The sequence below is a fragment of the Lampetra planeri genome, chromosome 23, assembly GCF_965212315.1.
Source record: "Lampetra planeri chromosome 23, kcLamPlan1.2.h2, whole genome shotgun sequence".
Lineage (NCBI taxonomy): Eukaryota > Metazoa > Chordata > Hyperoartia > Petromyzontiformes > Petromyzontidae > Lampetra > Lampetra planeri.
In genome coordinates, this window is record NC_136129.1 from 10,737,859 (window position 1) to 10,882,037 (window position 144,179).

General features: G+C 49.1%; 6 protein-coding genes across 7 annotated transcripts in view; 1 reads left to right on the top strand and 5 right to left on the bottom strand.

Moving 5' to 3' along the window:
* Window positions 1-791: 791 nt before the first annotated feature.
* Window positions 792-31,416, bottom strand: XPO6 (exportin 6). Of its 2 annotated transcripts, none has more exons than XM_078605258.1 (25): window positions 30,968-31,416; window positions 27,962-28,052; window positions 23,489-23,601; window positions 21,981-22,178; window positions 21,690-21,849; window positions 19,160-19,237; window positions 17,605-17,825; window positions 16,888-17,066; window positions 15,554-15,680; window positions 14,569-14,678; window positions 13,784-13,892; window positions 12,849-12,941; window positions 12,050-12,119; window positions 11,331-11,490; window positions 10,548-10,640; window positions 10,026-10,176; window positions 8,889-9,035; window positions 8,149-8,332; window positions 7,769-7,924; window positions 7,091-7,205; window positions 6,345-6,516; window positions 5,457-5,618; window positions 5,084-5,182; window positions 4,613-4,843; window positions 792-3,606 (listed from the first exon to the last, which is right to left on the bottom strand). In XM_078605258.1, exons 1-25 carry the CDS (start codon window positions 30,968-30,970, stop codon window positions 3,505-3,507), a joined length of 3,324 nt encoding a protein of 1,107 aa, XP_078461384.1. In that variant the 5' UTR covers window positions 30,971-31,416; the 3' UTR covers window positions 792-3,504. The 2 variants fall into 2 exon arrangements, with proteins under 2 accessions (XP_078461384.1, XP_078461383.1); XM_078605257.1 differs by having other exon boundaries at window positions 17,527-17,825.
* Window positions 31,417-32,127: 711 nt separating this feature from the next.
* Window positions 32,128-34,739, top strand: NDUFA6 (NADH:ubiquinone oxidoreductase subunit A6). The gene is made up of 3 exons (XM_078605260.1): window positions 32,128-32,302; window positions 33,555-33,670; window positions 34,073-34,739. The coding sequence occupies exons 1-3, from the start codon at window positions 32,170-32,172 to the stop codon at window positions 34,202-34,204; spliced, it is 381 nt and encodes a 126-aa protein (XP_078461386.1). The 5' UTR covers window positions 32,128-32,169; the 3' UTR covers window positions 34,205-34,739.
* A 170-nt stretch (window positions 34,740-34,909) lies between these two features.
* SMDT1 (single-pass membrane protein with aspartate rich tail 1) lies at window positions 34,910-37,723 on the bottom strand. The gene is made up of 3 exons (XM_078605261.1): window positions 37,454-37,723; window positions 35,993-36,131; window positions 34,910-35,796 (listed from the first exon to the last, which is right to left on the bottom strand). Exons 1-2 carry the CDS (start codon window positions 37,667-37,669, stop codon window positions 35,994-35,996), a joined length of 354 nt encoding a protein of 117 aa, XP_078461387.1. The 5' UTR covers window positions 37,670-37,723; the 3' UTR covers window positions 34,910-35,796; window position 35,993.
* Window positions 37,724-43,949: 6,226 nt separating this feature from the next.
* Window positions 43,950-75,063, bottom strand: LOC144726491 (alpha-N-acetylgalactosaminide alpha-2,6-sialyltransferase 2-like). Its single transcript, XM_078605262.1, has 9 exons — window positions 74,632-75,063; window positions 66,555-66,777; window positions 58,382-58,550; window positions 56,445-56,616; window positions 54,986-55,124; window positions 52,326-52,429; window positions 50,985-51,068; window positions 49,478-49,577; window positions 43,950-48,262 (listed from the first exon to the last, which is right to left on the bottom strand). Exons 1-9 carry the CDS (start codon window positions 75,057-75,059, stop codon window positions 48,089-48,091), a joined length of 1,593 nt encoding a protein of 530 aa, XP_078461388.1. The 5' UTR covers window positions 75,060-75,063; the 3' UTR covers window positions 43,950-48,088.
* Window positions 75,064-101,576: 26,513 nt separating this feature from the next.
* LOC144726541 (alpha-N-acetylgalactosaminide alpha-2,6-sialyltransferase 2-like) lies at window positions 101,577-116,854 on the bottom strand. Its single transcript, XM_078605335.1, has 9 exons — window positions 116,832-116,854; window positions 113,737-114,046; window positions 110,492-110,660; window positions 108,948-109,137; window positions 106,462-106,600; window positions 104,926-105,029; window positions 104,744-104,827; window positions 103,156-103,255; window positions 101,577-101,982 (listed from the first exon to the last, which is right to left on the bottom strand). The coding sequence occupies exons 1-9, from the start codon at window positions 116,852-116,854 to the stop codon at window positions 101,800-101,802; spliced, it is 1,302 nt and encodes a 433-aa protein (XP_078461461.1). The 3' UTR covers window positions 101,577-101,799.
* An 11,095-nt stretch (window positions 116,855-127,949) lies between these two features.
* LOC144726542 (uncharacterized) overlaps window positions 127,950-144,179 on the bottom strand; it is a 34,328-nt gene continuing 18,098 nt past the window's right edge. Inside the window, 13 exon segments of the mRNA XM_078605336.1 lie at window positions 127,950-128,927; window positions 129,899-129,953; window positions 130,255-130,320; window positions 130,793-131,547; window positions 131,550-131,676; window positions 131,823-131,964; window positions 133,881-134,314; window positions 134,475-134,618; window positions 135,111-135,268; window positions 136,580-136,741; window positions 137,108-137,183; window positions 138,139-138,182; window positions 138,991-139,056. Coding sequence (XP_078461462.1) covers window positions 128,449-128,927; window positions 129,899-129,953; window positions 130,255-130,320; window positions 130,793-131,547; window positions 131,550-131,676; window positions 131,823-131,964; window positions 133,881-134,314; window positions 134,475-134,618; window positions 135,111-135,268; window positions 136,580-136,741; window positions 137,108-137,183; window positions 138,139-138,182; window positions 138,991-139,056 — 2,708 coding nt within the window. The 3' untranslated portion in view covers window positions 127,950-128,448.

A 144,179-nucleotide genomic window follows, 5' to 3' on the forward strand; every position in this document is an offset into this window, starting at 1 on the left:
CTGTCATATATTTCCCGACATATGCGAGCTCAACAGATGGCATAACTCTAATTATATTTCTCGTTTTACTTCACCCGAAACCATGGAGCCTTTTGTGAAGACCCATTCAGCCAAATGCATGCTTGTGAAACGATCTGCAGTAGAATTTAGGATATGTTTAGTCATGTTGGCACATTCAATCGGTTTAGAAAAGCCACATCAACAGGCATGCTCGCGCACAACTGCAAGTCTTCTGTACAGCCCCGTGATTTGCTCCTAAGTGAAATCAACCACAGATATTGCCGCGTGTGCACAAACACTGCGATGTGCCCAAGCAAATTAATGCGACAATTGTCTCGGGGAATACTGGGGATTAAAATTAGCAGATAAAAGATGCTGAATTACATTTGGCCAAATGCATCTGCTAAGGAATTGGAAAATGGAATCTGCTCAACCAACTAAATGAACAGACCAAATATAATTAAGTATTTTAATCCTGACATCGTCAAACATTTTATTGATTTGATTGGGGATATTTTTTTCTCCCCATTCATACTCCTTTTAAATACCAAGTGAAAGTCAGAGACCCTCCCTGCTCAGACATTGGGGCGGCACTCATTTCCATTGGCATTCACAGGTGGAAAGTCCACATTACCGTGGCCAGTATATCCATAGAATGACCACAGCCGACTTGCCACAAAATGGTACACATTTCCTTGACCCCAGGATGAATAAGGTGATTGACTTCCGATTGGGATGTGAACTAATAACCTTCCGATTGTGAGTCTAGCACTCGTGAAAAAAAAACTAAATATCCGAAAGTGGTGAGTTTTATTAAACGAGCACTTGATTCATGTACAATTTTCATCCGATTGAACACTCGTATTTCCCGCACCTGATTGGCCTCTTGTCACTTAGATACAACGCAATCGAGATTCAAGTGGAACAAACCGGGAGGCGTCTGCCAAGCATAGCCGGCAAGCGGTTCCACAGCCCCCGAACACAAGAGGGATCCATTTATAGATATCCCACTAAAATAGCGAGATATAGAACATTGATTTCACAGTATACACATAAGCAGTCCCCCTCTTTAACCTCCCTTATCCATTCCTCTCTTAAAACTTAACCTCTTCCCCATTCCCTTCCCTCCCCTTTCCCAACCCCCACTACTCCACCCCCTATTGTGGTCACCCATTCCTCATCCTTTGCACACCCCTACCGTCTCAATAAGTTTTGTTTATACCATTTTTCATTATAATCGAATCTATAAATGGATCACCTTGAATTACAAGAATTTCCCCACGGCAACTCATTACCTGACAGCACGCCAGGGGGGGGTGGGGGCAGCTTGATTGACCAAGACATTGAGCGTTCACAATGCGCCCTTCCGTGTTTCTGCACCGGTCTTATATTTCTTGTGGCATTTTGGCCTCACAATAACAACAATTTTATTATTACAGAACTTAATAATTTAAATTATTGCCCAGCTATGTATTATGCTGCAAAACGTTGCGATCGAGTCACAATAACATATGCAGAATGTACACGTTTAATACGTCAAGTGACATAGCAAGCGTAAGACACTACTCTAAATATAATGTGGTTTACCTTGGAGACCGTGCTCTTGTTTTAAAGAAATAAAAATAGAATCCAAAAACACATTCAAACGGGTTCTCTTGGCTTTAAGTAAAGAAGTGATCATCGTAGAGGTGGTCTGGTATTACACGGATACACCAATATGATTTAGACTGGCTGCCCTCTTGCTGTCAAATCCAAGGAAAGTTGCATTCTTTAAGAATTCATTAATGGGAGAGAGAAACAAAAGTTCAACTGAAAAAGGGATTTCACGTTCTCATTTTGGCCTTCTGCGCACAGACACAAATGACGACTTTAAAACTAAAATGAGAGAAGCACAAACCCGAGCCTCGTGAAGCACGCCCCACTCTGCACCAACTCTCCTGGATTTCTGCAAGGAAGTGCAGTGGCCGCACAGTACTTCCCAACAGAAATCGGCACGAAGTTCTTATGGCTCCTCCCGTCTTTATAAATACCTGCGCACAATACGGTCACTTCTTACTTCGACGTGTGCGCGCAAAATAACCGATGGCCCCTGGCATGGCACACTGGGGGAGGAACACAGTTGGGAATCTGAGCTCAAAGCAAAGCGCGTGTTTGCACAACACCAACATCGTTTCCGCCAACAGCTGCATATCCTCCGTGCATCATTTCAGTGCCGTTTGGTGCCTTGTGTACAAGTGCTGAACAAAAGTGAACACGTATACAATTACTCTCAAACACAAATTGCATCACAATCAAGATAATGTTTGTTGGACCCAGTAGACGTAATAAAAAAAGAACAAATAAGCAAACAGCGCTAATTTTACAAAAAAATAAACAATGGCCCCAGTTTGCAACTTCAAATTGTCAGGTGAACTGCTTTTGTAAATTTTTCCACTCATCGCAGTAGAAAGTCCATACAATTATTTGCTAAACTGAATTATCGAAAAATTAGGCCATTTTCATGTCACACTGCTCACTCACATTTTGTTTTCACATTGTGAAGATTTCCCTCCAAATTATGTTTTTTAACTTTTTTTTTAATCATTTTTCCTCAAGTTATGAAACGGGAGTTTATTTTTTTCATATATCTCCAGCAGCCCAACACTGTCAAACTCATTTACATATGCTATTGCGTGATAGGCACACACGACCTGGAATGGGGTTTTAGTTTTACAAAACAAAGCGAGAATTAATCAAGTTTTGATACAGGTCTTCATAACACTGGTCTCCCACCATGAACATAAGCGATCACAAGTTCTTGATTCAGCAAACCGTTTATAAACGCAGAAAATAAGGAATGATGATAGCAATTCACTGCCGTATGTTTCTGTAGAACTTCTTTTTATAACGTCGGCATTAGAAGGCTGAATTCCAACGGTGGCGGCTCAGTTGGCATACGCGGTTGTCTGCGGCTTGGTACGGCCCGCAGCACACCGTGATGAGAAAGCGACACGTTCTCAGGGGTTTCGCGTGCAACCTCCTCCTTCTCTTCACTTCCGCAGCGGCAACACACGAGGAAAACGACGCCGAAGAGAGCCGGCAGTCGGCAGCCCTCGCCTCTTCCTCTAACACTGCCAGTTCTTCCTCCACGCTTGGCAGTTCAGACTTGGCAACTTTGCTGCTACCGATTATCAAAGACGGGCCCCAACTGTCCATCACAAAACGGCACGTTTCCCCATCACGAGAAAAAACATCTGTCGCCCCAAATATTTCTCTGCCGCTTTCCGTTCTCATTGTTCTCACCATGTTTTCTTTATTATTCAATTTCAAAATACATTGACAAGTGTCTCACCTGCAGCCACATGCAGGGGAGGGGCATTGAAGAGCTGCACCCTCGTGGGTGTTGCTGGATGACGTTCAGTTAGTCGCAGGACTGCTGCTTGTGGCTTATTCTGCGCTTCAATTCAAACACATTGTTTGGACGATACTTCTAAGTTTTCATCCTCCCCCCTCCCCCCATCGGCATTAAAACTTGACGGTTCCAGCAGGCAGGCTACTGTTGCAGAGCCTGTAGTAGCGAAGGTCGTTGACAAACCTGTGTACGCATTGCGTGAATGATGGCAAATCCTGCAAACGTTAAACACAGGAAAGCTTTAACATTGATTTAAAGCACCTTCCGAACTCCTAATTTACAAATTCCTCCGTGATAATTGGCACTTCTCTGAAAGGTCAATAACAAGACAAACACAACTTGGCAAAAATAGCACAAAAGTGTGATGGAAAATAAACTTTAAAGCCACTTGCTTAAAACTCAAACAATATTTGAAAATTATAAATATATTGTTTTTATAAAAGCAACTAGTATAATTAACACTTAACTTAAAATTACAATTCTTCAACTTTATGACCAACAGAATATTCCTTAATATAAAAGGCTTTGAGGACCAATATGAAAAAAAATTGTTAGATGTTGTGTGTGTGTGTGCAATGTTAATCTTCAGCTCCTACCCAAGCCAGCTGACAAAACCAATCAAATGCAGTCGTCATCACGTGGGCAAATATACCAATTGATGTGGTGTTTCAACAAACCCGAATGGTGAAAGGCAAGCTGCATGCTGACGTTTCACTCGAGATTACACCCAGCATCATCAGCAGGTGTGACCACAAGTTCAGCACTAGAGTAAATAAGCTTCCTCATCAGGGACCTTAAGAAAGTGATATCAGCACACTCATGCACGTGATGCAGTTTAATAATCAGTTCATTACTTGTTGATTGGTTGTTTTGCAGGTTATAATAGTTTAGTAAGCGTAATTGAATATACTCGTTTGTGAAAAGAGGCTATCAATTATATTAAGGGATATTGTTGGTCCTGAAGCTGAAGAATTGTAATTCTCAGTTAAGTGTTAATTGTAGGTATGTATTTTTAACTTCTTTGGAAAATACACAACCAACCTTGCTAATCAGAGGTGCAGGGGAAGACAAGGAATTAACACAAAAGCAGTGCTAAAGAAAAGAGTTTTCAATTTACATTTGAAAACTGCATCCTTCCAGTGGCTTCCTACTTTCAGAAGAGCATTCCAGACGGCCACAGAAGCGCAGTTCGATGGAGCTGTGCTCTGCCAGATAACTCACCCTGTCCATCTTGAAGTTCCCAGCGAGCGTGCCCTTCTGTGCCATGTCCACGCCGTCGCACGTCTCCAGGAAGTGTGGCAAGAAAGAGGCGTAGAAGCCGTCAAAGTCGACCGAGGCCATGTTGTAGAGCGCCACGGCGATCTCGTCCTGCAGCAGGTCGTGCGAGCGGTGCAGCAGCACCTGCAGCAGCACGTGCAGGAACTGGAAGAGCATCGACGTGCGGAATATCGTCTGTGCAGGCAGGCGGGGAGGGGGGGGGTGAGACAGAGACCAGAATTTGCAGGGATACAGACATTCATGTGATAAAACTGGTACCTCCATGATGAAATGGGCCTGTGCCAGACTGAGGAATCACACACAAGCAATAAATAAATAAATCATCATTACTGGTAAATAAACGTGGCTTACACCATTGAACACAGGTCAGAGTAAATGGACAGCGTGCGGCTGGTAAGGGTAGAGAGTGTGCACCTTATGGTATAGTTTATGTTTGGCGTTGAGGCTTTCCAAGGCGGCCAGGTTCTGCTTAAAGATGTGGATGTCAGGCTGTAAGAAGGATTGCCCAAAAGCCTGCAAAACACGACGCACGCAAACAAGTAAATCCAACGACTACACATTCACTACCAGTGCATTACAAATTAGTTTACTTCCAGTCTACTTTCAAAAGGAAATCCGTCTGTTAAACATGTCAATGTTTGTAAGAATTGCAAAAAATGTTATGCACTGCTACTTATAACATTTCGTCAATTGCTTTGCAAATGCCAATCGAACGAGGCTTAAAGTGCCGTAAAGATGGACCCAATCACGACACTGGGAATCTGGTTGTGCTCGAGGTAGTCGGTACCTGCATGATGGCCACAAATTGTCCCTGGTTTTCCATGGATTCCTCGTGGCCACCCCTCTGAATGGTGGCGAGCACGGCCGTCTTGAAGAAGTGGCGCCAGTTGTGGTGCAGCAGCTCGAACAGCAGCTCAAACAGCTCAGCCTTGATGTCCGGCGACGAGCGCTGTCGAGGGGGAGGAGGAGGAACCACACGAGGCTGCGAGTTACACATGCACCCTGGATGGCGCACACGACGCGCTCAACCGGTCGACTCTGCTACACCAATTTAACCCTTTCCCATTCCGAGACGTCTGCAAGTTGCAGGGTGGGTTCCGTTCACCGTTGAATCTCGGAACGTGAAAGAGGTTGAGCATAGCGCCATTTTTTTTTAAGACCGCAGAGAACTGGAGCGACACGACCGCACTATTATAACTGGCGCCCAACTGTGCCACATGCCCTCCCGCATAGCATTGTGGGAGCCTCGGTACCGATTAAGTTATTTTAGTTTTCTTCCCAATCGGAAGAAAACGTCATTGGAATAGGAAAAGGTAAAACAAGGCAAAAATAACAAAATACTTGCATTCGTCAATAACACTGTGGCATTAAGTATATAATGCGACGTTTTGGACAGTGGCCCTTTTTTATAGCGCATAAACAAATTAAAATGTTTAAATGTACATGGTGTGAAGGACCTGAGTTATTGATTTATGTGTTTTGAGTTTTACATTATTGTGCTTCTGCAAACACTGCCAATGCAGTGTCCATCATATGGTGGTGCAGCCGTGCAGAATGACACGGGACGAACTCTGCAGGCAGTGTGTGAAGCCCTGTCGCGAATGGGCCACAACCATTTGGGCTGGAAAACCAATGCAGGAAATGAATCATTTAGCGGCGGCGGAGGGTGACTCACCGCAGCCACAATGGGGTACAGCTGCTCCATGCAGAGTGAGATAATGCTGGGCAGGAAAGCCTTGAAGGCAGCGCCAGGCTCCTGGGCCACCAGCTGGAGGATCTTGAGGAACTTCTCCACCACACGGCAGCCCGCGCTCCCGTCGTGCAGGATGCTGTCGGCCAGCTGATCCCTGCACACGACGGAATGGAAGACAACAATAGTCACCTATCAACTCCTCATTGGCCTCAGATTATTGGAGCAAAGCATGGGGGGGGGGGAGCAGTGATTGCTTAAACTGGCAACCCTCCCGGCTTTTCAGCCATCAACAACTGTTCCCTCTAAACTAAGCAACAATAATCTGGATACTTGCCAACTTGCGTGCTATTGAAAAACAGACTTAATTGTTCATTGAGCACTCTTTTATGTTTAGTTGTCCTTCCCCCGCACCTCCGATTAGCACGGTGCGAAAGAAGTTCAACATGCATACGTACTCATCTGTTTAGCTGGCTGATTCATCGACACATTCAGTGCTTTCCCAGCACAAGCGTGTCACCATCTCGCTATACAGGATAGCAGCCTAATTACCTAATACAGGTGGCACTCGCCAGTTGGCAAAAGCAAGTATCATCCATGAGTAGGAATGAAATCTCCGTCCCCGTTGAATGCGCTAATCAGTGTGGCAGCTATACAGGCCGATACACACAAGCCACTCTGTACCTGCACGGATTGTGCAAGGGTAGGGTGGGGGATGTGGGATGCTGTACCGTGTAAACATGTTGAGAAAGGTCTGGATGGTTTGTTCTGTGAAGGGCACTCCAATTTGCACCTTGAGCCCTTGGAAGAGGCTCAGGAAAAATGTCAATATATCATCCGTCACATCTGGAGACGAGAGGAGGGTAAAAACACGAGTGAGGTTAATCCCATGGGGGTATAACATCTTTGCTGATATTTTCTTAGCACTGCGAAATGAATGCACAGTAAAAAATATATAAAAGTGAATGATGTCTTTGTGTAATGTTTAACACGCTGGATTTGCAATCCAGCGTTCACAGATACATTTCCCGGCATAGAAGTTGAAACAATGGGCATATTTATCTTAACCCCCCCCCCACCTCCCGGGGGCTCTGTCCACCCAACAGCATCAATGGGTTTAGAGCACAACCAACTGGCAGGATGCGTGCGGTTATAGCGTGTGTAATCCCATGTCTTCCTAAGACATCTGCCCAGAATGTAAGAGTAGGCCAACTAGCCTCTAGATGAGGGGCTACATCTATTGGTGAACCTAGAGCTGTCTCGAGAGATGTGAACAATAAAATGCAGGGCTGCACTTTCACCATTAAATAAATACCAGGACATCAAAATTAATTGTTTTAAATTCCCAAATGTGTGTACCCTACCACTGTTACAAAAAACCACACCCTCGGCACTCATCACAGCTGTACCTGGCTGGCTGATGAAGAGCGGGAAGAGCACAAGGGTGACCTGCACCGACTCCTGAATGGCTTGGTGACAAATCTGCCGAGACTTGGTCACCTCCTCCGATATGCTCTCCACCACGTCCCGCAGAATCGCTAGTGTCCGCCGCACAACCGGCTTGGCTGCACACCAGGCCACACCGACGAGACATTTCAACGGCCGATCTGCACTTGTAATTACACATTTAGGTTGTCTTACCCACAATTGTGTCCGTCTTGGGGACTTCCATCCCAGCATCCCTTCCGTTTTACCATTCCTTTTTTTTGTTCCATACATAATCCTTGACTCCCTTTCCCATGGTGTGCCACGGGTCAAAGTTGTTATCATATATATGCAAACATCTAACCTGGCTCCAGCAAAAGTTTGTCCTGTTGCAGGCTGTTCTTGAGTGCGCGGTACTGCTGCGTGAGCGTCTGAATCAGGCCGCAGAAGTTGGAAGAGCGCACAACCCACTGCTGCTCCCCATCGCCAAGGCTGGGCCAAGGCAGCAGCAGTGCACTCACCAGCGCTCGGCACACCAGCACTTGCGCCTGAGACAAACACACGCACACAGAACAGATATTGGAGTCAAGCGCAGAGGCTTGTTGTCAGCTGGGTGACACGGCCCAGCGGGAGTGCGTTCATCTGCTTGTTGCAGAGGGTTTGCGATTCGAATCCAGCAGCCACCCAGGTTAACACTGCCGGTGTTTTAATGGTAAAATACGCGCCATCTGCTCCATAGTGGAAGTTAAAGATCCTGTGATGTCATTTGAAAAGAGTAGGCCATTGTGTCAGTGTGGTGGTTCAAATTTGACAAAGTTGAAAATTCATCCCCAGCTGTGACAAACTATTGCAGGCTGTGAAACACAGCGCCTTCCTTCATGGCACCCTTGCACTATATGACGCAAATATCCAATGCGCTACATTATTAATATTCAAAATGCTTCACGACGGATTCATAACCACCACCATTCACTGCATCCAGTATTTCCAAACAAAGCTGTTTCAAATAGGCATAAATTAAACAGGTGATTTCCTAAACTGCAAAGATAATTATTAAACACTGATATAATAAAGAAAATGACCTTTTGCACAAAGAATTCGTACCTCAGCGTTCAGATGGTACACCGAGCCATCCGACACTTTGGCAAACATTTTCTGAACGGTGGGCAAAGTGGCGAGGAACGGGGGTCGCACGGTCGACGCGATGGACACCAGCAGATGCGCAGACGACAGGAGGATTTTCTCAGGAACCTGTAGCGCACGGTCCACGTCAGCTGTTACAACCACCAACTACAGCAGCACTCGCATTACCATAAAAAATGCACACAGTATTACACTCACGTGTGCAACATGCTATTGTTATTATTGTGATTTTTCTTGTTTTCGCAGGAAAGGCTCACCAAGTGGAGACTCGTTTTAAAGACTGTGGCGCCAGGTTTTCGGTGATGTTGCGTCATCGCAATGTATTACTTTGTAGGCATTTATTTTTAAACGTGTAATCCCAATTGAGTAATTTGTCAGCAAAATATCAGCATTGCGATGTTTGGCCAATAGCGCTTACATTGTTTTTAGCTATGGAGAAAACCTGAGAAGCCAGAGGGGGGCCAGGCAGAACAGGGGGAGAACATACAAACTCCAACACAGAAAGGTGCCCGCCGTGTCGGGAATCGAACCCTGGGCCTTCTTGCTGTGAGGAAAGAGTGTTGCCACTGCACCACCCTGCCGCTCCAAATGTTCAATGTCCAGAGTGGTTGTGCATGTGTTGTAAACAGATGACTATGCATTGGGGAATCCCAACTGTAAAATGTGTACTTGAATTGGGAAAATGTAGCTCTTACATGAAGCACTCAGGGGGAAAAGCTAATTATTTGGTGATACTGCGTTGGCAGTGGCACACAAGCAACACAAAATAACTCTACAAACTCGTCAGAGGGCAAAGTGGATTCCCACGAACGCCGACTAGTTTCCCGAGTGCCACAAGTGAGAACACCAAAAGGGGAAATTCTCGATTTGAAGCTTTCGTGACTGCAGGAATCCACTCTCTTTGGTTCTTTCAGTAAAGTCACGTAGGTAGAAAATAAAATAAATCATTTTATAAAAATGATCAAAAAAACATTTTATTTTATACCTACGTGACTTTACCGAATGAACCAAAGAGTATGGGGAAATTCTCTCCGAGTGCGCTGGAACGTGACGCCGCCGCTGTGAGTGTTTTGCACTGCGCAGGTGATGGGCACCCACCTTGTTGTCCAGCAGCGGGGCGACGGCCAGCATGGCGGTGGAGACGAGAGACACAAACTGCTTCTGGTCCTGCCCTTGCCGCCGGAGCTCCGTGCCAAACTGGGCCAGCCAGTGGCTGTAAGCCTGCAGTGCAGCGAGCGACTGAGCATGCCTGCAGTCATCCGACAGTCATCGCAGAGGCACACAAGCCAAAGGACGGGGGGGCAAACATCAGTGAGTTAAACCATCTCACCGGAACTGGATTCTGACTTTGTAAAAAATCACAACATGCAGGAAATGTATTACAAACTGTGGAAATTACTGTACTTTTGAAGACTGCAGGAAGGGATTTGTAGAGTCACCATTTAACAAGCTTTAGCAATGGTTCCTGCCTGCCAACTCGTATTGCACCGGAGCATGTTATGTGATAGCAGTAACGAAAATAGTTATTCAAAAGGTGCCAACGTATCGTGTGAACTACCACGGCATATTAAGGGAGGTTCCAATACGCTGCGCCATTCACAGGATTCTAGGAGTACTCACACGTCAATGAGGTCTGGTTTCAGGACAGATGGTGCCGCAGTCTCTATGGCAAACAACTTGGTCTGTGTTCCGTACAAAGTCATTTCCACCAGCCTGTGGTACCGACAAGGAGAATAAAATGGCAAGACACACAACCATATTCGAGTTGTTAATAATCAGTAAACCGGTAACTGTTTTGTGAATCAATCGATTCAGAATAGTTGGGAACCGTTAAGACTCCAGCGGAATTGTAATAACGCACGCACGGATTGGCACAAGGCACATGCAACTCTGGCTCGCCGCAGCCATCTTCAAGGCTCCAGTGAGGAGCCCAAGTCACTGGCGCGTGATACATTTCTCGGTGAAAAAACAACTGCATCCTTGCAATTGCTTGCGCATGCCCCTGCTGGTGGACGGACTTCCACTAGAGGGAGCTCGAGAGGACATTTGGTCTTCTCTTATATACTGACCAGGTGTGAAAGGAGAGGCGGGTGTACCCACACTTAACCCCACCACACAGCAGGACCTCGGTGGAAAGAGGCAAGGGGGGGATTTTAGAAATGTTCCCAACTGCCGCACCGAGAAATTAAACCGGTAGCCACTGGACTGCAAGTCCAGCGTGCTAACCATCACACCAATCGCTTCACGCGACTGGCACCACGGTCGCTCGCCAGCGAACGCTCGCCTCTGCGCTGAGAAATCACAAAACGCCTCAGGGGTCAAATGCATCACGGCACTGCATTCGGAGGGTGCCCTACGCCACGCAGCTGTTTCCACCAAATGCCGACCTCGAAAGCTCCGTACCTTTCCACGATAGAAAGCGCGTCGCTGACCCTCTCGTTAAACACGTCCCCGATGAAATGCTCCGCCAGGCGTCCCACGGCCTGCAGCAGCGAGCTGAGGTCGCGCAGTGAGCAGTGCAGCCGCCGGCAGTCGCTCTCCGCTGTGATGTTTAGCCTGCCGCCTGCGGGCCCAGTAGCGAAGTCAGGAGCCTGGCCGAGACTGCATCGCCATCATCATCAGCCGTCATCAATCCAGTGCTGGATGATGGCCTTGCCAAGCCACTGCTATCTCTCAATATTATTGTTGCTACGCTTGTTTACCAAGGAAAGTCTCAAATTAGTCTCAAGACTCGTTTAAAATAAAAGCCAAATGAGTCTCAACTCACTTCAGGAGGTAATTTTGCAGGTATTTATTTTTGCATTGAGACGTTTGGCCAATACAAATTACATTGTGTGTTATTTTAGCCATAGAAGGAAAGCGTAGAGCCTGCAGGAAACCCATGGAGAACAAGTGGTGAAGATACAAATTCCACAGAGGCACCCTCATCTGGAATCAGACCCAGGTCCTTCTCGCTGTGAGAAACGAGGAGTATTACCACTGCGCCACCCTGCCTCCCAGCAAAACCTCAAGCACTTGAGAATCAAATTAATATAAACTGGAATTGTCTTTTGAAAACAGGTTATACAACCGCAGTGTGACAATGACATCTGATTATTGTAGCATGAAGTGTGATTGTTTACCAGCTCCGGAATGCACGATGAACTGCTGCAGTCCCAGGTATATCTCAAGATCCTCTTGAAGTATAGGTGACTGGAAAATAACAGAGTTGATGAGTTATTTGAAACTATCACCGTGTAATTGCGAAGTGGGATGAAATTTGTTTGATCATACATGACAAGAATCATAAGTATCGTTGTGGAGAAAATAAGTAATGCATATCTGTCCCTCAATATTACAAATAAAAGTATTACATGTCCATCAGCCGCACGGCCCTCTAGGAGGGCAGACTTTCAGCAGCACCAATGCAATACAAACCAACTCTGAACCGGTTTTGACATGAGTGTCTCATCAGAAGTCCGGTTTGCATGCTTGCACCAATGCTGGTGAACTGCTAAACGTTTATAAAACAGGGGCACTCCATTGAATTTCACTTACAAAGCAAATTCAAAAGGCTGATCTGCACATATGCCTACGGCACAAAGTTCCTTTCAACCAGTGTTACGTGACAGTGATTAATTCCGTTGTAGCAGACTGAACTGCAAGTTTAACAGCCACTTCTGAACGGTACCCTCGCTTGGAACACACCTGACCCATGATTCAAGAGGGGCAAGAATGTGTTTCAAGTAATACAACTTTGCCAGCCACCTTTAAACTACACAACATTGCTCAGCGATCTAATAAACACTACTACCAACCACTGGTATTTGTTCATTGTACTTCTGAAAATAATCCAAAGACATTAGCTTCATCTTGGATGAGGCCCATTCCCCCCCCCCCCCCCCGCTGCTGCTGCAGAATGCGTTGGAGCTGTGTTCATACCAAGGTACTGAAGGCGTGAGCTGGTAAGAGTTCTGCCACTTTGGCGACCACTTCCAGACTCTGGTGTAAGAAGTGCTGCCATTCGGTCTTATTCTGGAACACAACAGTGAAAACCAAGCGAGGAGTATGACAATAGATGTCATGATCTGACCAAATTTGTGTCATTAAAAACCCTCCAGCACCCATCAGAGCAAAACAAATCAAGTCCCACGTGTACAAGCATTCATCATTGTTATTATTTCAGCTCACTCTCCAGTGAGTTGAAGATCAATCCTCACAACTGAATTTTAGCAGCAATTAGGTACGCGACGCCTCGTTTGAGACCACGTCAAATATCACCGGCACAAGATCCAGGAGGTCAGAACCCAACTGGCTTGTGAGAGAAAAGCAATGGGGCAAGTCGGTGCGCGGAGGCTGAGGTTATGTAGTACAGGACGATACGGTGTCAACGCGCCAAACAGCGACAACATGCTACCTACCGCAGCTCTAGAAGCTTCACCAAAGCTTTACTTAAAACGAAAATAACAAAACATTGCGTTGAACATCTAAACAATGTCTATAAATACAATCAATTAAACTTCAAACTAAAATGTCTATATTAATATGACCAGATAAATAAATCATTTGGATTAAGTTTATAAAAAAATAATAAAATCACTGATAGTAAAATCTACAGCATAATTATACCATTTCTAAGCTAATGTAATGCTGCTTATATAGATGCAGTAAAGCAAATGTGTTTAGGCATAGGAACTACATGAATATAAAACAGCAACATGTAAATTATGTAAACACAGACTGCTAAAACCCTAAGCAAGACGTATTCACAGCTATTAACACCATGTTGCTTGACACCACTGAAGACAGAGGTCAAATTCAATTTAAGAAAACTCTTATTTGACACCGACGTGTACAATAAAGCCAAAGTCACTTACGTCGTCATCCAAAGTTTCGTCATCGAGTTCCTCCAGCTGTGCCTGGTTGTAACGGAACTGCATTCGACGCAAGACTTCAGCGTTCAGCGCAACCAACGCATCCTTGTACCTGAACAGCAACAAGCCTCGTGAGACTCGTGTACATTTCACAACTCAACACCTCTCTCTCTCTCTCTTCACACACACAACAGCAGCAGCAGCAGCCGCAGTACACTTACAGGGTTGATAAGTGTATCTGACGAGAGTAAGCTCCATTAGCGCGCAGTATTTTGGTCAGAATTGATTTGGTTCATTTCTTTTACATTCATTTCAGGTAGCCTTTCCAGCTTACTTTGTGAGGTTTTACTTGATGCTGCTACTCTGACACAGTGTTGCTTTGTCACTGAAAACAATGCCTACATTACATTTTAATAACATTGGTAATTAAGGCAACTAACCAGCGGCAAAGAAAAGGCCCCGACACCGCTGCACGTCTCCATCACTGGAACATGCTACACACAGTGGATAACGTATGCTTCGGGTGAGGTTGATTTGCAGTAATCGTCAACATGATTGCGACATAGGACCCCAGAGCTTGGGCCAGTGCTGGCGCCAGTTCAATCTCCCACTGCTCTGGAGTTTCCCGTTTGCGCACCAAGCCTTGCTCGCGCTACACATCCTACAACATTTTGAGATGCAATTTACATGACGCTGAAGAAGAATAATTATTACGCATTGAAATGCAACAAGACTTCCAATTGCTTTATGAGGGCTACATTTTATATGCACGAGACAAAACAACTTACCTTTCTAGAACACCTTTCTTATCGGCCATTCTACTCCGGATCTTTCCACTAAGGTAGTCCAGGAAGACTGACCAAATGTCCAAGCAAGCAAAGTAACCTTCATGCGTGGGCTAAGGAAATAAATAACATTTAAAATTACAAACACGTACAACGAACAACTCCGAAATGTGCGTTTGTAAGGAAATCAAATCACTATGGTAACAATGGAGGCTCATCATGGACAAACTGCCACTCTTTAAGCATCACAGTGGAACCATATTTAAAACTATCCTGTCTCCAAATGTACAGAAACTTTACATTACAAAATAGTATTTTTATAATAATCTTGTATACAGTACTGGTAAAATGCTTTCTCTCCAGTCACTCGCTAAAATCCATGGCACGTGGGGCGAGTGGCACATGGGGCGAGTGGCACGTGGGGCGAGTGGCACGTGGGGCGAGTGGCACGTGGGGCGAGTGGCACGTGGGGCGAGTGGCACGTGGGGCGAGTGGCACGTGGGGCGAGTGGCACGTGAGGCGAGTGGCACGTGGGGCGAGTGGCACGTGGGGCGAGTGGCACGTGGGGCGAGTGGCACGTGGGGCGAGTGGCACGTGGGGCGAGTGGCACGTGGGGCGAGTGGCGTAAAGTTTGAGCGGCTTGTGGCCTTGTTGGCACAAATATTGAGTGGCACTTTGAGTGGCACGTACACCGGGTGTAACATTGATTATATGCTGAGCACAATTGTAACTTGCATGTCCTGGTGCCAGGTTTCAGGCCACATGCCAGACTAATGAGACGTATCTCCAACTTTTTCTTTAAAATAACTTAAATAAAAGTGAGTCTTATAATTTGGAGAATATGTTTAGAGCTTGAATATCAATATTTTAACTACGAAATTAATACTCTATTCACACATGCATGCATGCATACATCTATCAAGCCAGAAACCAAATGACTTGCCCATACATCCATTCGCTCTTTTAAAACGGCACACAGCCCACTCACCTGGTTGAATGTATATCTGAAAAGGAGAGACAGGAACTCTACAACTGGGAAGCGGTAGTTGGACTCAATTCTCCGGAGGTGCACACTCACAAAGAGCCTCAAAAAATCTGTAAACTTCTCCAGGTAGCTGCGCAGAGTGGAGAAGGGGAGAGGCAACACAAAAAGCAGACGCTTTACCAACAGGATGCAATCGTAGATCAATCTTGAAATAACAAATGTTGTCTTGCAGCGCACTATTTCCAAGGGGTATTGCACAACTAGAAACGGTTTGTGGTTTGTTTTCGATTGTCTTTGTTTGGACTGCCGAGCAATGCTGTGGGTAAAAAGGTTTTTAGCGGAGTTACCTACAGGGGCTGTATGGGTTCTCTTCAGACTCTGAAACAGCAAGAAACAAGCAGTCATCCAGACCTCACGAGTGTCCCCTTGAAGCTGTGGTCAGGTTACTAAATTAAGCCCCTAAGCATTGCCAATGCAGTGTGTGCCAAGACTTAGAGGGTGATGGAAAGGTTGAGCCACCACCTAAGTGTGATGCGCATTACAGCAATTATTTAAGTTGTGCAAACACACCTACAAAATGGAAAGTTGATTATATCTACTTCTTTTCAACAAACATTGTGTCCGAGTGCTCGGATTACTACTAGAAAATGCAACCAATTCAGCTTCGCTTGGCCCCACAAAGGGCCTTGATGGAAATTTGCAATAAGAGATGAAAATAATTTTAATGAGGCTAAAATCGTCAGTAGAACAAAATCGCTGAGAATTCCTTGTTAATTTTATGAAAAACATCAAAATCATTGTGCAACGGTATACATTTCTTGTATGGGCACGATAATTAAACCAGATGATACGATGTCCCATCTCATTTAAGACGCTTCGCCTAGTGTAAGGCATTTGTGAGGTTCAATGAAAGCTGCAAAGCATCCTAATTTGAATTGAAAGCAGACTTAACATGTAAAATGTCAAGCACCAAAAACTTACCTGTTAATTACACCCCAAACAGATACATAACGTTGCATTGCACAACAGCAATGCATAACAAACGACAACTTGCCATTCGAAGGAATGTATACCACCTCATGAATTTGTGACCAACGGAATTTGTCATTTCTGCAAGAAAATAAACCTACAGCTGTGTATTTTTGTGGGATTACTAACCCCATAGTACAGCCAAAAAGGTCGGGTGCTACTTCAGTGAGCAGATGCATAACAGAGAAACACAAACACAGCTGGGCTAACTGCCAGAAATGCGTCGCCCACTCCCCCCGGCGCCGCGAACGTCTGCAATCGCTACGGAAGATGAGCAAAGTTCTCCGTTGAAGGGGGCGCGCGCACACCTCTCGTCCAAGGCGTCGAGCCGAGCACGCACGCCGCACGCCTTGTTGTCCTTGGTGATCTTCTGCAGCAGGTAGAAGGTGTGCTGGAACATGCGGAAAAGGTACTCCTCGAACTCGGCCGGCACGCAGTTTTTGGACATAAGCTCGTTGATGCAGGACATGGCCAGGACACCCAAGGACTGCGAGGGGGAACACATTGAATGCAACACAAACAGCACAATGCATGAATACATAGTGAGCACAGTCGAGTTTCACACGGAGAAAGTTGGCACGACACAAGTTAGAATAACACATTACAACCTAACACAGCAACAACGTGCTAAAAATACAATGCAGGTGAACACATCAGTATGCAAGTGAATATTAGAAAAAAGCAATAACTTAACAGGGTTATTCCAGTTGGTCTACTTGCGACCATTGAATGCCACATTGTGGCTTGAATGTGCAGCAGTTTGCCAGCGAAAATTTTGATTAACCATTACTATGCAATCGGCTCGCACAATACGGGGAATAAAGAACCTGCGGGCTTTGTTTTGGTAAGTTCTAAATTATTGCCAAACGTGGCCATAATCCACGAGCAACTCAAGGGAGCTGCTCTACACAACACAGGAAACATGAAAACAAAACCAGGGCTATCACCAGCGAGGCTTTTGGCTCGGGCTGGTCTCGGTTGCCCTGCCGGTGCGAGCCGCCGTTGGGCGCGTCTCCGCCCATCACCGTGGGCACGATGGCGTCGCAGCCGAAGCGGGCAAAGTGGAAGATGGTGGCGAGGAGGTGCGGCGTGATGCTCGCCGACAGCGGGATCCAGCTGAAGAGATGCGCCAGGCACTCGAGCGCCAGCGAGCACACGTGCTCGCTCTCGCGGTCGAGCCGCGGAATGGGCTGGCTGAAGAAGCGCGCGCCGTCCGCCATGCTGAACAGGCTGCCCAGCAGCTCGCCTGCGGCAAGGTCACAAAAGTAATGATGGCCACGTTGCAAAAATGCCATCGTTAGAATTATGAATTGTCACATCAGGGTTATAAAATAAAGTCTTGTCCTTAATGAACTTCTTTACTAAGCAGTGCATCAAATTACATCTCAGAATTGGCCCCGAGAAGACAAAACTACAAATAGTTTATTCAATAGGCCTGACAGTAATGATGTGTACGACCAATGGCTTTGGTACACTCGCTGGAAGCGATGTATGTTTTTATATGGGTCATAAATTAAAACTAATGGAAACCAAAATAATGCAATCCATTCATCGATGATACAACAGCACCCAATATGGAGTTGGTGGAACTAATTTAATTCAAATTACCAATGCTACCAATCTGTGGATTATAGGACCGGAAGTTCGTCGCAAAAAAAATATTTAACTGCAGCTACAAGAGCAGGTTTGTGGTTTTCGGGCTAACGAATTCAGGAAGCTGATAGGTGCAAAAATGCATTATCAGTAGCACATACCCAAAGGCGCACATGCAAAGGGTGTTATACATGCGCAAGGTATTAAATGTGCACATTATACTTCAGTGCGGCCTTATAGACATACACCATGAGTGTGGGTGTAACGGTTGTGCAGCGTTTAGCGCACTGGCCACGGCTAAATGTGGTGGCGAGTGATATCTGGAACAGTCCTGCGGGCGTTCCCCCCTCACCAGCCTGCTCTGACCAGCGTGGTTAAGTCTGGTCAAACAACCCCTCCGCATGGCTGACATGGTAAGGAGAGGCCTTCATCCATCAGTGGATTGACAAAGAGCTGTAAATTATTTTGTACACAAGGATACAAGGTTTCTAAACATGGGCTATAAGATACAGTATATGTGAATATGTACAGTAGGCTCCAAACAGGAAGTACCTGGGGCAGTCACCTCGGAGCCAAATGACTCCCCACTCCACCCTCAAACGCCTACAATTCATTTTTATGTTATACTTTCATTTATTTATCCAGAAAAGCCTCAGTGAGTGTCAAGACCCCTTATCAGGATGGTCCTGCCAATTATTAGCAGGTAAGTTTGCAGCATTGGGATGGTTTACCAACAGCCATTTCAATTGTATTGCCTTTTTTTAGCGATCAGAGGAGACTGGAGAACCCAGAGGAAATTCGTGCAGAACAGAGGGAGAACATACAAACCTCCACACAGAAAAGCCCCCGGGTTGGGAATCGAACCCAGGTATTTCTTGCTGCGAGTCACAAGTGTTAACTGCTGCAATGCCACTCCTGGCATCCCTAAATATAATTCCTCAATGCAAACGTCCACAGAAGCACAACCCTCAATGCACAGGCACTTACCCATGCTCACAGTGAATGGTGATGGGGGAGGGGCAGCATCGTCTGCTGTGTTCTTATCCCAGATGATCTCCAGAATGCCTGTCGTATAACACGTACACATAAACATGTATGCTTAGGGGGGAGAGGCAGGTAGGGGCAAATCTATGGAAAATATTGAAGACGGGTTTAGGACTTACAGCACCATTTGAAATAAGGACAGGATAAAACACTTTATTTTTTACTAAATTATGAAACTAAACAAATGTTTTTTTATTTAGGACTCAATTGGGCCTTGCTACGGCTCACAGATAAGACTTGATTTAAATATTTCAAATATGATAGCAGATATCAAGAGTACTTCTATTGTTTCTTGAGTCAATGGCCAACGGTTTTGTTTGATCACGGAGGGCAGCAGCTGTGTATCAGCGAAACAAGGTGGTTCTACAAGAGATATCAACGCAACGCCATTGAACCTTTCAAGTTTGGTCGTGCGTGCTCTTTTGTAGTCTCTCCAACAATACAAAAACAAGTTTTACAAAGCACCGTAGCACAAAAACAAACAAACAAACCAACATCGTTGCAAACTAATATTTTAACACTTGTTTGGATTTAATCAGGACAGGGAGAATGATAACACTGGCTGACTATTGCTTCCTAGCTCTCTACCATACACAACAATATAAAAAGGACAGCATGTTAAACTGTTCCTCTCTTGAAAATAAACTCGACAGAGACCCCGTGTGTTTTGCAGCAAATGAGTTGTTAAATAGACTGTGACAGATTTAAAATTGCAAGCCCTTTAAAACTGTCATGGGACCTTGAGATCACGTCGCACAATCCGTCCACAGTGCACACAAACTGGAAAGCAACTTGGCTTATGTTTTGCATAAAAGCAAAGCACGTAGTGCTTCAGTTAAAATAAAGCAGGACTTTGACGGGTGGGGCAGTGGTCACCAAAATCTAGAGCTCACCACTCCACTCGCCAGCTTTCCCAATTCTCCCCACATTACCCAAATAACAAATTAAAGATACATTGTAGTCTCGTGCTGTTTTGAGAGACATTTAATTGAAAACCACATGAAAAGTGCCACTAATTTAAATAATTCACTCCAATCACTTGTCCGTCGGTGGTCAGTCACCTCCTGATCCACTCTACCATCGGTACGACCACAGATGCTGCTCCCATGAACTTCACTCATCGATTCCTCCACCCACGTTGAGGACTCGGGTCCACCGGCAGTTTCGTCTCATCCACACTGCATTCAGCCACCACACTACGGGCCACAACACCACACTCACTCACCCAGTGACTCAGCTGACCACTCACACACCACACTACGGGCCACAACACCACACTCACTCACCCAGTGACTCAGCTGACCACTCACACACCACACTAAGGGGCCACAACACCACACTCACTCACCCAGTGACTCAGCTGACCACTCACACACCACACTAAGGGGCCACAACACCACACTCACCCAGTGACTCAGCTGACCACTCACACACCACACTAAGGGGCCACAACACCACACTCACTCACCCAGTGACTCAGCTGACCACTCACACACCACACTACGGGCCACAACACCACACTCACTCACCCAGTGACTCAGCTGACCACTCACACACCACACTAAGGGGCCACAACACCACACTCACTCACCCAGTGACTCAGCTGACCACTCACACACCACACTAAGGGGCCACAACACCACACTCACCCAGTGACTCAGCTGACCACTCACACACCACACTAAGGGGCCACAACACCACACTCACTCACCCAGTGACTCAGCTGACCACTCACACACCACACTACGGGGCCACAACACCACACTCACTCACCCAGTGACTCAGCTGACCACTCACACACCACACTAAGGGGCCACAACACCACACTCACTCACCCAGTGACTCAGCTGACCACTCACACACCACACTAAGGGGCCACAACACCACACTCACTCACCCAGTGACTCAGCTGACCACTCACACACCACACTAAGGGGCCACAATGCCACACTCTCTCACCCAGTGACTCAGTTGACCACTCACCACACTACGGGGCCACAACACCACACTCACTCACCACACTGCAGGTCAAAACACTTCTCTCTCCGCTTTTTCCCTCGCATCGATCCACTCTGGAACTGCCACCGTCTATTTCCCACTCTCTTATGACCCCGCTCAATTCGATAAATTAATTCACTATCTAATATAAATCTTGACTTAAAGCTTTCGTGACTGCAGGAATTCATATTCTTTGGGTCTTTCGGTAAAGTCACGTAGATAGGTTCAAAGAAAATAACAAAATAACAAAAAACTACGACGTTTCGATCGCAAAACAAGTGGCTGTCATCAGGAAAAGGCCATTGTTATTTTCTTTGAACCTATCTAAGTGACTTTACCTAAAGACCCAAAGAATATCTAATATAACTTTAATTGTGCTGTTTGTTGCCGTCTGCTTGACATTTGGGCCTTTGAGCGTGTGCGCAAGCTACCGTGTGTATTTGTATATACAGTTTAATAATAACGGTCCACTCACCAGACAGCAGATTAAGCACGGTGGGAACTTGGTCGAGCAACATCCTCCTCAGCTCTTCCTTCCGCGCCACGCTGAGGTCTTCCCGCGGACATGCCAGCTCCTCTGACGTGGTTTTCAGCATCATGAGGCCAAGCGACACCATTTCTGGCTGCTGGATCAACTACGAAAACAAAAAGAGGGGCGAGTGAAACTTCATCGCCACCACTGCCATCACCAAGACACTGCTCACGGCAATTTCAGAACACGTGACGGTTTTGGAACAATAACCAAAAACCCAAGCGTGCACGGCACCTGCAAGATGTTGGAAAAGAAGTCGTGGTAGAACATTGGCCAGTCCTGCCGCCCGATATCCACGATCACCTTGGCCAGCTTGTTGCGGATGAAGGTGGGCATGCCTTTGTGCTGCGCAAGCAGCAACTTTGGCAGGGAGCTGCGTATTTCTATCTTTTCTTGCGACGGGATGCCCAACCAGAGCTTGTTAATGAGATTCTGGGACAGGAGAGAATAACAGAGCGGCATGACCCGTGGTGCATTGCTAACTGCAGCTGCATTCCTGTGGCGTGCTCCAACTCGTCAACTCGGGCAGCCGTGGCAAGGTGCGTCACGGTTATGACAAGCAAATTTAAGTGCCTATGTGAAGATTTTTGTCATCAATGTATAATAATATACAGTGGCATTACAATTGCTTATTGTTACGTCTACTCAAACCTTTGTATGGCAAACCATAGCTTAGGTGCAGATTTCTCAGTACTGTTTTCCAGCTATTTATTTCTTTAAGCCCACCAAAATGTTTAGAAAGTGACTTTGTGTATTTATTTTACCCCATTACTAATCGCTGATGCTGCACAGGCCACTTTGCTTCACCATAATAAAATATTAAATAAAGGCGAGGAGTGATGTCATTGCCCGTGTAAACAAAAACGCAATCAGGGATAATGGAACCATCATCGCTTTAACGAACACACCTGTCACAGGATTAACAACGTGTGTGTGTGAAATGCAGCAGTGGATGCACGCAGTTAAGTACAGTACCATGACGCTTTCATATTTTAATAGCCTGTTTTGCTGTAAGCGTGGCACTGTGATATGGAATAACAAATGCATTCAAATAAACGAATAACAGAACAAAATGTACAACTACCAATCAGGAGAAACTCAACTTGGTTCAAACTACAAATATGACGAAGTCATGCCCCTTCCTCCTGCTACTGTAATGATACGTATCAGTATACACGTGACCCGATTACAGAGATAAAATATTACTACCTAACCACGGAAATATTACAAAAATGTTTAGCCCCTCGTCTATCTACAGCTGGATGAAGTTCTCCTCGTGCCCTCTGATCATGGCGAGTGTTTGAACACGAGTTAGGGTGGGGGTAGGTGAAGTGGGGTGCCAAGGCCCGATTAAGATATCGCCCGCTCACCACCGATCTTAGCCATGGCTAGGAATCAAACTCAAGTCGCGGCTCCCCCCCCCTCCCTCCGTTAAAAAGCTCACTGTACTGGATTCTAGGCACACGTAACCTCATACCCGCAACGCTACATTTGAAAGCTATCCATCGATGTTTTTGTATTTTGTCTACCGACATGGGAATGCATTCAAAATCAGTTGGCTATTAAAACAACCCAACACAACAGGGCATCCAGAGCATGTTTGCCATGCGTGTACAAGTGCAACGCCCCGAGGTGTCGGGAATAGATGTGGCACAAGGTTTGCGGTTTTGACCGAGTGGCACAGCTGTTGTGCCCCCCCCAACTGTAAGTGAGCAGCGTGGCCCCATGGACCCATGGCTCACCTCAAACACGGTGAGACTGTACATCATGACGTACTCGTTCCGAGTGTTGGACAGGAAGTAGAAGCAGTGCCGCCATGCTCCGGTCTGTTGTGCAAAGTTATTGAGCAGCTCCTCTGGAGGAAAGAACGAGACCAGGGGGGTTGGTTTGGGCTTGCAGAAATATGCAGGAACAGACATTCTGTACACAGCGAGTGTGAACATACACGCGAATAGCAGTACTCCATACGGCGCTTGGGTAGGTTGTGACCGTCAAATTTCCACACGATGTTTTATAGTTTTTTTTTATACCCTAAAATATTATATGCTTATTTACTCAGGAAAGCCTCGACGAGTCTCAAGATTAATTATCAGGAGAGTCCTGCCAAGTTTTCGTAGAATGGGCCGATGTTACAACAGTGTGCGTAATCCAAATTGGGTAATCAGCAAGTCATTTTCTGGCCAACACTGTGTACACTGTATAGGGTTTTTTTTGCTATTGGAAGAAACCGAAGAACCCGGAAGAAACCCATGCAGAACAGGGGGGGGAACCATACAAATTATCACACAGAGGTGCCCGAGTCGATAATCGTACCCATGTCCTTTTTGCTACGAGGCACGACAAGCGTTACCGCTGTGCCACCTTGTCACCCGAAATAATTTTGAACCAGAAGTATGACTCCAAGCACACAACAAGGATATGCAACAAACAGGCGCATTAGTCGTGCACTGTTGACTCTGAACGGACACGAATGCCGAGCTGCAGTCAGTGCCGCTTCACGACCCCCAAGCCTCGCCATGCGCCGGTTGAGGCAAACGGGACCCCCGCAGTCGCACACCTCACAGTACACAGATACAAACCAATTTCAATATTACACACTCTGCAAAAAACCCTGTCAATACTTAATTGTATATTCCACACCGTCACTTTACCACGTTCACATTGTTCATTTCGAATACTATTTTTTTATCACTTGATTAAGTCCATTGAGAAATATAACTTATTAAAAATAATCTCAGCAATAGGAACCTTTGATTCTCAATTAGTTTTTAGTTTCACTCGCCCACGTACACTCAGCGAAGTACAGTGTATAAAAAAGAAAAGTTGTTTGGAACTGGGTTGGTAATTTCCCGTAGCAAAAAGCAACTTTTTGTTTATTCAATAAAAAAACACATTCCACAAAATGTAGGCACAGTCCACGAAACAAGCAGCATGACAAAGTATATTTTTATTGACATCTACGTTTAGCGTTCCACTGTTGCCGAGTTGCACTCTCTGGGTCACAATGGTGCCTCGGTGTCTGCCACAAGGCAGGCCGGACACCTGAGCACCATGCAAAATAACTTCCCTGAAGCGACATTCCGGTCATACTTGAAACAAACCCTCCCTCCTGCCCCCCGTGTTTATCGGAGTACAACTTTGACTTTTTCAGTTTGCAATGGTCACATGCACAGTTCAGAAAAAAACATTTAACATTACAGCAAAAGCAGACGTGACTAATGACCTTAAGTGGGTTAGTATCATGATGTAGAAGTGTTCTGGCCAAAATAATAAGTTCCATAACGTTTATTTCCTAAGTGTGTCCTTTACACGATGGGGAGCAGGGGTGTAGTGGTTTAACCACCAAGATGGAAGGAGTGAGTGAGAGGTCCTTGTATATCGGGACAAACCAGGTATGAGAACTCAACAACCACGCAAGTGGAAGTCAACCAGTGAGGTCTCAAGTAACTAGCTCTGTCAGCCACGGTAGTTGCGGCAAATGCTAAATGTATACCACAAATGGAAATGGGTAATGCAGAACAAGCTGCCAATTTTGATGGTTCTGATTGTGGAGCAATGTTCTGCGATTGACAAGTCATAAATTTGCATTTGACCATGCATATTTCTCAAAATAAAGATTTAAATCTGACATTATACAGATGGGCATCTCCCAGTGCCAGTACAAAATGTGAGTTTAATACAAAAACGAGGCTGGCTGCAATGCTGGCAACGTCTCGTGTTATTTACACCGAGACACCGAAATACCAATTTCCCATTCCCACATATACACAACAACTCAACCAAAACAATTCAGATTGTGTTCAATTAGGAAGTTCAACTTACAATATTACATTTCAGAACATGTGGAAAAAGGATATAACCCCTAAAAATGCTACTTCAGCACTTAAAGGTCAAAACTCGTGAAAATGCATTATATACTAAAAATGATACTGTCATGGGGAAAATTTTAGATTTTTTTATTCTAGCTTAGCATGGCCCTATACTGCACCAACGACTGTGGACAAAAGCATTTTAGCAGAAAGTTGCTCTGTTAAGGTCAACACCATGTTGTATGGGTCAGACTCTTCTGTGGGCCACTAAAACATGTGGGGAAAAAACATCCCTCCAAAACATAATGAACTCATGTTCATTGGCTCCTCTGAGTCTGCGATATGGTCTGCTTAGACTTAATTTCACTTTAAAAAGTAACGAAACGCAGACGTTTCCATAACACGCCAACAGCACTTTACTCTGCTGTAAACGTTTATCCCCCAGAAGCAAGTACTGTACTGCATTAAGTCATTAAAAACATACACGGTTTCAAAAGAATTGAATACACACTCTTAAAACATAAGTCCTGACCAGTTGCCTTCGTTTAAAGCCACAAACACACAAAAAATGTTTAAAAGTCGTCGTCTGTGCAATGGCCGATTCTGGTTGGCTTATCGATGAAGCCCATCTGACCCACAAGTTGGGTTTCTCAGCAGCTGCTACATCCTGATATTGGCAGTAACACTCCACCCCAAACCAAGTTGGCACCACCACAATCTTATTACGCGCGTTTACATTTAAAAATGAAGTTCAGCATAGCGTACGTGTATATTAGTGCAACTGATTTTTCCAATACTACGTGATAAACGACACAACATAGGAGGAACATAGAGTAACTTTTATTTAAACCATAAGACAGCGCATAAAAATGTATGATTCTAATCACAGGGTAATCTTCAACATTATCAACATTTGAGTTCGTGAAGCCTCGACAGTATTGGTTAATATAGTTACTGGCAGACATATTAGTTTTCTACATAATTGGATTCAACAACAAAACATTTGGAACACACGTATGTTCACGACATGACAGGCCAAGCACATGTAACCTTCAAAATGTTCGTAGGAAAAAAAATCCTTGGTATTGTTTACAGAATAATTCACAAAACAGTGTTCAGGAATTCATCTTCTTGGTTCTTTCGGTAGTCACGTAGAATGGAAATAATAAAAGAATAAAAATAAAACATAATAAAATAAAATAATATAATAAAATAACATAATAATATAATATAATAATATAATAATATTCAGGAAGTGAGTAGTTGTGTAGATTGCCATCAGCTGACCCCACACAGAATTGGAGGTGGACATTGTAATTATTGCAATTGAGTTTGCATCAAGCAAGATAACAGGAGGTGAGCTCTCACAGCCGTACTAGTACATTGCATGAACTCTGATTTGGGAACAAAAATTACACTGTTAGTTCACATGCCCAGAGATGTCAATCAATTCACAGCCTTGACTGATGAAGTTGTATCATGTGACGTGTTTTAATTTTCCTCCAATTGCATCCTGATTGTATAATTTGACATCACGTCATGCGGTGAAGTATCCATTTAAATCTCTGGCAGTGCTGCGCAACTTCCGTGTTCGAGAATGGCCCACGGAGGAAGCTGTCATCACAGGGCTACCTTCAAGCAATCTCCGTTCAACACTCGAAGGGGCAGCACTTTTTCACCCAATTACACCACTCAGTAAAATGGCCATCACACGACAGTCAAACCAGTTGAAACTTAGCCGAATTAGGCACAGAAACGAATTTAATGTTGACGGTTTTATTATGCAATCATTGGCGACCAGGCCGAGACCATCAACTTTCTGGCTTCGAACCCAGAATCTCGAGCGGAGCATTCTGACCTCTCAGCCGCGAAGTCACCTCAAGGGAGGGGATTTTTATTGTACAGTAGGTAAGAACCGCCGATCAATATTGACCCACGTGAATGTCTTTTTTAAGCAGACTATTCAAAAAATGGGTGTGAAAGCAACACAATGCACTGAATATGCCACTTGAAATAACACATACAGTTTGGTGGCATTTAAAAAAAAAACTAGTCGGCAGCAACTCAGCCATGTGCATCTCTTTTATCATAAACGTTTAATTATAAAAATGTTCTACCTTCTTAAATATCCCAGCGAACTGCTTTATAAACCTAGCATGCATCAATGCACGTAACTTACTTTCAGTCAAATCCAACGCGTTACTCAACAAGAGGGGTGGGAAGCGGGAAACGTTACACACACAATAACAAACATTTAACAGCTTTATTTAGATGCCACAATCCATGCAGAGTTGGGGTTTCGGGTGTTATATGCGCTCATATTGGAACCGCTGTGTTCTGCAAGCACCGCCCTGGGACGCATGCACTTTAAGTTGAGACAAACAAAAACGTGCAACAATGACTCACCTATCTCTCTTTTCCTTTCATTCGTGGTAGAATTGTGAAAAAATTCAGTCATGATGTTTTCCAGAGCCCGTAAGGACGACTCGTCGGACGCCTGAAAGAGAGACACGGTAATACACACGATGTCATGTATGCTTGCACTGACATTTGCAACACACGTGCGCAAGCACCAACACCAGCGAACATGAGAACAAGCAAAGGCCATTCAGCCTATAATACATACTCGTGTGACTGGATGATGCTGCTGGACCCACGCACAGCGTTTACTCACAGTCAGCAACCTGCCATTCACCGTGCACAAAGACACGAACGCATGCCTGCAATTCGGTCAGATTCAGTTAATGCCTAATATAAGCACAATGTTATTGCCTTAATCTGCGCTATAGCACCATATCTAGTGAGTCGAATAAGGTGTTATACTGCCTTGCAATCTGTATGTTGAGCTACATAGCCATTATTAGGTAATGTTTTCTGGCAACAGGTCGAGGGATCAGCACGTGTAATCTGCCCGTAAATAATTTCCTTCATTCAAAGCAGTTACGTAAATTATCCTTAGCCAAGCAGAATACGTAAAAGCTTGCAATCACTCGGACAAACAATTCGGTATAACTGAACGTTTCTACATGCGTACATGTGCGTGTACAGCCCTTTTGTGAGTTATTTGACAATACATGACCACGCTGCTTAGAGCGGGCTGGTCTCGTCAGTGCGCATAGACGTATGGAGCATAGTACAGGACAACAATGTGTTCGCCGCATTTCCCTTTGCTGTATGTTGAACTTCTTTCACACTGTACGTAGCCCACCGTGCTAATCGGATGTGCTGACAACATAGCCCCTACAGCTGCCTACAACAACGAACATACAGTATATGCAAAGCCGTCACCCACCAGGGAACTATCTGGGCTCAAACCTGCTTCACTTCCGAGATTGACAAAATCAGGCAAATTCTGGATAATTTGGTCATATGAAATAACACGTTAACAAAATAAATATTTAGCACATGAGTTTCATTACTGGAGCTAATACTTGTTTAAAACACTCATTCTAACGTAAAAGAGACAAACTGCTATACGTTGGATGAGAGCCTGACTGGTATGAACACGTAGGTTCATACACTTAGTCACAGCTCGGATGAGGCTTGGCTCGTGTGAGCCGGCTCGAAGCGTGGTCCCAGGATTTCCGTGAGCCGAGCCTGGGCCAAGCCGTGAGCGAGCCGCTCAGGCGTCTTGAGAAGCAGGCGAGCAGCGTTAGAGGCCGAACCGTGACTAAGAATACGGCCCTGAAGGGATATCAGTAAAATTAGAGGTCCTGAAATAAGGGCCCTCATTAACGCATTCCTGGCAAATGCGTGCGGTGATTTTTCAACGTTATATGCAACAGCCTGTTACACACACTTCACTGAGAATGTGCAATATGCTTCATTGGATGTACATTATTACTTTAGTTTAAATGACGTTTCTAGTGATGCTACGACCCCATGAAATTTTCAACGTCGTCCAAAAAACTGCATCAGCAACAAAACCCAACCCCCATCCAACAGACAGCACCAAGTCTTTACACAAGCCCAGCCAGGAGGAATGGCACTGTCAGTGTTGCCCCAGGAGTACGAATTAACAAACACCTCCGATTAGCACGCATGGTTACGTACGGTGCGAAAGAAGTTCAACATACAAAACAATACACGGTTAAGGGCGCTCGCTATGCTCTCGACTTCATTAATGAAGTATCCGTGACTACTCTGCCACTGCCTCAAACACGAACCTGCTTCATGTTGCCGTTACTAAGCGTAGCAGATTTGCAAATTATGTACTTACGCCGTCGTTTTAAACGACGATTAACCACGATTACTGTAAATATATTTAGAGAAAATCACCGCTGGATTGCGATTCTTTTACAGGAGGGGGCTGAAGTGGAATGGTTGGCAAATTCCTTTCAAAGGAGTGTTTTCTCAGCTCCTCGTACTGTGTAGTATGTTCGTGCACTCCAGTATCTGTATAGCGCTGCACGGAATGCGATGTAGTGTATGCATATAAAACACGGCCGTGTATAGTTTGTGTGCACTATGTGTATCCAATTTAGCATGTCATATAATGAGTCGATGGGTGTGTGTATACGTCGATGTATGTGTGTGTGTGTCCATGTGTGTGTAAGTCGATGTGTGTGTAAGTCGATGTGTGTGTAAGTCCATGTGTGTTAGTCCATGTGTGTGTAAGTCCATGTGTGTGTGTAAGTCCATGTGTGTGTGTGTGAGTCCATGTGTGTGTGTGTGAGTCCATGTGTTTGTGTGTGTGGGTCCATGTCTGTAAGTCGATGTGTTTGTGTGTGTGGGTCCATGTCTGAAAGTCGATGTGTGTGTGAGTCGATGTGTTTGTGTGTGTGAGTCCATGTCTGTAAGTCGGTGTGTGTGTGAGTCGATGTGTTTGTGTGTGAGTCCGTGTCTGTAAGTCGTTGTGTATGTGTGAGTCGATGTGTTTGTGTGTGTTGTACCATGTCTGTAAGTCGGTGTGTGTGTGAGTCGATGTGTTTGTGTGTGGGTCCATGTCTGTAAGTCGATGTGTGTCTTTCGCCCGGGCAACGGGCGAAAGACACTTCCCGCTAGTGTCATATAATGTAACGTGTATACGTAAAATGTAACATTAAAATGAGTGCTAACGTACACGATATAACGGTAGTGAGCCGTGGCTCGCAATCGTAAGGGTTGGGAGCTCAAATCCTGGTCGACTCAACCCATCATTCCTTCGGGGTCGATAAAATTCAAATATGTGGCCAAGTCAACAGTCCATGGACCTGTCCATAGACTCGCCCCCACCGCAATGCTCATTTGAGCAGGAAATCACTTAGACCTTGACCTGACACAGTATAACGCACGACAGTCCAAAGTAAATCAACAACACCACCACCACCACAGCAGCATCATCACACAAATTAGAGACACAGGAGAGGGGCGGACACAACTCGAGGCTGCCGAGGGGCTTGTAGGCCTCGCGGGCGAGCGGGCGGCACTCACCATTCTCAAGCGCCTTCCTCGCTCCCTCTACCGCCGCCTCCAGACCCCGCTGCTCATCCCTGCGCGACAAACACCTCGCGGGAAACCTTTTATTTCGCTTTAAGGGGAAATTAAAAGCGAGAGCTCAATCGGGGCGCCGTGAGGGGCTCAAGGGGGAAGGCGACGGGAGCAGGCAGCCTTAATGGAGGCGGCGGCCGCGCCTGCCGAGAGCACACGCAGCTGGGGCACCGCGATCACAGCGAAACCTTCAGCTTCGCGAGAGACTAAACTTGGCCGGATGTCGCCCCGAATCTCCCCCCCCCTGCCCCGCAGTGCCGAGGCCGCTATAGAGGCAAGGCCGTTAGCCGCTGCTGCCGCTGTACCCGCGCCGTACGCTCCGAGGGGCGAGCGGGGACCACTCCCACAGCCAGGCTCCTCTCACGCTCGCACAGATGGGAGCGGCCAGGCCCCGGCGTACGCCGTGGCGTCACACAATACGCGGTGACGTCACACAATACGTGGTGGCGTCACGCCCGTGCGTGGCGACGCCAGCGAGTTAACGGAAGCGTGCGCGTTCTGACGTCACGCCCTTGCCGTCGGTGTCGGATAGCGGGGTGCGCGATGACGTCAGAGACAAATGCCCTAAAGCGGAGTTGCGGGGTGGATGACGCAATTAAAGAGAGGGGGGGTGACCTCAGATGTTGACGTCATCATGTCGCGACTTCTGGACTGCGAGGGGGGTGCCCCATTGGCTGTGGGGGTTTCCCTCCTCCCTGTTGACTGCGTCCACCGTGAAGCCGCGTGACTCGTGTCCCATCCCATGCTCGCTTGTGAGGAGTTAAGCATCGGGCGATGGCCCTAGACAGTAGTTCATGACGAATGTGTTGAGTGTTTTTGTATATTCGTGCTCATGCACTCCTGCCAACTCGCTATAGCCAAACAATGCTGTTACAAAAACACACGCGCGCGAACTTGTCACAGCTGTCCCTATCTGTGTGGGAGGTGCCGTAATTTCACATTAACATAATTTCAGTCGCGGATTCGTCTATCCAGTTAGGCAGTTACAGCGCACTCCCGCCAGCAGGTCATTGCAGGGCTGCGCCTTCACTATCCCCACATAAGATGGCCGCCGTAGCTTCACGTGGGTGACGCGCGGGGGCTCATGGGGCCCACTTAGCGGGGGGCGGGGGTCGGGGGGGAGGAGGCCGCGCTTCCACTTGAAGATGGCGGCAGTGCACAAGGCGGCGAGCGTCGCGGTCAAGGCCGTGAAGCCCATCCTGTCCCGGGACGTGGACGAGGCCAAGCGCAGGGCCCGGGACCTTTACAGGGCGTGGTACAGGCAGGCGCCCGTCGCCGGTGAGTAACGGAGTGCGCTGCTGGGGCCAGCGATGGGAACGACCGGGCCCAGGTCTAAGGTCACCCTGGTCCATAATAAGCAGCTCTCTCTCACCTTGTCCCCGCGTCCCCCGTCTCGTTTATGAAGCAGCTCCTATACCTCGCCTCCCCGCGCCCCTTGTCCCTTACTTTCAGTTCTCATGTCTCCTGCGCCTTTAAGCAAAACCCCCGTATTGTGTATGTCCGTGCCTCTCTTATGTCGGGATTCCCATATCTCATGTCTCTGTTATGGCAAGTGCCTCAATCCCCTGTTTGACGCATGCTTTTGAGGTTTTGCTTATAGCCACTCATGCCTGGTCCGTGATGCATGATACAGGAGCAGCAGTGGCTGGGGTAAGTTGTCCGAGTGGACGGAGGCGCCTAAATAGCCCATTGGCCAGAGCTGAATTTGGTACAGTACCACTCGCTACTAGAGGCTGGCCAATGTTTAATGGTACCGGGTTTTATTTATAGACTAAATGTGATATCTCCACATTTGAAAGAGTTGCCACTTTAATTGAGAACGTACAAAATTGTTACCGTTAACATTTTGCCACATCAAGTGTTGCCAATAGGTGAGATGCGGCGTGGTTCCATGAATCATAAGTTGTAGGTGTCATGGCCTGCGGGTGTCATATCTGGAGGTATTAGGATGGCCACGGTGAATCTGGTGTCGAATTCTATTAATTTCTGGTTCCCGGCGGAATGTTTCGTGCGGTTGGGACTACGCGTAATTCCGCGTCCTCACATGTCCCCCGTGTAGTCCTCAGACTTGGGGCAAGTGTCGTTAGCAAGCAGCACCGATGGAGGCCAGCACGGCACACGAGGGGGTGGGTGGCCAGCTCCACGCCCGGTACTCATTTGAGGCGGAGTCGACTTTGGGGAGGTTTTGCGAACGTTTTCTGTACTCAGGCCCGTGGTGCGATGGGCCAATGTGGGTCTGACAATGCACTCAAATGGTATGCCACTGAGCGTATAGGATTTGTGGACATTAGCGGATAGCTCTCAGTATTAATGTTTGCTGCTCTAAACCTGCACATCTCAATTATTTCTTTGCAAATATTTTCATCCACAAATACACCCCAATTTTTTTTATCGGATCATCAACAATGCAGAGACATCTTAATTGGTAAATTTCGAAAGCTGGAGCTTGGGCTATATATATCTGGAGTTCAGAAATGCTGTATTTAAATTAAATGTTACGTACTAAATCTTACATTCATATTCCCCACAGTGCATTGTTTCCAGCTGGACATCACCACAAAGCAAGCAAGAGATAAAGTGCGCGAGATGTTCAACAAAAATGCACTCGTGTCCGACCCACGAGTCATTGACATGCTGGTCATCAAGGTATATGTTCACACCCCTCATTATACTGTTGAGCTTATTTCGCACCATTAGAATAGGTGTAATTAGCGATGGGACAATCACTCTCCTTCATCTTGCCTAAAATAAAACCCTTGGTTAACCATTTTTTTCCAACGTGTGCAGTTGTATGAATGCTGAGGATGTTACTCGGCTTGTAATATTCAAACAAGATTGGTTGCACAGGTTAAAACCGGGACATGTTATCATTCTTAGTTTTTTCCCCAACCATTTGTATATGCAGGTAACACTTCGTTTGTCTGCTCTCCTTAAAAACACACATTGAACTTTAACTATTGAAATTGTTTTGCATGTTTCATGGATGTTCAGACCCGACCAGCAGCTCTCTGAATGCTGTGTTTGCGTTCCCCCCCCCCCACACCTTAGGGAAAGATGGAGTTGGATGAGACCATCAATGTGTGGAAGCAGAGGACACACATTATGCGATACTTCAAAGAGTCTGAGAAACCTCGACCCACTGACTTTTTGTCCAAGTTCCTTGCGGGACACAACCCTTGACAGCAAGATGCCACCTTTAACACAAGAGCTAAGAGACCCGTGCACAGTACGGGCCGTGGATATGATTTGAGAAGCAACATTAAACGTTATGTGATTAGCAAGGATGAGCCATCACGAATGTTACAAAGTGCTAATGTATCTGATATGGCCCATACATTCACAAGTTAATTTGTTCATGCAAGACATTCAGTATATGTTATAAGTCTGCCTGTAAGATATAACCACTGTACTTGTTATTTTTGAAATGAAGGTAAAAACACTCGTTTTTTTCCTGAAATAAGCAATACATTATAAATTTAAATTGGTGTTTCTAGGCTGGTAATAAAAAAATACTACACCAACATGCAACATTTTTACTATTTACTCATTCTAAACTTCAGTTTGAATATCTTGAGCACTTTGTGATAACTGTTATGACTAACACTTGTTACCTGTTAATAGCATGCCATACACTGGGTTAATGTATGTTGCAAAACCTTCCGGCATTGTGTCGTTGTGGATATAATGCTAAGCATCAATAAAACTCTGAAAATAATTTATTTTTTTATTGCAGTGTATACCTTAGCCAAGGTGCTATGGTCCTTATTACCGACCATGGTGCCAATGACACCATTAACCATGATTGACTGGGCATTTGCGATCAAAGGCTTGTGAAAAATGTATAATACCCAAGTCCTAAGCAATTAAAATACAGATAAAAGGCAATGAAACTTAAAATTTGATTTATTGCTTTTCCTTTATGTACATCCATTAGGCTTGGTCACATAATAAATATACTTGGGATGCAGTACATTTTTGTAAGTGTAATTGGACACTGAAAGGATTCAATTTATTTTCCATTGCCCATTACAATGATTGTCTGGTTGACAGTAACAATGTTAACATTCCAGAGTGGTAATGCAAAACTATGGCATTTTTAGTTGCAGCCTAAAAACAAGTCAGACGAATGTAGAGTGACAGTGTATGATGCTCCCAATCTCCAGGTTTTAGATTAAGTGGACATCGCAAACATTGGGCTACAGCAAGATGTAAAGTAGATAACAAGATACAACCAGCGGCTCATATCCAGAGGGGAAGAAAACAACACTTCTGTGATATACACTTACCAATTATTCTATACGATGAATTAGGCATGTATTTTCACCCCGAAGCTTACCAATTTGTGTAATAGAGTTCGGTACATTTTAACAAATCAGCTTCATAGCAAGCAGTACTCGTCATGCACAATGTGGAACGGGAATTTAACCGAGCTGCACATCCTATTGGAATGAAAATCTGTTTGCAATGTATATGTGGACATTTTTATAATTATGTAATTGGTTTGAGCCACAGCTTCTTCAGTCCTATGAAGATTGTTGCCATATAGAATATCTCACTAAGTGTTTCACACCATTTGTGTACGGAGCAAGACCGCAATGTATTTGAGCTCAAGGTGGCAGCATTGCACAAGAGCTTCCCATAGACCAGCCACTGGTGGAGAACATGCAGAAAACACAACACATCGTGAAACCATCCTGTCATTCATGCAGGTACGAGTAAGGCCATCAGGAGGTTCCACTTGTGAAGACATTCGATGCCAAATTTGCACTGCCCTAAAAGAAAAAAACAAGGATTGAGATGTCAGTTGCCAGCTTTGTAATTAGTATTAACAAAAATAAAACCAGAATGTTGATGCAAACTAAATAAGCATGTACACACGGTGTCTAAACAATACTACATATATCAGTGAAACTGCTAAAAGGTGTTGATAATGGGCTAGAGGTTTAAGAGTGTAGTTATTGTGCATACGTTAATCATCGTCGTCGTCATCGTCTGGCACAAATATGTCGTGTTCTTCCAGCAGCTCGGCTCCTTTCTTGCTCGCGATGGCTCCGAGGATAAGAAATGGGATAACCACCGTGAACACCTTTGTCAGTCCCAGTGAGATCTGGCAGCCAACCACAGGAGAGACAAAGCACACACACAAACGTCACCTTGTGCGAATCGATAAAGTTTGATTATTATCGTTAATACAGTAATGATGATTGTGATCCTGCTGATGTAAGAATATTTGTTGCTGCTGAAGATGCCGATGATGTGGCCGAATCGACCGTGGTAGCATTTGCAGCATTCACAAAGTCGCATTTGTAGGAATCTCCTGTATTGCACACTTAGCTATTTAGCAATAGGTTTTACCCTTTCTGGCATAAAACAGGTGTTGAGATGTTAAAACACCAAACAGAATCATTTTTCAAGGAATCCTGTCTGCAATAACCACACGTACTTGTGGTGAACATGCAAACAGACAGCTTTCAAAGACAATGCATATATTTATCAGAGCATGTTTTTTGTTTGCATGTTCACCACAAGTTGGTGTAGTCAATGCAGACAGGATTCCTTAAAAAGGGGTTCTGTTTGGTGTTTTAACATCTTAACACCCGTTTTATTACGTTTTATTGCCAGCAAGGGTAACACCTATTGTAGTTTGACACTGCCAAGAAAGGTGTCCCACGTTGTAGCTGCACCGAGCCATCACCGCAGCTGTGAATACAGAATTCTGGTGCAGTGCTGCGACCCACCGGAGGCGGCCCCCACTGCGCTCAAAGCGGAGCTAATTGTCTCTTTCTCCCGACCAGTCCTGCACAGCGTTGAATGCAATAAATACAAATGTGAATGCACTACCGTTTGCTCGTGTTGTGTACATATATCCTAAACAACGATTAGATTACAATAATGTGATAATCATGTCACCCCTACCTCTTTACTTCGCATTGATTAATAATAAACAAAACACGACCAATGCCCTGGATAATGTATTCTATAAAATGGACACCACACACCCTTCTGGTTAATCACCGTAAGTACACCAACACGACACCCTCGTCACCGTGAAACAATGTATTGATGTCACATCTCTTTGACCGCATCTCGGCGAAGACATTGTTCTTGAGAATTTGACTCCGCACTTTGATGTGAATTGCCCTTAATCAAACATTAATAGTGGGGTTAGGCAACATAATAAAAATGTGAATTATTAATCGCGACCTTACGCGTCAAGTTTGACAGCCATATTATACCTAACCCCATCGCGTCGCTATCCGGTGTCACTTTAACGCCTCGTAAACAAACCACGTCGATTGCAATGCTTTTGGAAATCCTCTACTCCGTTTACTCGCCGTAAACAAAGCAACCGGAGAGCACAAAACAAAATCAACAGTAGGAAGAGGACCCCACGACTACCAACTCCCCTCCCTCCCACACCGCCGCCACCTTCTCCGGCTTGGGCAGAATGGCTCCCGTGGTCGTCTCCGCGAGGCCCCTGGCCGTGATCGCCGCGCCGCCGGCGCAGCGTGGCGAGGCGGAAACCACCCGCTTGAGGAAGCCGGAGCGACTGGTCGCGAACGCGCCCGCTGTCGCCCCGGCCCGGGCCGTCACACGGAGCCCGAGCGCCGCGCTCAGAGACGCTACTGCCGCTGCCGCCGCCATCGCCTCCTCCTGCTGCTGCTGCTCCTCCACACGAAACCTAAGAATCGCGCACCCTCCACTTTACATTTCCCAATGCGCATCAGCGCGCGGCCGCCCCCGATTGGTCTTCGACGCGACTCGCCGCCAGTGACCGGCGACCAATCGGAGCCCGCGACACGGACGCCGGGCGGCTTATGCGGTGTGGGAAATCCAATACGGGGAATCCCGGAAGTTGAGATGTATCGCCGTTCGCTGCGTGCGAAAGCGCCGATTATAAGACGCAGCTACGCAGCTCTCTCGCGTTACACCATGAGGGCGAGCAGCCCCGTGTTCCCCGAACAATGCCAGCTATCCGAATGATACGACGCACTCCCCCCCCGTCTAATTTCAAGTGAAAGTAGGGGCTGCGTCTTATAATCCGATCTGTGTTCTTGTATTAGTCCGGATTATAAGACGCACCGCCCCCACCCCCTACAATTTAAATCAAAGGCTGCGAGGGGCTGCGTCTTATAATCCGGTGGGTACGCAGCCAGATTTGTCGAACCAGCAGCGTTGACACTGCCACACGTCGGGGGGGGTGCCGTCACCCGAGGGTTGCGGCCCCCCGGGGTGCGCCGAGTCGGCGGGCTGCGTCACCCCCGTCCGCCCGTGGCGCGGCAGCTGCATGGGCAGCGGCGTGCACCCACTAATACACGAATAGCAGCAAACTTACATATATAACAGGTGACGTTTCGGGCAATGGCCCTTCACAGCACAGGCGCGCTTTCAGACGCGCTTCTGCGGCCGTCTGGAACGCTCTTCCGATATTAGGAAGCCGCTGGAGCTATGCACTTTTACATCTAGAGTGAAAACGAATTTCTTTAGAACTGCTTGTCGTGTTTAGGTTATCATTTTCCCTTCACCTCCTATTAGCGCGGTTGGCTACGTACGGTGCTAAAGAAATGTACGCTTTAACAAGTGCCAGGCCAGGATGGTAGAGACTGCCTCTGGCTTCTTTGCGCCATTATTGACGATTATGCCGAGTTTGTAACACGAAGTGTTGCACTGCTCTGGACAAGATCCCGATGCATTCCTCACCTCGTGTCATGCGTCAAACGCCAATAGCGCAATCGCGCTGAGACATCTTGGGAAGCCAAAGGTGAAAGCTTTAAAAAACATACAAAGATCCCCCATATAGCCTTAATAGACTATTGGGGCAAGTGCTGTTAGCGAGCACCTATTAAGGCGTGGGTGCAGAATATCAACACTTTCACTCAATTCCACCAACAGGGATTTGTGCAGTGAAGTGTGTAACGTGGGGTCGATTGGTGTGCATCTGGTCATTAGTACAAATGCACGAATGTTGCTCAGAACACTTTTAAATAAAGAGTTGCGGCGTCACACCTCTCTGTGGAGTCACTCGACCCTCAAGAGGAGGGCAGAACACCACGCAGAGAGTAGCCCCACGCGTCGCCTCCAAACTCGACTATTATTAACCCGTCTGTCCCCTCGTTACGATCACGGGAGGAGATGGGTAGGGCGAGCCGGTTACACGTGCATCTTACAGTATATATTTTTTTAAGATTTCACCTTTGCAGGCCTATTAAAATCCAAAATGCGTCACATCCCAAATTGATCTGGGTGGTCAACCAAGTTGAAATGCGTACAAGCTACAATGTCACCATGGCTCAATGTACACACTTGTCCAGACCAATAAAGTGAGTGGTGTGTTCAAAGTTACACCAGAGCCTTCACGTACCTGAGCGATACTGCAGAGGTCACGTCCAGGGGAGTATTTGCACAGATGCTACTTGGCCATGTGGCACGTGTTGTTTTTTCCAGCACTTTTGCAAATAAGCTGCATTACACCCCCAAACTCGGAACCGTATCCTTAACCCCAAACTTCAGCTTTGCCCTTATCCGGGTACACACAACACATTTAACATACTACTTATGGCATGACCATGGTCAAGGAGTTAAACATAATAGTTTATATCCTAAGCTATTGACAGTGCACCAGTGTTGGTATATCCAAGATTGACTGCCTTCAAATGCACTTTTCCACACAACGCTTTCGAATATACAAATAGAACATTTGTATTTGCTTGAATACATTTGCACTGAATGGGAAAGTGGACGCTCACATCCTCTGATGTTGCCGCTGTAGTGTGGAACTCGCCCCCCCACCCACCCGCAATTAGTGACGTTAATTCCCTGCTGCTGAACAAGCCCAGGCACCAAGACGTCTTTTTCCCACACCAAAAAAAACTCTAAACTGTTGTATGAGCTTAGGTGCTGTCACTTATATAATACTCGTCATCGCTTGTGTTGTAATCGAAGCGTCGTAGTTTGTATTTTATTTACTTTTTTCTATCTACGTGACTTTACCGAAAGAGCCAAAGAATACTGTTGGCCTGTTACTGTTAACATTTGTATGGGTAACTTTTACCATCTTGGTGATCCCTTCGCCCCTTTCCTCCCCTGGGAGTGTTTTTTTATTCTTCTTCAACCCCTCCTCCTCCCCTGCACGACGACACTGTGCCGCACTCATGGGCAATGCACGGCACACAACACGCCTCATGGCGGATCGCCTCACTTTATGGCTGTCACTGGAGGACATAGAGATCCCCCCTAAACTCCCTGAGTCAGGACTCGCTACGCAGTCCACCATAGAAACTGCAGGTCAAGCACGAAAGCCATTGCACTCGACGGGGAGAAGGCTTTCGATTTGGTACAGTGGGGGTTTTACTGTTAGAACCTCCTGGTTACACCAGCCCACAGGGGATTATTGTATCCGTCCGTCCGTCGTGAATCCAAAAATTGGAGGGGTGGGGCTGGGTGGAGAGGGGAGGGTGGGGAGGGGCTGGGTGGGGAGGGGAGGGTGGGGAGGGGGTGGGAGGGGTGGGGCTGGTTGGGGAGGGTCTGGTCACCCCGTGGTGCCCTTATAAAACTCAACGTTTAACCTACTCACGCCGACTTGTGCCCGCCCTCACAGTCGGCCATATTTGCGGAATACACCACGCCGCCGTTGACCCTGGCCATTGACCGAGCAACCTAACGTTCCTACCAGCTCCCTCCGCAGGAATGTGTATTTTTGGCACCATGCAGAGTCTAGCCTCCCCCCCTCCCCGGTTCATCTACATGTGCAGACTCCTTTATGATCATCTGACTGCGATAGGTACTACTAATGGGTTTGTCTCAGAAGTTCCCCCTCACTAGAGGCACGAGACAGAGATGCCCCCTATCCTGCCCCCCCCCCCCCCTCTTTGCAATTGAGCCTCTGGCAGCCAGGATACGAAGTAGCCAGGAGGTATTAGGTATTCATATTAGGTATATGCTACGGGCAAGTCGAAAAATAAAGTCAATTTATACACCGATCTGCTTACTATCACAAAATGGACACCTCAATACCTGCCCTCCCGAAGCTTATTGTGGAGTACGGTGCAATCTCAGGCTATAGACTCAACATTCCAAAGTCAGAAATCACGCCTCTGTACCCGATTTCGGGAACACCTCTGCCCAACGTCTCCCACTTCAGGTTGTGCCCCTCCCAAATCAGGTATCTGGGGGTGAATATTACTTCCAACCTAGCGGACCTCTTCAAACAGAACTCCCCCCCCCCCCCCTTCTTCTGGAGATTGAGGCCTCTCTAGCCGTTTCGGACAATATCCCACTATCACTCCCCAATCGGGTCCACTTGGTCAAAATGATGACCCTTCCGAAGGCCCTCTACCATCTCAGGATGATTCTGACAGATACCTCAGACATTCTTAAGTAAGCTCCACTCCCTCGTATCCTGCTTTGTCTGGGGACACAAGGTGGCCAAGATCGACAACCATACATTAACTCAGGGGAATAAATGCGGCGGGCTGGCGCTACCTGATTTTGCGAAGTACTACTTATCGGGAGGCCTCCTTATGGTCAAGCATTGGCTCAACAAGAAGAGACGGCTCCTGAAAGAAGTGGGAAGAGGCATCATTATCCCCCTGGAGCCTTGAGGCAATAGTCCACTTGCACCCTAGAGATAAGCCCTCGGATTTCAAACCACTATCCTCAGTCAACACAACCCGTTGGACCCTGAGAAATAAACTGATCCATATCACCTTTGGCCTCCAGCGACTCTCCCCTATGTGGGATTATTGGGGGCAAGGGTGTCAGCTGGCCGGCTTGGAAAAGAGTGGGAATCAGGAGGGTGGGTGATCTCTCGTCTGACTAAAGGGGGATGGGCACTCTCCAAAAACATTAGAAAGCGATGACATCCCTAACAGCGATTTTTTTTTCAAATTTCTCCAGATCAGGGATTCGATTAACAAGGCAAGGGGTGTTGACCTCCAAAAGATCCCCTCCCCGATATGGGTATGGCTGACGGAGGAGAGGACATACCAACTCCTACTCCTGGGCCATACCGAGGTGAGACCAAAGACCAGGGCACTTTGGGAGGGGATGCTGGGCCACCCAATCCCATCATAGTCTTGGAAACTAATTTGGCACAACCCCCGGCAAGGTCTAAGATCCCTCCCTCTCAGGACGATTCAATTTCAGTTCCTTCATGGCACATATCTCACTAACCAACGGAGGGCTAAATTCTTCCAGACCATATCCCCAAACAGGTCGAGGTGCCCCCCTGGGCACCATCCAAACATACATTCACGCCTTCTGGGACCGTCCCGCCATCAGGACATTCTTTGATATAAAATAACTGATCTGTACAACGTGATGTCTGGCACTGAGATTACGATCTAGCATTGAATCATCCCTCCTGGTCCTTCAACCCCAAAGTATCACCAGGCACCACCACACCCTTCTCCAAGCATTTTACATTTCGGTTAGAAAGACCACCCTGAGCTCCTGGAAGAATCATGGGGCCACCTCATTCACCCTCTTGCATAACGCCCTATTGGCTCTAGCAGCTTTAGAACACCCGAGTCTGAAACCGAGGAATAGGGGAAGGGGAGTTCACCCAGATTTGGGGCCCCCTAGTGAATGCCACTCCAGAAACCAGGAGTTTACTTAATTGAACTTGAAATGAGACTGACTCCACCCCCCTTTCCCCCTTCCCCGAAGAAAAGGGATTTGACGCATGTACCACATACCGCGATGGTCCTACACGTCTGCGTTGGTTGTCTGTCCGGGCTGCTTATCCCGCTATGCACCGCTTACCTGTCGAGGAAGATATACCCCCCCCCCTCCCCGTGGTTGGATCAATGAAAATAATTTACAAAAAAAATAACCAAGTTGCCCATCAATATAGCTAGTATGCATCTGTTTCGTGGACCCTATTGACATTACATGAATGAGAGTGCAAATGTCAAGGGTAAGACACACCTGAACATCGTCATGTTGTATCTAAGGGAAATATGGACACCAGCTGCCAAGGAGCACAATTTACAAGCTGCCTGTCAACGCTTACATTTTACTCATAGTGCTGAAGTATCATTTACTTTATTGTGGCTGCCACTGCCCTGAGGCGCCAGTGGGTAACGCGTCGAGCCCCTGCGAGGCCACGGCCCATGCACACACTGCGAAGGAGCGGCTCCACCCCTATTGTCCAGGCCACCAACCACCAAACTATGTCAATGACAAAAGAAAACACTCCCTAAGCCGACTCAAATGTCATCCGGAAAAACGAGGTTTGCGCAATCCCCTCGGCCACCGTGGTGGCTGTGAATAGTCAGCTGGCGAGCCCAGCCACCCCAGCTACAGAATCAGTGTTGGGTGGCAGCACGGCTACTGCAGCATAATATGGAAAAACAAGAGGAAAGGAAATCCGGGAGCTTAGTGGCAAAAAAAGACTGATGGGATACTGCAATACACTGTATTAGAACATTACACCAATCATGGAAGCCAGAAATGTATGTATGAATAACTTTCGCACCGTTACGTAGCCAACCGTGCTAATCGGAGGTGCGGGGAAGGGCAAATTAAACACAAAAGGCTGTTCTAAAGAAATTAGTTTTCAATTAGAGAAGCTGCTACATTAGAGTCAAGCCAAAGTGAGTTCCTGTCGGCCCTGATGTGGGATGTCACGGTCAGGAGGAGGCGGTAGCCTTCTCGCAGTGGCCCGGCTGCTACAGTGTTTTCGTGTTACCTTTAAAACACACAATAGCGTCATCTTTAAAAAAATGGACGTCGTTAATCCGGATCGAGGGATGCACTGCTAGGACAGCAGCCGGAGGCTATCGAGCAGCAGCCGTGGTGTCGGGAGGAGGTAAATCGTTGCCAAGGTGTGGGAGTGGCGTCCAACCGCCTTGGTCACCGGTGACATCTGGACCCTGACGCTTCCCAATGATGGACGTGGAGAAAATTCAAGCCTCAACAATTCTTTATATACAAGTAAAATAAACTTTATTTTTTTTGTTAAATTTAGCCCATTAATAATTGTACAATATTTACACATGATAACTACTTAAATCATTTTATCTAAAATGTTTACGTACGATTCAGTTTAAGACGACACATTTTCTATTCGTGGGATTCTCCGGAAACTGTCAGCATTTGCGACAGACTTGACTTTCCACGTGAAAAACCCACACCGGACATTTTCCCACAGGAAGTAAATTTTTCCAGGTGTAAAATGCGCAGCATCACCACCGCCGCCGCCAAATCGCCATGGCCTTCATCAAACACCACCATCGTGTGATACAAACACGACCTCGGATTTGCTCCATCTACCCAGCGTATACATCAGTTTGCATACAAATGAGCGCCATGACTTGGTGAAGTGCTATCAGAATCAGGGTTGGTGTCGCACCGTCCTGCATTCCTCATTAGTGTACCACACAATTAGGCAACTGCGTTTCACAAGCCCAGGCAAGTGAGGAAAATGAAGGCTGAAAAATAGTCTAGAGGCGGCTCACACTCCACACTACTGCAACGAGTGCTGGTGCATAAAGAGGTGAACGACTCGTCAATCCACTACTAGATGAAGCCCCCCCCCTCCACATCGTATTTGTTTGAGCTGCATGAAAAGCAGAAGGAATTGCACAACGAGCCGTTTGTTGGAATTCCTGTGGCAATGAAAATTAAGTGGGGGGGGGGGGGCTTAGAACATCACTGGTTCAGTATTTACAAACTTGTCCTTATCGCTTACCAGTTTCCAACTGTTATCTACTACAATACACCATAAAAGAGAACATGTACATAACCACTTTCACAATATTGATACGCCGTCGATAAGCAATTCAAACGTACAGTACTTACAAATGCCAAACAATGACTGGCACTGCAAGCTCGTGAACCACGATGCAACGGCAATCCAGAAATCTTTCAGTGTCATGCCATTTTCAATTCGTATTTTATTTATATTCTTTGGGTCTTTCGGTAAAGTCACGTAGATAGGTTCAAAGAAAAGAACAAAATGACGAAAACAGATTTTATTTGTACTATAATTTTCTAACCACAATTCATGTACACCTTAATGAGCATGTAACAATTCACCACTTCCCTCAAGTTCATGATTCAATCCAAAGTTTCTCATTTACAAAACTCCTCGTATGCGTTGCCATGCTACCCACAACTCCGAATGTCCGTGGAGACTCTGGGACGTGCAATCTTCTAAATCGGCAGCGCTATTCTCCCACGTATCCACGATTTACACCCCAAGGCTCACTGTGGAACCCCTTCCCATTATGCACGCATTTTATGTTTGTGCACTTGAGTCGTGTGGAAAATTCCGCAAATATCCACAAATCATTTTCCTCCGGGATTGTTTTTTGTAAATTCGTGGATAACAGGATCTGCAATATTATTCCCTAATTACTGTGAGATTTGCTCATAATGCACACACAACACTACTGTGCAGGACAATTGATACGTTCACACTTGTACGTGTGATAAACTTATGTTTCACCATACGTAGCCAACCGTGCTAATCGGAGGTGCGTGGATGAATCATTACACGTCGAGTAATTACCCAAGACAGCGGCAGAGTAAATCGATTGTTTGCTTCTCCGAAAGTCATAACGGGTTGTACGAGAACGGTGTAAAAGCCCATGAGACACAGTGGGTTTAGTGCACCCTTGCTTATGCAATATACAGCACTGACATATTAAAACATTTGAAATTCGAGGACCATCAACAGAAAACGGTCTTTTGGTTTTCTGGAAAGGCTCATGAACGCATGCATTAAAATACAGCATTCTGTAAACATCATTCCTTTTGGAATAACACCAGTAACAAAGCAAAAACATCTGACATTAAGATTGTCTACAGCTGTGGTTCATTTGAACGACTCTACTCTGTTGGACAATGTTAATATCAATTCACCAATTGCATTCTATCCTTAACAAAACGGTAGATTCTGACGTTAAAAAAAGCACCGAAAAAGCTCGACATCAGTCTCGATACACGCGGTGTTGTACCCCGCTGCGAGCCATTTTAACGATCAGGACAAACACCTCGTCAATGTTTCATTGCCATGCCTTATTTCACCCACCTCTGCACCAATGCCATTCATTTATCATTTAAACTCACTCGGAGGCTTCTATAACAAAGTACTATGGGTGTGCCCTACCCCACCCAGTCATTCAATTGCCTCGTCACAGTGCAGGGTGCCGAAGCAAGAATCAACGCTTCGTCCAAGTTGACTGGTTTGTGCAATTCTGTTTGCTCCATTACCCGAAATGTAACATTCGCTTGGATGCAATTTCCACAAATCTTACACGTGTAATAATTCTTATAATCGATTAATGCACGGTGAACTTAACAAACGACTTTCATTGGTTAATCGACGCTTCCATCGTCGCGCTCCTAAAAGGCCTTGCGGAATTCCAGCCAATGGCAGCTCAGCAACAAACGAACCAACATTGTTGAAGTACCTCAATTTGGCATGCGCCGCGCAACAACGCCCAGTCCCTCTAAATACATTCAGATCACAACAACACAGAACCTCGCTTCAAAATTCAACATTTTAAAGGAGCACGAAGAGACCAAAACAATTTTTTTTAAAACACTTTTGCATTCAGCAGGTACACACACATCAAGTCACTGCTTTGACCAGGCAAGAACCCGACACATTACTGGAATTTCACCCCATGTCTTAACAGTACACGATGTCACATTTATACAACCACTCGCACACATCTTATACCCTTTAGAACCAACAATACAAGCACGCGCAACATAACTTGAATAACATAACTCCTTATCCGTTAACCTATTACCCATTATCCGCTGCCATCCCGCAAATATTCCCAACGTTCTTAGATGCTTCCAATTACCCGCGATGTGTTCTAAAATGCGTGGAGTCACGTGCGAATGTACTCTTATTCTCCACGACATTTTCTCCGCAGACGGAGAGTGGCGGTACCGTTGTTTGTGGAGAGCCCCACAGGGGGATGAGGAGAGCACCCGCGACACTGGACCGCTGCGTTGCCATGCACACCGGTTTAATAATCATGTCAACATTACAAAAGTGTATTTATACAGTCCTTTGAACGAGCATAGGCTGTACTAGATTTTCCACTCATTGTACCTGGTTAAAGAAGGTGGTGGTGGTGTTCAGTGGTTGGTGTGACACATATATGGCTCTCAGTACTCCAAATAGCCGCAAAGCTGGCAGCGATTTCAATGTATACAAAATTAGATATTTGATTTATAGAACAGTGAGTTTATAGTACAGTAGTATCAAAAACCAAACCCTTGTCCGGCCATGTCTCTCCTAATCAGAACATTATACAAATTCTGCGAAGTATGGTACAATGCCTTGGCGATTGGTGCGACAAACACCTCGATCCACTCAACTCACTCCAAATTTTAAACGGCAAATGTCATTTTCACTGCATACAAAATCTGCTCGCCATAATGACTACAGCCGGATATAAGGGCACTTAAGATAATTATTTCCTCAAACGGGAACTGGTGAATAATGAATGGGTAAAATATTATTCAGCATCAATGCCACTTGGTATCAGATGGGTCACCAATGCTAGACTTTCACAGTGACAAGTTACTGGGGGTATACACTCGACATTTAATTTATCTGTTACATTTTTACTTGCTTTACTACATCATAACCAGAAGCTCGTAAGAGCGCATTAGAGGCTTACGTTACGGTATGACCTCTATCATAAAACCGTATTGTTACAAGTCGTCTGGAAGGCCGATATATACACAAATAAAAAATATGTTGTGTGTTCAGATAGAGAACAGAAGCTGACCTATTTAATGTACCGTTTACCCACAATGCTCCACTACAGCACTGCGTGAGGTTTCACACAACATTGTGATGGATCGTGTCAAGTGGATACTGTGGGACACCGCCGTTTTGCAACTCACCACATGTCTGTGTGATGGGTGGGTGCTTTGTACTTTTTTTATTTTCTCCACAGTAAATAAAAAACAATATATGAAGTGAGGTATTCCACAGGAACAAGTGTGGCCATTGCTTTGGATAGAGAATGGGGATCTACAGTTCTTGGCACAGCGGCAGCATGCCAAACCAACACCAATCCATCGCTGAACCTAGACCATTTTCCGCCGGTAAAGCTTCATGATGTCCAGGTCATTTAGCTTTTTCCATAATTTCTTCTCGAGGGATAGATCGTGGTTGACGTAAAAGACAAGCTTCTGTTTTTTGTCAAAATAATGGTCTGGAAATTTCCTGAAGTTGCTGGTAATGAAGCCATATGCAGAGACCTGCAACAAACAGAAAGTAATCAGTTAATGCCCTCTGTCAATCCCCTGCTTGGATGAAGGCCTCCCCATGCCGTGTCGCTCTTGGGAATTGTATCACCATACTTCACCAATACTGGTCAGTGCGGATTGCTCCTTTGGGGTGCTACGCAGGACTAGTTCAGATAGCACTCATCACTGATGTTAGCCGTGTTCCATAATCAAACACAGGCTGTTGGGTTTACAAGAGTGCCCTAACCACCACCACTCACCCCAATCATTAATACTGTTAATTCATATTGTTTAATTAATGTTGGTGGAGGGTCTTAAAGAAAAACATTTGGCCAGATCTTTTTGTGGCCGAGGCCAATAAACATTTGTGCATCTCCATACAGTTTAACAGAAAATACGGACATTTAAAAAATCATATTTACAAATTTGCAAGTGCTCCTGTTGTGATGGGATCCATGCCCGTGGCCTTGTCAGGGTATAACTCACAGCCCACATCACAATCCTTCCTCACATCAGCGCTCCTCTAGTTGCTTAAGGCACAGAATTCTGCACCTGGAACTAATGCCATCTTTTGGCTTATTAACGTTCAAAAAAGTTTCACGCAGGTTCAACGAATCCCGGGATAACCAGTTGCCAAGGGTGAAGTCTCGGACACACACAGTCCGGTAGCTCACCACTAGCGCCCCTGCGGGACAACCTCATCTGTAAGTGGCGTTGGGCAGGACACAGTACGAACAGGGATGATGAACGGTAGTCAACTCATCGCATCACCCACAGGCTATCCACAGGTTATGGGCATCATACCTGGACTCCCCTCATTTGTAACTTTCTCTCGAGCAATGGTCATCCTATTATCCGCCGTTATCACGATTTTACCCCCGTGGATAAGTGGAGTGAAAATGGCAGATAATAGGATCCATCATACGGGTCCACCATATGGGTCCACCAAATGGGTCCTCCATGTCGCTGTGCATAAGAAAAGTGCTGCTGAAGTTCTGTGACATCACTTTTCCGGCTGTTCCCCGACACATGGTGATGTAACTGCGTGATGCAGGGTTCTCCAAGGACATTCGGATATGATTACGATTGCGCACTTGGAACATAGTTGGGATAAAGCAACGAGATTTTAAAAAATACCACAAAGACTCAACATGCTGGAATCCTCAACTCCTTCTCGTTCATAAATAAAGCCGCTGTCATCCATCCATGGCTTGTATCCAGGATTACCTCGTCACACGTGTGCAGAGCGGTTAGCAGAGCTATGGCGCCTGTGCTGGGCCTGTAGAAGTTTCTGAAGTCCGTTTGAAGGATCCCCGAAGGCAGGAAACTGAAAGAAATAAAACAAGGAGATGAATTCGTGTTGAACAAACTATTCTTGTGCCTCGTGCTAGATGAGACAAATTAAATGCACAACCAATTTAATTACGTGATGGTGTTTTTGAGCAGACATTGTTGACCAGGCTGGAGCCAGCATCTGACTGCACTTGAGATTTTTTTTTAAATCAAAGGCAACCGTCTGGATTCGAATCCAGGCCCCTCAGCGTTGCCAGCTCGGCACACAGACCTCCGAGATTTCCGGCCACCTCTCGGTGCTCGAGTGGCCTGGCTCCTTTTGTTTTTGTTACCGATCTGCTCTTTTTGTCAGCTCAGCTGTACACAGCGAGGGCTCACACCCTTGACACGGAGAACGTGGAGAGATTCACTTCAATGGCCAACAAGGGCACTCTGCGGCCCCAACGCCGGAGTTGAGAGCCAATTATCCGTCTGGATTACGCACGGGTGACGTACGCTGGGCACTAGACAGAGACCATGTTTTCACTCCGTACCACGCTTGGAATTCCTGGCTCATGGTTTCTAGAGATAGTTTTAACCTCTCATTCTTCCAAATATGTCCCTTTGTGTGTGATGCTTTACATATGACCATTTTTTACTCGAATTTTTTTTTCCCATTTCAAACATTGGAAGGGAATCAAGTTTAGTGTTTGTACGCGCACATGGAACAATAATGCAGTGCAGTGGTTAGCAGCGCACTGCTCTTTGAACCCAGCAACCCAAGTTCCCCCACAGCTGACATCGGCGGAGGAATATTATTATGCAAATCTCCACAGTGAAGAAATCCAATTCCACGAGTAAACGATGATTTCTCAGGAGGAGGAGGAGGACGACGTTCAGGACATGACACCTAAGGAAGGAACCATTGCCCCCTTCACAGTAGGAGAAAAGGAAAGCTCCTCGATCAGGCGAAATAACTGTGGGCATCATCAATGTAGAGGGATCAGAAATAAAATGTGCGGACCTATTTACTAAGCATTTAGACAGAAGTGAATGACCTCAATCACATGCAAAAATCACGCCTAAAATTGCAATTAATTTCAAAAACAGAGAAACTGATTTGAGGAGTCGGACTCCTCCGACTAGAATCACACATGGGTGAATCACTGACAAAGGTCTTGGGGAACAACATTATGGACGTTTGAGAACCCAAACAACCGCATGAGTAAGTGCGAGCTCGGGGCAAGCCTCTTCCATCATTGGCCACACAGCCCTCAACCAACACCTTTAAGAGGCTAATGGACATCATTTGGCCTGACTGTCTTGCCACGTATCAAACTAAGAAGAGCTATCGTTCTGATGCTCGTGTCGGCTGCTCGACTGCTCTGCCTGCAGGTTGCTCTTTTGAGGTCTCCAGGCTGCTGCCTCGACCTCGTTCCGTGTGCCAGCAGAGTGAACTTACTTGTTTTTCAGATACCGTAGAAAATCCGGATGAAGCATTTTAATCTTCTTTGCAACGTTCTCTTTTCCAAAGTATTTCCAAGGCCTGAAAGCAAAAAAAAAAGATGCATTTGCTGACAAAATTCACATTTTTCCAAACGTTGTTTAGGATATACAGCACTCGATACGCACACAAGGTATGCAGTTCTGTTAATGTTATCATCAGTAATGGTCTGCATCAGCGCATATATACACATACTTGAGATGAGTTTGGGATTTTCATATTTAGGATTTTTGGGGACAAATACAGATTAATCATGGGACCTCCTTTGCCAGGACCAAAATATGAGAATCGGTAAAAAAAAACCTGTTCTCAAATACAGAAAAGTTATTAGATGTTCAGGTCGTTTATTTTAGAGTAATTTGACGTGTCTTTGTGCTAACAAAGGTGGTGTCACCCAGCACCACGCGACTCCACTGTTGGCAATGTGCAGTCAGCCCCCACTCGAAACCTCCCTCGGTCACGCGTGTGCATTTGGGCATATAGACATGGACACACAAACACACGTGGAGACACACACAGAGATGCAGAGATAGAGAGCCGCACACACAGAGACACAGGCACTAAAACACAAAGACACAAACACACACAGGAACATTGAGACAGACACAGAATATTTATTCTGGAGGAATCCGATGAGCTATGAAGGTAGTTTTCCCAGATGTCCATAAGGGACGGGTCAGAACGTTAAAACAACAAACAATACAAAAACACAGGAGCACAACGTATAGGAAAGGAAAACAAAGCACCTTAAAAAATATATACAAATAAAAAACACTATTTTTATCTTACCATATAAAGCCCACGGAGTTATTAACTTATTTTTCAGAAGTGACCTGGCCACAAATGAAAGCTCAACAAAGTGACTTACCATGTGGAAATTTATAGCAGCACACACAAACACGGAAACACACACGCAGAGCGACACGGAGACACGGACAGAGACAAGTAAACACCCACAAACATGCTCAGGTAGTTGCGTAAATCCTTGTCACAGATTTTGGCACCACTCGATATCCTTGCACTCAGTAAGTACCTTGAATTTTTCCCGCACTGTACGTACGTTAAGAAAGAAGTTCAACATACGTACATACAGCCGTGCTAATCGAAGGTACGATTATCACGGCGAGGTTAGCATAAACAGGTTTGTAAATGCATTCTCAGCTACAATGCATTCCCACTCAACCCACCCACTGTGATTAGTCATGAGCAGAAATCGAACTCGGGTCACCGGGTTCAGAGCAGTGCAGCACTGCGCCACCACTCCCCACCACACACACACACATCCCAGCCATTGCTTACCGGTCATTCTTGTCTTCCCCTTTGTGGACGAGGCTTCCCCTCGCTGCAGCAGTCACCATGTAGTAGTCCTGGTAGCCGCAAGGGATGAAGATGTAGCGCGTCTCCTGCGAGGCACAGCGTAAGGAAGGACATGAACACTCGTGCCATACAGCGACAAACCGCCCGGGTTCCATCCCCGACCCAGGAACCTTTCTACGTGGACTTTGTACGGTCAACCCCTGTTCTGCATGGGTTTCCCCCCATAGCTTGAAACACAGACGGTGCAACTGCTGTTGTCCCAATCATCCCAATGCTGAAAATATTACCTGCAAATTATGCAACTGGAATCGCACACACCAGAAACATCACAACCTACTGCGGAAATTTTACAGGACCCTCCTGCAATAATCTTGAGGCTTTCCTGGGTAAAATGTAACATTTTTTTTGTTTAATATCGTTTGCTTCCTCTTGGACCCCCCCCCGCCCCACTCCGCTCGCATTCCTCCTTGTACACCCACAAGCCACATTGAGAAAATAAATTTTTTAAATATTTTTACTACAACTTAAAAGTTCTTACTTTATCTAAGCCACGTAAAGGTAAAGGTGCAGCCCTGCAATAACTCGTTCACTCCACTGCTGGCGGATGGGTCTCGATGAAGGAGAGCGACAAGAGAACCCTTCTCCAGGGTATTTGGCCTACTCTTCCATGCTGGCCAGACGTTATGGAAGAGGCGGGAATACCCCCACTGTACCTCACCACACGCGACCTGTCCCACGGACTAACTGTGGTGAACCCATTCGAACTGCTGGGTGGACAGGGTGGGAGGTTGTTCCAACTACGCCACCAGGAGATCGAACTGGCGACCTCTGGATTATAATGTTCCGAGTTACGCATGCAAACCTGTCCACGACATCCATAAATGAAACCAGACGATACGACCAAAGCGACGAAAACATTCACTCCGTAGCGGGGAAGTGACAATAAGCAGGGCACGCTGCTTATCGTTTCAGGCTTTAAGCAACTTAATTTGTCTACTGGATCCAAGTGGAGCATGTTGTCGTGGATGATTATGTGGTCACTTTTCCGTTTACAAAATGCCGGTTTGCGCACAGAAGAAGATACAACAGCCACGTAAGATTCACAATGCTGCAGGTGTGTTTGTTTTTTTCTCCACAGATTTGACAAACGCACAGGTATCACAGGTATGTGATATCTGGGAGCAGTCACAGTCATACCTGCGTATGTTTCCAAGTTGCGACGCTGACGGTCGTCACTCGGCACATTGTTTATGTTATCAGTGTATAAATGGTTTTCATTTATTGATCTTGATCCTAATAAGTTATCTTGAGCACCACTTTGCAGCATTCATTACAAAATCCTCTCATTTCCATTTGTTATGAATCCTACATCATCAATCGATGTTCGATGGTCAATCTATCCCCCTTTGTTTCACAAATCCCATTTTGGGAAAACACCTGCTAACGCCGCGGAGAAAAGCTCTGGCGAAAGCGCGTCTCTTCTTCCGATCCGCTAATGCCTTGACGGACTCCCAGCAGCCTTTTCTCATGATGCACCACTGGAAGCTGAGCAGGGTCACAGATGGAATGCATGGGAAAAGAGGAATGTGAGAGGGAAGGAGAAGATAAAGAATTGAGAAGAAGAGAAAAAGGTTGTTAAAGGGAGGGGTAATCGGGAACAAGGGGTCAGGAGAGGTGAGGGAGGAGGAGGAGGCTACATCAGGCCCTTGAGGTCGCTGCTGCTGCTGCATGGAGAGGCAGCGTCTGTCCTCACAGGGGGCGGTGGGGAGGGGCTCAGAGTGGCGGTGGCCACACCAGTCACGATTTAGAGATAGAGATGTGAAGGCATTTTGACGGCGAAAACAGATACAGTTGTCCAAATGCTCAAAACCGAGGACCAAAATAAAACATTGACAATTAAAAAAAGTTAGATAAATAAAATAGCTACATTGATGGGGGAAAATATATATGGCTGTCGATGAAATACTTTATATTTGGCGTTGGTTGTGATTCACGCCAGAATTGGGCGGGTCACATGTTGCTTCGATAGATTACACAACGCACCAACCCCCTTAGAGTTCATCTGAGCAGGAAGTGACCTTGACTTGAACAGTAAATACGAGTAGCCGCTGAAAAGTGTAGTAGCAAATTAAATGTTCTCTAAGAATATTAGAAAAATCCCATTATCTGTATGCAGTTATCTATAGAATCATCTGTACTTTACACAATTATGTATATACATGAACATACAAATATACAAATTCTGAAGCCCCAATGTTATAATTAGCATAAGGCCTAGGTTTTTACAGTGCCAACATGAAACACACATACAATACGTGACACGTATAAATGAAATAGTAATAATAATTCTAAAAATGCAATTGTTTCTTCATGCCGGGACGGCATTTCAGAGTGCTTTCCACACAATCAGCGACTTACACGGCATCTCATCTTAATACATTTAAAAGGGCACTCCGAGTGGCAGCCGCCCCTGTGTGGCACAAGGCGACTCGGAAACCTGGCCTGCAAGGAGCGAGCGACAATTGCCGCTACGTGCGATCGCAAATCGAGTAGTTTAGACGCATAGAATGCATAGGCACTGTGGTGCATTCGCTGTTACAATTCAATGTCACCGATCGCAACACTGACAATGGGTTTGTTACCGGGGACCACGAAGGATGCTCAAAGCCAAACTCCTGGTACGCGAGCCTCGAGTTCTTCATCGTGTTTGTGGAGAACAAGTAGAACGAAGTTCTTGTGCCAACGTCACTTTCAAATCCGTCGGTGATGGCTCCGTTCATCCTGCAACGAGGAAGAAAAATAATCATGCACACGCATGGATTGTGTAACACTGCCATCAAGTAGGGTGGCAGCAAAGTGGTCTTAACAGCCATGTGCCTCATGGCAAGAAGAGCCTGGGTTCAATTCCTGACTCGGGCACCTTTCTGTGTGGGGTTTGTACGATTCTCCCCCTGTTCTGCACGGGATTCCTCTGTATGCTCTGGTTTCCTCCCAAAGCTAAACACACACGAGGAATGAGGACTCAAATAAAGGGTCCAAATTGACACATGCATCCTCCTCAACAAGAGGGTCTGAAATGACAACATGTACAATACCGGAATGCAGCGATAAAGATTATTGTGAACGGGCACTTAGTTTTAAAGTTCATGAAAAGAGGCACTTTGTCATAAATAGTTAAGAAACCTGAAAGCCTTTTGGCGCACACTTCCAAACAAGAGCCCAGAGCAATGACATACCAGGGTGACAACGCCACGTGTTGCACAAGATTTATAATGCCAACTATTTTCAGCAATAAAGTCATATCAATACTTCTGAGAAGCTATATGTCATCTTTTCAATCCAAGTAGCTGAAACAACTCTGTAGTTTTAGACATTCCTGAGCATAAATGACCACAAATTTCATTGTGCCTGGCCTGTGAAGATGATTCAAAAGCATTCGAATCGGTAGAAATGGATGCAGTTTACAGAGCTCTCACAAAAGCCGCATTGGTTTTCTTTTCGATGAAAACCATTCAGAGATATGGGACGGCCAGACTGAGATTGCAAGAAAAGAGTTCAAAAAGACACTGTTTGACAAGGTGCTGGCATCAGAGTTACGGCGAAGGAGGAGCGACTTCACTCGGCGCGCGTTGCCGGCTTTGAGATGGGTACGGAAAGATGGACACTGCCGTATGTAAGTGCATATGTAGAACTTCTTTCGCACCATACATAGCCAATCGTGCGATTTGGAGGTGCGGGGGAAGGACAAGAAAGTAAACACAAAAAGCAGTTCTAAAGAAATGAGCTTTCAAAATACATTTTAAAGTGCAAAGCTACAATGCCTTCCTAATATAGGAAGGAAGAGCATTCCAGATGGCCGCAGAAGCACATCTGAAAGCGCGCGATGCGGCGACCGTCGATGATTGGCGAAAAGCCGCTGTGATGATGAGCAGAGTCCGCGCGATGATTTATGCTTCTTGACGAGATCAGTGAGGTATTGCGGTTCATTCGTAGCAAGCACTTTGTGTGTGTAATGAGAGCGGCCTGATAACGCATTTGTTCGGCAACCAGACGCCAATGCAGCCCGGCGAGCACCGGACGAACACGGTCCGCGGCCCTTACCTGAACACGTAGTCGTGAGCGTCGATTTCCTTCCCCATGCCGGCCCCGCTGAGGATTCCTCCGTTCCCCACCACAGCGCAGCGCACGCACCTCCCGCCCCCCTTCCCCATGCGGTCGTCGAAGAGCTCTCGGTTTTCCGGTGCGCCGAGGGACTCCATAGCATCCACCATGTCTGCACACACCAGGAAATGAGTCCAGTTTGAGTTTTATTCACCCCGGCTCTCTTACAAAGGGAAGGGCATGGAGCGTGCGCAAGGCGGTGACAACGAAACGAAGACAAAAACTGTCGATAATGGAGATATTAGGTTCGGGGAACGAAGTTGTGCGTGGCATTTGCGTGCGTTTAATTATAATCTTGATACACAAAGATAAACAAAGAACGAAACTGTTTTTGCAGCAGACATTTGCATTGCAAATTCTGTGTTACGATGTCAGAAATTCGACAAGCCTAGGGTGGAACCACGAAAACACAACATCGTACATCACAACTCACTGGCCACAGAGATATCGAAAGATATGGGAAAAGGTCACATTTGTGACCATCTGTAGAAAATGATACAAATTATTCGGTGAAATAATGTTTAATAGACGACGTTTCAAGCAACGGCCATTCTGATGAGCGTATACATAGAGAGGCCGCAGAGAGTTGGTGGATAATAAGAGTTGCAGGCGTGTCTCGCCGCCTATTCGATAATATTCGTTTAAGGCCACAGCGTTTATTGACGAGCGAGTGCCGTGCCAGGTGGGTGGGCACATGGCAGAGCCGCGGGGGTTGGTCGGGGGCGGCCTTCATCCAGCAGTGGATTGATCCCAGCTCACGACAGTAACAATGTCAAAAAGCAGTTCGTGGTGATGATGCAGCTGAAAGTAAAATGTGAACAGAGTAAGCTACACCCTAGCTGCAGGGTAGAGTGCCTGTCCCAGCCATGCGAGTGTAATTGCGACTTGTATGTATGCGTAATGACAACACTAAACACACAGCCACACACACTGGTGACGCCCCCCCTCCCCCCAATTGCTGAAATGTCTCCACAAGGGTCAGAATAATGATGCAGTGAATCTCGATTCCAAACCCAGATAATTTCAAGCAAATGATATGCAAATATTTATTTTCTTTTTTAAACACAGCTTTTGAAGACAAGCTGAAAGCATCGAGTGACCCGAAGTAAACAGCTCTGTCAACGTTGTAGCAAACTGCAGCCAATTCCCACATTGACTTTATAGTAGTTTGTATGAACAATTGTTGCGATTAATGAGATCACAAAATCGTTACTAACAAATGTAACTCCCCATTTTACAGTGAGAAAAAAACATCACTTCTATAAAAAATAAAATGTCAATTCATTGCCGTGCTCTCCGTGCGTCTCGCATGAGTGAGCGTCGGGCATTTTCTCGGCGTGTCTCCAAACCACCTTCAACTCCCGTGGGCGGAGATCGGACGGTGCTTTCGCCACCGCAAAGATAATGTTCCAGACCCACACTCCCAGGCCCAAATGTGCAAGCACTTGCCATAAACGGCGCCCACAGCTCTTAAATAATCTACTGCAGGCTGCTACAATGAAAAACACCCCCCTCCCCCCTCGTTCCCCCTCCCCCCTCTCCCACCACCCCACCCCTCAGAGATGGCCATAGCTTGACCGTCGCGCCGGTTCGGCAGACAACGCAGGTTGGCATCTCCTGATTTGTCATCAAGTTCTTGGCCTCGCGAGTTCTTGCTCCCTCCTTTTGGGGCCAAAGGGTCTCTACTGACAAGAACTCCCGAGAGCCCCTCTGCTCTTAAACACTGGCCACAGGTCTTGGGAGAGGTGGGAGCACCGACACTACACCCCACCGCACGCGGACCTGCAATTTGGTTGTCCTTCACAAGGTGCAAGTTTATTCCAAACCGTGCGCGGCCCTCGACAAATCCTACGCGTAAGCCGGACGGGCGGACATACCGGTCCAGTTCATGCCTCTCCAGCCGTAGGGGAGGCGGTACTTGGTGAGTCTCTGCCACTCGTTGAAGTTGAGGTGGCTCTTCCACAGCAGCACAGGCAGGTCAAACTGGAACAGTCCGCGCAACTCCGCGGTCGCCATCACCCTCTTTCGCAGGCTTTGTGGGCAGCTCTAAATCGCATCACCAGAGCATCGAATCGTTAGTCAAGTCGGCATCGGTTACTTCCCCAACAGTTTGCCAGGCACAGGGACCCAAAAAGGCCCAAAACGTAATGTATCCAGCAACAAACAGCACCATCAAAGTTGTAATGGACAGGGTCAAACAATGTTTGTGGAGTTGAACAAAGTCGTAGGAGCCTGCGAAATGAGACAATGCGAGGAGAGAATTCCCAAGTGGAGCGGGGTGCGAGAGAAGAAGCACATCAAGAGAAGCGAGGCGCCCTGCGGTGTGAGTGAGTGGGTGGGCAAGTGTGTTGTGTCCTGCGGTGTGAGTGAGTGGGTGGGCAAGTGTGTTGTGTCCTGCGGTGTGAGTGAGTGGGTGGGCAAGTGTGTTGTGTCTTGGTGTGAGTGAGTGGGTGGGCAAGTGTGTTGTGCCCTGCGGTGTGAGTGAGTGGGTGGGCAAGTGTGTTGTGTCCTGCGGTGTGAGTGAGTGGGTGGGCAAGTGTGTTGTGTCCTGCGGTGTGAGTGAGTGGGTGGGCAAGTGTGTTGTGTCCTGCGGTGTGAGTGAGTGGGTGGGCAAGTGTGTTGTGTCCTGCGGTGTGAGTGAGTGGGTGGGCAAGTGTGTTGTGTCCTGCGGTGTGAGTGAGTGGGTGGGCAAGTGTGTTGTGTCCTGGGGTGTGAGTGAGTGGGTGGGCAAGTGTGTTGTGTCCTGCGGTGTGAGTGAGTGGGTGGGCAAGTGTGTTGTGTCCTGCGGTGTGAGTGGGTGGGTGGGCAAGTGTGTTGTGTCCTGCGGTGTGAGTGAGTGGGTGGGCAAGTGTGTTGTGTCCTGCGGTGTGAGTGAGTGGGTGGGCAAGTGTGTTGTGTCCTGCGGTGTGAGTGAGTGGGTGGGCAAGTGTGTTGTGTCCTGCGGTGTGAGTGGGTGGGTGGGCAAGTGTGTTGTGTCCTGCGGTGTGAGTGAGTGGGTGGGCAAGTGTGTTGTGTCCTGCGGTGTGAGTGAGTGGGTGGGCAAGTGTGTTGTGTCCTGCGGTGTGAGTGAGTGGGTGGGCAAGTGTGTTGTGTCCTGCGGTGTGAGTAGGTGGGTGGGCAAGTGTGTTGTGTCCTGCGGTGTGAGTGAGTGGGTGGGCAAGTGTGTTGTGTCCTGCGGTGTGAGTGAGTGGGTGGGCAAGTGTGTTGTGTCCTGCGGTGTGAGTGAGTGGGTGGGCAAGTGTGTTGTGTCCTGCGGTGTGAGTGGGTGGGTGGGCAAGTGTGTTGTGTCCTGCGGTGTGAGTGAGTGGGTGGGCAAGTGTGTTGTGTCCTGCGGTGTGAGTGAGTGGGTGGGCAAGTGTGTTGTGTCCTGCGGTGTGAGTGGGTGGGCAAGTGTGTTGTGTCCTGCGGTGTGAGTGAGTGGGTGGGCAAGTGTGTTGTGTCCTGCGGTGTGAGTGGGTGGGTGGGCAAGTGTGTTGTGTCCTGCGGTGTGAGTGAGTGGGTGGGCAAGTGTGTTGTGTCCTGCGGTGTGAGTGAGTGGGTGGGCAAGTGTGTTGTGTCCTGCGGTGTGAGTGAGTGGGTGGGCAAGTGTGTTGTGTCCTGCGGTGTGAGTGGGTGGGTGGGCAAGTGTGTTGTGTCCTGCGGTGTGAGTGAGTGGGTGGGCAAGTGTGTTGTGTCCTGCGGTGTGAGTGAGTGGGTGGGCAAGTGTGTTGTGTCCTGCGGTGTGAGTGAGTGGGTGGGCAAGTGTGTTGTGTCCTGCGGTGTGAGTGGGTGGGTGGGCAAGTGTGTTGTGTCCTGCGGTGTGAGTGAGTGGGTGGGCAAGTGTGTTGTGTCCTGCGGTGTGAGTGAGTGGGTGGGCAAGTGTGTTGTGTCCTGCGGTGTGAGTGAGTGGGTGGGCAAGTGTGTTGTGTCCTGCGGTGTGAGTGAGTGGGTGGGCAAGTGTGTTGTGTCCTGCGGTGTGAGTGAGTGGGTGGGCAAGTGTGTTGTGTCCTGCGGTGTGAGTGAGTGGGTGGGCAAGTGTGTTGTGTCCTGCGGTGTGAGTGAGTGGGTGGGCAAGTGTGTTGTGTCCTGCGGTGTGAGTGAGTGGGTGGGCAAGTGTGTTGTGTCCTGCGGTGTGAGTGAGTGGGTGGGCAAGTGTGTTGTGTCCTGCGGTGTGAGTGGGTGGGTGGGCAAGTGTGTTGTGTCCTGCGGTGTGAGTGAGTGGGTGGGCAAGTGTGTTGTGTCCTGCGGTGTGAGTGAGTGGGTGGGCAAGTGTGTTGTGTCCTGCGGTGTGAGTGAGTGGGTGGGCAAGTGTGTTGTGTCCTGCGGTGTGAGTGAGTGGGTGGGCAAGTGTGTTGTGTCCTGCGGTGTGAGTGAGTGGGTGGGCAAGTGTGTTGTGTCCTGCGGTGTGAGTGAGTGGGTGGGCAAGTGTGTTGTGTCCTGCGGTGTGAGTGAGTGGGTGGGCAAGTGTGTTGTGTCCTGCGGTGTGAGTGAGTGGGTGGGCAAGTGTGTTGTGTCCTGCGGTGTGAGTGGGTGGGTGAGCGAGTGTGTTGTGTCTTGCGGTGTGAGTGAGTGGGTGGGCAAGTGTGTTGTGTCCTGCGGTGTGAGTGGGTGGGTGAGCGAGTGTGTTGTGTCTTGCGGTGTGAGTGAGTGGGTGGGCAAGTGTGTTGTGTCCTGCGGTGTGAGTGGGTGGGTGAGCGAGTGTGTTGTGTCTTGCGGTGTGAGTGAGTGGGTGGGCAAGTGTGTTGTGTCCTGCGGTGTGAGTGGGTGGGTGAGCGAGTGTGTTGTGTCTTGCGGTGTGAGTGAGTGGGTGGGCAAGTGTGTTGTGTCCTGCGGTGTGAGTGAGTGGGTGGGCAAGTGTGTTGTGTCCTGCGGTGTGAGTGAGTGGGTGGGCAAGTGTGTTGTGTCCTGCGGTGTGAGTGAGTGGGTGGGCAAGTGTGTTGTGTCCTGCGGTGTGAGTGAGTGGGTGGGCAAGTGTGTTGTGTCCTGCGGTGTGAGTGAGTGGGTGGGCAAGTGTGTTGTGTCCTGCGGTGTGAGTGAGTGGGTGGGCAAGTGTGTTGTGTCCTGCGGTGTGAGTGAGTGGGTGGGCAAGTGTGTTGTGTCCTGCGGTGTGAGTGGGTGGGTGAGCGAGTGTGTTGTGTCTTGCGGTGTGAGTGAGTGGGTGGGCAAGTGTGTTGTGTCCTGCGGTGTGAGTGGGTGGGTGAGCGAGTGTGTTGTGTCTTGCGGTGTGAGTGAGTGGGTGGGCAAGTGTGTTGTGTCCTGCGGTGTGAGTGGGTGGGTGAGCGAGTGTGTTGTGTCTTGCGGTGTGAGTGAGTGGGTGGGCAAGTGTGTTGTGTCCTGCGGTGTGAGTGGGTGGGTGAGTGTGTTGTGTCCTGCGGTGTGAGTGGGTGGGTAAGCGAGTGTGTTGTGTCTTGGTGTGAGTGAGTGGGTGGGTGAGTGTGTTGTGTCCTGCGGTGTGAGTGAGTGGGTGAGCGAGTGTGTTGTGTCCTGCGGTGTGGCGAGTGAGTGAGTGGGTGGGTGGGCGAGTGTGTTGTGTCCTACGGTGTGAGTGGGTGGGTAAGCGAGTGTGTTGTGTCTTGTGGTGTGAGTGAGTGGGTGGGTGAGTGTGTTGTGTCCTGCGGTGTGAGTGAGTGGGTGAGCGAGTATGTTGTGTCCTGCGGTGTGGCGAGTGAGTGAGTGGGTGGGTGAGCGAGTGTGTTGTGTCTTGCGGTGTGAGTGAGTGGGTGGGCAAGTGTGTTGTGTCCTGCGGTGTGAGTGGGTGGGTGGGTGAGTGTGTTGTGTCCTGCGGTGTGAGTGGGTGGGTAAGCGAGTGTGTTGTGTCTTGGTGTGAGTGAGTGGGTGGGTGAGTGTGTTGTGTCCTGCGGTGTGAGTGAGTGGGTGAGCGCGTGTGTTGTGTCCTGCGGTGTGGCGAGTGAGTGAGTGGGTGGGTGGGCGAGTGTGTTGTGTCCTACGGTGTGAGTGGGTGGGTAAGCGAGTGTGTTGTGTCTTGCGGTGTGAGTGAGTGGGTGGGTGAGTGTGTTGTGTCCTGCGGTGTGAGTGAGTGGGTGAGCGAGTATGTTGTGTCCTGCGGTGTGGCGAGTGAGTGAGTGGGTGGGTGAGCGAGTGTGTTGTGTCCTGCGGTGTGGCGAGTGAGTGAGTGGGTGGGTGAGTGTGTTGTGTAATGAGCGAGTGGGTAGGTGAGTGAGTGAGTGGGTGGGTGAGTGTGTTGTGTCCTGCAGTGTGGCGAGTGAGTGAGTGGATGAGTGAGTGTGTTGTGTCCTGCGGTGTGGCGAGTGAGTGAGTGGTTGGGCGAGTGTGTTGTGTCCTGCGGTGTGAGTGAGTGGGTGGGCGAGTGTGTTGTGTCCTGCGTTGTGGAGAGTGAGTGAGATGGTGGGTGAGTGAGTGAGATGGTGAGTGAGTGAGTGTGTTGTGTAATGATTGAGTGGGTAGGTGAGTGAGTGGGTAGGTGAGCGAGTGTGTTGTGTCCTGCGGTGTGGCGAGTGAGTGAGTGGGTGAGTGAGTGTGTTGTGCTCTGCGGTGTGGTGAGTGAGTGAGTGGGTGGGTGAGTGTGTTGTGTCCTGCGGTGTGGCGAGTGAGTGAGTGGGTGGGTGAGTGTGTTGTGTCCTGCGGTGTGAGTGAGTGGGTGGGCGAGTGTGTTGTGTCCTGCGGTGTGGAGAGTGAGTGAGATGGTGGGTGAGTGAGTGTGTTGTGTAATGAGTGAGTGGGTAGGTGAGTGAGTGGGTAGGTGAGCGAGTGTGTTGTGTCCTGCAGTGTGGCGAGTGAGTGAGTGGGTGAGTGAGTGTGTTGTGCTCTGCGGTGTGGTGAGTTGAACACAGCATGGACAAGAGACAAAACGCAGTCTGGTCCTATCTTTGACTCTTCGTTTTCACGTTCGAACGTAATGCAAATGTGGTCAGGAGAAAAAATTTTTACCTTGGCTTTCTCTACCAAAATAAGCATCGTCTCCCAAACCGTAAACATATCGTTTATGCTCCCATATTGGCTGTTCAATTACTGTGATGTGGCTACAAAAACGATTATGCGACCGTGCTTTCTAAGACAACTCCAGTGTCTCACTCTGGATTGATGTTGGTCTTAGATGGACAATTTACAAAACCCATCCCTGGTAGACTGCATCACCCGGCCACACTTGAATATCCCCAGCGACAATCATTGTGCTATGTTCAAATAGATATCAATCACAAACAGGTATGGTTGTCATCTACCCGAGTCATTAATTTTGCTGCCAAAACCATAAGACCTACGTGCCCCAACCCATTTACTGCCTCGAGGCAGAACTCAACGTCGGCGCAACAATTTATCGAATATTTTCACAACGAATGCAACTGCTCAAACTCGTGCCACAACCATTATCGCCATCTGATTACTCATTCGTGGATTTGCATCGCTCCGTATCGATTTGTTTCGCAGGGCTACGCGGCTACGCCCTCACCTGCACAGTGAACAGAAATGGATTCTCCACGCGTGCGGACGTGGCAAGGATGGGCGTGCGTGCACCGTAGCTCGGTTGCTCAACCGTACACAGTGCGTGACGACGTCTCAATACAGAAACTGCAAACTCAATTCGACTTTAAAATCCTACAAAAACAAACGCAATGAGTGACTGTAAAATGACGGTGAAGGATTTCACTGTGGAAGCGACCATGTGCGACTGGATTTACGTTAACAATCGCAAAATAAAACACCATTAAGTAATACAGTGCCAGGAGACTTTTAGTCACAGCCCTATTGTCCGTGACTTCCATCATCCAAAACTAAAGCTCCAGTGACTTCCATCATCCAAAACTAAAGCTCCAGTGACTTCCATCATCCAAAACTAAAGCTCCAGTGACTTCCATCATCCAAAACTAAAGCTCCAGTGACTTTCTAACAATCGGAAGGAAGAGCGATCCAGACAGCCGCAAAAACGCATCTGATAGCGCGCGATGCGGTGACCATCTTTGTTCGATGGCTAGCCAAAAGCCGCTGCTGCGAGGGTGAGCGGTGATGGCGTGACGGCAACTTGTACAATACTCAAGAGAAACAATCCGACGAGCTGGAAGGGGGTCAGTTTAACGTCACCAGCCACACAATTAAATTAGCCGTCAGTGTCCGAGGTGTTACGTTTCGCACCGACTCAAATGAGGGCAAGCCCCATGGAAACTAGAGGAGGCGTCAAAAGGTTGTCAAACGACACCCATTCTGGAAAAAGAGATGCTTGCAAATAGCTATTATTGTTTAACATTGCCAAAGAGCGAGAACGATGACGAAGCTGTAACGTGTGTAACCATACGGTACGTACAATATATGTATGTTGCCTTCCCCCTACCATGCTGCGGCAACAGCATTGAGCGGAGCTCATTTCCTTTGGCAGCCAAAGCGACGCTGCGCTGATGCTGCCGACAACGACAACGCAAATAAAACGGTCCTCGCCGGACGGTGCGTGGCTGGCCGACCCCGTGAGCTGGCGAGCCGGGTTGCCTCCGGGTGCTATGTGGGCGGCCAAGGTCAGGGGTCGCCCGCTCGCTATTTGACCGAGAGCCGGGCGACGTTGACCGGGATCGTTTACAACGACATTGACGTCGCCTCGCGAGCTCTCGATGTTCAAACGACGCCGACCTCGACCGCCCCATCGGCCGATGCCAGGCCCGTTCTTTTTTTAGCTAAGGTCATCGTAGCCGGAAATCTAATTTCAAAACTAATTTCTTGAGAACTGCTTTTTGTTGTCCTTCCTCCACGCCTCCGATTAGCACGGTTGGCTATGTACGGTGCGAAAGAAGTTCCACGTACGTACAGACAACGTGCGCCCTCCTACGAATGGGAGTCCTGCTTCTGTGCCGGTTAACAGTGTTGAACGTGAATATCGCAGAGGGCCAAGTCAAACAGCCTCGTTAACAATGAGCACGCAGGGCGAGTGCGTCCCGGTCCCGTCGGAGAGCAGCCGTTTCCGGATGCTTTACGCATATCATATTGCATTACCCGAGGTACCGCGCTAGCGTGTTAATAAACAAAATACTCCGTTGTAAGTTGTTGGGGGTTTTTTTTTTTAAACAGTCACTGAGCACAGATCTAAAGGCCCAAAACGTCAAGCGCCAGCAATATAGATCTATGAAAGTTGCAATGTATAATTGTTAAACATGTTAATTGAACCGAGAATTCAAAAAGCAAAAATTATCAAATTATCATTTTATAAAACAATCATTTAAAAAATGTTCTATGTCTTTGCAAGGGGGTCACAATGTGCGTAGGAACCGACACGGGGCTCGCCGCTGTAGCCACCCCGGCAGCGAATTGGCGAGTCGCCGCTTGCACGCAGAGCCCCTTAAACCAACAACACCGCAGCAAACAGCAGCAAATGAACATTTGCTTGAGGGGACAGAGCCCGGGTTACGTTTACATTTTGAGGCAAGTGATTTATGGCCATCGTAAGATGTTGGGCGTTGCTTGTTTCCCGAAATATCCACCCCCGCACCATCTACGTTGAAGTCAATGCGCGTGCAATGATCAGTGCGATGTATGCCAAGTCAAACATAGCGTACGAGCCTACGGATCTCTGTGCGAGTTGTGAGTCCTCGGTGCGAGTTGTGAGTCCTCGGTGCAGTGCACGCCAGCGCTGTGGGGCATCTCAGAGTTTTGCCAATTTTGGTCTTGAACAAACACTGTGGGTAGGCAAGAAAGTGTGTGCGCGTGCATTGAAGGTGAACTTGGCTCAATAAACCTCACTTCGACTTGAAGGGGAAGGTGAAACTGGTCTTGCGACAAAGGTCACCGATGAGTGGAGCAGTTTGGAAGATAGAGCCCAAAGGTGGAATGACAAATACGGAGCGAGTATTCTCCCCCCCTCCTCTGTCTCTGATCCATAACAGTTCCATCAACTCATGCAGAGTGGCAGCCGAAAAAAATGTTCTGCTTATACAATAAAACACGCAACGTTGACCCAACGTTCCAACTTGCTTGGCAACGTTGACCCAACGTTCCAACGTTGGGTCAACGTTGCCAAGGAAGTTGGAACCGTTGGCCCCAGGGCGCAACGTTCCACGTTTGCTGGTCAGGGCCGCCAGTGGGCCCGGCACCGCGTCCACTGGGCCCACTCACCGAGGGCGCCGCCTTGGCCTCGCGGTAGTAGTCGTTGTCGTTTCCGATTTTGATGCTTTCGTTGATGTTCTGCTGCAGCCATTCGTGCACGCCTTCCTCCTCGTCGTCTCTGTAGTCGGTCTCCGTCGTCGTGACGATGTCCCCCGCTGCCGGGGCTGCGGTGCTGCCCACCTTGAGTTTTTGAAAGAGCATCTGAGCCCTTTTCCACAAAATGTCCTGGCAGCTGGTGGGGGGGGGGGGTGTCACAGTGACAGGGGGCAGGGTTATATGACAGCCGCACGTCCATCGACATTATTTGTCCGAGGTATGTCCGAGGCATAAGAATCATGATACTAATTTACAGCCCTTGCAGTCAATCCACTGCTGATTGAGGGTTCTTGAGCAAATCTAATTGGCGTAAAAACTAACATTCATCAATAACACTGCCTATATAATAAGTGACATTTCATGCAATGGCCGTTCTTTACAGCATGGGTCTCCCTCTCTGGCCTCTAGCTCTGTCACTCTCCCTCTCTGGCCTACGTGTTGTGAAGAAGAGTCATTGTATTAAATGTTGCTTCTTGTAAGAAAATATATATTTTAAGGTAGTGCTTTTTTGTGAATTGTGCACCACTGACTGCCAACAAAGCAGCATCGCCAAATCATTTGTATAATTAATCATCAGATTACATTCAGTGTGAATTACATAAAGTCCTTGACTGTATATCACAAACGGGCAGTTGGAGCTTTGCTTTATGTGACCAAAATTACTCATTTTGTAGATGGAAATCCCAATTCTGTGTGTCTGTGCATGTCCAAGCATTTGTGAATGTACACGCGAGAAGTATGGACAGACAAAGCACATCCATGCAAATGTAGTGTCATAGCGCTGGCAGGCGGGCAGCAGCGGCAACTGTGATGGACAGATAGCAGCACACGCGCCGGTGAGGGCGTGAGCACGGGGTGTGGGCAGAGGGGAGGAACTGGGGCAAGGATCACGGAGGACCCCGTCTGGAGGCCCCTGGAACCTGCTGGCGGGTTCGAGAAGGGAGGCGCGGTCAGGGCGGAGCCAGGCCGCGCTGCTGGGAGCATCCAAGGAGCCGAGAGCAGCGGGGGGGGGGGGCTCGAGGCGGCCGGTTCTGGGAGTGGACTCGTCTCGTCGTCGCTGTCGTCTCGTCGTCGCCAAACGTCTCCGCTAGATATTGCGCTACGAAGGAGAGGAGTTGGCTATCTCAGTCAGCGCCCCGTCAGTGTTAGACAGCGAGTGTAATTTGCAGGCTAGGCTGAGCTACTGTGGAGTGTGCGGACGAGACCGTGAAAGTTGTTTATAAAGAAAGTGCCTCCTGGAAACTCTGTCTCTGAATCATTGACACTACACATGGATGGTCCAAACTCCTCTCACAGCTAGTGACGGATCCCGGGGGGGCGATGGGGTGGATGGAAAAGACAGGGTGGATTAGATGGCCCTGCCCCTTGGGGCCCAAAGTAACCGCTTAACATTTCGAGAGCAGCCCCCACCCCACACACCTTGGGAAGTTTCTCAACCCGCCTATGCACACACACACCTGTTCTTTCTAATGTTATCAAAGTGACATTTCAACGGCTCTCAGACCATTCAATTAAGTTCACTCAATTCTCTCAGATTTCTCCGACCAGTATGGTGAGCGTGGCCAAACAACCCCCCGCGTCTCCACGCGGCGAGGGTAGGCCCTCATCCACCGGTGGGTTGACAAATAGGGCTGGTACAGTACAAGTACCATAGTGGTACAGTGCAAGCACACCAATGCCTGCCCCTTGACCATGGGAAGAGGTTTGTTCATCGACTTGTTGTTAATTTCAACTCGTTTGCCCGTACGCAGTACCATACTGCATACACACGGAACGTTGACCCAACGTTGGCATGGACAGTTGACCCAACGATGGCATGTTTAGTGGGAAGAGCACAATGAGATCAGAAATCCAGGTTTAAAAAAGAAACCTAAATTAAAAAAATACAATCGGAGCAGCAGAGGTGTGGTGACTATTACACAGAATTAAATATCACAAATAGCAAACAATGTCTTCTCAGTTTTGATACCAACAGTTTTATGAAACGTCAAGTCTGTAAATGACAGGAAAACCCCCACCATAACAGAGCAAGTGCAGGCTGGAAAACGACCAGTTTCAAACAACGGCCCACCAAGACGTGTATGAAGCACTCTACCTCTGAGCATTATGCAAACACCATCAGTTTTTCTTGCAGTGCTCTTTCACAATTTGAGCAAATGTGACCGGCTGACAGGGAGCAGTGATGCAGTGATAGACAACCGAGGACCGCTTTCATCACAATTAGGTGTCATCAGCAGTGAGCATTGGTGACCATCCTGTGCCGATGAGTCCTAAGTATGACAAAACCAATCCAGCTGTGTCTTGTTTGAGACATTGTGTAATTTCTTACACGCAAGGGTATACTGCCCTGTGTGTCCAATGGAAGTTGTTGGATTTTGTTCTGCCAAAGATGCTCAGATAGATTGTGACAATTGCCATCAAGTGATGTTGCAGATCTGGACCAGTCCTGTGACCCTATAAACCCTCCCCTTCACCAATTTGCACTGAGCAGCATGGTTAAGTATGACCAAACAACATAAATGATCGATGGGATGGGAGGGCAAAGGATTCTTTAATTACTACTGAATTCCCAATATTTTTGGCAATATTGAAGATGTAGGTACAGGAAATAAAGTATGCTCTTTGTACAGTATCCTGTATATAAGGCTGTGACGATTCAGTGGCCAAGTAAATACATTAAATTGTTATTATCAATTACATTTTTGTAGTAGATTACTCAGGCCTCTTAAACATGGTGACCACCCTGTAGTGTCGCTGCCTGAAGGCAGGAAACCCCCACAAGCCACGCCCAGCGTGTCGCATCCGACGATGGAGAAGGCGTCACACGGTGAGCAGCTGTCATCCCCGCGTCAAACTGCCTGGTTACGCTGCGAGAAGTTCAATGTTGATGCCTTCATTTGTTTGCTCTCCGCGGTTGTAATCATTCACAATGGCAAAAGGTTTGGCCTGGAATAACGAAGCTTGGTGGAGGGGGGGGGTCACTGCTGGAGATCCAAGCCTGAGTCTTGTCACAACTGCACTCAACTTGCCTCGCGTCATTTACATATTTGGATTTTATTGAACCATAACGAGAACTCGTTTGTTTAGTTTTTCCTTGAAGTTTCTTATTCCAGAACGTACGTTTGAAAAAAGAAACAGCACTGTCCAAAACGTGAGGTCAGCTGCCAGTACACTGTAGGTGTGTTTGGTTTTTGTTGCAAAGAAGAACATCAGGCACAATAAAGACAGGAAGGTCGAGGATCTGGATGGTGGAGGAGTTTCGATTTAAAGCTTTCGTGACTGCAGGGATTCATCTTCTTGGTTCTTTCGGTAAAGTCACGTAGAAGGGAAACGTCGTGAGAATTGTTTTTTAATATGTTTTTTTATTATTTTATTACTTCCCTTCTACGTGACTTTACCGAAATAACCAAGAAGATGGTGGAGGAGCTGAAGGAAGGGGCATTTGTGGGAATGAAGAGGGCAGAGAACAGATACGGATGGAGATTGCAGCCAACCCAGTAAACATGGAACGTTGAGCCAATGGTTCTCGCCATATGCGAACATTGGTGCAACGTTGGGAGGTTTACTTGGCCAGGAGGTAATGGTGCACTGCGTATGTTCACAATACACCAAACTAAAGCAGCTTCTACCGTGCTTTAATGCTACAGTGCAGGACAATTTGTTCACCTCTCGTGCACGAGGATGACCAAAAGGCTGGTTTGAGCAAGGCGCCACGCATGGAGGATTTTAAGATGGCTACATCCGCTCGGCCAGATTTCCGGATTTTATTTACACAAAATCTAAAGGGTGCTCATGGCACAGTCATGGTAATACATAGCTATTGCTCAACCAAAGTCAATTTCACAACGATACATTATCACACGTTATGAAGGCGAGTTATTTCAGGCCTGAGCAGAGGTGACGTCAGAGATCTCTCAAGACAATGTGAAGGAAAGGAATATTTCAGCGAGATAATCTCCACGAGAAACATTTCAAAATATTGCGCAACGTGTCACATGGATCAGACAGATAACCCAAATGTTCGGTGTCGCAATGTGCATAGTCGTGGCTTTTGAACGACCACTGCACACGAAGGCCTCTTAGCATGGAAGTATGAAGAGTCGTCAGCGGAGTGCTGGACTACAAGTAGGTTACTGACAACAGTCAACGCTACATCAGCAACCTGCAATGCCCCACAAAGCGTTGCCTCTGTGCTCGTTCTCACCCTCGACGGAACCTGCCCACTGCTGCCACGTGGCTTATGGCTCAAGTTCACACCCAGAAGGGATTGGATTCCCTGTAGGACTCACGCCACAGTGGCATTCGCAAAACAGGTGATCACCAACTTGTCCGAGAGCGATCACCTTCCCTCTTACAGCGGTGGGTTCTCAAGCCTCTCGGTATGGTGCCCCCCCCCCCCAATCAAGACACCTGGTCATCGTGGCCCCCCACCCCCACACCTCAGATCCACTCATGGCAACTAAAATGGGTACAGAGCCCTTTATTAGTAATATCTCCTGCACAGTATCCATGCCGCAGCCCTCCAAACCACCTTCCTCATTCATGGCCCTTGGACTCTCCGATTATAGAAGTAATAATCTACTCTACCGATTACCGATTTCATTACTTAATTGCTCAAGAAATAAAATAAAATGGTTACCACCGTCGTCGCCCCACGGCAGTTGACGATCGTGACGTACATTGTCCACGCAAGCACCAAATCTACCGACGCATCTTATTGTTAATACGACGATGGCGACGGTGGAAAGCAACACGCCTCTCGCATACCAGCCGAGTTATTAAAATGCTGACTGAGAATCCACCCACGTCCAAAACTCGAAGCGACGGAATTTCTTTGGCAAGGGGTTTTACGACGAATTGACAAATTCAACAAATCACGCTTCTACAATCGTATATATCCTCTCGTGTTTGGTTTGTCCCGCAAACATTTGTAGTGTTTGCTAATTAAGTGCTCCAAGTACAATTACATTGTGATTATAATTTATTATTGTCTTTCCAGTAGCATTGTTAATTTGATTGAACGATATTTGTTGCTAAACTGCAAACACGATCATAAGAATGCAAGTCTTTTTCCCATGTGTAATCGGTGGCAAAGCGAACTGAGCGAAATGCAGGTTGCTTGAAAGCAGTACCAACCGTCTGTGTTTTAAATACGCAAACGATACCCGATAGCAGGCATTACGTATATGGACATGCGTATGTGGTTTGCAAAATGCGTACATGACAAATATCAAAGTATCAACAAAGAATATGTTGAATGATTAAAAAAAACTGGTCTAACCTTCTCTGGTATAAATATAGATGTGTTGATGTTCAAACACCAAATAGACACCTATTATTATACAAGGTATTAAGTCTGCATTAACCACACTCACCTGTGGTAAATATAATGTTTAACACGTAGGCTTTCACGACCAGGATACTTTTCTTCAAACCAAAAATTGGAGAAGCTCTAAAACAAGCGATTGAAGCGGACATCTTCGCTCGCATTCGCAAGTGACGACGTCACATTTATCCCTCCATTTAAGACCAAAACAGCTTTTTTTTCACAACTCTGGCTGTCGCCTGATGATGCAAGTTGTAATTACTGGTGAAAAGTCCTACTTGAATTATAAATGTTGTGAGTTTACTCTTCAACACACAGGTGTGCTGTACTAGTAACGAATTGGCAGGTTTTGTTTATGTGACAAACCTTACTAATTGGCTGTGTCAGATGGTGGCGGATTTAACAAACAAATATGCTTTGATAATTATATATTCACTCTTCGAAAATGATTGGCCTACACCAGAGAAAGCCTCACCATTGACAAATTTGTCTCACCAGTGCTGGACCAAAGGCAGCCAAAAAGCGACCAGTACAGGGACAATGCAATGGCAGCCTTTGGTCTCGCATTGGTGACACAAAGCCATGACGACAGAGGATGCCTTCCTGTTTCAGACGTCGGCCGCTGCCCTGGCACACTCAAACACAGAGCACTGCACCCCCAGTCGAGGCAACAATCTGTCACCATTGACTTGTCAATACTGAACCGTACATTGCAATTCGAACTATTGCAGGAACTTTAAACTGTACACCCTCGGATTCCTGAGCTGTTAAATATCGCACCACTGGATATTCGTCACGGTGCTGCCACACGCCATGAACTAAACCGATTGGAAACCGACACAAACCTCCTGCCCATCGACGTCCATCCGACTAATATCCCACAGTCACGCCCAGAACCGTCGCGAGGGTTATGGCGAATCGGGGCGACAGCCCTTGGCCCCGCGCTTTGGGGGGGGGGGGACGGCGCGTTTCGACGTCACGGCGTCAGGTGTAGTTTGAAGGCGTCAGTTGTGGCTTGTCCCGGGCCCCGCACCCCCCGAGTGACGGCCCTGTGACCACGGCTGAGATACAGAACACGGAAACACGCGGCGCAAACTCCCTGTGACTGGAATTTTAACATGGAAGTTGTGTTCGTGGCCATCCACCACCACCACACACTGCCCCGGTTCCACCTTGAACGGAAACAACCGGCAGCACGGGAATAGAATCCGCACCAACCACGGAAGATGCAGAGGAGAAAGTTAAACTCCCAGTGCAGGAGCAGTGTGACAGGAGTATGACAAATGGCAGCCGTTAATTATTTTCTGTTGCAGATAAACTGGCTCGCTACTGGCAGCCAAATGAAATTCTGTTTACAAAAAAAAACAGGAAATAGCAATGACACAATCTCTCAAAATCCAAGGTCTTAATCGTATTAATACTCAATAGCATCGATATATCAAGACCGACAAAAAATAGGAACAGCCACATTGAGACAGCGTGCAGGTCGTGGCAACTTCCCCAAATAGATATTCTTTGGGTCTTTCGGTAAAGTCACGTAGATAGGTTTAAAGAAAATAACCAAAAACGAAGACGTTTCGATCGTAACACAAGCGGTCGTCATTATGTGTTGCGAGCGAAATGTCTTCGTTTTTTGTTATTTTCTTTGAACCTATCTACGTGACTTTACCGAAGACCCAAATAATATGAATTCCTGCAGTCACGAAAGCTTTAAGTCAAGATTTCCCCATATAGAACCTGGCAATCAGATTCGCTGTCGCCAATATTATTCGCGTAAAATACAGCCCAATTTTTCAAGCCACTGCTTGATGAAGGTCACCCCCCACGCCGTATCGATGTGAAGGTTGTATGACCATACTTCACCACTCTGGTCAGTGCGGGTTGGTAAAGGGGTGCGGGGGCCAGCCCCGTCAGTCGTGACCGGTAATCGACCCCATATCGCCGGGCTCAGGAGTGCTCCCGAGTCGAGGACACTGGGGCACACAAGTAGGAGCGCACGCGAGTCGCACGCGCCACGCAGCGCCACGCGCAGCAGCGCCAGGCAGCAGGAGCAGCAGCAGCAGCAGGAGGAGGAGGGTGCCCCCCCCCCTCCCGCGTGCCGTCCAAGGCGGTGAGCGCGCTGCGCTGCGAGCCCGACCACCCGACTTGGATTCCCGCTCGCGGCCAACACCGGTGAAAGCGATTCTATTATCTGATGAAGCCGTCCTGGGCCTCCCCTAGGTTGACTCGGCGTCAACAGAGTACCTGGCGCGGTGTGTAAACATCGCCACTAGGGAGACAAAGGCGGCCGAGCGTGGTGCTGGTCACTCACAGCCTCGTGTGCTGTGCCGGCCTTCATGGGTGCTCGCTAACAGCACTTGCCCCAACAGTCTGTTAAGGCTATAGGGGGGGCTTCTTAAAACACACAAATATTACACAGGAAGCGGCTTCATGTACACACTACTGCACGCACACACAAACCCGCACGGACCCACGAACGACACCCCGCAAACCACTCTCCCTCCCCCCAGCCGCCCCCATACCCCCGGTAGCTGTGGAAGTAACCACCACCCAAGGCGCGGGCTGGGGCAAGTGTAGCAGCGAAGTTAGTAGTAGTGATGGTGGTGGTGATGCAGCACATGGACACACGCGTGGAACTGTGGGGAGAGAGCACGGCATCCTCACCTCGCATCGTTGCGCGCACACGAGCTCTTGTGCACGGTGACGTGAAACCCGAAGAGGATCCCGGCTCCCAGCACACACAGCACCACGAAGCCTTTAATGGCCAGGGTCTTGGGCAACACCGCACGGAGGATGCCGCTCACCAACAGCGCCATGGCGCTCGCACGCGGGTCGCTTGGTTCGCCGAACTCTGCGAGTCGCCTCGTACTTTTGACACGACCGTAGCCCTTTGTTGTTGGGGGGGGGGGGTAAGACTTGTAGGGAATGTGCGGCTTTGTGATTGTTGAGGCCAGCAGGTCTCGTGGCGAGCGTCTCGAGGAGGAGCGCCTTGCAGAGGGGCTTTTATTCGCGGCCAATGCCTGGCGGGCGGGCGGGCGGGCTCTTCCGTCCGCGTGTGCGCCGATTGGCTCCGGGCTGGTGGCAGCGCTCATTGTGCTCAGGTGTCCACTCGCTCTCAACCTGCCCCCGACGTGCCCTGGCTCGGAGGGTTTCATTGTTCCCCCGCCTCTCTCTCTCTCTCCCTCTCGAAAGTCGCTCACACAGAGCGGACAGAATGTGAAGTTCAGTGAAGAGCAACGCTGAGCTGGCATTACTCATGGCGAGTGGCGGTGTGTTTTTATAAGGCGCTCCGGATAGTAAGACGCACATGTGTGCCCGGTGTCAATAACGTTATACAACAACAACACTCACAATAAAGTTATTTAAAAAACGCATTCGTCAATAACAGTGGCCTGAAAATGCAAACATAATAGGCGACGTTTCGGGCAATGACCAGTCTTCATAGTACTTCAATAGATGAGAAACAGTGGACGATGATAAGAGTTGGAGACTCGCTCTCGTTTACATCACGGGACCCTGATGAGAACTACATTTTTAAAATGTTCCGTGATGCACAGTTTTTAAACAGGCATAGGGAGTTAGACTCAGACAGACGACCTCTTCAATAATGACAAAGTATTGTAAAATAAACTCATTCACATAAAAACGCAAAATTGCTCAATTATAAAGTTAAATAAAGTTATACAAATCTGCACTATGAGATCTCTTTTACCAGTGGCAAAATATACAAATCTGGTTAAACAAACACACCTACCGGATTATAAGACGCTTTAAAATTCACAAGGGGGAGTGGAAGTACATCTTATAATCCTGATGAGACGGTAGTTGGGTTTTATCAATCGATTAAATGGGGCGAGTGGAATTTAGCTTGTGTGTGGAGGACCCCACCCTGAACACCCCCTCCCCAGGTATCCCCCCAAGGCACCCCTCCCCCCAGGACCCCCCCTCCCCCCACCACGAAGGGGAGGGGCGTGCGGGCTCTGATTGACCTCCGGCGAATCAGAGCGCTGGGAACAATGCCAGGTGAAGCTGGAAGCATTATTTAGAACAATTGGTTCCGCTGCATTCTTTTTCATGACTAGTGAAATGTAATTAAATATTATAACAATGTAATGAGACTATCATTGAGCGGTGTAATATTTGAACTGAGCCAGTATTGATGAGTACCACACAAAGGGGAGCGGTGGCGCAGTGGTCAGCGCACTGCGATGTGACCCCTGCGGCGTGAGATTAAAAACCACGCCACGGGTGACATTGGACAGGCGGTGGTGACGCACGCATGGACGTCAATACTACGGAGGCCAGGGTTGGTGGATCACCGCTCAAATCACTCCCTTTCTGCGAAACTCCCTACCCGTGGGCACCGAGGTGCCATACCCTGGCTCGCCATCAGAACGCAGCGCAGCAAACTGTGGACTGATATAATTTGCCCCTTCTGTGTGGGATATAGCGTTGCACCCTCACATGCGTCGGGGTTTTTCTTGCGGGTGCTCCAGTTTCCTCACACACGTAGTATAAACAACACTCCATCGTTACTAGTTGGCTGTGTCGGGTGGTGGCGGGTTTAACGACACTCCCTAATTGGTTGAAACCATCTTAGCATGTAGAGGCTTACAAAACAATCGTCTGCACCGGCTCACCGCCTGGCAGCCTTCCAGCTTGGTCTGTGGTTCCGTGGCGACTTTGAGATGCAACGATCACGAACGACGACACTTTATAACATCATTAGAGTCGCTTAAAGTGAAATCCAACCTCCTCCGAGCCACCCCCTTCACCAACCCACAACGACCAGCGCGGTGAAGTATGGTTAAACCACTCCCACGTGTCTCTTCTACATTCAGCATTGGAATGACAAACGGCTGGACTTTGTCACATCTTTATTTCTGAATCCCCACGCGGAGCGGGCAATGCGCGAGCCAGGCCAGTGGGGGGCGAGAGACAACGGAGTCCGAGCGAGGCGTGGGGGCTGCGTTTAAATCAATCGAGGAAGAACACAAACCAGCAGACCCCCCCCTCCCTTTCTTCCCACATGTGTCCCTCCACAGTCAAACTAAACGCTTCTTTACACGATTCCCATCGGCCCCACGGCCTTCCGGGAGTGATTCTTTTCAGCAGCAACCTCTGCACCGGTTTCGTTGTTCCGTGTCTCACCGGCGGAGCGAAGTTCGCTGAAACCCACGTGGCTCCTCCCGCCGTTCTGTGCGCCTCTCATCCTGACTCTCCGGTTTCCTCCCATGGCGAAGCACACACACACAACCTCACTGGTTTTTGACCAAACATCCCAATGCTGAAAGGTTATCCGCAAATTAACCAACTGGGATTGCGCAGCTGCAACATCGCCCTCTCCCCCTCCCTGTTACTGCGACAAACGTGGCAGGACCCTGTGGCAGGACCCTGTTACTGCGACAAACGTGGCAGGACCCTGTGGCAGGACCCTGTTACTGCGACAGACGTGGCAGGACCCTGTGGAAAAAAACTCTTGGGATTCAGTTGAGTCTTTCTTAGGAAAACAAGCAAAATAATAAATACATAATTTGTATTGATACCGGAAGGTATAAATAGGTTTCAACTAAAAAAAACGATCAAACTATTTTTATTTTACCAGGTAAGGCCCAGTGAGATATCTATACAGCTCTTTTTCAGGCACGACCTGGTCACAAATGATGGCTCAACGAAGTGGCTTATCATGTGGACATTTATAGCAAACAAATACTCTAAATGCATTTTTCTAAATGTAGAAGAAAAACCGGAAGACCCGGAGAAAAATTCACGCGACCATGAGAACATGTAATCTCCATATATATACAGCAGGCGTCAGGACTGGGATCGAACCCATGGCCTCCAGTATTCCAGGCGAGGTAATTAACATCTCGTTAGCGTGGCGGTCAGACAATGGTGGTGGTGCTCGTTACTGGACATTGCTGGATGTGCAATGAATACGATTTAAAACCCCAACTTACATTCAACACGTGTTTTGCCCCGTCACGTGTGTATGTCCGTGACGGTGTTTGTACGCACGTGACGATCTTATTTGTCTTCGTTGGTTAGTGGGGAGGTGGATCTTAACACGTTTGGGGAAACCATTACATGGCGGAACTCACGCATCGATTGTGCTTCACAATATTGGCCGAAAAAAACATTATACCTTGAATTTACTTTAGGTCTCTCTCCACGCTCGGAGCGCTTTGTTGAATTCCGCCTTGCCCGTGCACTAGACAAACAGGCCACCTCAGCCTGTAAAGCGGATTGCGAGCTGATCGAGGAGTTGATGAGCCACACGGGAAAGCACACAGATTATGAGACGATGACCACGGCGCGTCTCGAGATGCCCGACGTCTCTGGCTTGACAACGCGCGCGCGCACGCGCTGATTGCACAATCTGATCCATTTCGGTGAACCCGGATGGCGGCTGAGAATTGGGTTGGCTTTGTACTTTAACGAGACTGTTTGTATTACAATATCGACATTTTGTAATGCGACCAGAGAACACGGGAACACGTCCGACTCGGAATGAGTCAGCACATATTCAAATGGTAACTCAAATGTCCAGGTGACGATAAAAACCCATCACGCAAAAGCAACTTGTACGCAGGTCGGTGGGAACAAATGTATTTAACAACACAGAGAGGTGTGCGGTAATGCACGTACGAACGCTTTTAGCCAGACTACCAGCTCTAAATAACAACGTATGGTCATGTTGTCGTTCAGAACTCAAGGAGTTGAGGCAATGTGGCTGTCCTACCAAAGCACAGTAGTGACACGGAAACCTTGACGTGGTATTCCTTTCCATTGTCTTACAAGTACAAAACACCGATGCAGGCCTGTGGCTGCGCTCGTGGGCTCCTTTCGTGGAAAGTCGGGGAGGCCTTTGGTGGTTCGCTAATGCCTCCTCCATATAGGTGGCGTTCTGGCCGAGAACGACCCTGGCAAGGCCCATCCTGAAAGTGAATCTTGAGACTCGGTGAGGCTTTCCTGGATATATAACATCACAATCATGAAACGACTTTCGTCAGGAGTATAGTTAAACATTTCACAATAAATAGTAATTCATTGAAACTCTTTCGCTGATAAAGTAAATTGTCTCCAAAAATGACAAGAGACACGCGCGTGCATTTCCCAGCATGAATGGATTATGAAATGAATGTGGTAATAGTTTTAGAAAATTGCCTTAATCAATAGCAACTGTAACAATAATGTAGATTTTTTTAAATGCAAATCACGTAAAATCTTGACTTAAAGCTTTTGTGACTGCAGGATTGAATATTATTTGGGTCTTTCGGTAAAGTCAAGTAGATAGAATATAAAATAATAAAAAATAATAAAAAAATATCACGTTTTATTTTATTTTTATTTCTTAGATTTTTTTTGTTTTCTATTTACTTGACTTTACCGAAAGAAGCAAGAATATGAATTCCTGCAGTCACGAAAGTTTAAAGTCTAAATTTTACGTGTTAACAATAACACAATATAAACGGTGCAGTACCATTATATAGATATGATGACGATGGCACAAAAAGAGTCACGTGATATAATTTCCATGATGGATTCCTCGTGAGAGAAGTGCCCCTCAGCTCATGAGGTGGCCGGTGGGATTGCGACATCGCCAGACCATGAGAGATGGCGACAGCTTTTATCCATCAGAGCATTGACCTTGGCTGATTTGCATAATTATGCTGGATGGTACTATCACGCAATATGCCCTCGTGTCATGCTCTTGATATAAAGGTGCGTACCCAGGTAGCTGATGTATAAGATATTTTACTGATGAACGTGCGTTTGTTTGTAAGCCATATCTCATCGAAAGGAGTCAAAGTCAACCACACGCATAGGAGCTGCGGATTTATCAACGCCAATTGCGCTCGGCTGACCTCTTGTTTGCACACGTGGAGTACAAGCAAACAGGAGCACACACAACATAAAATGAAAGGACCTGGGCATTTACTGCGGTTTTGATAAATGGCTTGACTTACAGGTGCGTCATCGCTCTGTTGAAATAGGAACGATTCCCTGAGCGAGCGGAAAGACAACACGAGCCGAGCAAACGTAGCGAGAACTTTCAATGATATCCGTGTGCGGTCTTCGTGCGACGTTTAGAATAAATGCACAGCGTGAAGAATGGGGTTTGTTATTGCACGCAGCACAGCCGTGGAATGGAAAATGCCTCTGTCTGTCCACGTCAGCCGCCCGCCTTCTGTGTACTTGGACACAAGCTACGAGTTGGTAGGTACCACAACGCATGGGGCGGTAAGGTGGCTGAGTGGTGACACTCGTGCCTCACATCAAGAAACCAGTGGGTTTGATGTGTCCAGCTTCTATGTTCTCTCCCCTCGATCTGCATGGGTTCGCCAGTTTCCCCCCATAGCTAAAAAAACACGTACAATGTCACTGGTATTGACAAAACATTCCATTGCTAAAACATATTACCTGCAAATTACTCAATTGAGATTACACACAGCAACATGTTATGTAACGAACGTGGCGAGACCCTCATGAATAGGAGGTCTGAGGCTTCCCTCGGTAAACAAGCGGCATGATGATAGTCATCATTTGGGATCGTGTATGTGCCAGCCCTTGGCTTGGCTGGTGAGTATAAATATTCAGATTCTGTATAGTTTGTCGACGTGCTATATGTTTGTCTAAAGGTGATACATACGCTGTGTACTCTAAACATCGTGTCTTGAGAAACCACCGTTGTATCAGAGGAAGAGGTATCACCAATTTATCACTGGTACACTAATGAATGAAACGGTTACTCCGTACAATATTGAAAAGCTTCAAGTTTAAATAAAATTTAATGCATATAATCAGTGTGCCGAAAGTAATGTCTCCAGAATGAGACTTGAGTCTGTATCAACATCGTCCATAATTTGTCAACTGAATATAAAGTATATATATATAGCACGGTTAGCTATGTACGGTCTGAAGGAAGTTCAACACACTGTGGAGGCAGCGAGGGTCGGTGAATCGCAAAATTGTTCCTGCCGAGTGGTGGAGGATTTGTACGGGATAGAGTGTTTCCCCCTCGCACGCGTGTGGTTTCTCCGCGTGCTCCAGTTTCCTCCCACATGTAAACACTCATTAATGGACCGATAACGTCTCCATATATAGAGGACGACAGAACTTTGGCAATTGTTGGTGGCGGCTCACTGCCTGGCTGCTGCTGCTCCTGCTGCCTTCCCGCTCGTGTCTGTTGTCCCTCCTCCTGGCGCCTGTGAGTCCCTGTGGTCTCTCTACAAGAGTGCCGACAGAAGAGCGCCTTGTATTCCTGCTCATGACTATGGATCAGCAACATGAACATTTACAACAACGTGGAATGAAGGCGAGGAAATACATTGAGAGAGAGTAAGAAAAAGCCCAAGTTGAAGACAGCGCCGTATTGACTGTTACGAGTGGTTGGGTGGGGGGCTTAGGTGGGACGCGTCGCTAGCCAAAGGTAGGAAGGTGTCTGAGAGGAAATTCGCCGTGGAGATGGAGCGATGAAATCAGCTCCCATGCAGGATCCAGACGGATTGTTACATCGCACGAGCATGAGACATGCGACGCCTTGGGGAGGCCTTCATCCAGCAGTGCTTCGATCTTGGCTGATGATAATGATTATACCCATCCGAGGCACGTGACACGGCTTCTTTCACAACATGGTTTCATCACTAAAGTACATTTGCAGACCTCAGATGTTGTGTAACCACGTCCACGTGCATTGGCTGTTGCTGAAGACTTGCTTGGCACGAGATCTGTTGTCAAACAATGCCTCGATTCTGTTCACCATCAGCAGCAGATCTCTTTCAATGCAACGCTGAAACATTGATTTCAAACTCCAGAACTTATTTACAGTTAGAAAATAAATAAGCTGACCGCAAGCCTCTTTCCAATATCTGACCCTCCATATAATATCAGAGTACGGTATATATTTTTTACACATCCCACCAGCCATACGGCCTTCTAGGAGTGCGTGATTTCAGCAGCATTGGTTCAAAACAAGCAAAAAGTTTGAACCGGTTTCGACATTCAGTCTCATTTTAAACACATTATTTGGTGACTGCTACTGCTCTGGCAGTGATCCACAATTAACAAAAACAAAGTTTAAAATACTTTCGTTAATCATACTACCTTAAAGGAAAAACATACGTGTAATATACGACGCTTTGGGGAATGGTCATTCTTCTTGTGTGTGCTGTGCAAAGGTCTTTGCCCGAAACGTCGCCTATTGTATATATGTTCCCTTTAAGGCCAGTGTTACTGGCGAATGTGTTGAGTTGTAATGTCTCCAATTACCAATTGTGGTCTATGGAAGATGAACAGCCTATTGGTGAACAGCATGTATAGTTGTGTATATTGGCTTTAAAGTCATAGTTTCTCATTGCTAAAATCAGTTATCGTGAATTTACATCAAAGCAGTATCCGAATAGCTCTTGACACAATGTTGACCGTGGAGAAATAACCAAGGTGGCAAAGGGCTGTTTGGTGAAACCAAGGTAACAGAAAATACGCAAGACTAATTGCTTAGCTTCCACCTGTTCTGTTTTCCTGTACTGTAGTGCATAATATCGTGTCGACATTTGTGCTTTCATAAGAAGAGAGGAAAACACAGGATTATTCCGGTCAAGCATCGGGTGAGGTCTCAGCTGTTTAGTCAAATAAAAAGCTTCCCTAATGTCACGAACTACATTTCAGTGAAAGGCACTGTAGAGAAATGAAACATGTTAACAGTCATACATATAATGCAAGGCACACAGTGCAAAGGCTTAAGCTCAATGTAAATAAAGTAAATGTCCACAGTGCAAAACCTTTCCACAAGATTATGACTTTACCAATAACGCTGTCGTTTGTTGAGAGTTTAGAAAAATCTTATGTAACGATACCTTCAGATGGTAAACAATTTTTCATAATTCTAGATTTGAAGCTTTCGTGACCGCAAGGATTCATACTCTTTGTTTTTTTTCATAAACATATGGGCCATTGTCTCATCTACAGTTCTCTAAAGTATTCCAATAATCTACGCGTGCAGTTCAGGAGCTTGTCGACCATGTAAATCAGGCTGCATCTGTCAGTGAAAGTCATATCGAGATATGTATTCTTGTCACATATACTACTCCGCAATGGAATGTGCTTTTGGAGACCCAAAGTGCTGCATTGTAAGGAATATTTACTAGACCGACATACTCACCCAATGACCTTTTAATTCACCTTCGGGGCAACATCCAATGAGTCTTCTTAAGTGCTTTTGAAAAAACTTGCTGACGGAAGGCCGCAGTAGGGGGCCGTCCATAAATGACGTCACGCGATTTTGGACGATTTTTGACCCCCCTCCCCTCGTCACACGGCGTCACAAAAAGTCAGACCCCCCCTCAAATATAAGGTCACAAAGCTCTGCCCCCCCCCCCAAAATATTAAACATGCTTCAAATCGCTTTAAACTATTGTCATTGTAGTGCGTATTTAATGTGGCGCTGCACTCTGATGTTGTAGGAGAAAACATTTATTAAAAAGTTGATTTATTTAATTAAGTAGAACGTGTTGTCTATATTTATTTAAAGTTGCGCATTTTGATGTGACGTCACATTTCTCAACCCCCCCCCCCTCGTCACACATCGTCACAAATGTCTGACCCCCCCCACCCTAGGTGCGTGACGTCATTTATGGACGGCCCCTAGGCACGTGATCGTGTCCTTGCTTTGAGGTGATTATTATGTTTTGTTTTTATTGTTTTGTTACTTCCCTTCTGCGTGACTTTACCGAAAAAACCAAGAAGGTGATTGGCTTGTTTACATGCTTGCAATTGCAGGCTCACCGTTGGCTCCATGTTGCCATGTGCTGTCTGGAGCGTGGTGTATTACATGTGTAATGCGAGCATAAATGGGGTTGTTGCTGAGCTCTGGTCCAATCACACGGCCCGGGGTATTGGGGGGCGGAGCCTGGTCTGTGGGGCGTGTGGGAGGGGCCACCGTTCACCTCGGCAGCTCCAATGGGAGGCGAGGTGAATGGGGGCGGAGCCAGCGGGGTAGTATGGGAAGGCCGGATCTGACGATCCGGAAGGGGAGGAGTCAGGGTCACGTGGGGGGAATGTATATAAGTGGGAGCCCGGAAGAGATCGGGGCAGTCAGGGGAAGTTAAGAGGCTGAGCCACGTTGGGTGGTGAGGAAAGATCCGTGCCATCGGCCACGTGGCCGAAGGACCTCTGCACGCCGTCGGCCAGCGGAGTGCGGGAATAGAGGAGCTAACAGAGGAGCGTGCGGAGCACGCGAGAGAGAAAGCGTGCGCGGCACGCGAGAGAGAGAGCGTGCGCGGCACGCGAGAGAGAAAGCGTGCGCGGCACGCGAGAGAGAGAGCGTGCGCGGGACGACTCTGGTCCGAGAGGAGGCCAGTGGGGGTGCGGAGAAGAACCTGAATAAAAGACAAACGGAGACCAGCATCGCCTGACGGAGTCTTTTATTACACATGCAAGGCTTTGCAATTCAAAATCACCCTAACTCTGCCGATGACTGACACTGTCTGAACCATTCCAGAGTTTGTGTTGTACCAATGCTGCTGCTGAAAGTGTGTACTCCTAGAAGGCCGTGTGGCTGATGGAATATGTAAAAAAAATACTTGTTTTTCATGCAGAGAGACGGTTATGTGAAATAGGTATGTTTGGTTATTTATTTTGAAGCAAACTGGGCGAAGTTCATGGTTGCTGGATATTATTTTTAATGATACCTATTTACCTCGACAATCTTCACTGAGTATCATGACTCTTTTTCACACAGTAGGGAACAATGTTTGCTATGTTTAGTCCCAACTGAGTGATTTGAGGGAAATGTTTTAAATTTGGGAAATGTGGCCCCTGACTGGCACGAAATGGCCTACTCTTGCGAATGGCATCAGGGAATCTTTAACGTCCACTGTGAAGCAGCATTATGGTTAAATACACCCGCATTAATAACCAGTGCAGCCACTGTAGTCGAACCGTGAACCTCTGAAACAAGCTGAAAATGCTTTTCTGCTAGGCCACGTCACCAACCTGATTTATTTATCAGATTCTTGATCGGGCAAATATTTTCATAAATCAAAACTGGCTTCAAGCTAGGGTGTTCTCTCTGTCATAATGATTGAAGCACATGAGATTTTCGGTTACCTAAATCGTGGTTTATTTTTTTTCATTTTCATGAATAAATAAAATATAGCAATAACTTTGTCTTTCATAAATCTAGCAGCTGTAATTTTTTTCCACATTTTAATCGGACATGAGCCAACACATATCTAATTCTAGATTTGAAGCTTTCGTGACTGCAAGGATTCATACTCTTAGTTCTTTCGGTAAAGTTAATTTCATTTTTAAATCCTTTATATTAAGTTCGCGTGCTTGCTTGCGTGCTTGCTTGCTTGCTTAGGACCGTGCAAATCTTTCCGTCGTTTTTTAACCCACTTCCCGTGATCCAATCGAGCTGACATTTTCCACACAGACTCGTTGTGCCAGACAATTATTGTTCGTGAAAAAAAATTCCCAAAATGTTACACTTTTTAGGCAAAAAAAATGTATTTTACATATTTTCAAATAGAACGCATTCATGGCTTTGGCTGAACGTCAGAGTGTAAGAGCCCAGAGCGTAACCCCTCCACAGGCCGTGGCGGAGTAGCGCAGTTGGTAGCGCCCTCGCTTCCCATGCCAAAGGTCGCGGGATTGATCCCCGCGTCCTCCACAGGCGAATATATTTTAAAATCCTTTATATTAAGTTCGCTTGCTTGCTTAAGACCGTGCAAATCTTTCGCTCGTTTTTTAACCCACTTTCCGTGATCCAATCGAGCTGATATTTTCCACACAGACTCGTTGTGTGTGACAATTAATTTTCGTGAGAAAAAATCCTAAATTTTACACTGTTTAGGGAAAACAAATTAAATATTTAATTACCAATTGCTTAATGGTGGCAGACAATCATCTGACCCATAAGTGGCAGCCATCTCAAGCCAGAGGACGAGATGACTCTAGCCGCCACGCATATAAAGGATTTATAGTGAAAAACTTTGTTTTTACGGGTTTACTTGTTTACCTACGTGACTTTACCGAAATAACTAAGAGTATGAACACATATCTAGGTTACAATCCGTAACGTCGGGTGGCAGTCTGCGGTTTTAACAAAATGGGGGCCATAGCCCGCCCCAACCCCCCTCCAAAAAGGAGGGTTTCAATTAACTTGCACCCCGAGGACATGTGAACTCATACGCATCGAGTCCAAAACTAAAACACATGGAATCCATGCCTGTGAAAAGGAGTCGGAGACTGGTTAAGCGCATCTTTATTCTTGAAACCACAGCCACACTCGTTCCTAAAACCAACCCCGAACACGCGTTTAACAGCCCCTTTTTAGCCCTCCATCTCCGCCCTCATTCCCAATCCACATTTTCGTCTCGCAAGCCGAGTCCGTGTGACTTCAGTGCCCTTTAACCCTTGACCCCCGACAAAAAGACCAGCAAAATCCATCGTCCTGCCACACTACCGTTGTGAGAAAGTAGCAGCAAGGCTCGGGAGAGCCTCCATCGTACCGCAATGCAGAGTCCCTCCTACGCGGCTGGACTGGCCGCCCAGGATTGGATTCAATGGGGGAGTCCAGGATAGGGCTTGGAGGTGGATAGCTAAACAGGCCCAAATGTCGAAATATATCGAAACACTGCTGCCTAGCCGAATGGTAAACAGTGGGCTCACAGAGCGAGTTTAAACCGACGTGGTCACCGACCTGCAAAGATCAGCAGGAAACAGAGCCACGGGAGGAAATGTGACATGCCTCAAAGCATGAGCACTATAACAATATGACATTTCAATTCACATCCTTGTACACCACCTTTAAATCAGACACCCGATGCCTTCCCGCTGTGAATACACACACACAGGCGTGCCTTCCAAATGTTAAAAATTTACCAGTGGAAAGCACCATATATTTTTACGATTTTGAGGAAATCTCATTGCACCATGTACAAACGCCGTGGCATTCACTACATTGGAGAAACTGCCAAAAGCCTTGGCAATTGATTGGACCAACATATTGTGTCAGCTCGCCACACGGACATGTCCAAGCCAGTGGCTCGTCACTTCAAGTGGAGAATCATAGCCCCAGTGACAGGTCGGTGTGTGGCCTTGTCTTGATTTTCTGGCCTGAATGAGACCAGAAAAACTAGAAGGTCGTCACGTATTCAAACCGAACACTGTTCAGTTGGCAGGACTAACGCCTCGCCTGCACTTTAAACAAAGCTTTATTGTTGAGTGCTGGACAGACCTATGTATGGTGTGCCTCCTGTAGTAATACCCATTTGTTTCCAACGCACATTCGTACAGATAATACGTACCTCTGATACATCAGTAGACTTGGGACAGCAAGAGCTAAAGATACAATCAATACCAGTTTTTTAATTGTCTCCTGTAAATTCCTCTACCTTGCATGGTTCAGGAATGTTAAACGTTTGAGAAGCCATATTTTGAACACACATTTCTTGAAATCCTCTTTTATCTGATTGAAATAAAAATTGAGCCCAGCAATGATCCAATATGTGGATAATTATGTTGTTTATGTTATGTAAAGTAGATAATAACAGACTGCACGCATTAAATGGTTAACCATAATGCAGTGTGCCAGCAACATTTTATAATCTAACTTTTAATACAAATGAGTTTATGGAGTTATACATTTTTTATTATTTAAGAGTTTGTTTCTCAAAATTTGTGAAAAACTAACGATGGTATTCACGTGCCATTTTACCACTTCATCAGGAAACATTTTTAAAATGTAGTTCTTATGAGGTCCCATGTTGTAAACAAGAACAGCAGCCATCTTATCCACTCTGTCTCTCTGGCCGACATACTGTGAGAAGGGTCATTGTCTAAAATGTCACCTATTGTATATTTTGCCTTTTCAAGGCACAGCCGCGGTGTTGTTAACAAATGTGTTTAGTGTTTGTTTTGTTACTTGTACAAATATACGGCACTAAAGATGACTCTCTTACAGTATTGTCAGATTTCTGAAACGCATCTCAGAGCTATGCGTACTTTAGACAATAATGCTACCCGTCACAGTGATGGAACGCTGATCGTTAGTCATGACAACTTAGATGACATTTCTCAATGTGTCTGCAGTTTCACGACCTTGCCGGGACTGCCCGCAAGGAAGTCATCCGCGACCATGGCTTTAAACCCGCACCATCGCAGCCCCTTGAGCCCAATGGCCCATTCCATCGAGCGAAGCACATAGCATCTACATTCTACAGTATTGCTCGAGCGGTGTCGAAGACACTTGCTCAGTGGCAGGTGGGGGCGATGCCCCCCCCCCCCCCCCCAATTTAAATCAGGAAAGAGTAAGGGAACAGAGAAAGAGTAAGGGAACAGAGTTGTATTTATACTGGTAGGAACCTCCTGGTTACACCAGCCCACAGGGGATTATTGTGTCCGTCCGTCGTGCAGGGAGGGGCTGGGTGGGGAGGGGAGGGGCTGGGTGGGGAGGATGGGGCTGAGCGGGGAGGGGAAGGTGGGGAGGGGCTGGGTGGGGAGGGTGGGGAGGGGCTGGGTGGGGAGGGTGGGGCTGAGTGGGGGGTGGGAGGGGTGGGGCTGGGTGGGGAGGGGCTGGTCACCCCGTGGTGCCCTTATAAAACTCAACGTTTAACCTACTCACGCCGGCTCGTGCCCGCCCTCACAGTCGGGCATATTTGCGGAATACACCACGCCGCCGTTGACCCTGGACATTGACCGAGCAACCCAACGTTCCTACCAGCTCCCTCCGCAGGAATGTGTTTAAGCGTTGAAATAAATGTAAGCATTGCAAAGCTAAACAAAAACCACAGTGGGTGTGTCCTGGAATGTTGTTCACAGCACAGACGACGTTGATGTACAGGCCGTGTGTGTGGGAACGCGAGCCTGGCTGTGTTTGTCCCAGGCTGATCGACAGAATTATGGATTATTACCTAAATGTGCAACAAGACTGTCAGTGATTGCTTTGTCAGCGATACGTTCTGCTTGTATATTCTAAGCCAAGACGTCTTAGTCTCGTATTCTTAGTCACGACTCAGCTCCGGCGCGACCTCTAATGTGGCTCGACTCGGGCTGGTGCCGCTCCAAGGAGCTTGCAGAGACGCTTGAGTGAGCGGCTCCGTCGTGGCTGGGTTCAGGCTCGGCTCGGTGGGAGCCTGAGTGTGGCTGCCACCACGCCCTGAGGCCGGCTCAAGTCAAGTGCACGGCTGTGAGCCGGCTCAGCCGAGCCAGAGACAATGTTTCAAAATCGACCTCCTTATTAATATACAGTCGTGAGGTTGCCCTATTCCTCGTGGACATAGCTCAACATGTGTATACTGTACAGTGTTTTCACGCGACAAATACCGTCGTGTACAGAACTCGGTTTTATTTTTTCGTAATTTCCACTCGTGTGTTTTTTCGTTTCTGCGGCTGTGGAGAATAAAATGTGCCCGCGGATCATTGTGAACTATGAACACACATGCACGTGCCTTTGAACATCATAAAAAGTTCGCCAACCAAAAGATACATGTTTTCCTTCACAAGACTGGAAATCACGAGGGTTTTTACAGTACATGTGGGACAATTGTTGAACGTGGGCTGCGGTCGATTTGTTTAAATCAAGTGGTGAACAAGAACAGAAGAGATTGCCTTTGGCAAGTTGTGTTTTTTAATTAAAAACCACGCACTAATGTGCGTCAAGAGGGACCTTTTCAATCCGTGCCATAACAGCAAACGTACTAAGGTGAGGCCCACGTTGGCATGTTGTTGGAATTGTTGGACCAACGTTGACCCAACGTTCCATGTTTAACTGACAGAAGAAGGAACGATAGGGCTCAGAGGAGGAATGCAAATCGGATCAATAGTATTCCCAGGGCTTGCGCACCCCAATATATAAAACTCCGTAAAACCCCATATTAACAAAAAAAATTCTGCAAAATATGCCCACGTAACATTTTCTGTAAAAAATGTATATAATTGAACACACGAGTCATATACATAGAGTAAATAATTCACGATTTGAGCACACACTGCACAATTCTGCAAACATAACATGCTAGAAGCTCAGTTGAGCCTGCTGAATTAGTACTTGGATGTGTGACCAGTAGGGCTTGCCAGGTATTGTAGGTACGGGCATGTGAAGTGGCAGTGTTGAGTGCCAACAGCTGGAGGCTGCGAGTCGCCTCCAGCTGTTGGAGTTTCCTCTCATTTACTAAGCACCATTGGGGTTGGGCCAAGGCATCACCCTCCTGTCAGTGTCCTGAGACTCATACGAGTTCTTCCTGGGTATATGAATTTGCATTAATTTAAAGGAATAATTTAGAGCCTTTTGTTAATCCACTGCTGGATGAAGGCCTCCTCACCTGGTGTCGATCACAGCCATACTTCACCACCCTGGTCACTGCGGGATTACGAGGGAGTATTTGCTGAAAATTATGCGCGTTGCACTTACGTCACCGGGTTCGTAGCACAGTCAACACACGCCCTGAATGTTGATACAATGTGCTGGGCTTAATTGACGTACAACAAATCGCGTGCAACGCCCATGATGAAACCGGTTTCGTCAAGAGTTGAAGCGTCACGAGTTGACAGTCTCCGACCTTTCATCGATAATTGCTCAATCATATTCAATTGAGGTTTTAGATCATTGCAAATATTGTTTTATGTGCCAATCAACAGTTTCAAGTAAATTTTGCTAAATAAGAATTCACGGGACTGTGTGAAGGGTAATAAGACCGTATGTAGGATATTTTGGGAGATAAAGCGACAACGCAATGTGCCTAAAAGGAAGGTTTTCGATGAGTTAATAGTGCCTGGTCTGACATGTGCCTCTGACTCCGGGTCAGCCTGATGAGCCAAACTACCCAGTCGTCTCCTCCATGGCGCCTAACTCACACACACACACGCACAAGCATATGCGCACGAAAAAATAAACATGTTTCTTTTTTAACACTGAGTTAAGTGTGTGTAATTGTAATTAGAATGCTTCGCTTAATTGATTGATCAATTAGTTTTGTATATAAATTGTTCTTTTTTTGGTGTGGTTTTCATATAAGCCCTCTTGAATTTCCAACCTCACTTGCAGACCTTTTTTTACCTTTTTTGTATTTGCACTGTTTAAATTCTTGGGTCTTTCGGTAAAGTCACGGAGATAGGTTCAAAAAAAATAACAAAAAATAGCAAAAAAACTACGACGTTTCGATCGCGGGTGTTGCGATCATGATTTAATGAGAGCGTTGCATCTGCCGAAACCCACTCTGAGTTTGTTGAGTCTCCGCCATTTGAACCATTTGGAATTGGAGCCAGACGCGAGCTGCTCACTGGGAGTGATTCCTCACCGGCCCCATTCAGCAGCTGCGTCACTTGATTTGTCCGACTCTCTTTGTTCTGCCAGATTCCGGTGATATGGCCAGTGGTGACAGTTGAGCACAAGAAGCTGTTTCTCGATAACAAACGACGACGGTGGTGCTGGCTGATGGCCATTGAAGCGGATGGTGGACGTCTCGCTCTAGGACTTGGCGGTCGTGGTTACCTGCGGAGTGTGGGCACTATGCCAGATCGTGCAATGTAGGCAGGGGACAGGGAGGCTCTCAGGCAGCCTGTTGTTATTCTGCACGCGCCATTTAGGGCGGTGTCGACATGTGTACTGTGGGTTGAGCATCGCTTGCATATTCAGCCACAGACAAACAAAGTGCTGAGCCGGCGGTGCGTAGCGTGGATGGATGTGATCCCCACTTTGAATTAGAGAGCTTTCGCAGAATGTTGTTTCGTGTGTTAATCTTGGCTTTGGTAATTAAAGTGTGATTTTTGTCGCTGAGTATGGCATCCAGTGTTGCCCCGAGGTACACTTGGTGACTCTGGTGTTCGAGGCCCTGGTCACCCCAGGTGACAATCAGGTGTCGCTCTGCATCTCAGTTTCCCAGGTGGAAGGCACAGATTTGGGTTTGACTCGTGGTGGGATTGAGATGCTTATTTAGGGAGTATCTTGACATCTCGTCCAGCGCTCTCATCAGGATATTCTCGGTCCTGGAAATTCCTCTGCTGTGTGGTGATACAAAAATCGCCTTCATGGATGAACTGCTGACATTGAGTAGGAAGTGGCTGATCGTTGGTGTAGATATCGACTAAAAGTGGGGCGAGCACGCTGCCTTTGTGGAAAGCCATTCTGTTGGCTACGCCATCTACTTCTCTGCCAGTTTAGTTTTACGTAGAAGCGTCTATTCTCTAGGGGGCCTGGCTCAGATCTAGTTCGCCAGTCATGAGGTACAGTTTGTGGATCAAGATGCGATGTTGAACAGTGTCATATACAGCAGATAGATCAACAAATGATGTGCCGGTGATGAATGTCTTTTGGAGGCCATCTTCGGTGTGCTGTGTGAGGTTTAGTAGTTGGCCTGCACAAAATCGACCGGATCTGAAGCCCGCTTGGTATCGCATGAGTTTGGGATCTACCAGGCGTGAAACTCGCTGCAGGGTAAAACGTTCGTAGAGTTTGTAAGTGATGCTATGGAGGGAGATTGGTCGAAAGTTTTTATGGTGATGAAATGTCGTTCCCTGGTTTTGGCAGACTACGATGCTGGTAAAACAGCGGGATAACATTGGGGAGGTGTGGGGGGGGGACAATACATATTTTTTTTAAATAATACAAAAATCTGAAAGTATATTAACTAAATATTTAAAACTGGTAGAGTCACGCAGTGGTAGCACTCAAGCCTCATAGCAGGGAAGGTGGAGGTTCAACTCATGAATCGGGCACCTGACTGTATATTTTTTACTTCCAACAGACACACCGACTTCTTGGGACTACACACAATCAGCAGCATTGGTTCATCGCAAGCAACACTCTTATCAGCAGCGTCAGGCTTTGGTCAACCAATGCTGGTGAACTGCCAGATGTCATAGGCAAGGGCCCTGTTAGATATGGGTTCCAGTTCGACGCACGAATCAGTCTGTCGTAAATCAGTGTCACAGCGATTCAGTTTTCAGTTTCAGTTTCATTTATTAGGTATAGCCCTGTGAGCCATGCGGCTCTTGAATCGGGTGCAACCGCAACAAACAAAAACATGAACAAGAAGCATCTTAAAGTGACTACGCGCAGCAGAAAAATCCAGGAAAAAACAGCAAAAGTCTTCCAGAAAAAGCACCGAATATCAACGCTGTGTGCAAACATCCCAGTGGGATGCAAGTCAAACAATAACAACCATAAGACAAATTAGATCAAATTTATCAGTCTAACTCTGTACTACAACAAACAAATATGGCTAAACCAAAACGTTTTCGAAATCACCAAAATGAAGCGATAAAAACAATGTAACAGTGATCATAGGATCTGTGATTCAAATGTAACAATAAACGATCTACAGCACATGTACGACCAAACTTTGCAGCCATCGCTGGCAGCATAAGTCACTCCATAACAGCACGAGTATCAAACATTTTCAATGCACCTTTAGAGATCAGCACACTATAATCAAAACACAAGATCATACTTTGCAGCGGCCATCCGGAGCGAAACATTTGATTTCAGGCCAATGAATAGCAGTGGCAGCTAGGGGTGTACAACTCCTCGAGAGCAGTTTGGAGTGAAGGTCTCACAGGTAGTGATCCAAGTTGCAGCTTTTTGGCAATAACTTTCCAGACCCTGGTGCATGTTCTCACAATACAGGATATGTTATTGTCAATTCACTTGTTTGTATCCACACCCTTTTAAACATTCTCTGGACCATTTGTTTAGAAATATACGATCTTTTCTTTTCAGGTTTTCCAGCACCAACAGCAAGAATAAAGTACAACACAGACAGAAGTAACACGTGGAGATCACATATATGCCTCAACAGGTTCAAAAGCTTCTTAGATGTAAGCAAATAAAAATACCCGCGACACGGAGTTTCTTGATGGTTATGTAGTGGTGATACGCGCTGGCAGTAGGGATCGTGTGGCAGCGCGGGGTGATTGGTCAACTAGAGTGGGTGCTCACATCGCGGTCCGCATAGGCTCCGCCCCCTCGGGAGCGGAGGACTATGAAAGGCGGTGCGCGCGGGCGCTCGGGGAGTTGGTGACCAGTGAAGACGGAAGACGGAGGAGGAAGAGATAGGGCCCTGAGACCCCTAGCCCCGCTGTCCTTGTAAGGGCCGGGACCCTGTGTGGCTCAGAGGCGGGACCTTGGGACCCGCGGCCAGACGTCCTTGTGAGGGCCGGGCTGCGGGACCCAGTGGTCGTGATCCATACCCCAGCTGGAGTGGGTCTGGGAGTTCCCCTGGAAGCTACGGGGCTGGAGAGCCCGTGTGTGTGTAGCCGGGTGGAACGTGTAGCGTGAGCTGTAGTTGACCACACGTGTTATTGTGGCTAAGGAAAGTGTTAATAAAGTGTGCTACCCGTCAAAGTGGTCTCCCGCCGTAATTTACAATATTACAGTTATATAAATCCTGTCAGAAGTGCCCAGATGTTATCAGCGATTCCATTTTGTGCATCTTTTGAAGCCACACATTCAACTATGGACAACCACGACCATTCCATTCTCTGAATTAGGGGTGACCGTGATGTAACGAATCTGATATCACAATCAGCAATCGGTATTACAAACGGAAGGCCTAGAAGACAAACATCTAAGGTAAGAATAGCCGATCCAGAACACAAGTGGTTAGGGAACTGACCAGCAACCTCAGATATCTATTCTGATGAATGCCTGCGGTATATTTGCTGAACCACGTGGGATGAGCATCTGGGAAAACCTGAGTCCAAAGCAATACGTTCAAATACAGTACAGTATTTTAATTTTTAAAACGTCATCGAAGCCAGTGAAACCAGTCTCGTGGCATAAAAACAGCTGCTGGTAAGACGCCAACAATTGTGCTGTTGTCGGATACCCCCCCCCCCCCCCCATGTGTGATGTGTTTTCCCATGAAGACCCAGGAGCAGGGAGTATTAGTATGATCTCCGTGAGAACCTATCATTGCCCGCCAGTCTGATGAACATCCCCCAAGAAGATTTTGGAAATGGTAGTGATGAGAATGAGGACTATATCACACTCGTGTTTAAATACATATATTTTTTATGAGTATGGAATTAATTTCATATCAGTTGTAATCCAGGTCCACCTTGAAAAAGAGGCAATATGTCACGTTTTGATTTAATACCATAGTTACATTTAGGATACAGACAAAACCTTGAAAATATGATTTTAAAGATGTAATCCTGGTTCAATCGATATCTGATTGAATTTCCGGGTTCTTCTTTAAGTGCCGTATAACGTAGTTAGAACAGCAGTTAATGAGCGTTCCGACGCATCAGAGGATAAACACTCAACAACAAGCAACACACAAGGTACTTTGCAAGCCTACTGGCTATCAACAAAGATTCGTTCATGAAGCCATCCATATCTACAGACACAATTTCAACAAAGAGGATGGTCTCAGCTCAGCAAAGATGTCATCAACCACTTTGGGTCATGACTTGGCTTGTGTTTTATTGTCAATCAACCTCCACCGTCAGCAGTGTGGGTGTGTGGAGCGGGGTGCAGTGATTGCCTGACGGCCCTTTGATTGGTGTAGACCCACTGCCGGTGTCGTCTCCTGCATTGGCTGCCCCGCCCACGCTGCTGCTGGCGCTGCTGAGACACTTTTATAAACAGTTCGCCTTTAGAGGCTAACCCCCCTTTTCCTGACGACGACCGCTTGTGTTGTGATCGAAACGCTGTGGCTTTTTGTTTGTTTCATTTTTTTATTTTTCAGGCTACAGTCTACATTATAGACTGCCAGTACACTCACCCAGCTTAATAACCAGGCTACAGTCTACATTATAGACTGTCAGTACACTCACCCAGCTTAATAACCAGGCTACAGTCTACATTATAGACTGCCAGTACACTCACCCAGCTTAATAACCAGGCTACAGTCTACATTATAGACTGTCAGTACACTCACCCAGCTTAATAACCATTGATACAGTCTACATTATAGACTGCCAGTACACTCACCCAGCTTAATAACCAGGCTACAGTCTACATTATAGACTGCCAGTACACTCATCCAGCTTAATAACCAGGCTACAGTCTACATTATAGACTGTCAGTACACTCACCCAGCTTAAGAACCAGGCTACAGTCTACATTATAGACTGTCAGTACACTCACTCCGATTAAGACCCAGGCGACAGTATTATTGTTTATTATTTTTATTCACTTAATTTTTATTATAAATTTTCTATCGACTTGACTTTACCGAAAGAACCAAAGAATAAGCAACACGCTGCCAACAATCGCAGGACGTGCAAAAAACTAGCCTCGGAACAAATGAAGTACACACAAACTACACATCAATTACACATCAATTACACATCAATCACACAACACTCATACATTTCCACGATCGTACCTCATCATCTTGAAATTTAAATAAATCGGCCCACGGGCCATGAGGGAAAATGTAATCTCGCGAATCCAGTTCCTGTGCCGTGCACCGTGAACTTCGCGTTCTGATTTAAATTCGCGCGTCACTCTTCACGAGCGTACTTGTCGGATATATCACTTGGTCAGCCTCGCTCTTTCTAAACTGTCCAATATACTGTGTGATGACGTTCCACACAGCAACAGCGGTACCAGATCTCCGTACAAAGACATTCCTGCCACCCGGACACAGTTTCCACAAAAATGTGACCACCAATGAATCACCGTACGCTAGTGTGTGTGTGTACATCAGTGTGTGTCTGTGTGTGCATCAGTGTGTGTCTATGTGTGTGTCTGTGTGTGTGTGCATTGAGTGGTGCAATGATACACTGCTGGTCTGCCCAGCCAGGAACATAAGTTTTAATTGCTGGCCATGGAGAACATCAGAAGGCAATTAGGATAAAAATCTGCTCTTATTCTCTCCTAGGTCAAAATACGTAGTCAGAGATTTGCTATGACAACATTCAAGCAGGTTTTTACTTCCTCTGTTGTCATGAATTATTGATAAAATTTCGATTTAAAGCTTTCGTGACTGCAGGGATTCATCTTTTTGGTTCTTTTGGTAAAGTCACGTAGAAAGGAAGTAATAAAATAATAAAAATAAAACATAATAAAATAATTCTCACGACGTTTCGGCTACAACGCAAGCAGCCGTCTTCAGGTGAAGAATGAGACACTACCAAGCTAGAAGCTTATGTATAAGCTGGGTTGGAGGTGGAAGAGCGCCTTAACAAAAATAATGTGCATATGAAGAGGAATTTAGCATATTCATGGGAAATGCGTAGGAGGTGGGTGGGGGGGTTTCAAAGTCATATTATGCCCATGCATTATGCAGGATCAGCAGCACTTTCAGTCACACCTAGACACATACCAGTTAATGATATAATTGCTCGAGTAGATGTAGCTCTCAAGGGCTTGAGTCACATCGCTGCAGACGTAGCAAGATCTGAAATCTCTGCAACCCTCAAAAACGCTAAGATGCCAGCAAGCAACATCAGCAAAGATGAGCGTTTTGAATTAGCTCAATTAAAAAAGAGGGATGACATTGTCATCCTCTCAGCCGACAAAGGCAATGCCACTGTCATCATGGACAAAATAGAATACAACAAGAAAATTCAAGAACTACTCAACGATGGCAGCTATACAAAAATAAAAAGAGACCCCACCAACAGCCTCGTCACTAAAACCAACAAAATCATTTCTGATTCAACCGCATTATTTGATCAGACCAAACAGTTCTCGTTGAAACCTTCTGCAGCCAGGCCACCAAGATTATACGGCTTGCCAAAGATACATAAAGAATCTTCTTGGTTTTTTCGGTAAAGTCACGTAGAAGGGAAGTAATAAAATAATAAAAATAAAACATAATAAAATGAAACAATTCTCACGACGTTTCGGCCACAACGCAAACAGCCGTCCTCAGGTGAAGAATGAGACACTTCAAGCTAGGAACTTACATATAAGCTGGGTTGGGGGTGGTAGAAGAGCGCCTTAACAAAAAGAATGTGCATATCAAGATGAGTTTAGCATATACATGGGAAATGCGCAGGGGGCGGGGGGGCTTCAAAGTCATACCATGCCCACGCACTATGCAGGATCAAGAGCACCAAGGGGGGGTGCAGGGATTAGCATTAACAAAGGAAAGGAATGCCAATGATATGTAGCTGCAGTAACTAAACAACACCGTAGAAAACTAAGGTATAAACTACATACAAAGACTAAAATATAAACTGCATAGCACCATCAGTATACTTACTATACTCTACAATAAGCTGAGTTACTAACAGCAAGTAATACATTACAATACTACGTCGTAAAAGTTATATAATATGCTTCCATCTAAACTTTATTCTCTTACATCAACCGAGCATATACCGTACTATATACTGCCATAGATAAACCCAACATTAAATTATATACTGTATTGCAATAAACCACATTTCAACATAACACTATGTATTATTCTACCTACCCTAATGTGTATCAAAATGGTTTATTACGTCCTTCCAATGATTGCTAAGCCAGAATCCATCTTCTCGATTAAAATTGTCTCTGTGTTTGTATATGTGGATCGCCTCATGAACGAATCTCTCATGATAGCCAGGTGGCTTGCAGAGAACCTCTGTCTTGGAGAAGTCAATGTCATGTGAGCCCACTGAGTTGTAGCAGTGATCTGCCACGGCTGAGGTGTTTGTCCTACCGTGTTTCAGGTCAGCTTTATGTTCACGGATGCGGTCCGAGACATGTCGTTTGGTTTGTCCAATGTAACTGCTACCACAGAGGCAACTTAGTTTGTAGACACCAGGGTGCTGTATGTCTGGAACCACATCTTTTACAGACGGTACCAGATCACGGATTTTATGTACTGTGTTGAATCGGACCTGGATCTTGTGTTTAATCAGGATTTTGGAGATCTTTTTTGTGACCCCAGCAATGTAAGGTAAGGTGATGGTCTTGAAAGGCTCCTCAACAGGATCCTTCTTGATGGTTGGAGAGATGGCTTTGCGGATTGTGTAGTCGGAGTAACCATTAGCCTTAAGAGCTTGGCGTATGTGTTTGAGTTCACTGGAAATGTGTTCATGGTCGGATATGCATTGGGCTCTATGATATAGAGTCTTGATGAGGGAATTCTTCTGGGATGGATGGTGGTGGGAATCCGGTTTTAGATAAGCGTCCGTATGGGTGGATTTCCTGTAGACAGAGTGGCTCATTGAACCATCAGGTCTCCTTTTGATTAGGACATCCAAAAAGGGTAGCTTGCCATCTTTTTCGACTTCCATGGTGAATCTGATGGCTGGGTGTATGGAATTGATGTGGTCAAGAAATTGGTCTAGAGCAGGCCGGCCATGTGGCCAGATGACAAAAGTGTCGTCTACGTACCTCTTCCATAAGGTCGGGCGTAGAGTGGCAGTCTGGATGGCGTTCGTCTCAAATTTCTCCATGAAGATGTTGGCTACAACCGGAGATAGGGGGGAGCCCATTGGGGTGCCTTCAATTTGCTTGTAGAAAGTTTCATTCCAGGTGAAGTATGTATTGGTTAAGCAGTGTCTCACCAGGGGGGGTACCCCAGCATTCAGTCCCTGATGAACCAAGTCTTCAATGATTGCGATGGTGTCAGGTACAGGAACCTTGGTGAATAAGGAAACCACATCAAAACTGACAAGCAGGTCGTCTGGGGACAGGGCAATCCCCTTGATTGTCGATACCAGGTCAGTAGAGTTTAGTACCGCAGAGGTGGTTTTTCCAGTGAAAGGCCGTAGGATTTCAGACAAAAAAAAAATACATAAAGAAGATACACCTCTTCGTCCCATTGTCTCTACTATCAACTCCCCCACCTATAAATTGGCTCGTTTTTTGTCTGAAATCCTACGGCCTTTCACTGGAAAAACCACCTCTGCGGTACTAAACTCTACTGACCTGGTATCGACAATCAAGGGGATTGCCCTGTCCCCAGACGACCTGCTTGTCAGTTTTGATGTGGTTTCCTTATTCACCAAGGTTCCTGTACCTGACACCATCGCAATCATTGAAGACTTGGTTCATCAAGGACTGAATGCTGGGGTACCCCCCCTGGTGAGACACTGCTTAACCAATACATACTTCACCTGGAATGAAACTTTCTACAAGCAGACTGAGGGCACCCCAATGGGCCCCCCCCTATCTCCGGTTGTAGCCAACGTCTTCATGGAGAAATTTGAGACGGACGCCATCCAGACAGCCACTCTACGCCCGACCTTATGGAAGAGGTACGTAGACGACACTTTTGTCATCTGGCCACATGGCCGGCCTGCTCTAGACCAATTTCTCGACCACATCAATTCCATACACCCAGCCATCAGATTCACCATGGAAGTCGAAAAAGATGGCAAGCTACCCTTTTTGGATGTCCGAATCAAAAGGAGACCTGATGGTTCAATGAGCCACTCTGTCTACAGGAAAGCCACCCATACGGATGCTTACCTAAAACCGGATTCCCACCACCATCCATCCCAGAAAAATTCCCTCATCAAGACTCTATATCATAGAGCCCAATGCATCTCCGACCATGAACACATTTCCAGTGAACTCAAACACCTCCTACGCATTTCCCATGAATATGCTAAATTCCTCTTCATATGCACATTCTTTTTGTTAAGGCGCTCTTCCACCTCCAACCCAGCTTATATACAAGCTCCTAGCTTGGTAGTGTCTCATTCTTCACCTGAAGACGGCTGCTTGCGTTGTAGCCGAAACGTCGTGAGAATTATTTTATTATGTTTTATTTTTATTATTGTATTACTTCCCTTCTACGTGACTTTATTGATAAAATGTGACTGCTGAAGCGAAAACAAACACAATCGTGTTAAGGAATCTAGATTAATGCGAAAATTGTTTTAATATGTATATTAAATATGTGCCAACAATTTGTCAGCAAATTGGTCAATCAAACTGAAAGCATTACACTCGGATTTTTTTGGAACACAGAACTGCACTGTATATCTGTGAAACATGTATATGTTCACGAGTAGAAACGAACTGAATCTATATTTGAGATAGAGAAATGCACAACAGGGACCTGGCGACAGAGACGGCGCCTCGTACAACCCGCGGGGCAACGATTTCCGTCGCCTCCGAAGCTGCGTCAAGGTGCCACGCAAGCGAATTAAAACTTCACCTGTCGTATTATTTTGCACCATCGTAAGATCTTAAAAATGTGCAAACATGCATTTGCACAGAGGCTACTGGGCATTCAATTCTGAATATGTGCTTGCCACAACACGTGCCTGAACAGCAGGCCTGTCTGTGCACGGGACGAGTGTCTGTGGAAATGTGGTCTGGCTGTGTGTGTGAGAGTGTCCAGTTGCGAAGAGTTTTTGTTTAACGAGGCGAGACCGCAAGAGGCAACCACGATTAGTCACAATTGCAAAACAACCTTCGGCAAAGCTGATGGTACATGTAAAATAATCACAACACTCAATCATTCTATAATCCTATTGACATTTGTCGCATCATCTACTCTGAAGTCCGTATCATCTATGTGAATAAAACGATCGCCCTTTCCCTGTCACCTGAGTATAAACCGACCACGCGATCTGATGAGGTGGTGTGTTGTGTAACCAGCAATTGAATAACCCAAAGTACATTTCATACCAAACACGCACAGGCCTAGCACGAAGGCCCAGCGAAATGAAAACAGGAAGGCCACTCCAATATCGTGATCGTTTTGCCACAATATTTATTGGACTGCGACAATAAAAATATGAATTCGATATAGCCATTACACCATAAAACTACGTCTTAAAAAATCTAGGTAAAAAATAAAATAAATGAAAACAAAAAACATTTTATTTATTTTTTTACCTACGTGACTTTACCGAAAAAAAAACAAAGAGTATGAATTCTTGCAGTCACGAAAGCTTCAAATCTAGAATTTAAAAAATCTACTATAATTTCTTTGGAGGTTTTCCTTGAAAAAGGGTCATGACTTGTGATTTCCGGAGCATCTTCCAAAGCATCCTCTCAAAGTTGAGGTCATGGTTGGCATAGAAAACGAGCTTCTGCTTTTGGTCATAGTAATGGTCGGGGAAGTGCTTGTAGGTGCTGGTTATGAACCCATAGGCGGAAACCTGCCCATCGGGATGAAAAAAATGAAATGAAATGGGACATCCAAACTAATGTAACACAAATCAATCGTCTATTGTATAGTCTCGTGTCGAAGTAGGACCCGTATCTAACAGAGATGGCCCTTGCCTGTAAATACCTGGCTGTTCAACAGCATTGCTTCAAGCGAGCCTGACTCTTGCTGATGAGACACTGCATGTCAAAGCTGATCCAGAGTTTGTGCATTAAACCAATGCTACTGGAAAAGATACTTTGAAAATGCTGCGTGGCTGATTGGTTGTGTAAAATGTTCTATTTTCACGTTTAATGTGGAGAGACAAGTATGGGGAGGAGGCGACGTGTTTGCTTATTTATTTGTTACTAATATTCTGTTTATCCATCTCCATATCCTATTAGCAAATCCTTACAGGATGCATCTGCAATAAGAATACAATGTGATATACCTTTAACTAGGAACACACGACATTAAATGCACCCTACTTCATCGGATCTCGGAAGCTAAGCAAGGCTAGTCCTTACGACGGGTAACCCACAAGGAATGTCAGGTGTTGTCGGTGTGAGGGCGAGGTGGCCAAGATATGACATTGCTGAGTGTCTCCCCCTCGTATGCTTGGCTTGTCTCCGGGATTGTCAAAATATTCCAATTTAGCAGAGGCTTTCTGAAAATAATCTTGAGCCTCAGCAAAGTTTTCGTGGGTAGTTGCGGCATTATTATATTCTAGAGGTGATTGTTTAACCACTCAATTACCGATTATCGGCTGTATTACTCGGCCCATCATGGATACAAAAATAGTTAGGGAAAAAGTGTGGCCTCTGTTCCCAAGTGTGCCGCCGGATTGGAGGTGGTGGGCGGGGCTTGGTGACATCACTGCCAGGTGAGCCATGTCACTCCGAGCGCGGAGTGACACGGGAGTTTCCTGACAGCAGGTTGGCAATATTTCTGGCTGTCCCCGTATTTAAAGGGACACATTGTTTACACAAATAAGAAATTGCTTCCAACTTTCAGCTAATTAAACAACTTAATCGACTAATTGGGCCACATCCAATTCTATTATATTTTCAGTGCTTGGTGCTCATTCACGATATACGGGCCTGGAGCAGCCCGCAGAGGAAATGTGATTCTGCAGTCAGTGATCATTTGTCTGCATGCGAGGTGTCAGGGACAAGAGGCACATTACCTGGTCACAGGTGTGCTGAGCTGTGAGCAGGGCTATGGCGCCTGTGCTTGGCCTATAGAGGTCTTTAAACTTCGTTTGAAGACGTGTCGAAGGCAAAAAACTGAAAGGGAAAAAAAATGCAAACATGGCATAGTTTGTGCTCAAAAGATTCCAAAAAACACTTTAGGTTTTGTAATAATACAATGTACGGGACTTTACCGAGAGACCCAAAGAGTATCAATTCCTGCAGTCACAAAAGCTTTAAGTCAATATTTGATCCAATGTTATAAGACATTCAGTCAATATGCAAAATGTACATATTATTTAATAACATGAATGGATGATAATGGATGATATTGGTCGCGACAGCCTACGTATTAAACTAACATGAATGTGTTTAAAATTGCCTTTTACAAGGTACACTGTGTCAAAAAATGTATTGTTACAGCTATCCGCAATTCTTATTATGGGCAGCAGCGGCGGGGTCCATGACTGGCTCCCAGTTCTCCTTGGGCTCTCGTCATGCCGTCATCCACCATCACCTGCCATGTCGTCATCCACCATCACCTGCCATCATCCACCATCACCTGTCATGCCGTCATCCACCATCACCTGCCATCATCCACCATCACCTGCCATCATCCACCATCACCTGCCATCATCCACCATCACCTGCCATCATCCACCATCACCTGCCATGTCGTCATCCACCATCACCTGTCATGTCGTCATCCACCATCACCTGTCATCATCCACCATCACCTGTCATCATCCACCATCACCTGTCATGCCATCATCCACCATCACCTGCCGTCATTCACCATCACCTGCCATGCCATCATCCACCATCACCTGCCATCATCCACCATCACCTGCCATCATCCACCATCACCTGTCATCATCCACCATCACCTGCCGTCATCCACCATCACCTGCCATCATCCACCATCACCTGCCGTCATCCACCATCACCTGCCATCATCCACCATCACCTGCCATCATCCACAATCACCTGCCATCATCCACGATCACCTGCCATCATCCACCATCACCTGCCATGCCATCATCCACCATCACCTGCGAATTTTCCCAGCCACTGAAGAACAGGGCCCGTTAACCCGCCGCGTTGTTTATGTATGAGAGAAGCCACGCAGCAAATCACCCAGATCATCAGATCGTCAGATTGTCAGATTGTCAGATGATCTGGGTGATTGTCAGATTTTCAGATGATCTGGGTGATTGTCAGATTGTTCGGTTATCCACAACCCCGCTGTGCACCACAACTGTTTCACGGATAGCCCCACAGATAATAGGATCCACTAAAATCCCCCCCCCCCCCCCCCCACATTGCTACGGAGAAGAGGAGTTCTTCTAACTTAAATAAAGATACTTAAGAAACAACGATTTTGATTCAACAAATTATTTGGCGGTGCTGCTGCCGAGTTGGCGGTGGTGTACGCAGACAATAAACAACAACAACAAATATTTGTAAACAAAACAGCCTGAAAAAAATACGTATGTGTATAAATAAAATCTGTGACGTTTCGGCCAATGATCCTATGTGCTATGTTTTACTGTGACTGCAATCGCAAAATAAATAAACACATACTTATTTTTCAGGTATCGCAAGAAATCCGGATGCAGCATTTTGAATTTCCTGTCGACATCTTCATTTCCAAAATAATTCCAGGGTCTGAAAAACAACTTGTTTAATTGACACTTTTAGAACGCCATCAAATGATGGACAAACACTGGACTGATGCGAGTATTTGCGAACGCGCAAGCACGTACTTGTCCTTTTTGTCCGGCCCTTTATTGACCACGGCACGTCGGGAGGCAGCGGTCACCATGTAGTAGTCCTGGTGGCCGCAAGGAACGAATACGTATCGAGTTTCCTGAAACGCAAAGTAGAAGGGAACGCTTCGTTTTTCGCAGTTGCGCGTTAAAGCTCTCCGCTGCGCTCTTCCGGTTGTGCCACACAACGTCCGACGTTTCGCGTCACCCTCACGGGTGACAAACGTAGTGCTCACGTTGAATCTGGCTTTCATCGGTGGTCGCTACCCGCTCTTGTGCCAGGCACAGAGGATTGAATTCAAGGGTGATGGGTCGCTGAGCTCGTCCGTAATCACCGTGTGAACAATCACGAACGGCGCTACTATCAGCACCATCCTCTCACCGCTGATTCCAAGGCGATGGGGGAGTCTCTTCACCCCTAAAGGAAACGGTACCCCCCATTCCCACAGACCAACGGTGCCAGTCGCAGCGCACCACCTCAACAAACACATACATATATCTAAATAGCCAAACAAACGTCACTTTCTGTGGCCAATAAGTAAACTTTAGCCCAATCCAAAATACCTGGGTGTCATCTTTGACAGTGAAATAACCTTTAGATCATGCACGTAGTAAAGACCTTTGAAAAGGTCAAAACCAAGTCTCAAGTTCATTTCGTGCAACCCGGTGAGAACTCAAGAGACCAGGATAGACTTTAATTTGCAAGAGTCACCTGGGTCACCAACAAGACAAAAACAAAACAAATACAATAAAAAACAGCAATGAAGTCAATATCAATTGGTGCAAAACGACGGCGCTGTCATCGCATTCAAAATAAAATAAATTGCACAAACATAAATCAACGTTAACAAGTGTATTCCCTGCAGCAAGTGAGGGTTAACTGGGGGCTTCAATAGAAGCCTTGGTTTGGAACGGAGAGTGTACGGACAAGAGGGAAATAAGATGAGAGGCATGCAGAGGTGAGTCAGTGGAGGATCTAGGGGACGTTGAGTGTGATTTTTTATTTGATTTTGGATTGGATTGGGAGCCAGTGGTGGGATTGGAGTATTGGGGTGACGTGGTGATGTTTATGATTGTGAGTGACATGTCGTCCGTACGAACAAGGCTCATGACCAGAAGTTTAAACATTCCTGTTGCTAACTTCACAGTCAAAGCCGGTTGTTACCGCACCATTTACCACATTTTAGAAAACATCACAAAAGGTCAGGGCTTTTAATGAACACCGTCATCTGCAGTTTAGCGATGATGATGATGAAAGTGGTCTCTTACTGCTCAAATAAGCATTGAGGCGGTGCTCATCTCCTGTTCACAGCCTGGAGCCAGTGGTGGAAATTCCTCATTCCTATGACGGGGGAAAATCTATCAATAGAACAAACACTCTTGACTTCCTCACAAAATAGTATAAGTTTTATCGACCTCAGAGGAATTATGGGCCGAGTCAACCCAAAAACTAGGATTCTGAAATTGTCACCTTCTGATTGTGTTCGCTGAGCCAGCTCACCAGAAGGTCAGAGTGGTTGTGGTGGATCTCACCTTAGACCAGGGAGGGTGCATGAACCCAAATTTTCTGTATGCTCTCATGGAATTCTTCATGGTATTGGTTGAAAAAAAGTAGAAGGATGTCCGATTGCCAACATCTCGCTCGAAGCCCGCCGTGATCGCCCCGTTTACTCTGGTGGCCAAAAGATCACAAAAGGTCACATGATGGCAGGCATTTGTGGAATCATTACTTATATCTTGCAACCTACTTAGGTGTATGCATTCTATCTACCAATATTGTTATTTAGAAATGTTTATATATATGTCTTGAGTTACATTAGGCGAGTTTAAGTATCGTTAAAACAACAACTCTTCTTGGTTGGAATGCACTCCACCGATAGGACACAAGGCAGCCTCACAAGACGTCCCGGGTAGCTTCCCCTGCTCCTCTCAACTTGTGACGAGCCGGGCTGTTGCGAGTTGGGCAACTCAAAGGGAGTCAGCTGTGAGTGTGACCTGAACTGGTACTGCACGCCCCGCTTCACCAACCTCGCGCACACCGACTCGCATGGTGAAATATGGTCAACAAATCCGATGTCAAGTTACCAAGGGCTGTAAAGTGTTTCCGTATTCATGAGAACGAGCAGGCTGCACGTCATTTGGATGTGGCTGTCCCTCCCACCCTACCTTCCTCCAGCCAGCCAGCAAAACTTTTTTTACATAAAATTTGTCCAAGGCAAATTTCGTTACAGGAAATTAATTTAATATCGATTCACGGTTCGTGCACGTTTTTTTTATATCTCGTTGCTTTTGACCCACTTCATATTTGCTTCACTGGTGTACAGTTCTTTATTTGACGTCATTGCTTTTGTGATGTCGGTGACCCAGATGCACACGAGGCGACTCTGCTCTCACGAGTTCTTCACCTGGTTTAACAAATTACACCTGAACCACCTGACCCCCCCCCACTCAATTCCTTGGGGAGGGAGAGGGAACGGCTCGCTCCGAAGACTCCGTACAGTCATCAGGTTGCTCTTCGCCATTGCGAGCAGTTGCGATGCAAAGTTCGTGTCGTTTCTGGTGCCGCACTGAAGACCTGGATCGTGTTCTAGAGGCTGTGATAGAACGTTGTTGCCATGTTCTAGTGAACGCCGCCCGCTAGAGCACAGGCAGAGGAGCGCGTTATTTATTTACTTTTACTTCAGCTCTGCAGCAACTCTGACCTCCATCTGCGCAATGTCCCCCGTGTCCAACATTCCCTGACCCCAGCTGCCGCTGCGAGCCTCGCAGGTGCCCGCTCGGCACGGCTCCCCGACTGCGACGCTGTCCCCTCTACGGCCGCGACGGATCCCTCAAACTCCACGTTGTCCAAAACGCCGCTACGAGACTTCTCACCCACGCCCATGAACAACGCCACCACCCCACCCGCTGCTCCAATCCATCCGTCGGCACCCAATCCAATCCGGATCAACTTCAAGATCGCACTCTCCGTCTCTGTAATATCCTCCGCGGACTCACACCTCCCGATCTCTCCCTTCTCAGTTCACTCCGTTGACTCCTCGACACCACAGGCCTGGTTCAGATACCACCTGCACATGATGCTAGCCTCGGCCATTATTCGAACTCTGGTGACTTCGTTAAAAACGTTGCGGGCGAAAACACTAATGTGCCGCTCACCACCTTGAATGTGTACTTGAACTTCAGATTGCATACTTGTGTCACTAACACGGTCAGAAATGTGCTGACACGCCAGTCGAAAATCAGTTGTACAGGTTTTCAAATATTTCACCTCCGGACTTGGCATTTACGCGCCCCCCCCCCTCCCTTATTCGCAGCCTTGACGTTGAAGGACGCCTGCCCAAGCGATCCAATGAATCTGACTTCCAGGAAAGTACGAGGCAGGTGCAGCGTGGAGAGCAACCGCTCCTCATCTTGCAAGCCACTGAAATATTGCTGAAAACCATTTCTTGTGACAGAGACAAGAGTCAGAGTTTGACTCCCGCCCCAAATAAGCATTGAGGCATTGGTGCTCATCTCCTGCTTACAGCCATGCTAAGCCAGTCGTGCAAGTTGACATTCATATAATGGGTGGCGTGGGGGGGGGTAACTTGACAAGACAACCTCTGTTGACTTTCCCACAAATTGGTACGGATCTGATCCACCCGGAGGGATGATGGCCTGAGTCAACCCCAATCAGCATTTTGAACTCGCCACCTCTCCCCCATTGCGAGCCGCTCGCTCTGCCACGGAGCCACCCGGACGATACGTCGCCACGCTGCTCAGTGCGAGAAGGCGACAGGGGGGGGCGCGGTATGCCCTGAACCGGTTCAGATATCACTAGCCACGAAGCAATGTTCGCCGTGGCCAGGAATCGAACTCATGTGACTGGGTCCATAGTCTTAATGCAGTGCGCTAACCACACTCGTGCCACCGCTCACTGACGACAAAAATGGGCTCGAAATGTGTTCGATGTAGAACTGAAAGCATGGCGATTCGAGGTTAAACCTCGGGCAATTCAATGGATCTGCAGGGGGCCTTGCCTGAACACGTAGTCGTGGGAATCGATTTCCTCTCCCATCATGGACCCATTGAGGATCCCTCCGTTCCCGACAACGGCGCAGCGGACGCACTTCTCGGCGTCGCGTCCTCCGCCGCCGCCATCCGGCAGGCGGTGGGGAAACATCTCGCGGCACTCCGGGTGGCTCAGCACGTCCACGGCGTCTTCAACATCTGCACATTTAACCCGAAAGCAAAAGAAAAAATACTAAAACCAGAAGCCTTCACTTTTATACAAGATTAGCTCGCTTCAATGACACACCTACCAAGCTCATAATTACCATGTATTGTCACGTGCAGAAGTGTAGTTATGACATCTGGTTCAGAATCGTGGTCGTTATCAAAACGAAATGGAACAAAAATTTGAAAGTGCGCACAGAAGCACGGAGAGATGCAGGCTTGGAATGAAGTTGAGAGACAGAGTTACATGGATTACAGAGCGCACGCAGGTTAATGGCATCATTCATATTGTTAAGAAATGTGAGTGGGCAGGACGCAACACGGCTACGAGGAATTATGACAGATTCCCGAGAATAATAATGGAGTGGCAGCCACGGAACAGAACTCATCCGAGGATGTCTACCTCGGAGATGGAGTGATTATACCAGCACACGGGCAGGTGCGAAGCGAAACACGTTCCTTCGGAGTGGGCAGGTAGGAACTTGGTTGGACAGTGCATTCGTGCACGACAGAAAGCTCGCGGTCACGTGACGCACTTCAACCAATGCGGGAGTGTACATGTTTGGGAGGGGCTATTCACGACAGACAAATCATCCCTGGTGGGCAGTGTGGAACTGTTGTTCCTACCTGTATTTTTAAATCCTTTATATTAAGTTCGCGTGCTTGCTTGCTTGCTTAGGACCGTGCAAATCTTTCGGTCGTTTTTTAACCCACTTCCCGTGATCCAATCGAGCTGACATTTTCCACACAGACTCGTTGTGCCAGACAATTATTGTTCGTGATAAAAAATTCCCAAAATTTTACACTTTTTAGGCAAAAAAAATGTATTTTACATATAATCAAATATAACTTATTCATGGCTTTGGCTGAACGTCAGAGTGTAAGAGCCCAGAGCGTAACCCCTCCACAGGCCGTGGCGGAGTAGCGCAGTTGGTAGCGCCCTCGCTTCCCATGCCAAAGGTCGCGGGATCGATCCCTGCGTCCTCCACAGGCGAATATATATTTAAATCCTTTATATTAAGTTCGCTGCCACGCATATAAAGGATTTATAGTGAAAAACTTTGTTTTTACGGGTTATACTTATTGCATGGCTGGAGAACCCAGAGGAAACCCGTGCGGAACAAGGGGAGAACATTCAAACTCCACATGGAAAAGCACCCGAGTGGGGAATTGACACCAGGCCCTTCTTGCTGTGAGAGGCACGAGTGTTACCACTGCGTCGTCGCCGCCCTGCCACCTGGAAGGATCAATTTACCCTGCCAGATGTACAAAGGGCTGTAAAATATTTTCACTATCATCATGAAAGAACATAAATTAATTGAATAGAATGAACGAACAACTAACGTACCACTCATGTTCATTCCCTTCCAGCCGTACGGAGTGCGGTACTTTGAAAGGCGATCAAACTCCTCTGGGCTGAAGTGTCCCTTGCGCAGCAGGACCGGTATGTTGAAGTCAAACACACCTTGCAGGAGTGGCTTCCTGCCCACCACCCTGCGCAGACTCGCGGAGCAGTTCTGAGCACAAGGGAGGAGGATTGGACACGACGCGGTGAGGTTACGCCGAGTCAGAACACCGAGCACAAATAGCAAAGTCCCCGTGACTCTTGAGGACGGGATAATCCGAAGCATTGCTTTCTCTCTCTCTGGCTTCAAAAGCTGAAATCCTCTGTTGCATTGAAGCCTAGCACGGGGCCATATTAACGCAGGGGCTTAGGGGCCTTACCAAGTGGCCTCCAAAATATACATACAATATTGACATCGTGCTTTACAATGGTAAAGATGCAAGTGTAGCACAGCAATTCACTGTTGTGCAGATTGCGTCAAAGTGCCGGAAACATTTTATAATTTTACTTTAGATATAAGTTTATTTACTTGTAATACTTTTTGATTATGAAAAGGTTTGTCTGTTACCCAAATCTACTATAAGTTTAACTCTTCACGTGACAATTTAAAAACTGGTCATCTGAATTGTTTTTTTAAATATAATTCTCATCAGGTCCCTTGGTGTTTTGTGTCGTCTCCAACTCTTATTATCCGTTCTGTCTCTCTGGCCTATAAGTGTTTGTGCTATGACGAGGAGTGGGCCATTACCTGAAATGTCACCTATTATATACGTTATTTATTTGAAGGCCACACGGTGTTATTGACATATGTGTTGAGTTTTTCTGAAGCTCTGCGGCCAATCCTAGAGATAATGTTGCAATTAAATCCACAGCATCGCTGTATGTGTGTTGATCCCGGTTACACTCCTGTAGATTGCATTCGAAAACGAGAAATGAAGTAACCGAGCGGTGAATAACCGTGCCATCGTCGTGCACAGGAGGTGGCTAAACCCGTCCAGGGAAGGAATTTACACAAATATAGGCGCCATAAACGATAAGAGCCCGGACTCCCCTCAATCACAATCTCACACTTCGTCTTCAAAGACTGCTGAACTTGGGTGCATTAAAAGTTTCACATTTTTCTAAATGAAAATAATAAAATGTAGAAAGATGTTTTTACTCGACCATTAGTTTAGCCGAGCACAGGATCGAGGTGACGTTGAATTTAAAAAGTCTACAGAGGCCACAATTCCCCATGTAGAAAGTGTAGAATGTGTAAATATTTAACACGTTGAGCGAGATCAATGAAAGTCGAATAATTCGTGCATAACCTGCATGTGTTACGGTGCATCAACACTACATCGGTATCACTCTGAACCGCGCCGTGTACAGCATCCGAGCGCTGTCCACCTTCAAGAAGCAGCTCAAGGCGCGCAAGGGCTGAGGCTCACACCTGTGCAGGGCGGCGTACGAGCGACATTGATAGCTGGCTCCGAGTTGTCGATGGTACATCGCGTCCAATACGCAACACGTGCGCGCGTTGTAAATCACGTTTACTATTAATAATGTGCGGCTCTTCTTAACCTTCACAGAAACCTTCCTTGCGTGTAGCTCACATGTTGTTGTGTCATGGAAAGGTGAACATCAGTGATACGTGGACATAAGTGCTGACGATTAGCCTGGGTGTGATTCAGCTCGAGGGACATCCGTACGTGCGTGCGTGCCGCTTGTCGACTAACTCAGCAGAAATCAGTGACAAACGCGCAGGAAAAGAATGCACACTTTATAGATGCTTCAGGGGAATGTCTGCTCAACTTCTAAGTATTCTACACATGTTCGTATATAAAAGCTCTCGGCCTTATCCAGACCACCAGCTCAAAAGAACGTGTGACTATTCGTGTGTGTGTATGTACAACGACAAGGTTCCCCGTGAAGCCTTCACAAGCCGTTGGGGCAAGTGCTATAAGAGACACCTATGGAGGCCGGCAGGGCACACGATGGGGTAAGCCCCACGCCCGGCCGCTTTCATCTCTCTCGTGGCGATGTTTTACACACTGCACCGGGTACTCATTTGAGGCTGGGTTGACCTAGCAGAGGCCCAGGACCGGTTCATATAATTGTCACTGGTGTTGACCGTGAGCATGATTCAAACTCGACTTGCCGGGTATGCAGTGCAGCGCAATAACCACGACACAGCAAGCAGTAGATGTCAGCACCAACACAACTCATTACGTTGGCTACTTGTTTGAGTGTAGTTTACAGCTGTGCAACCATCTTCATCGTTGCTATTCGCGATGTTTTGTTACCAGGCTACAAATCTGAGGATGGAAAAGGAGCTAATTTCCCTGTCAGGAAGTCCACCGTCGACAGCGATGTACTTGGCTGTCTAGACCGTACAGAGGGCTTCAAAACAACGTGAACACTTCCGAGAATTTGCAACAACACCACAAGACACGTACCTCCGGGCTCTGGAGACCACCTGGAGAACATTCCAGGCACGCGTTGACAATGATGGCGAACAAGTGGAGACTCTTTGACTTTTCGAAGCTTTTGACATACATTTGTTATCATGTTACGGTGTATTATCCGTTCTTTTTCCATTAAAAACGATAGTCCCATATACGTCTTTAACAAAATTTGAAGCACCCTATATTTGGCTACTGTTATACATTTCCACACGATAAGCCACTTCGTTGAGCTATCATTTGTGATTGCCAGTAGGTCGCTTTTGAAAAATAGCTGTAGTTCAGTGGGCCTTACCTGGTAAAATAAAATAAAAAATGGATTAGTGGTTTATTTTTGAGTAAATTCCATCAGTCCTTGTGCAAAAGTGAGAATGCACTGTGATCGAGCAGGAGCGGACAGTGATGGCGACAGCATGTGGGGGAGGCCTTCATGCAGCAGTGATGTAGTACCCCCGTAGGTTAGCTAAGTTAGGAACGGTGGCTACCACATTGAGTCGTTATGCTAAGTGTTACCTCTTGTGTTAGCTAATAAATAGTGTTGTCTGCAAAGTCCAGTATGCGCCTGAATCTCACCTCCTGCACGTGTCTCGTCTAGGCACGGACGGAAAACCCATGAACCGCAATCCCGAATGGTAACTTTTATATTGGCCGACGTTTAAGTTGTGCCTGACATTCACGAGCGAAGATAATCGCGACCCCACCCAGCGTGCGTTCTCCAGGACACGGGGGGGGACCCGTGGGCCCCCCCAACCCCGGCCACGTCCACGCCAAGCCACGCGTCAAGGCGAAACCTTCCAGACTCACGTCCGCCAGCGTGTTCCTCTCGCGAAAGTAATCGTCATCCTTGTCCAAGCTGATGTTGTACTTTTTTTTCGCCAGCAGCCACTCCTTCGCCGCCAGCTTCTCGTCCTCCCTGAGGTCGGGATCCCAGGGCAGGGAGCCGCCAGCCCTCGCCGTCCCCGCCGCCCTCCTCGTCCCGGCCCTCGTCGTCGCCGCCGCCGTCGTCGCCGCCGCCGTCGCCACGGTGGCGTCGAGCGACATCGCGTCCGCGTGCCTTCGCTGGATCCGTTCGTAGAAGAGGGTCTTCTCCTTCAGCCACAGCGCGAAATTGCACCTGCAAGGCGACAAAGAGAAGAGACACGGGGTTGTCTGTGCCTCCAGCGGCCAGACGCGTCTCGACTCGACGGAGCGTTGCGCAACCCCACAACTTCCAGGCTGAAACGAACCTGTCTGACGATGACATTGACAGACGTTTCATATAAAATAAAGCCTTCAAAGTAACAATTAGGGTACACGGTCTGGTGCCATGATCTCAGATTACCCCTCCTAGTGGTTAGCTGTGTTTTTGTATGTTTGTTGCGTCGTTCGCGTGACTTGCATCTCAAAAACGCTGAAGGGTTTGTAACGTGGACAGTTTTCTTCTCACGGAGTCACAGGGGGAAGCCGCAGGCAAAGCTGAAAGGCACCCAGAACCGGCGCCAACAATTGCCCAAGCTCTGTGATCCTACATTGGGACATTTGGCCAACTTTGTTTCAGGATCTACTTGCGTCCAGCCTTAACAAGTAGTTGGGATCTCATGCTCACAACATCTGGGCCCACCATGGAAGTGGAGAAGGATGGTGAATTCACCATGGAAGAGGAGAAGGATGGTGAATTCACCATGGAAATGGAGAAGGATGGTGAATTCACCATGGAAATGGAGAAGGATGGTGAATTCACCATGGAAGTGGAGCAGGATGGTGAATTCACCATGGAAGTGGAGAAGGATGGTAAGCTACCATTCATGGATGTTTTGTTTGAGAAGAGACCTGACGGCTCGTTGGGACACTCTGTCTATAGGAAAGCCACCCACGCCAGATTCCTATCTGAAACCTGATTCCCACCACCATCCAGCACAGAAGAATTCCCTCATCAAAACACTACACCATAGGGCCTACTGCATTTCCGATCAACACCACCTAGCCAGTGAACTGGAACACGTACACCAGGCCCTCAAGATGAATGGGTACTCGGACCGCATTATTCGCAAAGCTGTTTCTCCAACCATGGAGAAACAACCCCCTGAGAAGCCGATCAAAACCATCACGTTACCATACATAGCAGGTGTTACCAAAAATATTTCCAAATTTTTTTTAAAACACAAGATCCAGGTCCGATTTAATACAGTACACAAAATCCGTGGTCTAATCCCATCTGTGAAAGATGTCATTCCTGACATGCAATATCCTGGTAGTCTACAAACCGAGTTGTACCTGCGGTGGCAGTTACATTGGGAAAACGAAACGACATGTCTCAAACTGTGTTCGCAAACACAAGGCAGATTTGAAACACGGCAGAACCAATACCTCTGCCGTTGTTGACCATTGTTATAACGCGGTGGGCTCGCATGATATTGTGTTTTCCGAGACCAAGGTACTCTGCAAACCTTCGGGCTACTACCAAAGGTTTGTTCATGAAGCCATCCAGATATATTAACAGAGACATAACTTCAACCGAGAAGATGGATCAAATTGAGCAATCATTGGAAGGATGTTATTAACCAGGTAAAACCTTAACTGTTTATGGTTGTTCGAACAATTTGCCTTTAGAGGCTGACTCCTTTTCCTGATGACGACCCCTTGTGTTGTGATGGAAACGTCGTAATTTGTTTTATTTTATTTCTAACTACGTGACTTTACCGAAAGAAGCAAAGAATATGAGCGTTCCTTTGGCTAACCTTGGGCCCCTGAATGCAAAGTTTAGCAAAGACACACACCCAAATGGCTTACATTTGTGGGATTAAAATAAATAAATGTCTGACAAACGACAGCTTGAGAGGAAGCGCAGTGGACGTGGAGCAATGACCGCAGCCCTGCAAGCTCGAGGGTGTAAATTCCACTCCTCGTAGAACATTGCAACTACCACAGCATCAAGTGAATATCTATCCAGCAGTGGATAGAAAATGTATATGTTTAAATTATGAAGGGCAGAATACGTTCCTAAATAAAGGATATGGACTTTCATAGCTACGTTACGGACACCTTTTAAAGTTTGCGATGACATAAACCACTTTTGTCCCGGAGCCTGAGCAGAAACCAGTGGCACTGGAGGGAGTCGAGTCCTCTCCCGTCATGCAGACGCGATCGTACGGCAAGAGTCAATTACTAGACAACTTCCACTCACTTCCTCCAGCGGTTGTTCATTATTATTACTCCTTTTATTTGACCACATCACAAATATTGATTCTACGGATGTTTCGGAGTTCAGCCCCGCAGCAATGTCAGCAACTTCGTTATCAATAATTATCGCCGGTTGAAGCTCTACATTCCTTGAGACGATTCGTCGGTAAAGGCAGAAAGAAAGCGAGTTTCTGGCTTGCGAGTTTATTTACACAGCGAGCGACCAAAGCGGTGCCTCCTCCCAGTGGCTTCAGTCGACTTCTGACTGATTTGAGATTAGACAAAAATTACACAAACTGCACACAAAAACCCGCTCAAACAGTGCAAATGCGCCTGTTGTCCATATACAGTACCGCATGTAAAACATTCACGTCAATACTTTGTGTGCACGCTCACGAGTTTGGAAAGTGTTGCAGATCAGTTTGCGACAGCGGTGATTGTACAAACCGCGCCAGTGCAGTGCTCAAACCATCACCACGACGTACACGTGGACATGAGAGCAATGACGCATCAGCTGTGACTCTACAGTCTTCACGACAGCTGTTATTCAATCCATTTGTCATCATTTACTGTCATCAATTAAATTTTTTACCGAATTCACGCTTCACAGATTCGACCCCATTGCTTCCTCTCATCTATTCTATCCCCCTCATCTCCTCCATCACAGTGCTATACCACACTCTTTGGTTATTTCGGTAAAGTCACGTGGGTATAAAATCAAATAAATCAGTTCTGCTGACCAGCAGTTCTCCTGCTGCTGCATCTGTTCCACCTGATGACGGCCGCTTGTGTTGCGATCGAAACGTCGTGATTTTATTTATTTTCTACCCACGTGACTTTACCGAAGAAACCAAATAGTTTGGATTCCTGCAGTCACGAAAGCTTCAAATCAAGATTATTACAGTGATGTGTTGTGTCGTTGTTAATTCTCTGCAAAGCGCATTAATTAAGGTGCTATTTAAATTTCGATAAGATCAGAATAACATATTTATATTTTTAAATACAGGGAAAAAGAGTTACGTATTTCAAAGGCTACGGTTATAATGTAAGGACTAGAATTCACAATGTCAGTATTAATGATCGATCAACAAGCGATGAATGCATCTCTTGGATGACAGCATTTGAATATAACCACGACAGGAAGCGAGAACATCTCACGTACCTGAGAATTCCTGCATGGCAGCGTCTGCTGAACACGCTGACATTGTAAATGTACGCGCCACTCCCACGTACCTGAGAATTCCTGCATGGCAGCGTCTGCTGAACACCCTGACATTGTAAATGTACACGCCACTCCCACGTACCTGAGAATTCCTGCATGGCAGCGTATGCTGAACACCCTGACATTGTAAATGTACACGCCACTCCCACGTACCTGAGAATTCCTGCATCGCAGCGTATGCTGAACACCCTGACAATGTAAATGTACACGCCACTCTCACGTACCTGAGAATTCCTGCATCGCAGCGTCTGCTGAACACCCTGACATTGTAAATGTACACGCCACTCGAAAGCAGCACAATGAAGGCAAAGATCTTTTCGATCGACCTGTAACGCATCGTTGTCTAAATATTCTCCTTATCAAACCTCACGAGGCATGTGCCAAACAAGAACGACACACGCGCAGCAGCAGCCGTCTGATGGAATCTTACAAGCACCGTTGGCCATCTCATATATATGCGTGGCAAAAAATGGGTGTAAACTTTAAAAAAAAATTGTGATGTCAGCAAGACGAAGCTTTCAGAGCTGCTCACGGGTGATGACTTTTGAAGGAATCATTTGGCGTGTGCGTGTTTGTCAGGAGATTATGTAACCCAAGACAAGACGGCATTGTTACTTCACATTGCATCGCTTGTGGAATAAAATGTTCCAGTAAAAAGTAACATCCACATTTTCGTGACATTACACCTTTTAGCATCTTTATTTGAAAATTTTCTGAAGCGTAACAAGCCACGAAACAAAATCTGTCCGTTCTCCAGAATTTATTCAAGCAAGCCTGACTGCTGATCACACACCGAATGTCAAAACCGGGCCAAAGTTGTGCTTGTATTGAAGCAATGCTGATGAGATTTGCACTCCCAGAAGGCCGTGTGGCTGAGGGGATGTGTGAAGTGTACCTCGATGTATGACGTGGATGTGGATCGACGGATTTGTGGAGGAGGCGACTTGTCTGCTCATGCGTCAGCCAGCAGCAGCAGCGCGTGGTGGTGGTGGTGGTGGTGTGCACCACGCGTGTCTCTGTCAGGCAGCAGCAGCGCGTGGTGGTGGTGGTGGAGTGCACCTCGTGTGCTGTAAAGCTCTCAATGCCGTCGGCGTTCAGGAGGAGCCATACTATGGCTCGCCAGGAGACGGCGCTAAGGCAAACTCATCTCCACCTGAAGAGCGTTGCCCTCTCGCAAGCGTCGGTTTCCTCCAACAATTATAACTCCGGTTTCCTCCCACGTGTATAAACGCTCGTCAATTAGCTGAAAACATCTTCATATCAAGAAGACGGCAGAGCTTGGGCAATCGCCTGGCTGCTGCCTTTCCGCCTGTTTGTGGTTCCTCCTCGCGCCTCTGCGTCGTTGTCTTCGAGATTCAGAGAATGCCGTGCAGCGGCGCGTTACAACTCTTATTGTTATCTTTATTTGTGTCAACTATATCTCCACAACGACGCCAATAATGATTGTGCACTACATAGAGGTGTTTCTTTGTTTTCCTGAGTCTCAGCACTTTTTTTTTCAGGCGGGTACTGACAAGTTTTCGCAGTCGTGGGCGGTGTTTCTGGGTTCGTGTGGTCCCGGGTGTCAGTAATTCGCCGGTACTCGTTCAGCATGTGGCTCGGGACAATCCCAGCCCCACGCTGCGTGTGCGCGCGCTGAGCCACGGGAACAGGGAGAGAACACGCAACTCCACACGCGCAACTCCACACTCACACGCGCAACTCCACACTCACACGCGCAACTCCACACTCACACGCGCAACTCCACACTCACACGCGCAACTCCACACTCACACGCGCAACTCCACACTCACACGCGCAACTCCACACTCACACGCGCAACTCCACACTCACACGCGCAACTCCACACTCACACGCACAACTCCACACTCACACGCACAACTCCACACTCACACGCGCAACTCCACACTCACACGCACGCAACTCCACACTCACACGCGCAACTCCACACTCACGCACGCAACTCCACACTCACACGCGCAACTGCACACTCACACGCGCAACTCCACACTCACACGCGCAACTCCACACTCACACGCGCAACTCCACACTCACACGCGCAACTCCACACTCACGCACGCAACTCCACACTCACACGCGCAACTCCACACTCACACGCGCAACTCCACACTCACACGCGCAACTCCACACTCACACGCGCAACTCCACACTCACACGCGCAACTCCACACTCACACGCGCAACTCCACACTCACACGCACAACTCCACACTCACACGCGCAACTCCACACTCACACGCGCAACTCCACACTCACGCACGCAACTCCACACTCACACGCGCAACTCCACACTCACACGCGCAACTCCACACTCACGCACGCAACTCCACACTCACACGCGCAACTCCACACTCACGCACGCAACTCCACACTCACACGCGCAACTCCACACTCACACGCGCAACTCCACACTCACGCACGCAACTCCACACTCACACGCGCAACTCCACACTCACACGCGCAACTCCACACTCACGCACGCAACTCCACACTCACGCACGCAACTCCACACTCACACGCGCAACTCCACACTCACACGCGCAACTCCACACTCACGCACGCAACTCCACACTCACACGCGCAACTCCACACTCACACGCGCAACTCCACACTCACGCACGCAACTCCACACTCACGCACGCAACTCCACACTCACACGCGCAACTCCACACTCACACGCGCAACTCCACACTCACGCACGCAACTCCACACTCACACGCGCAACTCCACACTCACACGCGCAACTCCACACTCACACGCGCAACTCCACACTCACACGCGCAACTCCACACTCACACGCGCAACTCCACACTCACACGCGCAACTCCACACTCACACGCACAACTCCACACTCACACGCGCAACTCCACACTCACACGCGCAACTCCACACTCACACGCGCAACTCCACACTCACGCACGCAACTCCACACTCACACGCGCAACTCCACACTCACGCACGCAACTCCACACTCACACGCGCAACTCCACACTCACACGCGCAACTCCACACTCACACGCGCAACTCCACACTCACGCACGCAACTCCACACTCACACGCGCAACTCCACACTCACACGCGCAACTCCACACTCACGCACGCAACTCCACACTCACGCACGCAACTCCACACTCACACGCGCAACTCCACACTCACACGCGCAACTCCACACTCACGCACGCAACTCCACACTCACACGCGCAACTCCACACTCACGCACGCAACTCCACACTCACACGCGCAACTCCACACTCACACGCGCAACTCCACACTCACACGCGCAACTCCACACTCACGCACGCAACTCCACACTCACACGCGCAACTCCACACTCACACGCGCAACTCCACACTCACGCACGCAACTCCACACTCACACGCGCAACTCCACACTCACGCACGCAACTCCACACTCACACGCGCAACTCCACACTCACACGCGCAACTCCACACTCACGCACGCAACTCCACACTCACACGCGCAACTCCACACTCACACGCGCAACTCCACACTCACACGCGCAACTCCACACTCACACGCGCAACTCCACACTCACACGCGCAACTCCACACTCACACGCGCAACTCCACACTCACGCGCGCAACTCCACACTCACGCACGCAACTCCACACTCACACGCGCAACTCCACACTCACACGCGCAACTGCACACTCACACGCGCAACTCCACACTCACACGCGCAACTGCACACTCACACGCGCAACTCCACACTCACACGCGCAACTCCACACTCACACGCGCAACTCCACACTCACACGCGCAACTCCACACTCACACGCGCAACTCCACACTCACACGCGCAACTCCACACTCACACGCGCAACTCCACACTCACACGCGCAACTCCACACTCACGCACGCAACTCCACACTCACACGCGCAACTCCACACTCACACGCGCAACTCCACACTCACACGCGCAACTCCACACTCACGCACGCAACTCCACACTCACACGCGCAACTCCACACTCACACGCGCAACTCCACACTCACGCACGCAACTCCACACTCACACGCGCAACTCCACACTCACACGCGCAACTCCACACTCACACGCGCAACTGCACACTCACACGCGCAACTCCACACTCACACGCGCAACTGCACACTCACACGCGCAACTCCACACTCACACGCGCAACTCCACACTCACACGCGCAACTGCACACTCACACGCGCAACTCCACACTCACACGCGCAACTCCACACTCACACGCGCAACTCCACACTCACACGCGCAACTCCACACTCACACGCGCAACTCCACACTCACACGCGCAACTCCACACTCACACGCGCAACTCCACACTCACACGCGCAACTCCACACTCACACGCGCAACTCCACACTCACACGCGCAACTCCACACTCACACGCGCAACTCCACACTCACACGCGCAACTCCACACTCACACGCGCAACTCCACACTCACACGCGCAACTGCACACTCACACGCGCAACTCCACACTCACACGCGCAACTCCACACTCACACGCGCAACTCCACACTCACGCGCGCAACTCCACACTCACGCGCGCAACTCCACACTCACACGCGCAACTCCACACTCACACGCGCAACTCCACACTCACACGCGCAACTCCACACTCACACGCGCAACTCCACACTCACACGCGCAACTCCACACTCACACGCGCAACTGCACACTCACACGCGCAACTCCACACTCACACGCGCAACTCCACACTCACACGCGCAACTCCACACTCACACGCACGCAACTCCACACTCACACGCGCAACTCCACACTCACACGCACGCAACTGCACACTCACACGCGCAACTCCACACTCACACGCGCAACTCCACACTCACACGCGCAACTCCACAGTCACACACGCAACTCCACACTCACACGCACGCAACTGCACACTCACACGCGCAACTCCACACTCACACGCGCAACTCCACACTCACACGCGCAACTCCACACTCACACGCGCAACTCCACACTCACACGCGCAACTCCACACTCACACGCACGCAACTGCACACTCACACGCGCAACTCCACACTCACACGCGCAACTCCACACTCACACGCGCAACTCCACAGTCACACGCGCAACTCCACACTCACACGCACGCAACTGCACACTCACACGCGCAACTCCACACTCACACGCGCAACTCCACACTCACGCACGCAACTCCACACTCACACGCGCAACTCTACACTCACACGCGCAACTCCACACTCACACGCGCAACTCCACACTCACACGCACGCAACTGCACACTCACACGCGCAACTCCACACTCACACGCGCAACTCCACACTCACACGCGCAACTCCACACTCACACGCGCAACTCCACAGTCACACGCGCAACTCCACACTCACACGCACGCAACTGCACACTCACACGCGCAACTCCACACTCACACGCGCAACTCCACACTCACACGCGCAACTCCACACTCACACGCGCAACTCCACACTCACACGCGCAACTCCACACTCACACGCACGCAACTGCACACTCACACGCGCAACTCCACACTCACGCACGCAACTCCACACTCACACGCGCAACTCCACACTCACACGCGCAACTCCACACTCACACGCGCAACTCCACAGTCACACGCGCAACTCCACACTCACACGCACGCAACTGCACACTCACACGCGCAACTCCACACTCACACGCGCAACTCCACACTCACACGCGCAACTCCACACTCACACGCGCAACTCCACACTCACACGCGCAACTCCACACTCACGCACGCAACTCCACACTCACACGCGCGCAACTGCACACTCACACGCGCAACTCCACACTAACTCACACGCGCAACTCCACACTCACACGCGCAACTCCACACTCACACGCGCAACTCCACACTCACACGCGCAACTCCACACTCACACGCGCAACTGCACACTCACACGCGCAACTGCACACTCACACGCGCAACTCCACACTCACACGCGCAACTCCACACTCACACGCGCAACTCCACACTCACACGCGCAACTGCACACTCACACGCGCAACTCCACACTCACACGCGCAACTGCACACTCACACGCGCAACTCCACACTCACACGCACGCAACTCCACACTCACACGCGCAACTCCACACTCACACGCGCAACTCCATACTCACACGCGCAACTGCACACTCACACGCGCAACTCCACACTCACACGCACGCAACTCCACACTCACACGCGCAACTCCACACTCACACGCGCAACTCCACACTCACACGCGCAACTCCACACTCACACGCGCAACTCCACACTAACTCACACGCGCAACTCCACACTCACACGCGCAACTCCACACTCACACGCGCAACTCCACACTAACTCACACGCGCAACTCCACACTCACACGCGCAACTCCACACTAACTCACACGCGCAACTCCACACTCACACGCGCAACTCCACACTCACACGCGCAACTCCACACTCACACGCACGCAACTCCACACTCACACGCGCAACTCCACACTAACTCACACGCGCAACTCCACACGCGCAACTCCACACTCACACGCGCAACTCCACACTCACACGCGCAACTCCACACTCACACGCGCAACTCCACACTCACACGCGCAACTCCACACTAACTCACACGCGCAACTCCACACTCACACGCGCAACTCCACACTCACACGCGCAACTCCACACTCACACGCACAACTCCACACTCACACGCACGCAACTCCACACTAACACGCGCAACTCCACACTCACACGCGCAACTCCACTCTCACACGCGCAACTGCACACTCACACGCGCAACTCCACACTCACACGCGCAACTCCACACTCACACGCGCAACTCCACACTCACACGCGCAACTGCACACTCACACGCGCAACTCCACACTCACACGCGCAACTCCACACTAACACGCGCAACTCCACACTCACACGCGCAACTCCACTCTCACACGCGCAACTGCACACTCACACGCGCAACTCCACACTCACACGCACGCAACTCCACACTAACACGCGCAACTCCACACTCACACGCGCAACTGCACACTCACACGCGCAACTGCACACTCACACGCGCAACTCCACACTCACACGCACGCAACTCCACACTAACACGCGCAACTCCACACTCACACGCGCAACTCCACTCTCACACGCGCAACTCCACACTCACACGCGCAACTCCACACTAACTCACACGCGCAACTCCACACTCACACGCGCAACTCCACACTCACACGCGCAACTCCACACTAACTCACACGCGCAACTCCACACTCACACGCGCAACTCCACACTAACTCACACGCGCAACTCCACACTCACACGCGCAACTCCACACTCACACGCGCAACTCCACACTCACACGCACGCAACTCCACACTCACACGCGCAACTCCACACTAACTCACACGCGCAACTCCACACGCGCAACTCCACACTCACACGCGCAACTCCACACTCACACGCGCAACTCCACACTCACACGCGCAACTCCACACTAACTCACACGCGCAACTCCACACTCACACGCGCAACTCCACACTCACACGCGCAACTCCACACTCACACGCGCAACTCCACACTCACACGCGCAACTCCACACTCACACGCGCAACTCCACACTCACACGCGCAACTCCACACTCACACGCGCAACTGCACACTCACACGCGCAACTCCACACTCACACGCGCAACTCCACACTCACACGCGCAACTCCACACTCACACGCGCAACTCCACACTCACACGCGCAACTCCACACTCACACGCGCAACTCCACACTCACACGCGCAACTCCACACTCACACGCGCAACTCCACACTCACACGCGCAACTCCACACTCACACGCGCAACTCCACACTCACGCACGCAACTCCACACTCACACGCGCAACTCCACACTCACACGCGCAACTCCACACTCACACGCGCAACTCCACACTCACACGCGCAACTCCACACTCACACGCGCAACTCCACACTCACACGCGCAACTCCACACTCACACGCGCAACTCCACACTCACACGCGCAACTCCACACTCACACGCGCAACTCCACACTCACACGCGCAACTCCACACTCACACGCGCAACTCCACACTCACACGCGCGCAACGACAAAGATCCGCCGTATAGCCTGAACAGGCTTTTGGGGCAAGTGTTGTTAGTGAGCACCTATGAAAGCCGGCAAGGCCCACGAGGGGGTGGGTGGCCAGCACTTCGCCCGACGGCCTTTGTCTCATACACACTCCACACACAAACTCCACACACACACACAAACTCCACACACACACACAAACTCCACACACACACACAAACTCCACATACACACAAACTCCACACACACAAACTCCACACACACACAAACTCCACATACACACAAACTCCACACACACACACAAACTCCACACACACACACAAACTCCACACACACACACAAACTCCACACACACAAACTCCACATACACACACACACAAACTCCACATACACACACACCACACACCACACACACACACTCCACACACACAAACTCCACACACACAAACTCCACATACACACACACACAAACTCCACATACACACACACCACACACCACACACACAAACTCCACACACACAAACTCCACACACACAAACTCCACATACACACACACACAAACTCCACACACACACACACCACACACCACACACACACACTCCACACACACACACTCCACACACACACACTCCACACACACACACACTCCACACACACACTCCACACACACACTCCACATACACACACTCCCCAAACACACTCCACACACACACTCCACACACACACACACCACACTCAACACACACACACAAACTCCACACACACACACAAAAACTCCACACACACAAAAACTCCACACACACACTCCACACACACAAATTCCACACACACAAACTCCACACACACAAACTCCACATACACAAACTCCACACACACACACTCCACACACAAACTCCACACACACTCCACACACACAAACTCCACATACACACACACACAAACTCCACATACACACACACCACACACCACACACACAAACTCCACACACACAAACTCCACACACACAAACTCCACACACACAAACTCCACATACACACACACACAAACTCCACACACACACACACCACACACCACACACACACACTCCACACACACACACTCCACACACACACACACTCCACACACACACACACTCCACACACACACTCCACACACACACTCCACACACACACTCCACATACACACACTCCCCAAACACACTCCACACACACACTCCACATACACACACCACACTCACACTCCACACACACACCACACTCAACACACACACACAAACTCCACACACACACACAAAAACTCCACACACACAAAAACTCCACACACACACTCCACACACACAAATTCCACACACACAAACTCCACACACACAAACTCCACACACACAAACTCCACACACACAAACTCCACATACACAAACTCCACACACACACACTCCACACACACTCCACACACACAAACTCCACATACACAAACTCCACACACACTACACACACACACTCCACACACACACACCACACACACTCCACACACACACACACACTCCACACACACACTCCAACAACAACACCAACAACAACCGCCATTCGCCACTAAGTGGCGGTGACGTCACCACGACGCTTGTGCCAGGCCATGTGCACCCTGAGGCCACGTGAAGTGTCGAACGCCCGCTGGCAGGAGGTCACGGGGCAGACCCAGGTGCCACGGGTCGACTGACCGAGATGACTGGCTGATGCACCACCTGTGCCCCCTACTGTGCCAACTTGCTGTGCTTTAGCCACCCGGCGCTCCGCTCGTTGTTGTGAGCGTCGCTCCTCCGCCCTCCGTTGTTGTTGGAGGGCGACTGCCTCCAACTGCCCAGTAGCGTCCACACACTCCACACACACACACACTCCACACACACACACACACACTCCACACACACACACACTCCACACACACACACTCCACACACACACACTCCACACACTCCACACACACACACTCCCCAAACACACTCCACACACACACTCCACACACACCACACACACACACACAGGTACCCGAGTCGGGAATCGAACCCAGGTTCATCTTGCTGTGGGGCGCGATTGCAACGCAATTCATAATTTACTAACAAACCTCTTCAGACTTCAGTAATATTACTCAAGTATTATATTACTCACAGTACATATGATCAAATAATTTGAGCATTTGCATAATACGAATCGTAACACTTTACGCAAAATTATCATTAAAATCAAAATAAAACATGTTAAGGAATATCATCTGCAACAGCGGCTACAATCACAGCAAGGGTAAACCTTGTCAGGGCAGCACTCATCATAGCAAGGAAAGGAAGTGTCGTGATTGAGAGTTGCAACACAGAGGACGACGGTTCCAAACGATGGGGGGCGAGTTCCACCCCCTCCCCCAACACGAGCACCACCACCACGCGCCCGTCCAACACACAATGTGCACGCGCGCGTGCGCGCAACAGACATGCGATAAACGAGGTTTCGAGTGGGCGCTGGTACCAAGTGCTTGTTTATTACGTGGAGCCAGTGGGAAACAGCCTCCACCCGTTCAGCATAGTCCGTTACATCACATTGTTTTACAGGCTTTTTGTGACAACATATTTGGCAAAAAGTTGCATGCATTTTAGAAAATAGCAAAATAGATCTGTAAGTCGGCACGCGGAGCACGGCCAGCAGAGCCCGTGGGGTCAAGGCAATCACGGGGGCCCTCAAGCCCCATTCCACCAGCGCTGTGGGTCGGGTCCCACGGCACAGACGGCCCCACTCTCCCGGCTAGGCCCCACTCTCGTGGCTGGGTCTCATACCCCACCCTGTTGGTTATCAGCGTCTGCAGCCAGAGGATTGAGGAACCTGGCCCATGCAGCTTCCCCTGTGCCCATCTCCCTGGCGTGACGATGCCGCGCGGCGAGAAGCCAAGGCCGTCATAACGCGTTCTAGAAAAATACAAAACCGAGGCGCGCCGCTCCTCCTGGCGCCGTCCCCGTTCGGCGCTAGAAGAGCTGCGAGGCTGCGCCGAACACCAGGTCCTTTCCACCGCCGCCGGCGTCAAACAAGTCCGCGGACGAGAAGGGCCCGGCGGGGGGCGCGTGCGCCAGCGGGGCAAGGCCGGACGCTAGCTCGGCCCAGTCCACGCCGTCCTCGTCGCGCTCGCGGTCCGAGGCGCCGCCCTCCGAGCCCGCGCCGGCCTCCGCCTCGGCCCAGAACGCGTCTTCGTCGGCCCAGACGGCGTCGCCGCCGCCGCCGCCGCCGCCGCACACGCCGATCACCACGCCGAGCGAGGCCGCCAGCTGGGCCTCGGAGGGCGGCGACGACGACGGGGAGGGTGCGGCGGTGGACAAGCTCAGGCGGAAGGTGGCGGCGAGGCCCAGGTGGCCGCCGCCCACGCCCCCGGTCGGCCGCGCCGGCGCTGGAGACGCCCCCGGCGGTGACGAGCGCGGCTCCTTCTGCTCGCGGGCGCTAGCGGGGATCTCTGCAGGGGTCACGAGGAGAGGAAGGGAAACATTGATTTACGTGCATGAAACTTTCATGGCTTGTGTTTATTTTTCTAAATTATTTATTTTTCATATCACCATTTCAGTAATGGAGGCCCATGCCTCCGTGTTTACAATCCAACGATAACTTATCTGGTTCACAAAATGTATGCACATTAGATATATATTATTTCCACAAATATTTTTTACTGAAACCAAGTCAGTAATTTAGTAGTTTTTTTGGGACATTTTAATAAACTCAGAAAAGTTTTTTTTTTTAAAGAAATGATCGATTGGGGACCCAGGGTGCAAAGGGACAGCCAGGAGTTGTATACACGTCCCCCAAGAGGTCATGATGGGTCTGTAATTCTTACACTCAGTTTTATTAACCGATGAAACATGCAAGAGACATCAATATTGCAAGATTGAGCCATTTCATTTGCGCACGGTGACAAAGCTGTGCACAGCTTGACATGCTTCCGCTTCTTTGACGGAGTCCCGGCCGCACGGCACGGCCGCGATGCACACGTCGAACGGCCCACACCACGAGAACCGGTCCTTTTACGTTCGTGTCAACGATGAGCGCCTTGGCAACGTATGGTGAAGTAACTCCCATTGCCGTCGCGGCGTGGGTACAATTTCATCCAGCATCGGAAATTGCCAAAAGCCTGTAAATTATTTTAAGACACCGTGATGGAAATGATTTGCATGATCTCTGTAGGGCCGAGAGGCAGCCCATGTAAAACCATGTGTAAGGAAAGACAAGCGAGTCAAGTGTCTGTTATGTGGGGGTCTGCTGTCTGGAATGCTGTGGCCCAACGCCACAATTTTGAGTCTATATTTGTGTAGTTTATTGTTTTGTCTTATTTTCCTTCCAACTAAAAATTTGGCTTGCACTTAACGGAATCATAAAAAAGAAACTGTGCTGGTCGTGTTGCGAGTTGTGTTTCCCCATTTGTTGCCGCGTCACCTCCGTTCTCGATGAGGATGTCCAGGAGGTCGTCCATGTGCTGCTCCAGGCCTCCCTGGGAACGACACGACGCCGGGTCACAGCGAGCAGCGTCGCGACGGCGCTACGGGCGCCACGCGACGCCCGGACACGAGTCAGAGACGCGCGAGCGCGGCTTCTTCTACAGAGGGACTGGCCGCCACATTCCGCCCCACGATTCAAGTTTCAAGTTTTGTTGAGCCCGTTGAGAACAAGAGACCAGGACGAGTCCCATTAAAGACAAATACAAGCATCAAGCAAATAGAGATATGAGCGAGAGCAGCCGCGTCACAGCAGAAATGGACGAGGGGGGGTTGGGGAGAGGGGGGGGCGCTCGCCTGCATGGAGGGGGCCTTGTGCTTGACGGCGTCCTCGTACGAGGGCGGGAGATCAGGCGTCTCGAGCTGCTCGTGTAAACGGACACACGCGCACACACAGACACGCGCACACACAGACACGCACACACACTTACCATTTATAGTGCACAATTGGTAACGTGCGCAGTTTTCCTTCACTCTCAGAGAATGATTCAGAGCCGTGGAAAAGCACAAACAAGGGGGAATTCAGCAAATAGTGACACCACTTACTTCCCAAGCTGTGTGATCCTGCATTGTGTTTCTACAGTGCACGTGGGAGGAAGCCGCAGTACCCTTGCTGCAATCCCGTGACGAGTCAGGAGAGGGCGACCTCGACCCCACGGGTAGGGAGGGAATCTCATGGGCGTGTGTATGATCCACCAACTGCAGCTGCCTCCACGGCAGTGCATTCCGGGCCACGTGCAGCACGGACGCCCGTGCCGCCCCCAACCTCGCCGTGAGAGCAGCGCAAGCCTCGAGAGCGATCGTGGGCGCCAGCTCGGGGAGGGCGGAAGCTCACCTGGAGGGCGTCCCCGGGCCCCGGGCCGTGGTGGGACGGGCTGTCGGGGAACGCAGCGAGCTCCTCGCGCTCCGGCGCCGCCCGCTCGCGCTTCACCTCGACGCCGGCGGGCATCGGCGGGGTGCGCGGCGGGGGCTCCCGGTCCGCCTCGGCCTCCGCCCCGCACGGCCCCGGCGCCGAGGGGACGGCGCCGTCCCCGGCGAGGGACTCCCGCTTCACCGGCGCGGCGGTCGGGCTCGGGGGCGACCTCCGACGGGGGTCCGCCCGAGGGAAGCGGAACGCGAGCGCGTCCTCGCGTCCCCCGGGCCCGCCCCGGCCGCACGGCCGGGGCGGGCCCGGCCGTGCAACAACGGGGCCCCGGCTCGGGAGAAAACCGGGCGACGCCGGGTCTCCTGGGTAACCGGGCGAGACCCCGGCTTGCGGGAAGCTCGGCGAATGCTGCTGCTGCGGTGGCGGTGGCGAGGCCTGGCCGCCGTGCCGGAGGCTTTTCTCGCGCGCGATCTGCCTCCGCAGCTCGTCGGCCTGCTTCTGCTCCTGCTCCAGCAGCCTCTGCAGCTCCTGGATCTTCCTGCGCTTCATCTCGAGCAACAGGCGGTCCCCGGCCGCCGCATCCGCCTCGGATCCCGGGGTCCCCGTCCTCTCCTCCTTGACCCCGGGCGAGGGGGCGAGGACGCCGGGGGTTCCGCAGGGACCCGGGGAGAGCGACGAGTCGCCGGAGTCGCAGCCCGGCTCGGGGTCGCCGTCGGGGGGGGGGCGGCGCCGCGGCGGGGGGGGGCGCTCCCCCCCACCGCGGAGAAGGCGCGGCGGAGCCGCTCGAGCAGCGCCGGTTTGGTGCCGGAGACGGGCAGCGAGCGGCGCTTGAGCTCGTGCCTCAGCTCCGTCACCTGGCGCGGGCGAACGGCACGCGGGCGGCGGGGGAGGGGGGACACGCGAAGGCGTCATCGCGAGGCCGCGCGCGACGCGAAGGACGCACGGGAACGTTCCGCCCGTTTTCTTGTGCCGGCGGAGTTGCGGCGACTCCCCGAGTCACCTTCATCTCGTCCAGGTTGGAGGGCAGGCCGCCGGGGCGGTGTGCCGGGCTGCCGGACGAGCTTGCGCCAGGACTCGCGTCGGGCCCGCTCGTCCGAGGCTCGGATTTGATGGCGCCGCGAGTCGGGCTTGAGGGTGGGAGACTTCACGCATGCAGAGAGTCACGGTTACACCGGCAGCATGGCACACACATCGTGCCTTCATCACCCTGCCATACATAGCAGGGGTAACCAAAAATATTTCCAAAATCATGAACAAACACAAGATCCAGGTCCGATTTAACACAGTACATAAAATTCGTGATCTGATCCCATCCGTGAAGGACAAGAATCCTGACATGCAATACCCCAGCGTCTATAAACTAAGCTGGATCTGCGGCAGCAGTTACATTGGGGAAACTAAGCGACATGCCTCGGACCGTGTTCGAGAGCATAAGGCAGATTTGAAACACGATAGGACCAATACTTCTGCCGTGGCTGATCATTATTTTAATGTGGCTGGCTCACACGAAATTGATTTCTCTAAGACGATGGTACTTTGCAAGCCAACTGGCTATTGACAATGATTCGTTCATGAAGCCATCCATATATACAGACACAGACACAATTTCAACTGAGAGGAAGGTTATCGACACAGCAATCATTGGAAAGATGTCATCAATCACTTTGGGTCATGGCTTGACTTGTGCTTTATTGTCAATCAACCTCCACCGTCAGCAGTGTGGTGCGTGCAGCATTGGCACTGCTGCTGCATTGGCACTGCTGCTGCATTGGCACTGCTGCTGCATTGGCACTGCTGCTGCATTGGCACTGCTGCTGCATTGGCACTGCTGCTGCATTGGCACTGCTGCTGCATTGGCACTGCTGCTGCATTGGCACTGCTGCTGCATTGGCACTGCTGCTGCATTGGCACTGCTGCTGCATTGGCACTGCTGCTGCATTGGCACTGCTGCTGCATTGGCACTGCTGCTGCATTGGCACTGCTGCTGCATTGGCACTGCTGCTGCATTGGCACTGCTGCTGCATTGGCACTGCTGCTGCATTGGCACTGCTGCTGCATTGGCACTGCTGCTGCATTGGCACTGCTGCTGCATTGGCACTGCTGCTGCATTGGCACTGCTGCCCCGCCCATCCTGCTGGTGCTGCTGATACACTTGGGCTACGCCCATCTCCAAACCTTTATAAACAGTTTGCCTTTAGAGGATAACCCCTTTTCCTGATGACGACCGCTTGTGTTGCGATCAAAACGTCGTGATATTTTTATTCACTTCATTTTTTATTATCATGTTTTATATCTACGTGACTTTACCGAAAGAACCAAGGAATATTGTGGAAACTTACCAGGTGAGTAACCATTCAGGTCACAACTCAAGAATGGACTTTAATAGTGATATGAGTGTGCCCCCACTCGATGCAGAGGCATTTAAATAATCGGGCCTCGCCACGACGCTGTGGAGCACGGGGTGGTGATCGTAGGATCGATTTCAGACGACACACCGACGCATGATGACGTGTCCACAGTGTCCAATCGCACCCGCAGACTCCGTGCTGCAGTACGCCACATCGAGCGGAAGGTGGCGATCCAAGCCCACAAAGATTCCCCCCTCTAAACATTCTCAGACCGTCGGGGCAATGCGCTGTTTGGCGAGGACCTTCGAAGACCGGCACGGCGCACAAGTGGGTGGCCAACAGCACGTCCTGCCGTCTTCAGCTCCACGGTGGCGATGTTTACACATTGCACCAGGTACTCAATTGAGGCTGAGTCGACGTCGGGGAGGCCCAGAACTGGTTCAGATATGAGACACCGATGTTGGCTTTGGCCGGAAATCGAACGTGGGTCGCCAGTTTTGTAGCACAGTGCACTAATCTCTGTCCCACCGCTCCCAACACACACTCCTATACACAATAATGTACACACCCGGAGTCATACACGAAAAATTGCCATTTGCCACAAAGCGTAGGGGTTTCACCGCAGCGCGTGTGCCAAGCTAGGTGCAATGTGAGACCACGTGAAGTGCCACACCCGTGCACTGACGCGCAGGCCAATGGGCCCCAGTCACCTGGAGGGTGCGTGCGGCCCTGCTTGGAGGGGCAGCAGCCGCTGCTGCCCCAGCAGCTGCCGCTGCTGCTGCTGGTGATGGAGCTGCGCCTCTGGCTGCCGCTGCTGGTGCGGCTGCCCGAGCGTTTGCAGATCCAAGAACATCTGCTGCTGTTGCAGGAGCCGCGTGTAGGGAGTGGTGCCGGCCGGCAGGATCGGCGGGCCGCGGGCCCGGCCGTCGCAAGGCGCCTCCGGCCGGCCCCCTCCGGGGCTGCGGGCCGCCGTGGCGGTTCCCGGCGCGGAGGCGGCGGCGGCGGCGCCTCCGCCCTTGTCCGGGGCCGGCCGCTGGCCGGGCGGGACGTACTGGTGGTACTTGAGCTTGCGCACCTTGGGCCGCGGGTCCTTGCCGCGGCTCCTGGCCCGCTGGCCCCCAGCCTCCGGCTGGGGCTGCGTGTGCTGTTGGCGGGGAGAGGGAGGGGGGAGAGGAACACATCCATGCCACGTCGTCCGCACCGCGTGTATTTTAAGTTAATCTCCGTTAGCATCTGTGTCGTGTCTGCTCGCCGCGGAGGCGGTGTGCGGGGGGGGCGGCGGTGGCAGGGGGGGGGGGTCTCACTTTGACGAGCGGCGAGCGCGGCTTGCTGGGCGGCGTGACTCCTGCCGGCTGACCCTGCCTCGCGTGGAGCGGGTTCGCCAAAACCCCCATGGCACTGGCCGCGTCCCCTTGCCGGCCGCGCTGCTGCTGCTGCTGCTGCTGCTGCTGCGAGGGGTTAACGGGAACGAGCGTCGAGAACGAGTGAACCTGCACCACTGCCGTAGTGGATCACCGATCCTCGACATCGGAGTTCTAGAGCTATGCCTGTCCGTGTGGGTGCATGTGGGTGTAAGTCTGGGTGTACGTGTGGGTATACGTGTGGGTGTATTAGTGGCAAGCATACTTCACTATGCACCCGGCAAGTTCAATCCCCGCTCACGACTATCATCAGTAATACAAATCTGAACCGGTCCTGGGCCTCGCCGTAAAACGAGTACCTGGTGCGATGTGTAAAAATCAGCGGTCGGACGTGGTCCTAGCCACCCACTGCCTCGTGCGACATTCTGCCCTGAACAGGTGCTCGCTAACACCACTTACCCCAGCAGTCAGTTGAGGCTATACGGGAAATCTTTGTATTTCTACTCTTGCCTCCATAGCGTGGTCTCCATGGTAAAGTCTCCATATTAAGGACCCCCCAGAACAAAGAACAGGACTCACGGCGCCGGGATCTGCAGGGGATGAGGGGTCCGGTCCGGGGACCGAGAAATCGAGGGAGGGGCCCTGCGGGGGAGGGGAGGGGCCCTGCGGGGGAGGGGCGAGGCTGTCGGGCGAGAGGGAGCGAGCGTCGTCCTCCTCCTCGTCCACATGGGCACCGCCTGCGATGGGCAACACATGCACCAACAACAAAGGCATAGATTCCCCGTGTAGCCTCAAGATGCTGTCAGGGCAAGTGCTGTTAGTGGCACCTTCGTCTCTCCGGTGATGTTTATACACTGCACCGGATACTCATTTTAAAGGCTGAATCTACCTAGGAGGCCCAAAACCATTTAACATATTTGGCACAGGTGTTGGTCGTGAGCAGGAATCCAATTCGGGTGGCCAGGGTTCATAGCGCAGCGCACTAACTACTGCGCTACCACTCCCCACTTACATACTATCGTACACACATGATCGTACATACACGTACATAGAAACACAAGCACATCACAACAGCCACAGCTCGCCACTAAGTGGCGTCATTCTCACCACAACGCCTGTGCGAGGCGAGGTCCACCTTGAGGCCACCACGTGAGGTGTTGAAGGCTTGCTGGCAGGACGTCACGGGATAGACCCAAGCTTAAAGCTTCTCGAATTATGTGTTAAATAGTGAAGGGGGTAGAGGGCATCCCTGTCACGTGCTACGGTGAACAGGAACTGGCTACGACTTCCAGCCCCGTAGCTCTACCCGGGGCTGCCCACCTTCATGAAGGTCCTCAAACATCGTGAGCAGAGGGCAAGAGACGCTCTGCTCATGAGTTGCGAGGTCCGGGTGCGAGGTCCAGGTGTGGGCAGCCGTGCGAGTGGTGAGGATGGTCAGAATGAGTGGACGCTGTGGGCCACGTGGTCGGTGCAGTAGTCCGTGGTCATTGTGGACGGTGCGGGCCTCATGGTGCAAGTGGTGCAGGTGGTGCGGGCAGTGTGGTTAGTACGGACGGTGTGGGTGGAGTGGTGAGTGGTGAGTGGGGACGGTGTGGGTGGAGTGGTGAGTGTGGACGGTGTGGGTGGAGTGGTGAGTGGGGACGGTGTGGGTGGAGTGGTGAGTGGGGACGGTGTGGGTGGAGTGGTGAGTGGGGACGGTGCGGGTGGAGTGGTGAGTGGGGACGGTGCGGGTGGAGTGGTGAGTGGTGAGTGGGGACGGTGTGGGTGGAGTGGTGAGTGGGGACGGTGTGGGTGGAGTGGTGAGGACGGTGTGGGTGGAGTGGTGAGTGGGGACGGTGTGGGTGGAGTGGTGAGTGGGGACGGTGCGGGTGGAGTGGTGAGTGGGGACGGTGCGGGTGGAGTGGTGAGTGGTGAGTGGGGACGGTGTGGGTGGAGTGGTGAGTGGGGACGGTGCGGGTGGAGTGGTGAGTGTGGACGGTGTGGTGAGTGTGGGTGGAGTGGTGAGTGAGGATGGTGAGGACGGAGTGGTGAGTGGACGGAACTGATACCGGCGCCAAGCTGCAGGCCGGCACTGTCCACGGCGAGGATGTGCCGCTGCACCAGCTCGATGGGGCCGGGCCGCAGCGCCAGTCTCCCGTTGAGGTCGGCGGCGAGGCGCGCGCGCTTGAGCCGCAGCTGCGCGGCCTGCAGCGCGGGCTGGGCCTGCGTGTCTGTGGCCGCACGCGGCGGGGGGGGGGGGGGGGGGGTAGGGGGGGGAAGAGACGACGGCGTCAGGACCGACGCAGCACCGGCCGCGTCCCCGCTCTAGACGCTCTGCCCACTGCCACGCTCATTGAACCGGCGGAGCCCATCGGAGCCCATGACGACGTCGCAACGAGCGCCGCTCCCACGGTGAAGACGGCCGAGCCGGAATCAAACGAAACGAGACACGTGACGCATGACGAGCGACACGTGACGCGTGACGAGCGACACGTGACGCGTGATGAGCGACACGTGACGCGTGATGAGCAACACGTGACACATGACGAGCGACGTGCGATGATCACGAGTAACGCGTCACGTGGTGCCATCACCACCTTCCAGGATGTGCTTCTTGACGAGCTCCTTGCGGTCTGGGCGGTTCCAGATCTTGTGCTTCAGGAAGTCCTCCGTCTGCGGGAACGGACGGCATGCGCCTGGTCAACGACGATCGCAGCACCCGCTAACGCTCGCGTCGATCACTCGCTCACCGTGGGTCAGTCACATCCATATCACTCTTAGATTGCTATTGCTTTGGTTACTGATCCCGTAAACTTTAGTCGTCGATTCCTCTGCCCATGATTGATCATTGAATCTCGTGAGTCAGATCGCAGAACCACAACAATAATTTTTACCGATTAGGCGCCTTTCGCAACGTCTCAAGGCGTCATGCGTAAGGAACAGGGTGACAGACTAGGAGCCAGAGAGGAACAGAGCGAAATGGAAGACACAATGCCAATGTTGCGTTGTACACCCTCCTTCACCCGACACAGCTAAATAGGGAAGTGCCCATTTGTCATTGCCTAAGCACACCGGTCGCGCCAGCCTATGCAGTAAATCCTCCACCCATGTTCTCATTCACCATTCGTTGTCCGGGTCACAGATTTAACCCAAGCAATGAAGTACGAATCGTAGAGTTGGTCGTGAAAGCCAACAACGTGCGAAATCAACTTCAGTCTTTCGGTTTCTTCCCTCGCACTGCTCCACTCCTACCATCATTGTATCTTTTCCCCAAGTTCTTATTACCATACTAATAACCTCGCTCAATGCAACTTGTATCTTCTACAACTATGACGATGATGTTTATTGCTGGGCGCTTGATGTTTTGGGCCTTTGGGCCCCCATGCCCAGCAACTGTCTGATTTAAACCGGCAAAATTAATCCGGAGCAATTCAGTGCCCAGAGTCCATGTTTGACCTTTGATCCTTTAGCTTGACCCCTGCCCCCCTGGCAACATTGTCCCCCTGTGGCTGCGTTAAGCCTTCCCTATAAACCCTGACCTCTGCCCCCCTGGACAAAGTTGCCCTTCCCCATGGCTGCATTACCCCCGTGCCCTCTGCCCCATAGGCGTGTGTCCCTGGGGTCTCACCCGCGCTCTGTCCAGGTTCCGGATCGCAGAGGCCATCCTGAGTGCTGCAAAAACACACGCACGCACGCAAAGACACGCACACACACAGACGCACGCACACACAGACGCATGCACGTACAAATACACACGCACACACACACGCGCAGGGAACCGTTCATGCACGGCGCCGGTTTAGAACGCCGAGGCCGCTCCATGAAAACAAAACAACTCTCAAAGTGTTTTGTTGTGCACGCGATCCCGAAACATCTCGGTCGTACAAACTGTGCGCTCGTTTTATTTTGAAGTCCGTCTTGTGCTCGTGCGTCTCTCGGGCACCTTGGTTTATTGAAATAATCGTGGTTACAACGATTATTGTTGTTATTGCTGCTGCTATCGCTGCGATTGTCGTTATTGCTGCGCAAACAAATCGGGTGGCGCCCGGCGCTGGCCCGCAGGAGCCCGGTGCTGCGTGCGCTGCGTGCGCTGCGAGCGAGCGGCAAGGCCGCTGGCGTTTCCTCTCCACGGCGCGCTGCCGGATTGGCACCGTCTCCCCCTCACGAGTGCCGCTGCACGGCTCAGCGAGCCGACCACGAGCGTGGAGAGCGAGCCAAGCATGCGTGTCCGCGTGTCGGTAACCAGCGCGGCACGCGCGTCCCCGTGTCCACGCGAGTATATGCTTGTATGTGCATGTGTGCATGTGCTGGTGGGGTAGTGGTTAGCACACAATACCATGACCCGGCGACCCGAGCTCGATTCCTGTTCACGACCAATAACAGTGGCTCATATATGGACCAGTCCTGGGTCTCCCCAAGATTGACCGAGCTTTAAAATGAGTACCCAGCGCATTGAGTGTGAGCGCGCGAGTGCACTCACGCGGCACGAGGCGCTGCTGCTCCAGGTTCTCCCACGAGCGCCGCTGCTGCAGCTTCACCTGCAGCACTGGAGACACAGACACAGACGCGGCGGCCGCTCAGCCCCGGCCTCCAACCCTCGTCGCTCCTCACCTACGACCCCTTCACCTGCCGCCCCGGAGCACCCCAAACCTCGAGCCCCCCGTCCTGCCTGCCCCCCGCCCCGCCCCCCGCCCTGCCCCCCGCGATGCCCCCCGCGATGCCCCTCGCCGTGCGCGCATTCCATCGCGGCTCGCCGGGCTGCGTCGCGGGGATGCGCGGCGTCGCGGTTGGCTCTGCCTCAGAGGCCCTATTAGGGCTTTCGATTCCCACCGCTCCGACGCAAACCCTGCCAGAGGCGAAACGCACACGCGTGCGCGCGCACGCACGCAAGACGTTACCGAGCCGGCACGTGTGTAACCTCGCCAGGGATACGAGCAGCAGAATTTCCCATTTTTGGAATGCGAGGCGTGTGTTTTTTTGCAAAAGCGTGTTTGGGCTGGCACGCGAGCCGCCACTTTTTTTGACGAGAAAATTACGAAGTGCAGCGAGTGACATCACTCGGCGTGTTGACCGGGGAGGGGGGGGGGCAGCGGGGGGGGCTCCACCCGCGGCGACGAGAGGGGGTGGGGGGCAGAGGGGGGGCGGCAGGGGCCGTGACAACGCAGCCAGGCGTGGTGGGGATCCCTCGTCTTGGAGCGAGGGATCCGAAGAGCCCCCCACCCCTGCCACGCTACGCTGGGTCGTGCCCCCCCCCCGTACCCCCACCGCCCCCCACCCCCCCCGGGTCGCGCCGCCCTCCAGGGGCGGCACGGGGCGACCGCGCGCCGCCGCATGTGGCAGTGATTGTGGGGATGATTAAAGAACGGAGAGCTAGAAAACAATAACACGGAGGGGACTCACGCCGCACACGCGCACGCCCAATGGAGCCGTCAAATGAGCCGAGCGCTCATCGCCGGGCACGGCGCTCGGCTTTCGGGAACGGGGGAGGGGAGTAGCCAGGGGAAGGGGGTGGGGGGGGGGCAGCCACCAGGGCCCACGCTGCCAGGGCCCCCCTGGGATGGGATGCCCGTCCCCCACCCTCCCGAGGGAATCCCTCGACCCTGAGCGGCCAACCACGCGAGGAGGAAGTGCACAAAGGGTCCGGCAATCCCCCTCGTCACCGCCTCAACCACCCACAACCACATGCAGCGCAATACCAACTCAACCACACGCTCTCAGACACCACTCTCAACTATCGTTGCAATTACTCCCGCACTCTCGCTCCCGTAATCTCTCGCTCTCCCCCCGCTCTATTCCCCAATCTCTCTCACCGTCTTCCTCTCAAACTCTCGCTCATCTTAACTTTTGCTTCACCCAACAATGCAAACCGAGAAGCAAACTCCTCACATCAACCAAGGGCAGTGGTGAGGCCTCTGCCTCCAAGGTGCCACCTTCTCCCCCCACCTCCAGTCACCTCCTTCCCCGCAGCCCACACCCGGACGCGTCTCTCGGTGGGCACTCGGCCCATCATCAACACTGCGCGAATCACCGCCAATAACCGGACTGTCCCTGGGGAATACTCGAGGTGACGACCCCATGAAGGGTGACGACCCCATGAGGGGCGACGACCCCGTGAGGGGCGACGACCCCGTGAGGGGCGACGACCCCGTGAGGGGCGACGACCCCGTGAGGGGCGACGACCCCGAGAGGGGCGACGACCCCGAGAGGGGCGACGACCCCGAGAGGGGCGACGACCCCGTGAGGGGCGACGACCCCGAGAGGGGCGACGACCCCGAGAGGGGCGACGACCCCGAGAGGGGCGACGACCCCGAGAGGGGCGACGACCCCGAGAGGGGCGACGACCCCGAGAGGGGCGACGACCCCGAGAGGGGCGACGACCCCATGAGGGGCGACGACCCCGAGAGGGGCGACGACCCCGAGAGGGGCGACGACCCCGAGAGGGGTGACGACCCCGAGAGGTGTGACGACCTCATGAGGGGTGATGACCCCGAGAGGGGTGACGACCCCATGAGGGGTGACGACCCCGAGAGGGGTGACGACCCCGAGAGGGGTGACGACCCATGAGGGGTGACGACCCCATGAGGGGCGACGACCCCATGAGGGGTGACGATCCCGAGAGGGGTGACGACCCATGAGGGGTGACGACCCCGAGAGGGGTGACGACCCCGTGAGGGGTGACGACCCCGAGAGGGGTGACGACCCATGAGGGGTGACGACCCCATGAGGGGTGACGACCCCGTGAGGGGTGACGACCCCGAGAGGGGTGACGACCCCATGAGGGGTGACGACCCCGAGAGGGGTGACGACCCCGAGAGGGGTGACGACCCATGAGGGGTGACGACCCCATGAGGGGTGACGACCCCATGAGGGGCGACGACCCCATGAGGGGCGACGATCCCGAGAGGGGTGACGACCCCGAGAGGGGTGACGACCCATGAGGGGTGACGACCCCGAGAGGGGTGACGACCCCGTGAGGGGTGACGACCCCGAGAGGGGTGACGACCCATGAGGGGTGACGACCCCATGAGGGGTGACGACCCCGTGAGGGGTGACGACCCCGAGAGGGGTGACGACCCATGAGGGGTGACGACCCCATGAGGGGCGACGACCCCATGAGGGGCGACGACCCCGTGAGGGGTGACGATCCCGAGAGGGGTGACGACCCATGAGGGGTGACGACCCCGAGAGGGGTGACGACCCCATGAGGGGTGACGACCCCGAAAGGGGTGACGACCCATGAGGGGTGACGATCCCGAGAGGGGTGACGACCCCGAAAGGGGTGACGACCCCATGAGGGGTGACGACCCCGAAAGGGGTGACGACCCCATGAGGGGTGACGATCCCGAGAGGGGTGACGACCCATGAGGGGTGACGACCTCATGAGGGGTGACGACCCATGAGGGGTGACGATCCCGAGAGGGGTGACAACCCCATGAGGGGTGACGACCCCGAAAGGGGTGACGACCCCGTGAGGGGTGACGACCCCTCGTCCCAACTCACACCGCCTCGCCCAGGTCCAACCTCCCATAGCCCCTCACTACGTTTCGCCTGGCTTACTTTGTTGACCCACGTGAGAACTCGAGAGAGACGAGCTCGACTCTTCTTTGTGTGACCTTGGGTCAACATATTGGCCCAAATTACAGCAAAGAAACAAATAGAAATGGGCGCAAAAAGAACCCCGTTACAGAAGAAATAAGAAGCAGCGCACACAGACGTAATTAAATATTAATCAGAACAGAATTAATTTCCTGTAACGAAAGTTGGCTCGGACAAGCGGCAAAAACATCAGCATGGAGTCAGGGTGATTACTCCAGATCCCTCCGCCTCCACAGGCCCCACTGCCTCCCCAGGTGCTGGCACCTGTGCAGGTCACCTACCCCCACCATGCACCGGGGGTGGTGGGTGGGGGCCGGGGGGGCCTTGGCACTGGACTGCTAAGATAATAAACGCGCCTGATGAGGGCAAGTTCCCAGAAATCAGCGCAAGCGACGCTAATCACTTCCAGTAGCCGTTCAAGGGGTGCCGGGGGAAATACACACAGACTCGCACACACACTCACAAACACACTCTCGCACACAGACACAGACCCAGATCCCCTGTGTAGCATACACAGGGCTTTTGGGACAAGTGCTCCTGAGCGAGCACCGATGAAGGCCGGTAGGCCACACCAAGGGTTTGGTGTGGCCAGCACCATGCCAGAGCTGATGTTTACACACCGCACAAGGTGGTCACTTGAGGCCGAGTTGACCTAAGGAAGGCCCAGGACCAATTTAGAATTGCGAATGCTCGGTTTGTAGTGCAGCACACGATACACACATACACACAACAAGGTTCCACCTATAGCCATAGTTTGTTCATGAAAGTGCTGTTAGCAAGCACCTATTGAGGCCAACACGATGCGCAAATGGGTTACGTGGCCATGGCAGCGGAGTAGGCTAACCACCCACTGCACCATCACTCCTAACACGACCACAGCAACTGCTACCCACGCGTGCACAATGCACACACCCACACGCAAGGGGACACAATCATATAAATGCTCACCCCCCCCCCCCCGCCGTATGTCACGTGGAAGAGCACAGCGGCGGATGTCATCAAAACGGCGACTCTTTAAGCCATCAAAAAAGGTCCTCAGGGCCAAACCTTCCACCTGATCGCCCCCATGGGGGTACAGATTCGTCAACTCAATGTCGAGGGCCTTTCTCGGGCGATGTGCGATGAGCTCGCAAAGATCTGGAAGGATGTCGTTTACGTCCCCCGCACTCCAAGGAAGCCACGTGTCCGGTGACATGCGTGCTGTCATCACAGACACAGCCGCAAGCTGCTAACGAGCCACTGCCACTCGAAGCATAGCGAGACAGCCTGCCGCCTATCCTGCCAACAACACACGGAGAGGCAGCCACCACTTCTGTCCGAATCGGTCAGCTCATCGTCGTGAATGCACAAACCACCCGGCACACACTGGCAGCAAACCTGCTTTACCCAGCATGCAACATCCCGCTACACGGTACTGTTTATATATGCGAGGGCTACTTTAATAGTCACCATACACAGTAGGGCCATGCGATCAGCAACAGTGCGGACGAAGACCTGACAGACTGGACATATGCAGAAGACCTCCACCACCTATTTGACTCAAAACACCACGCGACCTTTCATTCGGCGAGATGGAGGGGGGATTACGTCCCAGACCTGACCTCCGTTTCCATCGATGAGAATGGTGCACCCCCTGTATTCCCAAACAGCCAGGACAGGCCCGTCGTGACTCACATTGGCATCAAAGTCCCCGTGATATTCGTCGGAGCTGGTTTCAGGATGGAAAACTTTGGGTAAGGCGAATTGGAGTGCTTTTTACCGTCGCCATCGAAAACAATTATTCGGATCCAGCCGCCCCCAGATAGGTTTGAACGGAGCTTGGTCCTTGTGATCTCCGCTGTGAAAAAGACGAATTCCCACTCTGTGAACTGAAACGATCAGAAACTGACAAATCTCCTGCCTATCGACGTCGATCTGACCAACATCCCACATCGACGGCTGAGATCCGGTTTAGAATCACGCGGCGCGACCTCCGCTTGGCCCGAATTTCAACATCGAAACGGCGCGGATCGAACTCGTGGCTTTCAAGCGACGCTCTCACCAACCAACTGGCTCAGCGAGCCCTCCCCCACC

Coding starts and splice junctions, on each gene's coding strand:
- NDUFA6 (XM_078605260.1), top strand. CDS start 32,170: ATGGCGGCAGTGCACAAGGCGGCGAGCGTCGCGGTCAAGGCCGTGAAG. Junction 32,303..33,554: donor CAGGCAGGCGCCCGTCGCCG/GTGAGTAACGGA, acceptor TATTCCCCACAG/TGCATTGTTTCCAGCTGGAC. Junction 33,671..34,072: donor TTGACATGCTGGTCATCAAG/GTATATGTTCAC, acceptor CCCACACCTTAG/GGAAAGATGGAGTTGGATGA.
- LOC144726541 (XM_078605335.1), bottom strand. CDS start 116,854: ATGCAGCAGCAGGAGAACTGCTG. Junction 105,030..106,461: donor TGCACCCTCCCTGGTCTAAG/GTGAGATCCACC, acceptor TTTGCGTTTCAG/GAAACTCGATACGTATTCGT. Junction 104,828..104,925: donor GGGCCGGACAAAAAGGACAA/GTACGTGCTTGC, acceptor GTTGTTTTTCAG/ACCCTGGAATTATTTTGGAA.
- XPO6 (XM_078605257.1), bottom strand. Junction 10,641..11,330: donor GCGCTTTCTATCGTGGAAAG/GTACGGAGCTTT, acceptor TCGGTACCACAG/GCTGGTGGAAATGACTTTGT. Junction 6,517..7,090: donor TTTCTCAACATGTTTACACG/GTACAGCATCCC, acceptor CGTCGTGTGCAG/GGATCAGCTGGCCGACAGCA.
- LOC144726491 (XM_078605262.1), bottom strand. CDS start 75,059: ATGAGCGCTGCCACCAGCCCGGAGCCAATCGGCGCACACGCGGACGGA. Junction 58,551..66,554: donor AGGCCAAGGCGGCGCCCTCG/GTGAGTGGGCCC, acceptor GATGCGATTTAG/AGCTGCCCACAAAGCCTGCG. Junction 56,617..58,381: donor GAGAGGCATGAACTGGACCG/GTATGTCCGCCC, acceptor TGGTGTGTGCAG/ACATGGTGGATGCTATGGAG.
- SMDT1 (XM_078605261.1), bottom strand. CDS start 37,669: ATGGCGGCGGCAGCGGCAGTAGCGTCTCTGAGCGCGGCGCTCGGGCTC. Junction 36,132..37,453: donor TTCTGCCCAAGCCGGAGAAG/GTGGCGGCGGTG, acceptor GTTGGCTGCCAG/ATCTCACTGGGACTGACAAA.